A 144179-nucleotide genomic window follows, 5' to 3' on the forward strand; every position below is an offset into this window, starting at 1 on the left:
TTATCGCAATAAGGTCATCAGACAGGATGACGCAATGTGTGCCAGATATTAACATCCTACAGAGGACACCACATTTTTAACAAATCCTGTGGTGGTTCAGAGCATAGCTTAGGAGTCAATTAGATGAAGCTGCTAATCCCAGGTCTGCTTCTCTCTTAGGCATGTGACAACTTCTCTGAGTTTTTATTTCTTCTTCTGTAAAATGGGAATATTAATACCCACTTCATAGTGTTGCTATGAGAATTAAATTAATTCATGTTTGCAAGGCACTGAACAGGGCTTAGTAAATGATAGCAGTTGTTGTTGTCATCATTTGTATTTTCAACAGAGAAATGTAAGTAAAGATATCTACAAATACATCTTCCTTACACAATGTTCATCCTGAATTGTTTGGTCCAGCCCAAAGAGTCTTTCTTGAGTGCCAGTTCAGTGGTTCTTAATCAAGGGTGACTGAGCCCCAACAAGTGATATTTGGTAATGTCTGGAGACATCTTTGGCTGTCACAACTAGGGCAGGTGCTACCGACATCTAGTGGGTAAAGGCCAGAGATGCTGCTTAAACATCATACAATGTACACAGCGCCTCCCGCCCACACACAAAAGAGAATGATCCAGTGCAAAATGTCCAGAGAGCTGAGGTGGAGAAACCCTGCTCTGGTTGAAGCCTGGACTGGCATCTATAGGAAAGTACACAGCTCCTTCAATACCTCCAAAATTGGATTACTCCAGCCCCACCAGTCCTAGTTTCCGCATGACACATGAGGTAGCATCAAAAAAGAATATCCATAATTATCTGAGAAAGGTATTAAAATACTCCTTTTTTGTATCTACATAAGTCCTGATACTTCTCACATCCTGAAACCAAAATGACATACGGCAACCAATGGAACACAGAAGCAGATATGAGAATCCAGCTGTCTTTTATTACACCAGACATTAAAAATTTTTCTAAAATGCAAAACAGTGTCACTTTTCTCACAATTTTTTTTTGTTTTGGAAAACTTAAAGTTGTTTTAAACATTCATTTTACCAGTTTTGAGAAATAGCTATACTCTATAGGAAATTAAAATTGCAAATAAGACACAGCTCTCATCACCAACCTGAATTACTATCACATCTAGGAATCACCCTTCCAGAGGGAAATATATCCTAGATAAGAATCTAGCTGACTTTTATTATCTGTTTTCTAGGGATAGACACAACTGGAGTGAGAATATGAGGATTCCTGGAAAATGTGTAACTGGAACTGTTTTGGGTAAAAACAGAAGAGCATTTCCATAGAAAAGGTTAAGAGATTGTAGAGAAAGGAATTAATGAATAGAAGGGTAAGAATAGGTGGGAATTTGAAGTAGAAAATGATGAGATAAGGCTAAAAAGTGAAAAGCGAATTGAAACTGTACCTTGGTCTGCTAATGAACCTGGAGTCCGACAAAGTTAATGAGAAATTATTTAAATGTTCATTAACAGGACGATGGGTGAACAAATGCTAGTGTATTCATACAATGGGATGCTATTCAGTGACAGCAAGGTATGGAGTGCTGACACACAACACTGGGTGAATTTCAACAACCTTGTGATGAGTGAAAAAAAGCCAGACATAAAAGAATATATATACAGTATGATTCCATTTATATAAAGTTAAAGAACAGGCAGAAATAACTGATGGTGATATAATTCAGAACAGTGGGTACCTGTGAGGGAGTAGGAGTTGACTGTAAGGAAGCACAAGGGGACTTTCTGGAGTCACTTGGTTATGTAATAGTAACGTGGATGTGTACATTCTTCAGAGATCACAAAACTATACACTCAAGGTCTGTGCCTTTAACTGAATTTAATTATACCTCAATAAAAAAATAAGTTAACAAACGAATGGATCAAGCATGCTTTGAAAGAATCTGTCTCTGATTTCACCTAAGATGCTAGTTTCTTTCCAACTGAAATGGTGGAAACAACGTTGTCACCACCTGTGGTCTGTTCTTGTGCACCTGAGACAATCCCCACTCCCACCCCAGAGTATTTCTGGCTTTACATGTGTGTGCCCCTGTGTGCCTGAATCTGCTGGGGAACTTGTTAAGTGCAGACTTCTAGATTCTACACCCAGAGTTGCAAATGAAGCCCGTGAACCTGCATTGAAATACGCATTCCCCATGGCTCTTAGGCACAGTACAGTCCGAGAACCTTGGGTCCTGGAGATTGGCCACTCCCACCAACTGTGGGTGCAAAGCCCTGTTCCAGGTGATATGGTGGGTTACAGAAAGCAAGAATACATCAAGAATCTCGCAATCTACTAAGGGAGAGGAAAGCTGGGCATGTATAGCTGAAAGTCAAGGGACAGTAATGGGATGACATAGCAGAGATATTTAGGTAGAAAAATATGAAATTGCTGATATTCAAACATTTTTAAGATGGAGAAAACTTTAATAGGTCAAAACAGGGCTAAAGGGGAAAGGCCCAGACACTCTCATTTTCCCCGGTTTTTTGGTCTGGTGCACCAGGTCTCAATAGTGCCAGGTTTTAAGTGTGGAGTTTTCATTTCTCTGGGATAAAAACCCAGCAGTGGCATTTATCATGGATCATATGATAAGTATCTATTTAGTTTTTAAGAAATTTCCAAACTATTTTCCAGAGTGGTTATACCATTTTACATCCTCATCAACGATGTATAAGTGATTCAGTTTCTCCACATCCTGGTCATCGTTTGGTGGTGTTACTTTTTTTGTTTTAACTTTTGCCATTCTGATAGGTGTTCTGTAGTGATATTTCATTGTTTTCATTTATATTTCCCTAATGGCAAGTGATATAGAACATTTTTTATTTGCTTATTTTCCATCTGTATATCCTCTTCAGTGAAATGTCTGTTCATGTGTTTTGCCCATTTTCTAATTGAATTACTTGTTTCTCTACTGTTGAGTTTCAAAAGTTCTTTATAATTTCTAGGTACTAGTCCTTTGTCAGATGTGTGGCTTGCAAATATTTTCTTTTCTCCCATTTCATTTGTGTTCTTCAAAACTGTTTTGGACATTCTGATTTATTCCCCTTTCTATACCAATTTTACAATAATCTTGTTTATATTTTCAAAAAATCTTGCTAGGATTTTGAATTGTGTTAAAGTGGTGCATCCATTTGAGAAGACCTGAAATATTTACTATGTTGAGTCTTCCAATCCAAGAACATGCTCTTTCTCCATTTATTTAGTCTCTGATTTTTTTGATCAGTCTTGTGTAGTTTTCAACACACAAGTGCTAGTCCTGTACATGCTTTGTTAGATTCACACTTAACTATTTCATTTTTGAGCAATTATAAATGGTATTGTATTTTTAATTTTGGTGCCTACATACTCATTGCTAGTATATAAAAGTGCAATTAATTTACATGTCTATCTTGTATCCTGGGAATTTGATGAACTTACTTAGCAGTTCTAAGAGTTTAGGGTAGATTCCTTGGGATTTTCTACATAGACAATTATACAACCTGCGAATAGATACAGTTTTACTTCTTCCTTTTTTATCCGTATGCCTTGTTTCCTTTTCTTGCCTTATTGTGCTGTAGAGAATTTTCAGTACTGTGTTGAGTAGCAGTGGTAAGAGCAGATATCCTCGCCTTGTTCCCCATCTCAAGGCAAAAGCATTTATTCTTTCCCCACAGGAAGCATGACGTTAGCTGAAAGTTTTTTGCAGACGTTCTTTATCAAGTTGAGGAAGTTACCCTCTATTCCTATTTTTGATAGTTTTTTTCATCGTAAGTAGGTGTTAAATTTTGTCGTTTTTTGTGATTGATTCATATGATCATGCGATTTTTCTTCTTTAGCCAGTTATACAGTGGATTATGTTGATTCATTTTTTAAAAACTACTGACCCAGCCTTGCATCACCAGACTAAAACTCATTTGGTTATGGTATAGAACTGTTATATTTCTGAATTCAAATAGAATAGCTATTATTTTCTTGAGTATTTTTGCATCTGAGTTCATGAAGGCTATTGGTCTATAGTTTTTGTTTTGTTTTTGCAATCTCTATGTCTGGTTTTGATATCAGAGTAAAACTGGTCTCATAAAATCTGTTGAAAAGATGTTCCCCTCTTCTATTTTCTGGATGATGTTGTGGATTATTCGTGTTAACTGTTCATTAGATACTTCATAAAATTCTTTACTGAAGCCATCTGGGCCAGGAGAGGGCTTTTTTGAGAAATTTAAAGTTACAAAATCAATTCCCTTCATTGTTACAGTGCTATTCAAATTATTTATTTCATATTGGGTGAGTTTGGGTAGTTTGTGCTTTTCAAGCAATTGGTCCATTTCATCAAATCTCTCAAATTTATATATGCAGAGTTGTTTGTAGTATTCTCCTATTATCCTTTTAATGGCTACAGAGTCTGTAGTGATACCCCTTGTTTCATTTCTGATATTAGTTGTTTATGTCATCTCTTTTTCCTTTTTCAGTCTTACTAGAGGTTTGTTAATTTTATATACTTTAAAATAAGAATCAGCTTCTCTATTCATTGATTTTCTGTAATGTTCTTCCCTATTTTCAATTTGACTGACTTCTGCTCTTTATTATTTCCATCCTTCTTGCTTTGGGTTTATTTTGCTCTTCTTTTTCTGGGTTCTTAAAGTGAGAGCTTAGATGGTTCATCTGATACTTTTCTTTTTTAATTTATTTTTATTTTGGGGAGAGATTAATTAATTAATTAATTAACTAACTAACTAACTAACAAGAGGCACTGGGGATTGAACCCAGGACCACGTGCATGCCGAGCACATGTTCTACCGCTTAAGCTATACCCTCCCCCCACTTTTCTTTTTTTCTAACATGAGCATTTTGTGCCATAAATTTAGTGCCCCTTTAACACTGCTTTAGCTAGGTCTCAAAAATTATATATCGTATTTTCATTTTCATTCAGTTCAATGTATTTTTTAATTTCCCTTGAAACTTCTTCTTAGATCTATGAACTTATTTAGAAGTGTGTTTTATAGTTTCCCAGTGTTTAAAATCTTTCTGTTATCTTTCTTTTATTAATTTCTAGTTTGATCCCATTGTGATCAGAGAACAAACTCTGTTTGCTTTCACTTCTTTTAAATTTGTTGAAGTTTGCCTTATGGCCCAGAGTATGGTCTGTCTTGCTATTATCTTCCATGGGTATTTGAAAAGAAGGTGCATTCTGCTGTTGTTGGATGAAGTATTCTATAAATGTTGATCATATCTTTTTGGTTGATGGTGTTGAGTTCTTCTATATCTTTGCAGATTTTCTGCCTGGTTGTTGTATCAATTGTTGAGAGAAGAGTGTTGAAATTTCAACTATAACTGTGGCTCTGTCTATTTTTCTTTTCAGTTCTATTCTTTTTTTTTTTTTTTTTTGCTTCACAAATTTCTAAGCTCTGCCATTTGGTGCACCACACATTTAGGCGCACCACACATTTAGGATTCTTAGCAGAGTGACTCTTTTATCATTATCATTTTATCATTTATTTTATCACTTATCATGATATCATATCATTTTATCATTATCATTTCATCATTATGTACTGATCCTCTTTTCTGCTACTTGTCTCTGTTTCATTGTTCTTGCCTTCCTGTAGGTTATTTAAACATTTTTTTAGAATTCTGTTTCAAGTAATCTATAGTGTTTTTAGTGTATCTCTTTGTACAACTTCCTAGTGACTGCTCTATGTATTTTATTATGCATACATAGCTTATCACAGTCTACTGATATCATCATTTTAAAAGTTCAGGTGAGTGTAGAAACTTTATCTCCCTTTATGTCCCTTTCACTTCCCCCATCTATAATATAATTGTCTTAAATAATTGACAACCAGGTCAAGGTAGTGTTATATAGTTTTTGCTTCAACCATCAAACATAATTTAGACAACTCCAAACGAGACAAAAGTCATTGTCTATCAGTCTAGGAGTAAAAGTATTTACTCATATATTTTGCTCATTCTGCGATTCCTCTTTCCTGATAATCTAAGACTTCTTCTATTATTTCCTGTCTGTTGATAGAAGTTCCTGTAAACATTCTTTTCCACTGGCATCACATTCTCTTAGCTGATCTTCATCTGAGAGTGTTTTGATTTCACCTTCATTCCTGGAAGATATTTTTGCTGAATATAGAAATTTGGACTGCCAGTTCTTCTGAAAATGTTGTCATTTCCTTTTGCCCTGCATAGTTTCTGATGAGAATCCTGCTGTTATTTGAATTTTTCCCCCTATTGGAAAGGTGTTGTTTCTCTCTTCTTGATTTCAAGATTTTCCTCTTGTATTTAGTATTTATTGAGGTTTATCTTGTCCTGAATTTCTTTGGATTTATCCTGTTTGGGGTTTGTGCAGCTTCTTGGCATTGTAGGTTTGTTTCTTTTGCCAAATTTTGGGAATTCTGCCAATTATTTTTCAAACTACTTTTTCAGTCCCTCCCTTTTTCTTCTCTGTTGAGACCCTATTGCCATAAATGTTAGATCTTCTGTTATAGTCCCACAGGTCTCTATTACACAAGTTTTGATAATAGGAAATTTTTATTGCTTTATTTTTAACTTCAATGCTTTTTTCCTCTATCCTGTCCATTCTGCTGATTGGCCATTAACTGCATTTTTTGTTTGTTTTTGTATTTTCCAATTCCAAAATTCTAATTGCCTTCTTTTTTATATCTTTCATTTATTTTCTGGGATTTTCTATTTTTATTTGTTTCAAATGTGTCCATAATTGCTCCTTGAAGCATTTTTATGATGACTCCTTTAAAACCTTTTGTTTTTATTTTTTAATTTTTTAGTGAAGTACAGTTTCAATGTGTCGACTTCTGGTGTACAGCACAATGTCCCAGTCATGCATATACATACATATATTTGTTTTTATATTCTTTTTCATTATAAGTTACTATAGGATATTGAATAGAGTTCCCTGTGCTATACAGAAGAAACTTGTTTTTTAAAATCTATTTTTATATATAGTGGCTAACATTTGCAAATCTCAAAAGTCCCAGATTTATCCCTTCCCACCCCCTCTCCCCCAGTAACCATAAGATTGTTTACTATGTCTGCAAGTCTTTTTCTGCTAATTCTAACACTGCTGTCATCTTGATATTGGCATCTACTGATTTTTTCCATTGTTGGAGATCTTCCTAGTTATTTGTATAACAAATGATTTTTGGGGGCTATGGATACTTTTTATTGTGTTGTGAGACTCTGGCTCTACATATTCTGTTTAAGCTGGTTTCTTTTGACATTGCTCTGGCAGGGGAAGGAGAGACACTACCACCTTACTTACATGGGGAGGTAGAAGTCCAGTTTCTCCTCTTGGCCTCCATTGACACCTGGGGTGGCTCCTCATTACTGTTATGCAAAGATAGTAGTTATGCCTAGTCATATAGTCTCCGTTGATAACTGCTTGGCCAGGAGAGGTTGGAGGGCCTTGATACTGCTCCTCACATGGCCTTTACTGACACTGGGGAGGGGTGGGTGGTGTGGGGTGACCGATTTTCCACTGGGCAGTGGTAAAGTCTTGACTCTTCACTAGGCCTCCTCTAACTTCACCCTAGCAGGGGGATCAGGGCACCTTGTTACAGCCTGAGGAGGGTGGAAGTCTGGGCTCCACACTAGAACTTCGCTAGCATGGGTGGGTTGGGGCCACAGTATTTTTCTGTGGGGTGTGGCTGAAGTAGAGCAGTTATTGTCTAAAAGGTTTCTGTCTGGCTAGGCTCTCCCTCTTTTTGTCCTTTGGCTGGGAGAGTAGGTTTTCCTTGGGGCTTTTATGTCTCTGCCTTTGACATTTTGGGTCGCCAGCTTCTTCAGCACCTAGTCTGGGATAGGGGAGGCAAAAGGAAAACAGAATTCACCACTGTTTAGAGCCTTGCATCCCCCAGGTTCCTACTCCATCTGCCTTTTCCTCTCTACCTTTCAGTGTGTTTGCAGGTTTGTTTTTAAAACAAAAATGTCCAGAGTTTTCAGCTGTGCTTTGTGGGAGGAACAAGGGAAAGCACATCTATTCAATCTGTCTGGAAATGTGTTTTGAAATTCTGAATTTGGGGGATTTTAAGACCGTAATTTGATGCACAGTGGTTCTCATACTTGAGTGTGCATCAGAATTGCCTGGAGGGCTTATTAAAGCACAGTTTTCTGAGTGCATCTCCCAGATGTAAGGATAGGGTAGATGTGAGGTGGGGCTTGGGAATTTGCATTTCCTATAAGTCCTAGCCAATACTGCTGGTTCAAGGACCACATTTTAAGTCTCCTCCCTTAGGGATATCTCGCCTGATTATTCTCAATTCTGGCTGCTCATTAGAATCAACTAGTAAGCTTAATTTTCAAAAAAAAAATGTCCAGTCACCACCTAGTCCCACTCCCACCCCTCAGATACTTTTATTCCATTGGTCTGAGGTGAGAACTGGGAATTTGGTAGTTCTAAAAGCTTCCCAGACATGAATGTTCATAACAGCATTAATCATAATAGCCAAAAAGTGAAAATAACCCATACATGCATTGACTGATGAATGGATAATCAAAATGTGTTATATCCATACAATGGAATACTATCCAGCCACGAAAAGGAATGAAATACTGATACATGCTACAACATGCTTGAACCTTGAAAATATTATGTAAAGTGAGAGAAGTCAGATACAAAAGGCCACATATTATGTGCTTCCAAATAAATGAAATATCCAGAATGGACAAATCTATAGAGCCAGAAGTTAGATTAGTGATTGTCAAGGCTGATGGGATTGGGAGGAAATGGGGACTGAATGCCATGGGGTTTCCTTTTGAGGATGATGAATTATTCTGGAATTAGAGAGTGGTGATGGTTGTACAATCTTGTGAATATGCTAAATGCCACTGAATTGTACTCTTTAAAAAGATAAATTTTATGGTATGTGAATTATATCTCAATTAAAAAGCACTCCTCTTGGGTAATATCTAACATGTTCCAATAAATGGAATAGTGTAGTATTTTACCACACATGATGTTGCAAATGCTGACAGGAGTCACAGAGATTTTTTAAATGTCCAGGTAAAGGATCTGTATTTATTTCTGTAGATCACAAATTTAGTTTTATGAATTTGTCTGATTAGAAGAATTACCTGAAAGCTTGTTAAAAGTGTAGAATCTCAGATCCCTTCAATGAGGATTTAGAGTCTGGGTTATAATTAGATTCAGGCCTTGAGTGGTGCTGGAAAACCAATTCTATTAACAATACCTGGAGTGATTTTGATGTTCAAATGAGTTTGGGAAACACAAACATAAGTGATAGGGAGCCACTAAAAGATTTTTCCTCTTCTAATTAAAAAATTAGTTATTTTCTGAAATGTCTCATTGTTTCAGCAGCTTATTAGAATTTAATTTAATCAGAATTTTGATTTACCACAGATGTTTGCCAAAGAGCAATGAACTGTTCTTACTTATATTTGAGCTATGTTAAACAATGGGAAATGGTCTATGTATTTGTAAAGCCCATTTATGTTAAGTCTAATTATGTCTCTGTAGTCAGCTCCCACACTTAACCAATATGAATCGATGTCAACTGTAGATTTCGAACTGCTTTCCCATTGTTTATTCCATCTTGTTCCTTTTTTCTTTTATCCATGTGTAGCACATTTCACATCATTTATGCAGTGCTTTTCAAGATGAAAAATATCTTTCCTTTCTGACAATATTAGAACAAATTTTTTAACTGTAAAGAAAAATATTAAAGTTCTCCATAGACTTGCCTATTTTCCAGAAAGAACTTCTGCTAATGCTATAGTAGATATACTTCCAGATATTTTATGCATATATACTAAGATGGACTCATACCGTGCCTTCTGTCTTATTTGCTTATTTTGGTGAGCAACTTTTCATGTCAGTGCTTTAAAGATCTACCTTATCTATTTTAATGACTGTCCAGTATGTATGTGTACTCTATAATTTACTTAATCAGTACCCTTTCAAGAGACCTAACTTGTAATCCATTTGGTTGCTAATGTGATATTTTTTGTCTTTGGAATAAAGATTCAATCATTTGAAAAATAAAACCATGAATGTACTGGGAGAAAATATAGAACACTTTTATAATCATGGATTAGGGAGAGCTTCTTAAACCCCAACAATACATCCAAAAGCCATAAAAAATGTCAATCAAACTTGACAGCAGAAATGTTAAAACTTTCAGCAGACACCATGAACAAAGTTAAAACACATATCAACAGGTTAGATTAAATAGTTACAACATACAACAAATTGAGAGTCATACATTATAAAAAGCACATAGAAAGTATTAAGAAATACTCCAAATTCAGTGGCGGGAGTGGTGTAGCTCGGTGGTAAAGTGCATGCTTAGCATGCAGGAAGTCCTGGATTCAATTCTTAGTACCTCCATTAAATAAATAAATAAATAAACCTGATTACCTCCCCTCCCCTCCTCCAAAAAACTAAAGAAATATTCAAAATTCAATAGGAAAATGGATAAAGGATATGAGTCAATTCATGAGTAGGGAAATATAAATGGCTCATAAACTTCTGAAAAGCTGTTCAACTGCATTAATTAAATAAATCCAAATCAATACAACAATGCATAGTACGTTTGCCTATTAGCTTTGCAAAGTTAAAACTGACTAATAGTATCCTGTTATGGCTAGTGTGGGAAGATGGCACTGACACTGTTATAAGGGTGAAAATTGGTACAGCCACATTGGAAGGACGATTTTGCCTTCCGTATCAACATGTAAATTGTCCACACACTATGATCCAGTGGTTGCATTTCTAGGACTCTAACCTACAGAAGCGGCACAAGTACACAAAGATATTTGCACAACAATACTCATTGCAGCACTATTTGATAGCCAAATGTAGAAACAACCAAATGTTTTTCAATAGGGAAATGGTTAAATAAATGATGGTGCAATACTGTGCAACTTTTAAAATGAAGTAGATCTGCATTCTGCTGTCATGAAAAGATAACCAGGAAGTGATATTAGGTAAAAAACAAACTTGGGGAACAATATGTGAACTGTGATCCTATTTTTATAAAGAATATTTCTTGAATGTATCTAGCATATATGTAGCTATATCTATCATAATGTGCCATAAATGTATCATAATGTATAGCTAGCTCTGTCTCTCCCTCTTTTCTCCCACACACACACACACCCCCCTAGAATACACACAGATACTCACATTTACCAAAAAAATGTCTGGAATGTAACATAGCAAATATGAACAGTTATTACCTCTCATGAGTGAAACATTCACTTTTTTTGTACATGTTTGTAGGGTAACAAATATGAGTTAGTTACAATGAACAAGCAAAGCATTGTTTCTATAAATATATGTATATAGAGAGAACATATACATATTTAGAATATATGTATATATTCATATGTACATTCCAGGTGGAATTATAAAATTCATCTTGAAGTTGTGTTTCTGTGAAAGTTGACAGTTTTAGAGTAGGGGTATGAAAATGATTAGAGCTGGGCTTGAATTTAATCTGGAGAGAGATAAGTACCAAGGAAATGGATGGACGGCAGAAACATTGTAGAAAGGAAAATCTATAGGACCTGACAACTAATTACATGTAAGTGGAGAGATAAAGGTGAGTTAAAAATAGCTCCATCACTGAAAAAACTTGGAGATACCATTAACCTGGGTAGGGAAGCTAAAGGAGCTGATCTGAAGGGACAATCATAACTTCAGAGGCTAGCCAGGTGCATGAGTTATCTATCTACTGCTACAAAATAATTTACTTCAAAACTTAGTGGCTTAAAATAACAATCATCATGTATTATCTCTATGGTTTCTGTGGGTTGGGAATTGAGGCTAGGCACAGTAGGGAAAACTTGTTTCCACCCCATGATGTCTGCTGGGAGCTGTAGTCATCTGATGGTTCTTTCACTCACACGTCAGACAATTGATGCTGGTGTCGGCTGGGGGCTTACCTGGGACAGTCTGCCAGCACAGCAGCATGTGGCCTCTTCATGTGGCCTGGCTTCCTCACAACATGATGGCTGAGTTACAAGAATAATCATTCTGAGAGGCAGAGGGTGAGAAGGGTGGGGGAGGGGGAGAGAGAGATCCAGGTGAAAACCATATTGCCTTTTCTGACCTTTCCTTGGACATTGTCCAGCATTGTTTCCACTGCATGCCATTGGCCAGCACAGTCTCAATCCCCCAGCCCCAGATTTAAGGGCAGGAACCATAGATTCCATCTCACAGGGAGAAGAATATCAGTAACAGTGTAAGAGCATGTAGGTGAGTTAGATACATAGGTGTGGCCATCTTTGGAAAATACAATCTCTCACATTCCATCATATCTTCAGGTGAATTAGACTGGTAATGGCTCTAAGTGATGGATTATTACTTCCTGAGAGATTTGTATTTAACTAAGGAACCCAGTAGTCCCCCATGCCTCCACCAAAATGAGTAAGTCATTAAAGGTGAGGAGGTTACATCATTAAAGGTGGAAAACATGATTTGAGGAAGAATGTTTTAGTCTTTAATATAAAAGACTCAATATATAAAGACAATATAAAAGTTAAAAAGACTCAAAGTCTTTAATATGGCATACAAGGTTCTCTATGAGCTGGTTCTCATCTAATTCCTAGATTTAATCTTCCAATTATTTCTTAACTCACACCTTAAATACAATGTATGCCAAAATACCAGGTATGCCATATTTGTAGAAGTTCATCAAACATCCTATCTTAGGTCAGGTTCCCTGGGAGCAGAGCCTGAGACAAGGATCTGGGTTCTTGTCATTGACTGAAGGCGAGCTCTCAGGAAAAAGGAAGAGAGAGAAGCAGGCTAGGGCAGGGAATGGAGCTAAGCAAGAATGTGGCCTCATTCAGAGTCTAGCTTGGCCAGATCCCTAAAGCTGTGAAGCACTTAATGACACCACAAGGTGATCCCATTCTGAAGCAAGGGGACTGTGTCAGTCAGTCATTGGCTGCAGGCTGGGGGAGGGGAGGTGGGCAAGCTGCCCACATGGCACGGTGCCTAACCGCTGGGCCAAGGCGGCTCTCCTTCCTGAGGGTAATTTTCCGGAGCAGGGGGAGCAGCTCTGAGCCTTTAGCAGCCCACGTTCACAAAAGGGGACCTGGGCCAGGCACCAGCAGGGGCCATCACACACATTAATCTGTTTCAAGGCCTCAGACCCTGGCTTGTACTTGTCCTTTATCCTGGGATATCACTGCCTCTCCTTTCCTTCACTGGTATCACCTCCTCTAGGAGGCTTTCCCTGATAACTAACTGGCTACAGCCTACCCTTCTGGGCTCGAATAAAACCCTGTGCAACTCCCTCTCTAGCTCAGCATTTACCATATTGTGTTGAAAGTATCTGTTTAGATAACCAGCCTCCCCCAGGGGAGTAGAAGCTCAGATGAACAGGAACCATGTCCTGTTCATATTTTTGCCCCAGGCACTTAGCCAAGTGCCAAGCAGAGCAGGCCTAAGTAAATATCTGGGGAACTGAACACCAGGTAAGTGACTTCTTAGGTGGTGGTGTAAGGCCAGCCCGCTCTGCTATCAAGAACTCTTCCAGGGTTGTGGTGGGGAGGGTATAGCTCAGTGGTAGAACACATGCTTAGCATGCACAAGGTCCTGGGTTCAATCCCCAGTACCTGGGAATCTAAAAAAAAAAAAGGATACAAATGAATTTATCTACAAAACTGAAATAGACTCACAGACATAGGGAACAAACTTATGGTTACCAGTGGGTAAAGAGGGTGGGAAGGTATGAATTGGGATTTCGGAAATCGCACCTCTCTATCTTGATTGTAGTATTGGCTCCATGGGTGTATATATCTATCACAATTCATCAAATTATACATTTGAAATATGTGTAGTTTACTGTACAGGAACCATGCCACAACAAAGGTGTTAAAAATAAAAGATTTTAAAAATAAATAAAATAATTTTTTAAAAAGCAAGTAGGTTCTAGGAATAGGGGTACAAAACAATCAGTCAGTCTTGGGAGGACTATACTATGTTGGGTAAGCTGTGAGATTTATGGATGGTATCTCTTTTCCTCTGTGATTAAAAAACACTGGGGGATGATTTCATTCAGTTAACAATCATTTATTGAGCAGATACTATATGTTCTTGCTTGGCATGTAGGTATGCAATAAATATATTTTAAAAATCCTTAAAAAATACTAAACCAACCTTACAAAAAAAGTTAAAGAGTCTTCTTTAAGTGAAAAAATAAATGGTTACAACAAAATAAGAAAATACAGGAATGGAAAAACCCCACTGGTAAATTCAAATATATAGTAAAGACAGTGGATCAACCAGCTAAATAAACTAGTACTAAGATTAAAAGACAAAAATTGTAAAATCAATTATAACTACAATAAACAGTTAAGGGATAGGAATGAAGATACCAAATATGACATCAAAAACACAAAACGTGGCAGGGGGAGTAAAAAATGTAGATTAAAAAAAATTTTTTTAAAGAGCTCTTCCATCCCCATGTAGTGGGGGAGGGGGAACAGAAAAACCTGGTAATATATTTGGAACAAATTAAGTGATTTATGATAAATAAACTAGCTGTAGAGGTTCTTGCTACACCTAAGTACAAATACAGTTCTACCATTGTTGCATTTCAAAGGATATGTTTTAACATGTTTTAAATGCTGTCAATTGAAAAAAACAGTCTTAAGGAGAGGGGAGAGTTATGAAGTCTATGCCTTAGCAGGACTAGAAATGTTTCACTTTTTTGCTGGTAGAAAGAGCTTGGTGTAAGGGATGTTGAAGAATTTTCCACAGCACTAATCCTCCCCAGAAATTAAAAGCAAAACTAGAGGTATGGCAGTACCATGGGCCAACTAGGATGCAAAGCGCCTAAACCAAGAGGAGTGAGATGAATTTGACTAATATCTACAAGGTGAAAACTCACCAGTACTTGATGGCCTGGTGGATATAAGTGACCCATAAACTTCTGAAAATCTGTTCAACCAATTAATTAAATAAATCCAAAGTAAAACAACAATGCATAGTACATTTGCCTATTAGCTTTGCAAAATTAAAACTGACTAATAGTACCTGTTATGGCTAGAGTGTGGGAAAATGGCACTGACACACTGTTATGAGGGTGAAAATTGGTACAACCACATTGGAAGGATGGTTTTGCCTTCCCTATCAACATGTAAATTGTCCACACGCTATGATCCATTGGCATTTCTAGGACTCTAACCTACAGAAATGGCACAAGTGCTTAAAGATTATTTGCACAATACTCATTGCAGCACTATTTGATAGCCAAATGTAGGAACAACCAAATGTTTTTCAATAGGGAAATGGTTAAATAAATGATGGTGCTGCGTACAGAGGCAGAGGGTTCCAGGTGGCTGGAGGCTGAGAGGCACTGCCTGCCCCACTGCTGTGCTTGCAATCACTCCCTGTGTGTGACGTGCACCCCTGGAGCTCCACAGATGAGAGAGGATGCTCTTGCTTTGTGAGCTCCCGACTGACTGAAGTCCCATACCACAGGTGACATGGGACAGTGGCCTCAGGGTGAGGAAGTGGAAGGAGGGAGCACCATGGAAGACATGAAGGGGAAAGACAGAGATTCCGTGACCTCCACTCAGAGGCTCCTATGCCCTGACTGCTGACAGGAGGTTGCCCAAGTGGCAAAACCCGCTGGAGAGCTTGTCTGGGGACTGCCCTGGGCCAAGTTTCATCACCAGCTATTTTTATTTTTAGCCTATGCCACCTCTCCGAGTAATCAGGTCTATAAATGTCCATACAACTTGCTGTCCCTGGGCCCAGGGCAGAAGGGAGCAGCTGAAAAAGCTTGTGCTAGCCTCGTGCTGGGCAATTTGCTGCCCTCAATTGGCGGATGCCTGGCTCCCTGGTGCCGGAGTTACCTCCTGGGGCATGGCCCTAAATTCTTTGGGCACCACATTATCACCATCACCCATCACCCCTCACCATCTCTCCGCCAATCAGGTGTCAGAAAGAGGGTTCCCTGAGCACAGGTAAAATCAGTAGTTGTCAGTATGCAGATCACAGCAAGCCCAAGTCCCACACCATCCACAGGATGGGTTCTCCAAGACCAGTCTTTTGGGGAAGAAGAGGGCAGTCTCCCAGCCTGGGTGATGCCTGGAGCTGGTGGACTGATTCATGCCCTCCCCTCTCTTTTGGTCCCCCTGCCCCCTGCTGACAAGCTGCTTCCACCCTGGGCTGCTTTGAACATGTGTCTGGGCTCTCAGGTACCCCACACACCCCTCTCATTCTGGTATTGTTCCTGCAGAGTGGGGGAGGTGGGGTTGGGCTCCGGCCTTGGGCAGGTGACCAGCTAGGGAACCTCAGTTTCCTCCCCTGGTAAAATGGGAAGAAAAATCATAGGCCTTATAGGATGGCTGCCCTTGAAATGAAGGACTCACAACTCTAGTGTCTGCCCCCCCCCCGCAAATCTGCCAGCTTCTCCCCACCAAGACTTATTTTTATGCTTTACCCAGCCAGCTTGTGCCCTTGCATGCAGACTGACATTTCCCCTCCTTAATTTTCCTCCACCACATTTATCACCATCTGACATACTAGGGATTTGCTTGTTTATTCTCTGTCCCCAAGGGCAGGGATGTGGGTGTGTCTTGTTCACTGATGTGTATCTGGCTCCTGGAACAATGCCCAGCACATAGTAGAGGTTTAATAGACATTTGTTGAATGAACCCCCCTCCAAATATGCATCTCTTCTTTTGTTGTATGTCTTAGCGAGCGGCCCCACAATTTCCCCACTGCCCAAGCCAGAACACTGGTCCTCCCTGACTCCTCCCTTAGCCTCACACCCTGTATGTCGCCAATGGTTAAGACGTGACCAGCCTACCACCTCATGGTCCCTGGTCCTTCTCTCCATCCTCTCATCACCACAACAGTTTGAGCCATTTAGATGAAAGAAATAGACCTCTAGCTTGACTTCTGGAGTCATATTTTGCCCTCATCTCACTCATTCTCCATGCTGAAGATAGAATGATGTCACCGGCACATGATGGGCTGAGAATCACCCAGTGGTTCCTCATTGCTCCCAGGATAAAATTCCAACCTGACTCCTCTCACCTATGCACACTCATCTCTAGCCAGCTCTCCCCCTATCCTACTCCCCTGCCCCCAGCTTCCCTACACTCTAGCAATACAGAATTGTCTTTCCTTCACTGGGTTTCTTTCCCTGTCTCTCCCCATCTGCCCCACCTCATCACTCCCTGCCTGGAACATTTTTGGTCCTCCCCGCACTATGCCTCACCTCCACCAGCCCTCCTTTGCTAGGCCGCTTCCCACACTTTCTGCAAGTCATATCCTCCAGGAAGCCTTCTCTCTATGTCCCCCTGACCTCTCCACCCATTCTAGAATACATGCTCTTTCCAGTGCTCCCATAGCACTATGCATTTCCTCTCTCTTAACGTTTAATATAGCATTGCACCTGCACTTTTATTTCCCCCCCTAGAATGTAATCTCCGAGGACATGAACTATATCTATCCTTACTTTTACTTAACACTTTTATAGAGCTTACTGTGTGCTAAGTACTTCTATAAATGCCTTGTAAATATTAATTTATTTAATCCTCACAACGATTTGATGAAGTGCTGTTGTTATTTCCATTATACAGATGATGACGCTGAGGCAGAGAGAGGTTAAGTAACTTGCCAAAGGTCACACAGCTAGTGAACAGTACAGCTGGGATTTGAACCACTGAATCCAAGTTCTTAACTGCTATAACATGACATGCCCCTTGTTCACTAATGTATTCTCATTGCCTGTCACATAGAGGGTCCACCCGAGGAACATTCGAATAAAAGAAAGGATGACTAAATGAATGGATTGTGGAAATAACAAAGTCCTTTGTGGGAGCAGTGGGAGGAGAAGTGGTAGCCACAGACTGAGACAGAGATTAAGTTTGGGAGTCAGGGAAGTTGAAAGCAAACAGTCCAAGGGGTAAGGAAGACGCCAGGAGAAGTGGCAGGCGATGAAAGGCAAGGTGGCGGGGGCAGGGGGAGCTCAGAAAGGCAAGTGACAAATAGCTCTGCCGTCAACAAAGGAAAATATAGAACAGACCGTTGGATTTGGCCAGGAGCAGGCCCCTGGGACCTCAAAGTCGTTTCCAAAGAGTGTTGGGGAGAGAAACCAGATTGCATGGCTTGAGGAGGGAGTGGATGGTGGAGAAAGCAGACAGTGAGGTTTTACTCCCCTCTGAGCCATGAAAGGTGGAATTTGGGAGGGGGGTGTAATCAGGTTAAGTCAGGTCTTCTTGTCGAGTTGTGGTGATTAGGGCCTGCTCAAAGGCAAGAGGTAACAGATCTTTGGCGAGTGAGAAGCAAACCAGCCATCACCAAAACAAAGAGTCCGCTGTCTGGTGGTGGACCACAGCACGGCCAGCCACGTGAAAGGTAAACACGGGCACAGAATGCTAAAGTCTGTGGTCAAGGGAATGGAGGCCGGGAGAGCAGTGCTGGGTAGGAATTCCTTCCTGAGAGATGTCTGGTAACTGCAGACATGAGGTAGAAAGGTCTGGAAGGAGGGAGTCTGGTGAAGTATTAAAGTGAAGTGATTTAGAGGCTACGAGCGGAAGAAAAGGGAATAAAGAGTAGAGACGTGAAGAGAAAAGAGGCAACTGTTGTCAAAGAAGCTCAGCAGTCAGGAGAAAACCAGAAAGAAGTCAGGCTCATGGGTGTCAGTCATAGAGCTACCATGAAACAAGGATTCTGTCCACTGGCCAGGGGTGCTGGCGACAGTGAGCCTGAACTTTGGAAGCAGCTGGGAAGAGGATTTGGCCAAGGGAGCCAAACACTGAGCCCAAAGAAGAGTCATTTCATAAGGAAGCAGGACTAGAACAACAGGGAAACTGCAGGGGTTCTGGATGGGGGGCAGGTGTCAGCTCAGGGGCTTGGTCCAAACTGGTCTACTGGGGCCCAAATCTCAAAGACCCTGCCTCCACAGGGACAGGAAACTGGCTGACTACCCTGCTGGGGTGCAGGGCAGTGGTGGAGGAAGAGGGGAAGGAGGGGGAAAGGCAACGGAGGGGGGTTGGTAACAGGCCGGACCAACAAGCTGTGAGGAAAGGAGAGTCTGGGAAGACAATGAAAGGGTGGCCACAGCATGTGCAGCAACTTCTTTCAGCAACCAGTGATTGAGCAGGCCCTTCACACCAGGCTGTTGGGTATTGGCTCAGCTTGCTCTCTGGGAGTTTATACTCCAGTAGTGGACAAAGTCAGAGCACAGATAAAGTCAGAGCACAAATCAATCTATAACATGAGGGGGCTGATGTTCTGTAGCAGAGACAGATGCAGAAAGGTCTGGGGAGGGGGCTGTGGTCAGTGTCAATGTGTGCCAAAGAAATGCAAGAAAAAGGTCTATACCCACTCCAGCATAATACAGGGTTTACTTTCCTCTAGGGAGTGAAGAAGAGAGGCTTCAGACTAAGCGCCTGGAATTTGGTTTAATCTGAGTAAACCCATAAATCCACTAGATGGCTAGTTTTGATATATTGTCACTTTGGTAGTCTATAATGAAGACATGGATATTTGTCAGAGTCTATATTTATAGATTTTCGATTTCATTTGCACTTAGAGCAGAAAAGATCAAAAATAACATGCTGTGTTAGAAAAAAAATACATGAAAAGGCCTTCCCCAGGAGCACGGGGTGACTGGAACCACTTGTGTTTCCTTAGCATTTTGGGGGAAACTGTTTCAATAGTATTCACCCTGGAGGGATTTTTTTTGGAATACTTTGTAATTTTTAACATAACCTTTTTTTATGATTATAAAAGTATATATGAAAATGAATATATGTATGTATATGCAAGACTGGGACATTGTGCTGTACAACAGAAACTGACATATTGTAATTGACTGTATTTCATTAAAATTTTTTTTAAATACTTAAAAAAATAAAAGTAAGGCACACTCATTGTAGGAAAGTTAGGGGGAAAGTATAAAGAAGATTTTTTTGCCATTTTAAAATACTGTCTGTGACCTGGGGCATATCACAGTCCATATATATATTTGTAATATAATATATATATTTATAATATAATATATAATATTTATTTACATGTTGTAATTAAATACCTTGATTATATTTATTTATGTAAATGTATATGTTTGTTTATATATATTTAAGTACATAAATAAGGACTGTGAAAAAAATAAGGACTGTGATATGCCCCAGTTCACATATATATGTGTGTGTGTGTATATATATATATAGCTCCTTATAGGAAATCCTGTATTTCTTCACCAAAGGATAGTTCAAACAAGCAATCAACCCCATGTATGCGATCTGGTGGGCTGATAGTGCTATATTACAAGTTGCAGTTGATTCCAACAAAAACCGTGAACAAGGCAAAGTTTGTTTCCAGGTAAATATCCCATCCTCACCTAATGCTAGGCAGAATTCTTAGATGGCCCCCATGAGCTCCACTGCGTGGTGATGCCTTTTGTGTAATCTTCTCTCCCTGAGTGTAGATAAGACCTGGGTCTTGCTTCTAGTCAATAGAATCTGGCAAAGGTGATGGATGCCACTCTCATGACTAAGTTATGTTCCATAAGGCTTCGTCTTAGCAGACTGAAGTAAGTGATTGCCCTGCTGGCCCTGAAAAAGCAAACAGCCATATGGTGGACACCCTATGGAGGGGGCCTCATGGCAGGGCGGCAAGCGCAGGCAGACCCGCAGACAGCCACAAGGAAATTAATTCTGCCAATATCCATTGAGGATTCAGCTTCATCTTGGAAGCTGATTCCCAGCCATGCCTCCAGATAAAAACCCAGACTGGCCGACACCTTGATTGCAGTCTTGTGAGACAGAGCAGAGAATCCAGCTGCACCTGACTCACAGCAAATGTGAGGTAATAAATGTGTATGTTGCTTTAACCTGTTGGATTTGCGGTAACTGGTTACACAGCAACAGAAAATGAACACACTGGCCCCAGAAGCCCTGCCCTTCTAGCACCCCAGCCCATGCAGGCATTGCTCTTCTCTAATAATGTTTGTATCAGAATGAAAATATAGACTTCTAGTGTCTTTTTCATCCTTATTTCCCCATGAATTCCTGCCAGGCATATCCCACCACACCGGCCTGAATTGTGCCATGCACATTACAATCTCTGGCTGAAATTTTGTTCAACCCTTTCAACCCAGAATTCCTCCCTTCCCACTTAGTGCCTCATCCAGGAAACCTGCTCTTCTAGACCACCGGACCATTGCTTCCACCACACTTTTTATTTGCATCTCTTTCTTGTCCTTGATTCATATATTACTATGTCTTTTCTGAAATCCCATTTTATGAAAATGTTATTGAATATGAATTTCCTATATATTACAAGGAGCATATAAAATGAAGTTGTAAGTTTACTGAAATTCAGGATTCCACTTGTGCATAGCATACTGCTAGGAATACACTCCTCTGTATTTAAAATTCGTGTTACATGAAGCAGTCAGCCAGGTGTGCCTGGCCACTTACTGAGCCTCCCCATACAGCCAGACTTGAGAAGTCCATTGTTGCCCTCATCTCGCTGTGCTGCACTTTCCTTTACTGAAAATTGAATACAATGCTTTCTACCACAGTTATTTCAAAGACTAAATGAGACTAACGTGGGTGGCTGACACTTCATAGGTGGCTGAATCAGAATCCAGGTTGGCAAACCTTCCACGTGTAAAGGCTGTGCAGCCACAACAGTGGGTGGAATTATCACATGCAGGCCAATACTTCAAAGCGCTTGATGAAACTGAAGAAACTTGTGCACACAAAAGGCCAATTTAGGTAACCGTGTTTAAGTTTTACTTTCCCTTCTCAGCAGATATACGTGGAATGCAAGGCCAGCAACCGCCTTACAAATACTGACCGAGAGTGGGGAGGGATCTGAAGGAATGCGAGTAGGTCTTGCCAGGAAAAGAAGTTTGCTGCTTCTGAAATGTTTTGGTCTTAGCCACTGGCAGGACTGATCGATTGCAGCTAGCAAAGCGTTTTCTGAGCAGCCTGTCCAAGCATCTGTTTCTGTACTTCTGCACAACTGTTGCTCAGATTCACTCTTCATTCGAATTGTCTTCGAAGAGCAAGAGAAAAAAACATCCAAGCCACCCTAAGTATCCTAATAGCTTCCAAGTCCTTTAAAGGAGGGTCCTTAACATTTCCCCTTACCCCCTGCCTAGGTTCAAACTTCAACTCCCAGGGTTCGCCCAAGTCCCTCCCCTTGCCCTGTCATCTAATGAATATGCAAATGCAACATAATTGGCAGCCAATGGCGTAGGTTCTGGTCACATGGTGCCCATGGTAGGTGAGCGGACAGAAGTTGTGTGTCGGTGAACAGAGACAGCTCTCAGTCTGGGGCGAGCGCTTCAGTGAGCGTGGACGGATGCTAGGGCAGTAGTCCCTGCGGCGGCGGCGGCAGTAGTGGTGGCAGAAGAGAGGAAGGGGGAGGGCCCCGAGGGCTACACACACTCACACTTTCAAGTTCCCTTGGAGGGAGAGGAGGTGGGGCTGCAGAAGGAGGAGGCCAGGAGCAGTTCCATCCGTCCCGTCCCGTCTCCCCCTCTTCCTCTTGCTCCCTGCACCCTGGCTCTGCGAGAGTTGAGGGTTCGGGTGGCAGTAAGCGGCAGTGAGGGCAAGAGAGCCAGGAGAGTGGGGAGCGGAGCTAGGGGTGCGGGGGAAGATGCCCATCCTGCTGTTCCTCATAGACACGTCCGCCTCTATGAACCAGCGCACTGACCTGGGCACCTCCTATTTGGACATTGCCAAAGGCGCTGTGGAGTTATTCTTGAAGGTAAAGGGAGGGGAGGGGAGAGATGGGGACAGTTCCCGAGGGATGGGGGTGGTGGTGGATTTAGGTGCTTCTGTAACGTTGGTATCGCCCCCTCCTCCCTTCTTCCCTTCGCGGCCCCCTTCGTCATCCCTCGTCCCGCAGCTGCGCGCCCGGGACCCGGCCAGCCGCGGAGACAGGTACATGCTGGTCACCTACGATGAACCTCCGTACTGCATCAAGGTAAAGGGGCCATCCAGGGGGTGGGCCGGGCGGGAAGCGGTAGCAGGTCGGCGGGGGCTCCTTAGCCCCCGTGCACCTCCCAAGGCGGTCCTGCGTCGCCCCGCGAGGCGGGCGGGGCGGGGTGGGGGCGAGGGCGGGGGGAGTGGTGCCTCCGGGGCTTCCGAGGAGTCACGGCGCCAGGGGTCGGGGAGGGGGGCCGGGGAAGGAGCGGCCCCGGGGAGAAAGCGCAGGGGAGCCGGGCCGGTGGCGGCGACGAGCGCTGCCGCCTCGGAAGATGGCGGACATTTTGCTTTTGTATGAGCCGGAGAGGGAGACCGAGGGCGCTGCTGAGATGGAAAGGAGGGAGGGGAGGGAGGAGAGGGGAAGGAGGGCCGAGACCCGGAGGGAGGCTGCGGGCGGGCCCGCCCCTTCGGGGCGCACCGCGCGCGGCGGCGGCCGAGGGGCCGGGCGGAGCCGGCGGCTCCGCCCCGAGGTGCTGCGGACTCGGCGCGCGGGTTTTCCTGGAGCCCCGGCTCCTCCTCTGGCCCCTCCCCCCCGCCCTTCGCCGCTTCAACCCACCGCCCCGCCTTCCTCCCGCCTCCCTCCCCTTCCTGCTGAGAGCGTGGCAGAGCCGGCCGCCGGCTTTCAAAGATTAGACTACTGCTTTTGCACTTCTGTGGTCTCTAACCCACCCCCACCCAATGGAAAATCCGTCCGCGGAGCCAGCCTCCAACCCCTAGACCCGGAGAAACTCTTTGCGCTTCTTCTCCGGAATCGGTTCGGTTAAACCCGGCTCTGTTACCTTAGCTACTGTTAGCGTTTCATTGGCGATTCCACCCAAGCCGCGACGGGCTGGGGCGGGGAGATGCCGAGTCGGAACCCGCGGGGACAGAGCTTTTTAGGGACCTGGCCTCCTATTTACATCATAAATTAGGTTTGTGTTAGTAGGAATTTGTCCAAGGAAAAGAAAGGAAGGAAGGAGAGGACTTGGCTGCGCGCAGTTACAATAGTCAAATTCGATGGCTTGATCCACAGGGTTCTGACCTGCAGGAGGAATGTAGGGAGGACTTCACCTCCGTGAGGTAGTTAATTTACGTTCCTAATGGTGAGGCGATAAAGAACTGCTTGGCCTGCAGTGGCCCGATAAAATAGAACTCAGACTATTAAATCAACCTGCGTAAGAGTCCTGCTTGCACACTGAAATTTTAAAAATATATTACCATAATCCTTGACGTCTTTTGCTAGGAGGCCCTCTTCCTCAGAATTATCCTAATAGTGCCGAGGAGGCGCTGGATGTGCTGTAATCCGTTTCAGCCGAGTGAGGTGTTTAAAAGAATGGAACCTACCAAACTGAATAGTTGGCTAAAGAGAGCCTTCCTAAAGAAATAAAGTCAAACAGAGGCTTTACTTTTGTAACTCGAAGCTTCGGTTAACAGTTTGATTAGTAGGTTCTCCTTAAAACCCTTCTAATTTCGATGCTTTGTTTTCAGTTTTTGACTTATCTATTTAGAAAAATGAAGCAAGTAGACATCTTTAAAAATGCCATAAGCTTTTTAAACATGTCAGTTTCCTACACGGGTGTGACCATTTTTTCCACATAGAAAAGCAGATGTCTGTACATCCTAAGCCTGAAAGTCTACACCCTTTGAGTACTAATACAGATAAGAACCCACCGTTTGTAGTGTGGCCATTTGAAATCCTCCTTAATTTGAAGTAGTAAAAAGGATAAACTACAAAGCAGTGTGCCTTTTTTTTTTCTTTAAAGGGATAACTCAACGTTTTCCTGGATGCCAAGACTCGTAGTTTAAAAATGGTTTTTGAGCTATAAAATTTTCATGGCAATATTTACAGCATCTTTGGAAAGGAAAAGGAAAGTTTGGCCCCACTCTTGACAACCATCATTACAGCTTTTTTACCTAGCATTGTAATCATAGTGTACATATTACTTTGAGTTCTGTCTTTCCCACCTATTTAGTCCTATAAATTATTGCGGGTGCCACATAGTCTTCATACTTAAAATTTTTAGTGGCTGTGTAACTTACCCATGGTATTTTAGAGGCTTCAGATAGTTCTATGATCGGAGGGGAAAGGTTGGGTTTTGTTTTTCGTGGAAATTTCATTTGTTAGCTCTTTTTATCTTGCCATCTTGTACATTTTTTTCCTAAAGTAAAAAGCATTCTTCCAAGTTCAGTTTGCTTTTTTCCCTTATGCGGGGCAAGTACGAGAAGATGTTCTAATACTTTTCATTACTAACCTTAGTTTTCTTCTTTAGCCTTTTTGCTTTTCCAAAGTCATTCAGGCTTTTGATTTTAATCTTACATAATAACTCCATGTACTAGGAAATGTTTAATGAGCCTAATGATGTTGTCATTTTACTATCTATAACTGAATTGCTAACGACAGGCCATATTTTGGTAGCATTTTCTTTCTCTGAGTCTCTTTCAGCCCCTCCCTCAGGCCCACCCCAACCCTCCCCGCAGCCTGTGGTAACTATTTTGTTCTTTTGCTTTTAGGATCTAGCCATTTTGGAAAGTCTGAGACTTTAGAACATCTGGTGAATTTTTCTTAAAATTTAGTCTAATCTTTCACTTGCTAATAGCTGGAAGCCACAAATGTCTGTTTTCTGTCACACTGATTAACAAATAGGTCTTTATTTGATTGTCAGCAGGCATCTCAGCTCCTACTTAAAACTGAGCTCCTCAGTCTGAGATACTTTCAGCAAACTGATGTTAGATAGGGTTTTATTTGTAACTTATTTTTCTGCAGAATAACATGAAGTGTATTTTCATTTTCTCTCCAGTTGGAGGGTGTATCTCTTCTCTGCTTACTTATTTCTCACGTCTTGGTTATGTCCAACTCCAAACACTGCAAAAAAATTTTTTTCCTACTAGAAGATTGACTTCTATTGGTGTTGTAACAGGCATGAGTTGTGCATTTGGTTGGAAGGTTTTTTTTCCCTAATAGGCGTGGAACTATTCCCAGTATATCCACTTACAAGCTCTGACAATAAATCTTGTCGTGAAAAGTTACTGTGACTGGAATTTTTCACTAAAGTATACTATTGAGTGTGTGAATATAGTATTTCACCCGGGACTTAGTAGCTTCTTGCTGCATACCCCTTAGGACATGGCTGTGTGTGCTTTTCAAATTCGTCATACCTGTTACTTACAGTCAGCTTGGCATGGATAGAATTAAGTTTGATATGGAGATCATATAAAAAGCACATGAAATGCAAGTATTTTGTGCTACGTCTGCTTCAAGTGTGGCTTTGTAGACAGGTTTTATACATAGTGTCACAGTGTTAATACTACATTTATACAATGTGTCTTTAGTGTACACAGCTAGGATGAAGCTGTTTAATATTTTAAAATTTCCAGTGTGTCCTTGTAAAACTAATACATGATTTTAAAAGTGGGGTGGATGGTTTTTTTTTTTTGTATAATGATTCTTAATAGCTTTGGCTGAGGTTCTGCTGTCTTGTATGTTTTGTTTTGCTATGAGTCATAATTTCCTTTTATTCAGTGAATAGCAGAGGTAAGCTTTTCACTACTACTAACTCTGAACAAACTGAAGGCACCAAGAAGAAAGTGAGCCATGAGCCTGGAGCACATAATAATATAAGTTCAAAATAGTTTGATATTTGAAGCTACTTTCTTAAATTGATTGCCTTTTTACTGAAGGAAATGCTTTTTTAAAAAAACATAAAAATGAGTCATTTTTCTAGAAATAGCTGAGACACATGTAAACATCGTGGACAGAAGTTTGGTGGGTTTTTGTTTTTTACAACTAGGAAGAGATGTTTCAAAGAAATATCCCAAGTCTGTAATTTGAAACAGAGAGCATTTGAAAAATTTCCCTTGAGAGATGCTTTTTCACATCCTGTAGGCAGCCTTGCTTACTGGTATCTGCATGCCTTTGTCAACACGTATCAGCAAAAGACAGCATTTTGGCTTACAGATTTAGGAAGGAAACTGTGCTTTTTAAAAATGATCTGTGTTCCAAGCATTTATTGGCATTTTAACTAAGGCTTAATTTTTCATATGCCCATTAGTATATTTTATGGGTCTTACCTGGAAAAGGAGTGGACTTTTAGGGGAGCCTTTCATTGTGATTGGAAGACAGGGAAGTGCTTTTGGGTCAAACAGTAGCAGCATGGTCTGTGAGAACTGTGTCAGGTTTGAGGCAATGGCAGGTGTGTTGAAAACTCAAAATGCCACAAAGGTGGTACATTGACTTTTATGATTCATTGTTTCTCCCCTGATCTTGCTTCCTTTTCACCTTCCTCACTGGCCATTTGAAGCATGTGATGATAGTTATTTCAAAATAAATAGGGGGTAAGAAATCATCAACAGAATGAAAAGGCAACCTGCTGAATGGGAGAAAATCTTTGCAAATTATATATCTGATGAGGGGTTAATAGCCAAAATATATAAAGAACTCATATAACTCAATAGCAAAAAACCCAAGCAATCTCATTTTAAAAATGGCCAGAGGATCTGAATAGACATTTTTTTTCAAAGAAGATATAGAGACGGACAACATGTACACGAAAAGATGCTCAGCAGTACTAATCATCAGGGAAACGCAAATAAAACCACAGTAAGATATCACCCCAGGCCTGTTAGAACAAATGTTGTCAAAAAGACAACAAAAAGAAGAGTTGGTGAGGATATGGAGAAAAGGGAACCCACGTGCACTGTTGGTGGGAAAGTAAATTGGTGCAGCCACTATGGAAAACAGCACGAAGTTTCCTCAAAAAATTAAAAATAGAACTAACATACGATCCAGCAACTACACCTCCAGGTATTTATCTGAAAGAAATGAAAACACTAACTTGAAAAGATATATGCACCCTCATGTTTATTGCAGCATATTTACAATGGCCAAGATAAGGAAACAACCTAAGTGTCCATTGATGTATAAATGGATAAAGAAAATGTGATGTGTACATACAATGGAATATTATTCACTTATAAAAAAGAAGGAAATCTTGCTATTTGTGATGACATGGATGGACCTTGAGGGCACTATGCCAAGTGAAACAAGTCAGATAGAGAAAGACAATGATCTCACTTATATGTGGAATCTAATATAAAACAAAGCAAAAACAAAACAAGCTCATAGATACAGAGAACAGATTGGTGGTAGACAGAGGTGGGGTTGGAGGGTGATCAAAGTGGGTGAAGGGGGTTCAAAGGTAGAAACCTCCAGGTATAAAACAAGCTATGGGGTATAATGTACAGCATTGTGACCATAGTTAATAAAACTACATTTTATATTTGAAAGTTTCTAAGAGAGTAAATCTTAAAAGTTCTCATCATAAGAAAAAAGAAAAAAATGTAACTTTGTATGGCGATGGATGTTAACCAGACTTATTGTGGTGATTTTTGCACTACATACAACTATCAGATCATTATGTTGAACACCTGAAACTAATACAATGTTATATATCAATTATACATAGACATATAAAAAGTAAATGCTTGCAGACTTTCATCCAACCTATGAATTAAATATAGTTTACTGAAAAGAATTTTAGGAATGAGATACTCTGACTGATAACTCTTCCTTTATATAAGAGTAGAAGATGGAGGAATTAGAACTTTAGTGAAAGCTTATGCAGATAACCTTTCATATATCTGCACTTTTGTTTGTTTGTTGTGTTGTTTTGCAGTGAATAAAATATTCCTCGTTGAAAGAAAGGAAGGAAGGAAGGAAGGAAAGAAAGAAGGAAAGAAAGAAGAAAGAAAGAAAGAAAGAAAGAGAAAAAGAGAGAGGGAGGGAGGAAGGAAGGGATAAAGAAAGAAAGAGAAAGAAAGAAAGAAAAAGAAAGAAAGAAAGAAAGAAAGAAAGAAAGAAAGAAAGAAAGACAGAAAAAGAAAGAAAGAAAGAAAGAAAGAAAGAAAGAAAGAAAGAAAGAAAGAAAGAAAGAAAGGGAAAGGAAGAAAGAGAGAAAGGAAAGGAAGAAAAAGGGGAGAGTTATTGGTAGAAGACTAAATCTCTGGGCAAGGGGGTAAGTGCTATGTTCAGATTAGACACCAGCTGGGAGATGACTGGAGGGAGTTCTGACAAAGTTATGGAGTCCTGTGTGTTCTGTATCCTAAACCTCTCTTGTATCCATTAATTCTTACTTGCTCCTCCTTTGTTTCAACTTTCATCATCCCTCAGCCGGACCACTGTTACAGCAGCCACCCAGATGGTCTCCCTAATTCTGGTCTTGCTCTCCACTGACTCTTTACCCTCATTGCCACTAGACTGATTATTCTTAAAATAAGATAAAGTAAAAAAAAAAAGCATTCCCCTACTACAAATTCTTCAATGCCTCTGCATTGTATTTCAGAATTAACTCCAACCTCCTTAGCCTGGTCTTTCTGACGTCATTCCATTCTCTTCTCCTGGACCTCAGGTTCCAGCCACAGTAAGAACTTAGCCCATTGTCTCCAAACTCACTATGCCTCTTGCTTCTGTGCCGTTACATATGTTGTTCCCCCTGCCTGGGACACACTCACAGGTTAGCCTGATGTGCCTCAACTCTTCATTCTATATTCTCAACAGTCATCCTGCCCTTCTGCCCACCCCTACTCCAAACAGTGCAACAACTCCCACTGTGACCCCCTTAACACTTTGTCCAGACTTTAAGTCTAGCAATTAGTATGTTATATGGTGATTAGCAGTGTTCATGTAAGCCTCCCCAGCGTGAGCTCTTTAAGGACTCCACATTTATATGCCAAGTACCTAAGAGAGTACCTAGATTTTAGTAGCTACTCAAGCATTATGGAAGTGTGTAAGTGATCCAGTTCTCCCTCCTCTCTCCCATTTCCACTGCTCTTCCCCAGAAGATGGTCACTTTAACAATTTGATGTGTTTAATGTTTGTTACAGCTAGCGTTTTCACTTAGGTTCAGGTTTATAACATGGTAGAACTGTATTTTTACAAGACCAAAGTATATGTGTTCCCTTTCTTTTGTTGAAGTATAACCTATACATTGTAAAATACAACCATCTTAACAACTTGAGGCATTTTCATATCTTTATATATTAATGTAACCACCACCCCAGACTAAGATACAGAACATTTTCATCAACCCAGAAAATGCCTCTTGCTTCTTCCCGCAATCCCTTCTTCCTCCCCTGAAGGTAGCTGTTGATCTGACTTTTATCACCATGGTAGTGATATGACCAAAATAGTGTTTCTGGAAGATAAGTCTGACAGTGGCTTGCAACTACTGCAATATAGGCTTTCAATGTACCATATGTTCATTGAGCACCCTCTGTGGACCTGGCTTCATTATAAGGGGCCTAAGGTGATTCCAAGAAAGACTTGGCCCAAGGGGAGATTGGAATAGTAAAAGATATGGTCCTAGTCATCAAGGGTCTTGAGAGTAGTCATTGGAAAAAGATGAGATGGAGAATGTGGATTAAGCTATGGGATCTGTCAAGAACAGTGGACTCTTAACCAACGGACTGGAGGGGAGGGAGGGAGGATGGATAGGACACAGTGACAATTCAGTTTATCCAGTCACAATTGCAACTAGTTGGGACTGAATCACAAAAGGGCTTTGAAACGGACAAGCCAGAGTTTGTGCCTTTCTCCTGGGATGAAGAGCCAGGAGGCGGATTTGCAGAGGGATAGGGTGAGGCTTGTGGTCTGTATGCTTATTTGGTTAGTAGGCAGAAGCATATGTTGAGGTGGGCTGGGGAAAGGGAATAATAAAAGGTGGGGGAAGCTGAAAATATGTAGTTGAAATTGCCCAGTTTTGCCTGAGTTCTGGCCACTTGAGAACTTTTGACCTTGAGGTTGCGATGAGGGGTAGGAGAGATGGCAGAAGGGCAGGGCACACGTAAGGAAAAGGGCAAATATTGTCCTTTTCAGTTTGTCTTTGGTTCAGGAAGATAACTAGAGCTGCTCAGAAGACAGGGTTCTCAGTTTCAGAGTGTTCCAACGAAGCAGCTGTTGCACATCTCAGGGAGAAATGTGCTTTCCAGAGAAGGGCAGGATTGAAGGACCCTTTGTATGAGGGGAGGGAGGACAGGGATGAAGAAGGGAACCAACTGGTTTAAGTCAAGTACTTAAACGAAAAACTCTTTGTAAACATGGCTTCCCGTCCCCTTTTACTGAGAGTGTAAATGAGAGATCCAGGCAGTCCCATTGTGTGCCTATTGCAAGCTTGGAACACCCTATCTCCTGGATACAATGTTCTAAATGGTGATTAGGTTCCCAGACTTTCCTCCCCAGGAAAGCCTATTTAACCCTTAATGTCACTTAGCCATAGAACTATTGTGTTTGCTATTGTTTCCACTGGGAAATAGATTAGGGTTTCCAAGGTGATTTGTTAAAAACACATCCTTTCCCCCCTTCTTCCTCACAACTCCAGGTGAACTAGTGGTCTCAGAGACGAGTGGGGACACTATAAGAGCTCCAGCAAGGAGGGTGAAGGGCTGAGGTGGCAGTGAGGGTATGCATGGCTCTTCAAATTTACCAGTCATTCATATTTCAAGTTGGCTGTATTTGCACTGTTCAGTACAGCATCCTCTAGCCACGGGTGGTTATTGAGCCCTTGAAAAGGTGGCTCGTTTGAATTAAGATGTGATTTAAGTGTAAATTAACCACTGGATTTTGAAGACTTAGTACAAAAGTATAAAATATCTCAACAGTTTTTATGTTGATTACAAGTTTAAATAATTTTTGATATATTAGGTTAAATTAAATAATTATTCTCACTTGCTTCTATTTTCAATGTGGCTATTTGAATATATAAAATTACATATGTGCCTTGCACTATATTTCTATTAGATAGCAGTGTCAGCTTATATTTTTTCTTAAGATGTTTAGGATGTTCATATCCTAGAGATTGTTTCTGAAGGAGGGTCCTCTCTCTCAAAGGTTCTGTTTAAAATGAACACCACCATAATGGAGTCATTTGTGCATGAAAGGTTATCATACAGTTCAGAGTTGATGGGTTGATAACCCTTGGCCCTGAGGCAAAAATATGAAAGCATCCTGTTCTTGTTTGCATTGAAAGCCAGTTTGGTTGCTTTGACTTTTGGATGCAGTTGGTGATCCAACTGGTTGGGTTAGAAGTTTTTTTCCTGGGCTAAGTACAAAAGAATATATATGTGAACTCCTAATGTAACTACAGTAATTTAGAATTCTGTTTGTAACATGCTCACCAGTGGCACAAAATATTCTATGCATTTAGTGTTATTAGAAATATGTAACATATCCCTTATTAGTGTTATTAGAAATATGTAACATATCCCTTATTAGATTTACATGGCTACTTGGCCCAAGAATTCCCAGGAACAGTATTCATCCAGAAAAGTAGGATAAAGGATAAATTCTTTAACTTGGCATCGTGTAAAACCTAAGAAACAAAGAGGGGTTTGTGTCACTGCTCTTATTGAAGGCTTTCTTGAGGTTCCCTAGCAAAGCCCTTGTCTTATATCATGGGAAGTCATCAGTAGCATTAAAAGGAGGGGGGAGGTCCAAGAGAAGCCATGGGAAGGCTCCCATGATTATAACTTTCTCTAAGCTCAGTCCTCCTAAGGGAGATTACAGGACTGGCGATGTTATTTTTTGTTACTGTAATGGCTCCCATTTAAGGAATAAATGCCAGTGTCTAATTCTGAGGCTGGCTGGAAGTACGGATGTGCTGATGAATAGCATGTGTGCGATGTGGAACCATTTTATAGCCTAGTTTTGGATCCTCCTAAAACCTGTCTTGTAGTCAAAGGTGTTATCTGGATTTTACAGATGTGATTTGACATATCTACTTCCTTACAATAATGAACAATAATATAATAGCTTTCTAATAATAGCAGCTGACATTTATTGAGTAATGCTTATGTACAGGGCAATGTGCCAATGAATGTACAGTGCCTGTTTCATTTATCTTCGCAACCAACTCATCCCCACTTAACAGATAAGGAAACTGGGGCCCAGAGAGGTTAAGTAACACGACTGAAGAGTAACCCAGGTCTGTCTCTATTTCCAGAGTCTTAAGTAATGAGCTGCTTTACTTTTCCTATCAATCATGGTAGGACATTCTTTTTAATAACTTCTCAGTTGTCTTTTCTCATTATGATATATGTCCTGGAATCATGTTTTTACAGCAAATTATCTATTAATAATTATGCTAGTATTTAAAGTTGCTTTTGATATAACTGTTTGGTACTAGAGCAAGCACTCAATGAAAGAAAATTATTACTTCTTGTGTTACCATTTTTATTATTTCTCTGACTTTTTTCAGGTGAATATCATGGTGTATTGTTTGTGCAGCACTTTGGTCTTTGATGTCCCACAGTTATGCCCCTACTCAGGGAAAGATGTGGAGTTGTTGGAAGTCTCAGTTGACAGAGCTTGAGATAGACTATTGTCTGTGTGTTGGGGGGAGTAGAGGCTGAGGACCATGGCCGAGGCTGAGAAGGCCCTGTAGGAAGAATGGTGGGCTTGAAAAAGCAACAGGGTGGTCTTTGGCTACCTAGTGGTCTCCAGAAACTGATATGTTATCTTCACTTCATCAATTTCCTGGTAAATGTTTTTCTTGTAGGGAAAAAAAGACATTCAGTGTACTCCACAGTAGCCATTTAGTTTCTTTTTTAAAAAATTTTAATTCATTTTTTAAACGGAGGTACTGAGTATTGAACCCAGAACCTCCTGCATGCTAAGCATATGCTCTACCACTGAGCTATACCCTCCCCCACCATTTAGTTTCTTTTTATCCACAACCTGTGGGAGAGGCAGAAGTGGTTTTGTAAAAGGCCTAAATGTACCATATCGCTTTCGCCGAGTTTTTTTTATCAGCCTCTGCCTGATCTAATGGTGCCTCATCTAATGGTATAGTCTTCATTTCATCCAGATCCCCCATTCTCCTCAAGCCACACCCCTGCCGTAACCAGATAGCTTTTTATTTCTTCCTGCTTAGTTAGCTTGGTAAGGGATGAGAATTTCAGAGAATGGGAGGTGTTACCAACTCAGCCACTTGGGTCTTAACCAGAGAAAAGTTACGTGAAGACTTTTGTGCTGATGTGCCAGATGTCCACAGAAAAAGTACACTCCTGTATCTTAAACTATATTTGCCTGATTAATGGCACTTGCTCTTTCGTTAGTTATATCATGCCCTGTAGGTCGACTAGTTCAGTAAACTTAGTACTAAGAGCCAGACTCTGGACTTGACTGTCATTGAACAAAAAACTCAAAACATTTGTTTGTGCAAGTAGGGAGTGGTACTATTGAGGAAAGTAAATATAGTGGATTAAGGTCTTAGGATTTACTATATAGCTACTTGGGCTAATTTACTAATGTTTATTCTTTTTGTCCTTGCTTATATTTGAAACTGTTAATGGTCTTTCCTTCAAGAAACTTACCACCCCCTGTATTCTGTTTCTTCACCCCTCTCTCTGATAATCCTTTCCCTGTCTTCCTAATTCTTTTCCATGGTGAATGCGTCCTACCTCATTCATGGTTCCACATATTCCTTCTCTATTCTCCATCTTTAGCTTCTCACCCAGGCATCTCTAGCTGACTACGGGACATCTACACTTGCCTGTCTAGCTTGCCATTAGCTCATAGCACGTCAATTATGGCACGTCCTTATGGCTCGAAAACCTATCCCCTCTTTCATATTCCCCATCTTTCAGTTACCCAGGATTGCAAGATGGACATTATTCAGCTTTAATCATGTACTTCCATCTTCTTCTAAGGTCTGTCCCTTTGAAATGCCCCTTACATATGTTCCTCCAACTCAATCTCTGCTGCCTCAGTCCAGCTGCTGACTTTCATGCTTTGGCCACTATAACAACCTTCTTACATAGTCTCTCAAGTCCTACCAAATTCCTGCTCTCTACCCCAGCAAGTGCTAACTTTCTAAAAAAGCTGGTTTCATCCTATCACTCCACAAGCCTTCAAAGACACCCTAGCACTCGTGGAATCAAGTCAGAATTGCTCAGCCTGCCATTCTGAGCTCTCTAGGCTCTGCTCCATGTGTCTGCATAAGGGTCTTTCCCATCCGTTCCCCACAGAAGCCCTGCACTCCAGCCAGACCTCTCTCTTCCGTTCCCTGAGTTTGTCTCCCCATTCCTGATGAACATCCCCATTCCCGATGAACATCCCCATTCCCTTAGAACTTCAGTTAACCAGAGCCAGGGGAGCTGGAGGCCCGGGGGAGGAGAGAAAATGAACTGAAAGCATGCCAGTAAGGGTGGGACTTAAGGGGGAGGATGTGACAGAAGTTGCTTTAAATGCTATTATAATGTTGAGAAATTGCAGAAGGAAGGGGAGGGGGACTGGAGTCTGACCTTTAGTGGTTGATTAGCCTGAACTAGAGCAAGATGTTTTGGTTTAAATTGGCCTTGAGTTGCCTGGAAGCCCTGCTGTTTAATCAGAAGCCCCAGTCTCTGCGTGTGTCTCTGTGGAAGGAAGCCAGAGTAACTAGACAGTAGACAGTAGGATTCTAGGGAGAATTATCTAGCCTTTAATACAGCCGTGACATTGGAAAGTTGGGGTCCGTCCTGCAGTATTTCTTGTAGGAGAATGGGGAAGAAGTTTGGAGCAAAGTGCTTCATTTTTCTTAAAAGCTTACCTATGTGCATGTAGACACTGTAAACTCCATTTCATAGTGATGGTTTTGAGCTATATGTTAGAAATCAACTTAAAGTACCTAGTATTCCTAGGTACTTTAATAAAAATTAGGTTTTAAAAAGTGGTCACAGTGAAGCCTGTCTGGTAGATCACACCATCCACGGTCAGGTGAGTCTAGCAAGTTGTATTTCTTTAGCCCCTCTGTGAGGAGTGCTGGACTGGGAGGTGGAGACCAGGGTTCTTAGCCACATTCTGCAACTGATTAGATGGACACATGACCCTGGGCAAGTCACTTAGCCTTTTAAGGTGTCAGTTTTCTTATCTGTAAAATGAAGGGATTAGACTAGATTATTTCTACTATTCCTTCTCAAAAAGTCCCAGAGAGAATTGTATAACTAAAAGGCAGGAAATGGAATAATTCAGGTGTGGAGGTCATGGTGATATCAAAACCACTTTAAATTTTAGAAAGCGGTTCCTGTAGGTGCTGATGTGCTGTATCGCACACCTACTGGTTAAAGTGGTGTGCGTTACCCCATCTTATTGGTAAATGTCACTTCATTTTATTGAAGTCATTTCTATTTGCTGCCAACAGTTTAATGTTCATAACAGATTTCTAGCAATGGTTACCTCTGAAGAGTGGAACTGAGATTTTGGTGAAGAGATAGACTGACTTTGTATTTCTGTTGGGATTTTTAAACAATGAATGTGCGTTACTTTTATAATGTAAAAAACAGCTCATAACATTTTTTGAGAGAGTTTTTTAAAAAAGAATTAGTCTGCAGGAAAGAGATGCCATCTAATCTTTAGAAAGTAAGAAACGGCCAGCCTCCCATCCTCCTCTGCTCAACTCCTTCTGTGATGTTTGGATGACTTAGTCACACTCCTATCCTTGTGTATTTTTCCAAGGCCACTTTTGTTGATTTTTATCTTGTATATGTGTTCATAAAAATGTCTCCTATCAGAACCCCAAATCTAAACAATTCAACATGTGATCTGCACAATAGCAGTTTTTGTTTGTTTGTTTGGTTTGACTTGGTTTGGTTTTTTCTGCTACTGGATATTGGTCAATAGCCACAGTTGAAATGGACTGGGCGTGAAAGAGGAAACGTAACATTTATACCTGACTGAGTTTGGTAATTTCTTTGCAACTCTATGGTATTTTTCTTTCAGTAACAGTCCAACTGGCTCTTGGACAGAGGAGAAAATTTGGTTTCTACATGTTAGCATCCTCTGGTGAAGATCAAATTTCTTTTGATCTTATGCTTTCACATGAACTCTGAGAGGTGTGCTGCTTCCTAATTTTATCCTAATTCCCTGGGGTAAGAATTGAAAAGTCATAAAAAAAACTTTGCAGATATTTTAGGCTAATCCTTGTGATTGTTAATCCTCTAAAAAAAAAAACCTCATACTAGGTATCTTAAAGAGACCAGTAACACAAAATGGCAAACTTTGGGAAGGTGGAATCAAACTGAATCATTTCTGTGCCCAGTTTACTTGAAAATATGTGGTTATGAGAGTCTTTAACTATCCACTGAAGAAATAGTTCAGTGGGCTACAAACTGTCAAATAAGTTTCTGCAATATAATGGGGGTCAATTTCTAAGAACTTTTTTTAAAAAGTAGAAGACTCAAGTAAGCTACATTTCTTTTGTGTCTTGGCTGGTAGTATTTCCTGGAGCTTGTGAATGAAAATTGGTGGACCAAACCACAGAATGATAGAATTCAGAGTTCTCTGAGAGAGAGCTGATGTAATCAAATAAAATGGACTTTGAGCATCTTAACAAGTTCAGGACACTAAGAAGTGCCCCTGGGAAAGTAACTTTGAAAAAAGGAATCTAAGAGAACTGGATAGTCTTAAAACAAGTAATTTTATTAGAAAAAGCTATCTTCGTACCCATAAAACCCAGAATAATAGAATGTTTCCTTTGAACCTAGAAGTGTATCAGTACCTTGAGTCAAGTGAGAAAGTCACAAAAAAAGTGAAATCAGGCTGAATTGCTAGAGTATTAAGGCAAAAAAACTGTCTCAATATTGGCTTGGAAAATATAGCACAAGAAGAGAGTTTTAAAAGGTGATACAAGAAGCAAGACACTTCTATTCTTTCAATGATACAGCATCTTCCTAATGTGCATTTCACAATTTTAACAACCTCCTTTATAGGTGCACTAGCTGTAAACACAATTGAAAAAAAAACATTTGAACATACTAAAGTGTTCAGCTGTTACAGTGTTCTGTTTACATAAGAGGGCAAGTAAACTTTGTCTTATATTTATCAGAACTGGAGTCCATTTAGTTGTGAAAAGAAAATTCTTGAAGTTGAAAACTTTTAACCAGTACAAATATTCCATATAAGGCTAAGGGCAAAGACCAAGGGAAAAGTCATTTGTCTTCTCAGGAGACAGAGTTGATTGGAAAAGCAGGGCTTCTTATTTTTCATGTCCCACTGGTCCCACTGGTCACACTGGTCAGTTTACCAACATAAAAACAGTTTGTGATGACAAAGATGATAGAATGTTAAATTGGAGAAGAAGGTTAAATTGGCTGAAAAATGCTGTTGAAATTGATTTATTCAGATTGTCTGGGTTGTTGCAGAGCAAGTTTCTCCCAAACTTGTGGAGAGCAGATGGAAAAAGGGAAATAGTTTATCTTTCAATGAGAGAAATGATGGCCTGGCTAAATTTAGACTCTGGCTTTAACTTGCAACATCTGGGAAAATATTCAAATCTGTTAATCATCTCATTTGTAACCACCTAGAAGAAGAGCCCAAGGTTTAGGATAGCCCTCTGTATGGGTTTATGAAGGGCCAATATTACCAAGCTGATTTCATTTCCTTTAATACAAAATAAAAGGCCTTGTCAAGGAGAAGGAAACATGTTATTTTCTCTCTGGAATCCAGCAAGTTCTTTTATTCACTGTGAAGGGCTTGCTAACAAGCTAGGAAGCCTTGGGCTGAATTGAACTCTCTTCAGGAGAGGGACCAAATAGGCTTTCAAGGGAGTGTGCCCAAAATGGGTTAGCGCAGTGGCTCAGCACCAAGTCAGAGGGACAGAGCAAGTGCTGCCCTTCCAGTGAGAGGTTCTCTCACTGCTGTGTGAGACAGCCCAGCTTGTGACCATCTATAGTCTGGAAGGATTATTTTTGCTTTTTGAAATAATTCCCTGCCGTTCCCTTTCCGTAGTTGTCACTCTAGAGAATTTTAATTATTCAACTGTTTTTTGATTTACAAATATTCAATTTACCTGGTTTTCAAGGGGCACTTCTTTTGTCGAAAGCTAGATGCATGCAGCTGCCCTAAAAAATGTTCAGTTACCTTGGGTGGAGAAATTAATACTATGTTCATTAAATGTGCAGTATATACTAAGTCTAACAAGATCATTCATATTTTGGAAAAGGATTACAAGTGACCTTTAGAGATAGAGCAGGGGTTTACAGAAAGTACTCTAACCACTCCCACATCCCCTTCAAGGACAGTTGATCTGTTTTTATCTCTTTTACTTGTTTATACTTCCTACCAAGATTTCCTTGGAGGAAAGGGTTCTTCCATTTTAAAAAATGAAAATCAATGAATCAGAAAAATGGTCCTGCCAAAGTGTAATGAAGTTCAGGAAGGACAAGTATCAGGATGCTGAGGTTTGGAGAAGCCACAAAATTAACACCCCTACCTTTCCCCTCTCCATTGAAACCAATGGAGAAATAAGACACAGGAGCCAGCCAGAGTTCTAAATAATTGCTTTATTATTGATAAGAAGATGGAAGTAAGGGTGCAGAGGATAGTAGAAAATATTTCTTTTAGGTTTTGTCCTTCTGAGGAAAGGAGTCCAAATTCTCTCCTTTCTATGGTGATATGTCAATGGGCATTTAGGTTGCTTCTGTGTCTTGGTTATTGTAAATAGTGCTGCTACGAACATTGGGGGTGCACGTGTCTTTTTGAATTAGAATTTCCTCCAGATATATGGCCAGTTGCTCGATCATAGGGTAAGTCTATTCCTAGTCTTTTGAGGAATCTCCATACTGTTTTCCACAGTGGCTGCACCAAACTGCATTCCCACCAGCAGTGTAGGAGGGTTCCCTTTTCTCCACAGCCTCTCCAACATTTGTCATTTGTGGACTTTTGAATGATGGCCATTCTGACTGGTGTGAAGTGATACCCAGTTGTAGTTTTGATCTGCATTTCTCTGACAATTAGCAATGCTGAGCATATTTTCATGTGCCTATTGTCCATTTGTATGTCTTCCTTGGAGAATTGCTTGTTTAGGTCTTCTACCCATTTTTGGATTGGTTTGTTTGTTTTTTATTATTGAGTCATATGAGCTGTTTGGACTATACACATTTAAACCAGGACTGAATGAACATACTTTACTAAGACAGGAGGCATTTTCTTTCTGTAAGTCAGACTTATATAAAGGATGGATACAAGGTATGGAATTATAGGATATGAAAACTAAAAGGGAACTTAGAGTTGGTTTTCAGCTTTTTCATTGCTTAGATGAGGAAACAGCCCCAGTATGGAGTAAACGACTTACTCTGGACCACTTGTTTTGCTAGTTACAGCCACAGGATTAGACCAGGGTCTTCCAAGTTCTAGTTCACTGCTCCCCACACCCAACTGGTCTGCATTTTGACATCAGGGAAAGTAAGCTTAAATTAATTGAAATTTGGAAATTCCATTTAACTTATGAACCTTTAAGCTAATATAACATGTCTATGAGGTGAGGATGTGGAATAGGTAGAGGGATCTAGTACAGTGAGTGCTTTACATTGGTGGGTTCTAAAGTTAGGCTACCTGGTTTCAAATCCTGGCTGTGTCACTTACTAGTTGTTTGACCGGGACAAGCTGCTTACCCTCTCTGAGCCTCAGTGTGATCATCTATAAAATGGAAATAATAATAGCACCTACTTCATGGGGTGATTATGAGGCACAGATGAGAAGGATACATATACAATGCTTAGCCTAAGTGAGTTTCTGACACATAGGCACACTGATTGATATTACCTCTGACTATTATTTATCATCATCATCATTATCATCATTTTACTTCTGGGAGACTTTAAAAACTTGAACTGTGAGAACAATAGATTCTTAGTTTAAGATTTCACCCACCCCAGGTTACTCCTTTGTCCTAAGCCTCTACTCTTTAGTTCTCTCAGGTTAGAAGTTTTGTAATCATCTTTTACTCTCTTTCCTTTAGGCATATGGTCTGTCACTGAGTCCTATCTTAGTGATGTTCAATGGTTCTCATTTGGGGAGAAGGTACAGCTCAGTGGTAGAGCATGTACTTAGCATGCACAGGATCCTGGGTTCATTCCCCAGTATCTCCATTAATACATACATATATACAAATAAACTTAATTACCCCACCTTAAAAAAGCTTTAAGAAGGTTCAATTTTATTTAAAAGTTAACAAAAATTTGTATATGTATGACTGAAACATTATGCTATACACCAGAAATTGATACAACACTGTAAACTGACTATACTTTAGTAAAAAGAATGCAAATTTAAAAAATTAAATGGTTCTCTATTAACCCCTTCCTCTTCATTTCTATCCTAATTCAGGCCCTGATTCCCTCTGACCTGGATGACTAGTCAGACCTCCTAGCTTCTTTTTCCTGACTACAGCTTCTCCTTCCCTAGTCTATCCTATAGTTCACTGCCAGACTGACCTTCCTGAGATGCTGCTTTGATCCTGTTTCCCTCTGCCTTGGAATCTGTAATGAGTCTATTTTCTGCTGAAGCAAGGCCAAGCTCTCCTGCCTGACCTTCAGCTCCCTCTAAATCATCTCTGTCCAATAATGCCAGCCACACACAACATTTACAGTTTTCTAGTAGCCACATGAAAAAGTAAAAATAAACAGGTGAAACTTTTAATAGGATATTTCATTTAGCTGAAAAATTTCAAAACATTATCATTTCAACAGGTAGTCAATACAAAAATAATGAGATATTTTCATTCCTTTTTGTTGTTCTAAGTCCTCAAAGGCCCCTGTGAATTTTACACTTACATCACGTCACAAGTCAGCCTAGCCATGTTTCAAGTGCTTGGTACCCACATGTGCCTGAGGGCTAATGTATCAGGTAGTGTAACTGTGCCCCTATAACTGTCCATTGTCACCCCCACAAACAGGGTGGACCCAACTATTACTTCTTCCTGGTTTGTTAACACAAAATAAGTATGGTAACACCATGCCTATTTTATAGAGCTATCTTAAGCAAATGTGAAGTATGAAAGTGCTTTATAAGCTATAAGGCTCCATAAAAATGTATGCACGTTATTATCAGGAGTAAAGGTTTTACTGACATGAGATAGAATATCTTTGGGGTAATTTGAAAGAAAAGAGTATGAAGAAGGTCAATGGGCTGTCCTGAATTCACTGATGAAAAAAATCAACTCCAAGCAATGAATGAATAATATCAACATACACTTTCCCCCACTGGCTCTAAATAATGAACTTTTGGGAAGAATTTTTCACATTAATGAGGTTTTCTAGGTAGCTACATTACTCTGTAGGCCATTTTCCCACTTCAGCCTTCTGAGGACTGGATTTAGGGGCATTTAGTTCCTCTCTTGAAGAGGTTAGACTGCTACCAAAAAGTTGATTGCTTTGGGTAGTAAATGAAGCCCACATACTTTCTAGCACTGAGGTCAGAGTAGCATTCAAATTTCTTGTATTGTCTAATTCATTGCAAAGGATTGAAATTGACCTAAAAACAGAATCCCAGTGATTCGGGTGCAGAAACAATTTGTAAAATGGTTTCAATTCATATTATAAAGGAAATTTTAAAGAGCAATTATGCCATCAGATTGATTAGTAAGACTACTATTAGGACACATTATTTTAAATATCATTGAGTTACAGGGTGTTTGCTTAAGTGGTACCCAAATCTTATCCCAACCCTTTACCAGATCAAGTAGTTCACTCATTTTTCTTTGGTCATGTCTTGAACTATCTTGTGGCTCTCAGGAGTTCAACACTGGCTGTGGATATAACTCAGATTGCTAAATGAAGTCATTCTGAAATAAAAAAGCCAACTTTGTAAAGTGGCTTCTGGGCGAAGGACCCCACCATTCACAGGTTTGCCCAAGCCAGAAAACTCAACCTAATGTATGACCCTTTCTCCCTCACCCATCCCCCTAATTAGCTACTAAATTTTTCTGACTCCACCTCTGAAATATTTCTTTAATCTGCAACCTCCTCTCCATCCCCACTGTCCTTGCTCAGGCTTTCATCACTTTTCTCATAAGCTATTGCAACATTCTCCAAACCAGTTTCCCTGCCTCCAGCTTCAGCTTCCCCTCCACCCCACAATTTATTCTCCACCCCCCCAGCAGAATGTTCTTGCTAAAACACAGATTGGATCATGCCACTCCCCTAATTAAAAACCTCAAGTTATTTCCAGGGCCAGTAGATAAAATCCAGACTACTGAGCACAATGTACAAAGCACTTTACAATCAGAGCCCAACTAATTAGCTTTGCCTCCTGCCATGTACCCAGAGCAATGATCATCAAATTACTTGCGGTTTTCCAGGATGCCCTATCCTTTCGTAAATCCCCTGCTCTCTTCCTTTGGCCTGCCCTCTCCACTCCTCACATCAGTGTGGGGATCCCATGATCTCCTCATGCCATTAGACTTCCTCAAGTGCCCCATCTTCTGTGACAAGCCTTCCCTAACGCTTGGACATTTGTTCTTCAGTCTCTGTAACTGCATTCCTTATTCCTTTGTGGCAGGAACTCCTCAACGGCTAATTCCTCTCTATGTCTCCAGCCTGTAGCATTCCACTCAGCACAGCAGAGTTGGTCCATAAAATAAAGAATTGGTGCTAATCCTCCAGCTGTATGCCTTTCTCTTCTACTCTAAAGAAGAAAACTAAGTTTTGAATTCTGTGTGATTTATAATCATCTCCTGATATTTCTAGGTATTTGATGAGGAAAATTTAAATCATAATCCTTCCTTTAAAAAAAATCTTTATCCTAGAATATTTATTTATCCATGTGAATTCTTTTTTTTTAAGTTGAAGTATAGTCCGTTCACAATGTTGTGTCAATTTCTGTGGTACAGTATAATAGTTCAGTCATACATATAGATACATATATTCATTTTCATTACAAGATATTGAATATATTTCCCTGTGCTATACAGAAGAAACTTGTTTATCTATTTTATATATAGTCATTAGTGTCTGCAAATCTCTAACTCCTAATTTATCTCTTCCCACCGTCTTCCCCCTCACCAGTAACCATAAGTTTGTTTTCTATGTCTGTGAGTCTGTTTCTGTTTTGTAAATAAGTTCCTTTTTTTAGGTTCCACATATAAATGATACCATATGGTATTTTTCTTTCTCTTTCTGGCTTACTTCACTTAGAATGACAATCTCCAGGTCCATCCACGTTGCTTCAAATGTCATTGTTTTATTCCTTTTTATGGCTAAGTATTATTCTGTTGTATAAATATACCACAACTTCTTTATCCAGTCATCTGTCGATGGACATTTAGGTTATTTCCATGTCTTGGCTATTGTAAATAATGCTGCTATGAACACTGGGGTGCATGTATCTTTTTGAATTAGAGTTCCCTCTAACATAATCCTTCCTTCTAACTAAAGTTTAGTTTGTCTAATTCAATAAGATTTTTCTTGGGCCACAAGGAATTATTCTCATGTCCTACTTTCCCCAGTGACTAAAAGTCATACATATAGTCTGGCCAAAGGAATAATACATGGAAAGGTTTTACCTTTGGATTCCTTGATTTATAGGATGTGTTAGGAAAAACAAAGCACAGTTTTAATTTCACAGAAGGCCAGACTACTGGACTGGAGTGGATCTTCACCAGGATCACCTTCACCTCGTATGGTTATGGAGGTTGTGTACTAGTCAAGCCTAGGGAGCACCATTCTCATGGGACACAATGTGAACAGCTCTCCAGGGTGGTATCATGCACAGTCTTATGCAGTTTCCCTGTTTATCTAATCCTCTTCATTTTCAGACAATGAAACTTAAGTCCTAAGAGCCAACAGATTTGCTCAAGTTCACACAGATACTTCATAGCGGGGTACAGGCAATCAGCTCCTTTGCTGCCTCTCAGTCATTCTGACCCAGATTGCTTTAGGAGACTGTGAAGGTAGAAAAGATAGTGTTTGCTATATTTGTATGGATAACAGTCTTTAGCTAAACAGGAAATTTAAATCATTTAGTTAACTCTGCATTATTTGAGCTGGATTCCCACCTCCATCTGTACTGGTCTGGTTGGCATGACTTTGACCTTCAGCATATTACACTGCTGCCCTTCAGGGCTACCAAGACTCAGATGGTGGTTTGTCTCACCAAGTTGCCAAACTGTATTGTCCACTCTCTCCCTTGCTGGCCTAGCCCTCTGTGTCCTACTGTTAGCTGCCATCTTCTTTTGGCATCTCTTCTTGGCATTTGGTGCTGCTTTGTTTTTATAGCCATCGCTGACCATCAAAGTGATCCTTTCCTTCTATTTTACAAACCATGCAATCTGTTGGCTGTTGACCTTGGGTCTTTGGTTCTCCGCTGCTGTTCATAGCTGCTGGGGGTGCCTAGGCGTTGCTGCTTTTATGCCAAAACTTTTTGGTTTGTTTTCTTTCCCCTCTATTCTAGATTTAGGGCTTTCTGAATGCTTGAAGATGCCAGAAGGGTTGTCTCCAAATAGTCTGGCTCCATTCCTATAATTCCCCTTTTACTCTTGTTTAAAGTGAAAATATTGTTTGGGAGGAAGAATCTTGGTTAGAAAACTTCATGTAGATCAGACACTCAATAGCTAGTTGTCTATATCAAGGACAATACATTAAAAAATTACTCCTTCCTCTTCCCCTTTCTCCGTGCTCATGATCAGTGTCAAACTAAAGTAAATACTGAGGTGTTTTGGTAGGTTCGATTGAGCCTGAATAGAAAACTAGACTTGAGCCAAAGCCCTCTAGCCATAATGGACTGAATGCATTGTTTGTGTATTTGCTTTTGATCATTGATGCTGGCAGATCTTTCTGAAACCAATTGCTTGCTTTAGTTCCACTTGATCAGTGAAGATATAGAATAGAATTAGATTAAGGAACTATAATTCATTAGAGGTTTGATACTTGCTATTTAGTGGTTGTTTGTACTTCATATATTGTTCATTGTATAATTGGGAATTTCTTTGTAAATGTTTGATTTTCAGGCTGGTTGGAAGGAAAATCACGCAACATTCATGAGTGAACTAAAAAATCTTCAGGCTTCTGGACTGACTACTCTTGGTCAGGCTCTAAGATCCTCATTTGATTTGTTAAATCTCAATAGATTAATATCTGGAATAGACAATTATGGACAGGTAAAAAAAATTTTGAGTGAGTACAGCTAATTTATTTTGGTGACTTGGGGTAAGAATTGGAAATTGGGCATGGTTACCAAGTTTTCTGCTACTTTTCATAAGTTCCAAAATGAGGGCCATGTATCTTTTAAATACATACTTTATCAAAAATCCTTTTGGGGGGGTGTCTTTTATGTGGCTTGACCATAAAATAGTTAAAATTGCCTAACCCACCAGAACATCAGGTATAATGGGATGAATAAATTGCTGAGAAATATTAGAACAAGACAATTGAAGAGAAACTTTCAGATCCCTTGACTCCCTCATCCCTCCCAATTCAATGAAAATGGGCTAGAGTAAGAGGAAGGCAGAATAGCAGTTGCTGCTGCTACCATTGCACTTTTCTAACCGTAAAAACTCTGCTCACAATAGCCAGAGTCACTGTCCAGGTCGCAGAGCATTAGTCACTAATGTCCCTCTCTCTGTGCCAGGGTTTTGACTCAGGTGAATGGATTCACAGGTGTGGGTGATGCTGTCATTATAATCTCTTTATATCTTTCTTTTATGATTATTTGGAAAGCAGAGGTAGAGAGGGACTTGGACGTTATAGTTTGGGGAGTTCCTGAATTATAAGACTTCCTCAGTTTATTCTGAATGTTACCTCTTCAGGGATTGTTATTTTGATTCCCACCCACTTCAGTCCCTAATCTTTTCCTTCTTATTTATCCAGGCAAATTTTCTCACACACTTGAGAGATCACTGGCAAGGCAAATGTAAAAGCTGAAGTTCAATTTTATTACTTGACATGGCTCTAATACTTTCTAAATGTATTTTAGGGGAGAAATCCATTTTTTTTAGAACCGTCTATTTTAATTACCATCACAGATGGAAACAAGTTAACAAGTACTGCTGGTGTGCAAGAAGAGGTGAGATTTCATTTTTTTAAATTTCGTTTAAATGGCAGAGAACATGTAGTTATTTCTGTGGGAGGCATAAATTTCCAGTTAAGAATAAGTTTGATCAGATCTTCCATCTTGATAATCCTTGAAAGATGGCCTCATTTTTATTGAGTATGTCAAAGAAAAGCGAACCCTTTAACTTTAACCTTCTTCATTTCTGTATGGGTGGTTATGATGAAACTTTTCTAATTTTGCTTTATCAGCTTCACCTTCCTTTGAATTCTCCTCTGCCTGGAAGTGAACTAACCAAAGAACCTTTTCGTTGGGATCAAAGGTTATTTGCCCTGGTGTTGCGTTTGCCTGGATTGGCTTCTACTGAACCAGAGCAGCTAGGGAGTGTACCAACTGATGAATCTGCCATCACACAGATGTGCGAAGTCACAGGAGGTATTGGCCATATTTACTACTTCTAAAGGGAGAATTCCAAGCAGCAGAGTATCGTTTTCCTTAAATGCCATATCCAGTGTCATTTTCCTTCAGAATCTTAAAGCTCTGCAGCTGAAGCTCATCATTAGTGTGATGTTTGCTGCCCATGTAGTTTTGATTATTTCAGGTTATAGTTTAGGATTTCAAATGCTTGTATTGTTAAGTAGTATTTTATTTGATCAAACTTGGACTATTTGTTGTTGTTGTTGTTTTTTGTTTTTTTTGTTCTGGTACAGGTCGCTCCTACTGTGTTAGAACACAAAGAATGTTGAATCAATGTTTAGAATCTTTAGTTCAAAAAGTTCAGAGTGGTGTAGTTATTAACTTTGAAAAAACAGGACCAGATCCGCTTCCTATTGGAGAAGGTACAGTAGACAACTTTTTATTTTAACCTTAAAGTGTTATATAGGAGAGTGATCTGAGAGTGGGAAGACATTAAACTCATCACAATGGATACCATCTTCACTCTCCACATGCATTCAAGTGCTTACAGATATCTATCCAAACAACTGCCATTTGGTCATTGCCTGTGTATATGTTTCAGGTGGCCAATTTCTAACTTTAATTCAATGTCAAGTCTTCCTAAGAAAATTCTTCCTTTTCCCTACTCACTTCGTATTTCTGGTCCCAGTCTTGGGATGACACTGAATTCTTCACCTCTCTATTCATGAAATATATGGAGATTCACTATATGGAGTGCCGCTTAACGAGCCATCTGGTTTTGGTCTTGTGAGCGCCAAATGTGCCAAGCTATCTTTAGGAAATCTGCGTTTGTTACCATACATCAGCAAGAGATTGTGAATGTTTATCCGGGAACTGCTCATATTCTAAAAGATCCTACACCAGTATTTTCCTGGCCACTTTTAAATTTTAAATTTTCTCTTCAAATGAAATTTTCCAGAAAGTGCAACATCTCAAAATCTGACAGCAGAGCTACTTTTGTATCCGGAAAGGAAATCCTACCCGCATTGCAGGGTTTCCTCAGAGCAGCATTCTAGGCCATCACTTCTCCGCTTTCCTGTCAGTTCACACACATACACACACATGTGTGCCTAGCCTCCATCGTTACCATGCTGCTTGTCTGATCTAATCCATGCATTTTACTCACTGTGACTACAATTAGTGGTAGCTGCCTGGAGAAGCAAAGGGGGTAAGTGTAAAAGGGTAGAAAGACACACATTTCTTGCTGAAGCGGTGGAGCCTGTGGTTCCTGACCTTTTTAGTTCCCAGAATCCTTTGAGAAGCTATTGGGAAAATAGAGACCCTTCTCCCTAGAAAAATGGCAACACATACACACAACATAATTTTGTATTTAATTTCAGGGGTTCTTGGACTCCAATTTAAAAACACCTGCCATAGAAGACTGAGGCCTCACAGCCTATTTTAAAGTAAATTAATTGTAAAGGAAGGACATATTATATTGCTAATGACTGACTGCTTAATCCATAATTTTGTGTTTATTACCTTCACATGACCTGGGAACTTTCACACTGAAAACCAATTAGATGGAGTCACATAACTAGCTCAGATAGTCTTTCTAGCTTCACTTCTCCGTTGTCCAAGAGTTCTTAACCTTCGAGATTCTGATCAAAGCTAAGAACGGGCTCCTCAGAAAAATGCACATCCCCAGAATTGTGTGCTCAGCTTCAGAGGGAGGGGTCTCTTAATCCCCTGAAGCCATTACATGTATTCTCTAGAGCCCCATGGACCTCAGTAAATCTGGTCTAAAGTAATTACTAGTTTAAAGTAATGCTTAAATAAGTAAATCGAATGATATGTAATTTAAGAAAAAACATGAGACAATTCATTAACACACATCTTTTACAAATATAATTTAGACTAATGAATCATCACATTGAAAGTTAGGTAACTTTGCCTTACCCTGTTCTGGGGGGCAAATGAAATATGCTAATTTAAATAATTAAATTGCATTCAGGATATATTATTCAGCATTATACAAAGCCCAGTATCCATGGAATTTTAATGGTGAATGGGGAACTATAATGAATTGGTCCACTCAAACTTGATGCATTTGCTGTGTTCCATCCCCAGCTACCTACATAGATTGTATTGTCAGCATTCCTCTACCTTTGAGTGAATTTGTCTTTGTGGTTATTGGGTCTGTTTAGTAAAGAATACTTTTTTTTTCCATCTAATTGGAAATAGAAAATCGAAATGGAATTTATGACCTATTTTGTCAAATTCCAAAAATGTAGAACTATACCAGGGGATGAACAATTTCATTTGCCTAATTTGGAAAAATAACTATAGTGGTTTAGTGTGTTTAATTTATGTGGCCAAATCTCAGAAAATTGGAAACTAACTTTATATCAGTTTTCCACATATTTTGGTTGTAGTTAAGGATGAGGGGGCTGGGATGTTGGATTAGATGGGATGGATTAGATGATGAAAAGAGTTGCTGGAAAGAACATTCAGAAATCCTACTAGAGTCACTGTTTTTTTCCTTCCATTTTTCATGAGTCACTGCTTTGGTTTTGTTTTGTATTTTGCTTTTAGCTAAAAATTTTGTACAAGAAGATCAACAGCTGTAAAAAGAAATTCATGCCTTAGTCTGTCTTTTGTTTAACTTCTAGATGGACTTATGGATTCATCCAGGCCAAGCAATTCATTTGCTGCTCAACCATGGCATAGTTGTCATAAGCTCATTTATGTACGACCCAACTCTAAGACTGGTGTTCCTGTTGGACATTGGCCGATTCCAGAATCTTTTTGGCCAGATCAGAATTTACCTTCACTAGTAAGTGTCATAAAACAAAAAAGGTAAATGTCATTCTGGATTTTCAATTTACTGATTACAGAGAACTTTTAAAATAGCTTGGAGGTTTTTAAGCCATGCCTTCTGAATCTTACTGGAAAGTCTAGCTTGTACTTAAAAGCAACAGAGGACTTCCTTTCTGTTCTACCATTCTTTCTTTCAGTTGCTTCTGCAACTTGAACTGCCCTCTTTGGATGTTAAAGCATTGTTATTTTTGATGCTGTTGCAGTCTGTGACTTGGTTTTTATTCCAGAGCAGCTGACTTGATTTACATGGTAAATACAATGTCTAAAGAGCACTGACATTGATTTTCATGTCCATCTTCAGGAAATTAGAACTTCATTTGCACCTTGTATACATTCTAGAAACATATTCAAAGCAGAGGTCATTCTCCTTCCTCTCAGGGAGTCATTAGACACCAAGTGGAACTTCGTGGGCCTCCTTTTCATCTTTTTACAATCAGTGGACTTGTGCTCCTTGGCAATGCACCTTTCAATACTGGGTCATTTAGCAATATTTTTAAAATGATTTCTAAGCCAGGATTTGTCTTTTTGTTTACTGCATTTGGTAGAAGAGGGTTTGATTTTGTAGTTGCTCCTAGCACCAGATGAATTGGCCTGGGGGGGGCGGAGTCTAGCAATAAGAGAAACCATATGAAACCTGCTCTCCCTTTCATCTTCCTCCCTTGCCCCAGCCAATATAAAAGGGCCAGAGTAATCCTTGTGGGGAGGATGGGGCACGAAAAGATTACTGCTGTGCCAGTTTGGCGTTTTTCTGGTTCAGTTAATCTCTAGTTTAAGTTTTAGGCATTTTTGACATGAACTGTGTTTTCTCCTGGATTACTATTTTTAGGCTCCTGCACTATATTCAGGAGTGGCCATGAAAGTCCAGAATGTATGACTGAAGAGCCATCCTCAGCCCCTGCTGGGGGTGAGGGTCCATCTCCTCCTCTGTCCCTCCAGGCACCAAGGTGTCACACTTGTCGAACCTCAGGGCTCAGTTACTCTCAGCCCCTTCAAACCCGAGTGAATGTTTTAGTTCTAAGTTTACTTCATTATTGTTAGTGATGGGTTTCACACATGTCTTTTTATAGATTTCAGTATAATAAGCCAGAAAGAGTTCACCAGTTTAATTAGAATTAAAATCAGGGAAAGCTGGAATGGAAGATATTCCAGGTAAGTCACGCATAGCTCGTGTTACCTTTCCTGCAGCTTTAAAAGCATGTTGGAGAGCTAGTTCTCTCAGCTCCCGAAACATCTTGTAGGTTTGTAAATCATGAAGGTGAATAAGCACGTTTTTCCCTTTCATAAAGGAAACAGAGATGTTTTGTCATAGTCACATTAGCCATACAGATCTCTCAGCAGAGGTAGGTAGGGCCATGTCTCGCTCTTGACTCAGGGACCTGTCCTGTCTCCTCTCTCTCTGGCGCTCTCCATTACCACAGGCTAAACCTGTTAATAAAATGGCTGCTCCATCAATCTGCTCCAGTACCCTAGATGCATAGGCCTTTCAGCCCAGCCAAAAGCATCCCAAGCTCTAGCTGTTCAAGGAAGCGTGTGGGTGTGAGAAATGCTGTAAAAATTCATCTGCAAAGAAAATTTTAGCCGGGCCCGGGAGTTCTGACAGGCTCACTGTCAGTCGCTATCTTGCCTTTTCCACACCCTTACAGTTTTTCATCTTGCTTGTTAGTGGCTCTAGCTCTGTCATGACCTCATGAGAAATCTTCACGGATTTCTTCTTCCCAAGCAGTGTCTGGAATGTCTGTAACCTCATGATACAAAGGAGTAAGGGGCACATAGTCCTTGGACATCACAAAGTGGATCTGAATTTCAGGGTTTATAATGACTTCTTAAGCATATTCAAAGCAGTTTTATTTTTCACTTTGCTGAAACTGTAGTTATGCATGTTATAATTTATCTTTCGTCTCCCCAGCGCCAAGTAGATGGTGAAGAGAAAAAAGCTGAGTCCCCTCCCTGCATGGTAGCCATTGGTGATGTGCAGAGATCAGCAGCTCTCTTTCTCAAAACAGTAGTCTGTATTTCAGCGATGGTGTAACAAAACAAAAGGATTGCAGAATTGTCATAAATGTAAGCTGTCTTGATAACAGGCCATATTTTCCCCTCTTGTTTTTTAGCCTCCACGAACATCTCATCCTGTTGTGAGGTTCTCCTGTGTAGATTGTGAGCCAATGGTAATAGACAAACTTCCCTTTGACAAATATGAGCTTGAACCATCACCCTTAACTCAGTACATCCTGGAACGAAAGTCTCCCCATACCTGCTGGCAGGTACTTATTCTTTCTTGTGAGCCGAATGTCTGTAACCACTCTGAGATCTGGGAATTGTTTTAAGTTTCAAAGGTTAATCTGGGAATAGTTGGGCTGAGTCTGTTAATATTGTTTCTCGCAAGTGCTATCAAATAAGCAACAAGGCCAAAAAAATAATTTCAGACTGATATGAATCACTAGCCTACTGTACGTTGCCAGTATAATATGATGAAACCTATGTATCTGAGGATTTGGAGGACTCCCCTGAAGCCTATCCAAGGACGCCAGATTAAGAATCCCTAACCTCTAAAGGATGTAATTCTTCTATTCAGCTGTGGCTTCTACAGCTGAAACAATGTTCTCAGCCCTTATTATGAACTTGACAGATTGGAAGTACAAGATATTTTTTTCTTTCTTTTCTTTTTCTGTTTTTCCTTTTTCAGTTTTATTAGGTATAATTATTTCAGTTTGACTGCATATATACATTATATTGCATGTAAATACATATATACAGTATATTGCACATTTTTAAAGTTTACATATATGTACTGATCATTGTTTGTAAGAACAGATTAGAGCTTTAGCTTTTTAAACTTACATGGTTATCAAAGGAATAAAGCCAACCACAAAATAAGAATCAACAGAATGTGGTAATCCAATCATAAAGGACAGTCAAATGGAAGTATAAGATATTTTTGACAAAAAACCATAAGCCTGAAACTACTTTCTGTATTAGTGTAATGTAGTCAGACTCTCCTTTCTGTAGTACAAACCACATTGGTGTGTGTAGTGTGGATTTTACTTGGATGAGGCAAATACCCAGGCAAATGCAGACACACTGGCTTTCTGAGTGTTATCCTTCAGCCAGAAGGGCTCGCTGATTTTTTAATAGACTCACCTTTGGATTTTAATTCATAAAAATCCAGACGTGGCAGTGGCAGTCACGGCATTTTTATTTGGATATAATAAGGAAGTCCTACACTGTAAGGATGTTTGTTCTGTTTCTAAACTACAGCACCATATAGCAATCAGTAATTATTAGGTTCTACTTATGCAATGAACACTTTCAGACTGCTGACTGTTTCATCTGAAAATGGGAAATCATTGCTACTAGTTGTCTTTAAGCTACTTGAATTCTCAAAAAAATTGAGTAGAGAAAAAAAGGAACAAGCATAAAGCAAGGATGTAAAAATGCAAGAAACAGAATTATCTCATAAATATAATATGGAGCAAAATAAGCCAGGTATAACAGATTACATATCATATGATTTGACTTTATATACATTCACAAAGAATTAAAACTGCCTTACTCTGTTAGGGGTCAGGATAGCGGTTTCTCTTGGGGGTGCAGCATCCTGACCAGAAAAAGACAAGAGGGGGTTTCTGGTTAGGTTCTATTTCTTGATCTGGGTGCTGATGACATCTGTGCATTCATTTTTTGAACATTCTTTGAGCTGAATACTTATAATTCATGCACTTTTTTGAATGTATGTTTATATTTCAATGAAATACACCAAAAATGTACTAGAAATGTAGAGATATGGATAATAGAATGCTAACTTAAAATCAAGACAGGAGGCTTGAATTTTTGAATTGAAAAACATTTTGCAATAAAAGCATATCAAATTACAAATTATGCTTTTTCCCTAAAATAAGCCCTCTTTTCTATATAGCACATTCCTTGTAAATCTTCTCCAAAGGAACTTAAGAAATCCTGTCCTCACTCCCTATACCACTCCTCAAATATGCCATATGCCTTTCTCCTGCACCTTATGTTACTATGGTTTAGAGTAGTTTAATGCGATGAATTAGTGGGAGTGAAAAAGAGTAAGATGAACCAGGAGCCAGGAAATTTGGCAAAATCATAATAGAGACTGGATTCTAACCCTAGCTCTGCCACCCACTATGTGGTCTTGGACCAGACACTTTCTCTGGATTAGATGTTCTCTAATGATCCCTTAGAACCCCCAAATTCTATGACACTGCAGATGAAAAGGAATTTGGAAAAGTTCAATGGGTTTATAGAAGGAAGGAAGGAAGGCATGAAGGTAGGAACAGAGGGAAGAAAGAGAAAGGGAGTGAGAGAGGAACAAAAAAACAGTACCTTTCCTTTCATGGGAATTACAGCTCTGATCCTTGCCAGCTGTAACTTTTTTATCCTTTATGATCATTTTTTCTCCTTTTCTATTATACACGCATAGGAAATAGGGGGAAATCCAGCATGTTTTACTACGATTATCTGTTTCCACTAAGGTTCCAATTAAGGCATGAAATCGAGTAGATGAGTCATGTTTTAGCACAACTCGTTTTGTGGAGTCATAGATTACATAGGAAAGATTTAGTCTTAGCTATAGCTAAGTAGAGCAAGAATTTAATGAACTGGTAAGTTACATTGCTGGTACTAAGAATTAGCAAAATAAGTGGATTCTGTTCACCACCAAGGTTTGACTTTTGTCTTAAATGATCCTGCTGAAAGACTTTGGAAAAGGTAAAGGTCTGGGTCCCTAAAGACACAGGCTGGTGTCCTGACTTGGGCCAAAGAGTGAACATGGGACACAGAGAAAACATGGTAGCTAAAGGACTCCAGAATAGCATATCAAGTGTATGAGACCATATAATATAATATAATATAATATAATATAATATAATATAATATAATATAATATATATATGTATATATATATATAAAAATCAGAAATATCAATAAGGAATAAGATGTTTTTATTTTTTATTGAATGTTTCCTCTACCAGGGTCATTTACAAGAGAAAATGCCTTCCAGATGGAAGCAAAGCATCTCCTTGCTCAGTATAATTGCCTCAAAATAATTAGCACCAGTGCCTGGCTTATAATAGGCTCCTCAATAAATATTTATTGGATGAAAAATGAATAAATGGATAGAGAAATGGGGCATCAAAGGGAAGTAGAGCAAGACTTAATAGTAGTGCACATGAGGAATGTTAGCATAACCCTTTAAATGGGCTTTGTTTTTATAATTGCATGCTTTAGGCGTGGAGCCATGTTCCATTTTCCTAAAAGTCTCCTCTCTGGTCACCACTTGTTCTTTTGAGAATTCATTTTGTTTTAATGGCTGGTATCACTTAGTGGTATTTCAGCCTTATTTTCCATTGTGCTAACAAAGTAAATATTTGGGTACTGTCGATGCAGCCTGTGGTCTCTGAATGTTTACTTCACAATACAGCTTCATTACTTAACACAATTTATGAACATTCTTATTTAGTATGATACATTTTGACATAACCATAGTGAAAGCACTATTCCCATTTTTAAATTATAATCAAATTGTGCCATTGATGTGCGTATGGAATGTTGCTGTGTTTGGTTTTACATAAAATCCTTATTGTCACAACTGTGCATTACTTCATGGTCTTCTCAGGTATTTGTTACTAGCAGTGGAAAATACAATGAACTTGGATATCCATTTGGTTATTTAAAAGCCAGTACGACTTTAACTTGTGTAAACCTCTTTGTGATGCCGTACAACTACCCAGTTTTACTTCCTCTTTTAGGTAAGTAAAGCATGCGCCATTTAATCATCTTAAAAATAGAACAAAAAAGAAAAATAAACGACGAATGACGCATTTTCAGTACAAAGAGTAACGGATATCGGGATATATAAAAGTCTAAAAGCTGAATTGGGAGGATAGAATTTGCATACTGTTTTCTGTTTTGTTCATTTTCCTTTTGTTGTTTTTACATCAAACAGAAGAGACTCTTAACCTCTGGGGCGTGATTCTTAGGCTGCCATCACCCCTCTTCTACCTAGTTTTAAGCACACTTGGCTTTTGGTAGAGGAGTTTGGGCCAAAAAAAAAAAAATACCGTTGATTGGGGTTAACCCTTAAAGAATCTGATGATTTCCTTCAGAAAATAGGGTTTCTGTGGGGCTATTGTCTTGCACTATGTTCTTCCACAAAAGAATGTTAAATGCTCTTGAAGCATCTGTTTTAGGCAGGGTAGCAAGAAGAGCAAATAGGTACAAGAGTGAATTCTGCAGTAACTGCAGTTGTAGAAGCTGTGGTTTCCATGGCAAAATTCTAAAAGAAACAACTCCAGAAGCTGTAACTCAGACATCACTGAAAATGTGTGTAGAGATTTTTTTTTCTCATTTAAAGAGCCACATCTGTTTAGAGTAATATATTGCCACATGGTCTCCTTCTAGTTGTAAAGTTGTGAACATTTTTCGTTGGTGGGATTTCTTAATTTTTGATAAAATGATCAAATCTTTGCTAAGTTTTAACATAGACATTAAAAGCATAAGATTTTTAGTGCTATAAATACTATATGTATTAAATGTACTGAAAAAGCAATTCTTTTAAATGTTGTAAGTTAGAAAGTGTAAAAGTGGGTCATCATAAATATATTAGCATGATTGTTTTGCATAGCCTATCTAATTTATTTCTTAGTCCAATCTAAAAATATAGTCACTGATACAGAATATAGGTTATGTCTTTGAGATTAATAAGACTACCAATAAAAAATTATTTTGTGGATTTATTTACCCCATTTTCTTAAATATACCTTTATAACCTAAAGTTTTCACTATAAAGTGAAGGTTTATACTTCACTTAGACTGTTAATAGTATTATTTTTCAACTACACTTTTTATTTTGAGATAATTATAGATTCACATGCTGTTATAAGGAATAATAAGAGAGAGGTGGTACCAAAAGCACAGACAACAGAAGTGAAAATAAACACACGGGACTACATCAAACTTAAAGATTTTTGTGCATCAAAGGATACAATGCAGAGTGAAAGGCATCCTATGGAATGGGGAAAATTTTGCAGATCATATTATCTGGTCATTTTGGGGGGGTCTATTTTCTGTTGTTCAGATTGGGTGATTTCTATGGTTCTGTTTTCCAGTTCACTGATGATTTCCTCTGGCCCTTCCCTCCATTCTGCTTTTGAGCTATTTATTTTGGTTACTGTATTTTTCAGTTTTAAGATTTCCATTTGCTCCTTCTTTGTATCTTCTGCTTCTTAATTTCTCTTTCTTTGCTGAGGCTTTCTCTTTTTTCATTTGTTTCAAGCCTGTTTATAATTGTTTGTTGAAATATTTTTTATGATGGCTCCTTTTAAACCTTTATTGGATATTTTTAACATTGCTATCATTTCAGTGTTGGCATCTCTTGATTGTCTTTTTGAATTTGTTTTGAGGGCTTCCTGGTTCTTGGAATGCTGAGAGATTTTCAATTGAAACATGTACATTTTCAGTATTATGTTATGAGTCTCTGGATCTTATTTAAACCTTCTGTTTTAGCTTGCTTCCTTTCACACTCCTCTGGCTGACTCCCCAGTACTATGTAAGGTCAAATCCTGGCACTGTCTTTCTGGTCACCTCTTAGTCTGTATTACTCTAGTCCCCAAATGCCAAGTTCCTTTCTCTCTGAAATGTCTTCTGTCGCCAGAGAAACATGTGTGGCATTTGTTCCTGGTCCTCCTTAACCTACAACACTGAGAATGCAACCCAGCCTAGAGCATCACTAGCCCTTTGCAAACATCCTGAACCAGAAACCCCAGAGATATCCTTTATTCCTCCCCCTTTTCTAACCCCATACATCCACTTGAGGACCATCCCATACTTGACCCAGTTCACCTTCTACTCTTTGGCTTCAAATATCCATGTCTAGGCTTTTCTATAACCCATGTCTTCCAAGGACCATAGGGTTTCACACCCTTTGAGACCAGAGGTCCTTGGGCCCCTGAATCCTGTGAATCGAAATGAAATCGACATAAATTGGCATGAAACTCTCAATATTTCCACCATTGCCTCACTTTCTGGATTGTGTAGCCTCATAGTGAGTAGGAGTATGGACTATAGGGCCTAGCTGCCCTGATAGAAATCCTAGTTCTGCTGTTTGCTAGCTTTGTGACCTTGGAAAAAATACTTAACCTCGCTGTGCCTCAGCTCTTTCATCTGTAAAGTGGGGATAATGGTAGTACCTACCTCAAAAGGATTTAGTTGGGATTAAATTAATTAATACAGTTAAATTGCATAGGAATCTCCTAGCAAACAGTAAGTGCTCAATAATGCTCTCAGTATTATTATTATTATTACTATTGTCATTATTAATATCTATGTTATCTTAATAGGTCTTGAAGGCACTGCAATTTCATACTAAGGATATAATATAAAGATATAGGACAGTTTTGCAGTTTTAACAGGCAGGGCATTTAGTAAAAAGTCAAGTTAAATAACATATACTTTATAATCTCTGGAACATCACTATAGTACTGCATTGTACAATAACTGTCCATAAAGGTGAGCCCTGTTTCTTCTTTATTAATTCAAAATTTCCGTCAAAAGTAGTTAACAGATTTCTATTTCCTAAAAGTCTGGGTCAGCTTGTGAAAAGTTGTTAGACAATATGCTAAGTGTGAAATGTCAACCATCACTCTAAACTTTCCCTGTTCAGAGCATCACATGAAGACTTCATTGGGTTTTATAGTGGCTTTCTGATTTTGATAGTCTATTGAAAAAGGAAGTTTGTTAAAAATTGTCTGCTCATGGCCTGCCTGAAATACCATGACTGTTTATGAAGTGTCTTTAATAAAGCCAGATACAGTTTGGTTTGAAAAAAATTATTTAATTTTAATTATTTAAGCACTAGAGGGGGAGGGTATAGTTCAGTGGTAGAGAGCATGCCTAGCATGCATGAGGCTGTGGGTTCGATCCCTGGTACCTCCACCAAAAGTAATAAATAAATAGATAAACCTAATTACCTACACCCCCCAAAATTAATTATTTAAGCACTAAAATTTACCTGGGGTGGATAAGTGACATTTAATTGCATCAATGAGCTACCATAACAATCATGTCACTAGGGTGGTAACCAGATTATTGCAGTTAGCAGGATTATCTCTCAAGCAGGAAATTAGGAAATTATTATTTTTTTCTATCAAGGGTCAATAACTACACAAATTAAGGCATTTGAAGCAACTTTTCTTTTTTTAAAAACATGCCACCTTCAATCACCTTTTTTTAAAATTAGGAACTAGGGATTTGTGTAAGGAATAAAGTTCAGCTCCATATTAAGACCAGTTATTATCAAGAGGAGGAAAAGAGAATAATCAAAAGAGAATAATTTGATGTGTATTAATCGCTGTATATCTGGTACTTCACAATTTACACCATTTATAAATTTTATATAATGTTTTCATTGCATGATCTAGTTCCTCAGAACAATCCTGCGTGGTAAGGCAATTATCATTAAACTCATTTTATAGATGAAGGCACAGAAAAGGTGAAGTAATTTCTCAAAGCTCACTGAGCTAAGTACATAGCATGTGGCTGAGCTTAGATTCAAACCCCTGCCGTCCTCCTTTTTGAAGCAGGAAGTGGGCAGAAAGGAACCAGAAGAGAAAATATCTGTAGTTTTTGAGGTGTTGGCAGTGTTATTTTACCCTCATTCCACACTCTCATCTCCTTGTCTTTCAGATGTGGATGAGCTAATTATTTATGATGTCTTTACTGTACCATCCTAGAAACTCCATGTGAATGGAAATCTAATATCATAGAAATCATTCTCTGAGCTACAGAGATAGTGGCTAAAGCAGTGTCACCCTAACTGCTCTCTACCCTTAATCTAGACTGTGGAAGGTTTTCTTTCTTCCTCTCACCCCCGTTAAAAAAATAAATCTGAGAAGAAATTAATTAGACTAAATTGGCTCCTGGGTGGAATCATTGCAATTGGTATTGTTAGAAATATTACGACTATTATTAACTCTCATTAGATAACCTATTTATATCTAAATGTCTCTTCAGTCTTGTGGTATTTAAATTTGTCAGTTAGTTTCCAAAATCTGCCTAATTCCTCACAGACTTCACGCAAAGACACGGTATAACAGGATATTTCCACGGTCTCTCATTCCTTTCTGTCAAGATATGAATGGTCTTTAAAGGACCTGCAGGCTATAATGAGCCAGAAATCTCTTCAGATCTTTTTCTCTTTGTTCCTTCTACTCTGTAATAAAAGAACAAAAGACCTACATTTTATGACTTTGTAAATTCATTTAAATTAGTTTCAGTAGGAGTGAATAATTTATTATAGCTGTAAAAGGAAGAAAATATGTGGTTGTCTTTCTTAAGTAATTCAGAATTTCAAAGAATAGCCCTATTTCTAGAGAAATTATGCATATGGCATAGGAATGGTTTTGTCCCTGGAAGTACAGCATTTGTTTTTTGGATAATAGCCAATGAAACCTGAAGAAACAATATAGAGGATGAATTTATAATATCTTTGATATTTATAGTAAGTGTGGCAGGTTCATGTTGATGTCTGGGGACCACCAACCTGTTCTCTGTATCTATGAGTTAGTTTTGTTGTTGTTTTAACATTCTCTATTTAGATAAAAGAAATATTCCATCAACCAGGGGCCATGGATTCCGCCTCAGGTGAAAATTACTACACTAAAGTTACCAGTATGTAGGAGGTCAGAAAAATATTTCACATAGATCAGAGTTAGTATTTTAATATTATATTTTATGTAGCTTCACAAATGGAAGGTGAATGTGTTCCTTGAGAATTTATTTCATTTTATAGAAAACTACTGTATACAATTTTGGTACATAGTACGAGAAAAGATAATCAAATAAACTCTGATGAAAGGTTCATCTAATGTAATAGAAACTAGAAATTTCTAGGAATTTATAAAATAGATGTGGGTTGCTTGATTTAAAGCTTGGAATTTAGGACTGGAATAATGTAATATTTTATTGGATTTTCTCTTGCAGATGACTTGTTTAAAGTTCACAAGCTTAAGCCAAATCTGAAGTGGCGACAGGCTTTTGACAGCTACTTAAAAACTCTGCCTCCATACTACTTATTAGTATGTATTCATGTGTATATATTATTAACTGTATCAGTGATGATTCTTATCACAAGAAATTTCAATGAACCAAGACTTTTACCCCTGAAATAAGATAGTTTTTTTAAAATTTATAAATCTGGGTCGCCATTGTCTTCTCAAATTATGTGTAATAGCTTGGAGATGTCATGGCGGCACAAAAGAGCTGTTTATTTCCTTTAACTGCCATGGTTATTGTTATAAAACACATCTATGTTTCTCTTATAAAAACTAACCTTATGAAATTGTAATTTTGGAATTTAAGAAAAATAGGTCTGGATTCATGTATTTTATCAACTTCCCTTTTTAACTCTAGAAATTCTCAATATGGGTTTTTTCTCTGGGGGAAAAAAATCTGAAGACATTATATTTATTTATTGCCTGTTAAATGTGTCCTAGACACAGCATGACACAGGAGCATTGGTTGGGGGGATCCAAAAAGAGTAAAAAATTACTTGGCATCATTTGGATGTTTACAATTTGAGAAAAATATTCATGATTATTTTGAACTGGTCATATAATCTAAATCAAGATTATCAAAATCATTTCAGAGGTGGATGTGGCAAACTTTAAGCCAAGTTTCTAGAGGTGAAAAGGCAGAATTTTAAGTAGTACCATTGGTGTCACTGGGAGGAGAAATTGGGGTGTGTTACTATTTACCATGGCAGGAATGGGGTGCACGATAAAATGCAATGTGAAATGATTGTATAACTTGGGAATTAAGCTGAAAGCAATTTACCTGTTTGAATTTGCTGTTACTTGCTCTTCTTATCCCACTCTCTTCTGATTTTTTTACTTTCTGCTCCTTACTTCTCTGCTATTTTCATTGCCACTTTTTAATGTTCCATGTTTGGTTTTATGTGCAGCACCTTGACTTCTAAGAAATGAATCATGTCCCTTTGCCCCTTATAACTGAACTTTGAGTATTTTAAGATTTATTCTATTCTTACTGTTGTGTATTTTGTTTCCTTATAGCCATTAAAGAAAGCACTAAGGATGATGGGAGCTCCAAATCTGATATCAGATAATTTAGATTGTGGACTTAGTTACAGTGTTATCTCTTACCTTAAAAAACTCAGCCAACAGGTAGTATTGGTAAAAACAAACAAACAAAAATCCTTTGCCCTCAGAAGTGCATTTCCTTATTCTTTAGTGTAATTGTAATTTTCAAATTAAATGTGTATATATTTCTACACTTTATGGATTAGTAATAATGTGATTCTCTATGGCTTCTAGCTTCACCATTTAACTGCAGTTAAGGGTCTGTCAGTATCATTTGATGCTGTGCCATTTCTCCTTTTGCTTGCCAGTTTGTTCTACCCAACAAGCTGGTTGATATTTTGTGGCCTAAGAGGGGCAGAGGCTTAATAGAATTATCTCATGGGTCACATTTTGTCTATCCTCAACCTAGTTTCTCCTCAGATCACATTGGGCTAGAGCATCCCCCTTTTTTAGGTCAGCACCCTGAGGCGTGCTGTGATTAAATGACTTGCCTGAAATTAGTTTTTAGGCAATAAATACCAGTCTGCTTTTTCTTGGAGTGGAGGCGGTGAGACCAGTGTTCCTCACACAGGAGGGTGACAAGCCCTCCGTCTGTTCCTTTGCACCCCCACCTCATTTACCATTATTCACCTTGTCCCTTGCCTGCCCCTCTCTATTAGTACCTCATCCTCCACTCACCCCTACTTATCATACTTCTCACCTCTACCAAGCCCATTCTTGCAGGGTGAAAATGTTTGAGAACTACTGAGTTAGAGTTTTACCGCCATACAAATGTGTTATGTTATATGACAAATGAATGCAGCACTCTCAGTTTCTTCTTATGCACAAATGTATTCCCAGGTAGGGAATAGTAGTAGCATGTGCAGTGACAATAATGCTTCAAGTTGGAGATGTTTCAAAGTTGGGCCTTTAGAAAACAGAGAGTAGTAAGCAAAAAAGTCTCAGATTTCTGACACTAAAGAACCAAAGTGACTCCACAATTTGGGATGCTGACATACCTGGCTAGGAACTGCAACAACTTAAGTATGGTCTGGAGTTTACCAGCTCCTACTAGTCCAGTGTGCTCATAAATGCAAAAGAATGTAAAGGCAAACCCAGATTTTCTAATCTACCAAGTGTCCCCTTAATCCCTTTTCCTCTCTGCTAATAGATTTTTGTTGTTGTTGGTAATGTTTTGTTTTGGTTATTTATTTATTGATCTATTGATTTATATTTTTTATTTGATGTTTACCTTAGGCCTTTAAGGCTGTGTCAGCAGGGTATGGCCAGAAGGAAGAATAGTGAACAGAGTTGAAACTCATGCAAGTTTTGGGACCTTCTGAGACATATTGCTTGTACAGTTTCATAAATGAGCTTTCAAGACCATTTATGGAAATAGACCCTTCATTTGGTCTTATCCCTTATTTCATGACTTATTTTTAAAAAAAGATAATACACATACTTAATTCCAATAATTAGGGAAAATTAATGAATATCTCTGACCAAACCACAAGAAATCCAAAATTATTTTGTGCTTACTGAACCATTGGTGGAATTCCATCTTTTAGAGAAAAAGATCATTACTAATTTATACTAGCTCTAATTACTAATTTAATTACTAATTTAATAACTCTATGTCACCAGTGTTCTTTGAACATCTCAGATGTATGTAAATCACAATATATGCCCAATATATTGCTACCATACACTCTCCAGCAATATTTATCAATATGGTATAATAGTGTCTATTAAGAGAATTTTTTTTGGTTCTAAGTAAGAAACTTATTGAGTACATACTACAAATTATTTACTTGATAATATTTGTTAAATTAAGCATTACCTTTTTTTGGGTGGTCTGATATTAGAAATAAACAGTATAAGTTTTTTTCAGATATATAATGCCAATCTATGTAATCTGAATTTTAGTACTAGTGTACTTTTATAAACACAGAGTTTTACCCTTTATGTCTGGGTCTAAAATGAATATGTTGACTTAGACTAGACTTTATAGTAACAAAATGTGATCTTAAATGTCTATGAATGTAATTCTTACCCATGGTTTCCATCTTCTCCATGAGTCAATCATAATTTTGACACTAGACAAGAGAAAAAACTATATTAAGTTATTTGTCTTCCTAGTCCCCTCTCTCTGTTTGCTGTGGTAGTACAGAGAAGCACAGGAAAATGTTTAATTATCCATTTTTCTGTGATCTGCAATTGCAGTTTGTTCAAAGGGGTTCTTAAAGTGTTATCTTTCTTAAGTAGTAAGAAAGGACAGTGGCAATATAGATCTTTTCATAACATACTATGTACTTTCATTTTAGACCAAACTAGAGTCAGAACGAATACTAGCATCAGTGGGGAAGAAACCTCCCCAGGAAATTGGAATCAAAGTGAAAAATCATCCTGGAGGTGGTGTGTCCTTGACTTACAGTAAAAATTTTAGAAAACTATTGAAAGAAATCATAGGAGAAACTGCACCGAGACTGACAGAATTGAATACCAAAGAATTTGCTGGCTTCCAAGTAGGACTCTTAAACAAGGTAAATTGTGACATAAATAGCTTATATGTTTGAACTTGTCTGATACATTTATGTCTTTCATATTAATTTAGTTTTGAAATAATTACAATCGTGTTTTGGACTTCATAGCTATTAATGGACCAGTTTAGGAATTATCCGGCCAGCAGATGCCAATGGATTTAAATGATGTATTTGCGGGGTAAAATCTGTGAAAGATGAAGGGGAGAAGGAACAGGAGTGAGCAGGGAGAGCCTTCAGATCCCTTGATCCTGTCCAAAATGTCCATAAAACATTTGGTGCACACCAAAAGGTCCTTGAAATGTGGCCCGATCCAAAACATATCCATGAGCATATTTGGTTCATGCCAAATGATTTTGGACAAGACCAAATATCAAGGACCTTTTGGTGTGGACCAAATGTCTCCATGGACATTTTGGACAGGACCAAATGTCTGCTTAACCTTCAGATCACACTGCTGAACTAGCACCTGTGAGAGGATGGGGGAAGGAAGGAAGAATGGGTATGAAGCACCTCAGACATTAGTATAGCTTCTAGAAAGTCTTGGCCAGCTCAACAGGAACCTCTGGCACCATGATTTCCCAATAGAGGAGGTCCATGTTGGGCAGAACTGGCTAGCCCTAACATCCCCCTGACCATTCTCAGTCACTGGCTGGGGGCATCCTGGGAAGAGCATGGCCCCGGCTCAAATGCTGCAGCAGATCCCTAAGGTACTGCAGCTGGAGGTGCTCGGCTAACTGTCCTCCTTGTAGGATTTAGCCATTGCTTCCTGGGTGGACGTCCCAGCAGGTCACCTCCATGGCTGCCCAAGGAATACATCTAGATTATGAACAGTGGACCTGCAAGGCTGTCACAGGCATAAATCTCAGGATTTCATGTTTTAGTTGACATTCAAAAAAGGATATCCCCAGTGGCTTTAATGCTACATGGGTGTATTAGAATTCAGAATAGGGCCAGCAAAGGCAAATTTTCCACTGGGAAAATTCTACTGTATTTAGCTTTAATGAATATCCCTCTCTTCACAAAGATTTTAAGAGGATTAAGAATTACATTTCTATATTAAGAGCCTCAGGAATAACTGAAATTGTTTCATTTCAAATAGGATTTGAAACCTCAGACATATAGAAATGCTTATGATATTCCACGTAGAGGTCTTTTAGACCAGTTAACCAGAATGAGATCCAATCTGCTGAAAACGCACAAGTTTATTGTCGGACAAGATGAAGGTAAGTGAATGTAGAAGTATTTTTTGGTGATAGGAAAATGTCAAACCTGACTTACACGAAGATGTTTATTGCATAACGAGTAAGTTATTTTGTAATCCTTTAATATTTATAATGCCTCTTTTCCCTGAATCCCTTCATCTACCAGGGCACAATTTATTGTTCTCGGGTTTAAGAGAAAGTGTACGTTCATCAGCACATATATTACACCACGCATGCTTTAGCTCTTGTAAGTCTCAAAACAGCCCCATGAGATAGACACTGTTTTATGCCCATTTTATGGACATTGGAACTGAGAGTGAGCACTTTAGTAGTTTGCTCAGGTTTAGAGAGTGGGAAAGTGGCAAAACCTAGGTCTATCAGATTTAGGAAATTGCCCACCCCAACACTATACCACCCAGCCTACTTGTCATGATTTCAATCTGAATTCCTCATTTACATGAAGAAAATGAACCTGATATTGTCCAAGATAATTGGTGATGGTGTGCAATTCTCCTTTATTCCATTCTGTTCACTTTAAACAAGGTCATTTGTCCATTAAAATGAGCAACTCTTAGCCTGGCCAAACTCCTGAAATTATACACAAAGTTTTTTGGAGGGGAGGGAAGGAACTTTTCTAGAAAGAGAGTCCATCAATTTAATCAAATTTTCCAAGAGGGTAAGGCCCACTAACCAAGGTTCTCTGGATGATAAGAGAAACCATGGAGCCCAGACTCTTCAAAACACAGAAAATATGGTGGTTTGAGTTGGGATGGTGGTATAAAGAATGGCAGCCCATTCTCAAACCTGGTATGATAAGTAAGGGAGTTGTTATTAGCCTAGTGGTTTGAGCTTGTAGGCGGTAGTGATGGTAGACTGAGTAATGAGTAGGATGAAGAGAGAAGATTTTAGATCCTAGAATACTAGATTTGAGATTTTAGACTATCAGTTTCCAAGATACACAGTGCTAACCCAGACTATGATCATGTCCTCTGAAAAGGACCATACCCTTCAACTGTATACCATCTGTTTCTTTTCCGGTGATTTTGCAGATTCCCTTCATAGTGTTCCAGTTGCACAAATGGGTAACTATCAGGAATATCTTAAGACATTGGCTTCTCCACTTCGAGAGATTGATCCTGATCAACCAAAAAGGCTACATACTTTTGGCAATCCATTTAAACAAGATAAGAAGGTAGGATACTTGTTTCTATGTCTGCCTGAATAGTGATATTCTTGCTATAGTTCCTTTCTTCTTGGCAAAATATGTATAAATCAGAGGTTCTCCTTCTGTTTGTGTAAAAGATAAAATATGACGCCAGGGTTCTTTGTGAATGGAAAGTGGGAGCCTCCTGATGCAAGAGTGTGTTGGTTAAAAAAATGATAGCTGACATTTATTGAGCACCTAGTAGCAGCAAATGTTTTAAATGACCACAATTAATGCTCACAACCATTCTGCAGATGAGTGTTACTATCTGCCCTCTAATATGAAGAAATCAAGGCTCACGTGGTCAGTGGCTTACCTTGAGTGACACAGCTGAGAAGAGCCAGGATTTGAACCCACATCTTTCCAGCTCCAGAGTCTGTATTTGTTCCCACCTCTACACTCCAATTCCTTTAATATTGAGGTCACCATTTATTTCCTCTGTTTACATTATTCAGATTTCTAGTGCTCTATCTAGACAGTGATGAAGTATTCCTCTTGAAATTTAAAGACTAGGTAATGTTGCTTTATCAGATTGTCCTACCAGAGATATAAATGTGAGGGGTGTGTGTGTGTGTGCGTGTGTGCGTGCGTGTATGTGTGTGTGTCTCTGTGTGTATATATGAGAGATATACTGATTGAGCATATAAGCATGGAGACAAATGAGGATTATATCTGCATTCATGGAGGAGACCATTGTTATTAAGGTGCAGACCATGCAGTAATGTCTTCTGTAACAAAACTAGAAGGAAAGATATTCCACTTCACTCAAATCCTCAGTTAACTGGAGTCTTTCTTAATCTTTCTGTGTCTTGGTTTCCTCATTTGTTGCACTGGAGATAATTACTACACCTAACTAACAGAACTCGGTGGAATATTAAGTTAGTACATGTATACCATTTAGAACATTACCTGACATGTAGTACATACTCAGTGAATATGTTTTCCCCTTTCTGTACTGTTTTGCTTTGGGCAATGCTTTGGAAAAGTAATTTGTCATGATTTTATTCAACTAATGGGTTAGCCTTGGATGAGAACAGCTTTTAGTTAACCTATACTGCTGGCTCTCATCTTTTATATACCCGCCAGGAGTAAAAAGCCCTCTCCTTCCTTGTTGAACATCCCCGAGGTGGACATACTTGAATCTCTGTGAGGTTGCTGTTGGGAGAATGACGTTTTCTATCTATCTGCCCTTCACCATTGACATGCAGCATTCTGTACAGTGATTATCAATATTTCCTAATGATGAATATAAAGCACAAAAGCACACAAAAGGGAATTAGTTCCCTTACCAAGGGTTGATGCAAAATGACTGATACCTCTTCAGAAAGCTAGCTGTAGGTTTATTCCCATTTTGGTTTATGAGAGTTGCTCATTCCCCCAAGCTTTCTGATTAATCATGATTGATTTATGTTTGACCTTGGACAACACCTTCCATCTTAGTTTCCTCCTTGTTCCACTTAGATTGAATTAAAATTGAGTAGCATTTTCTGTGTGGGGCATGGCACATCTTTGGCCCATGATTAAGGTCGGTATTGCTGATGTAAAGCATGATTGTATATGCATATGGAGAGTGCTTGCAGTGTTGTCTTCAATGGAATATGTTCATTGATGTTTTTTAGGGAATGATGATTGATGAAGCAGATGAGTTTGTAGCAGGGCCACAAAACAAAGGGAAACGTCCTGGAGAACCCAGCAGTCCTCTGTCATCTAAGAGAAGGCGGAGTATGTCCCTGCTGTTGAGAAAACCACAAATACCACCTACTGTAACTAACCATGTGGGCGGAAAGGGACCACCCTCAGCCTCGTGGTTCCCATCTTATCCAAACCTCATAAAACCCACCCTTGTACATACAGGTATAGAGTAGTGGTTGTGATTTCCTTATGGCTCCTAGAGGATTAAGACACTAAACAATTTTCTTTTCATTTGTATTCATTTCTTTTGTATTTGGTTTTTGTTCACTAAGTAAGCCATTATTAAATCATCGATGTGGTAGGTACCAAGGGCCCTGTGGGGAGCAGAGACCCTGTTTCAAGGATCTCAATCTATATGAGGGGAAGATCTCTACTTACATAGTAATTAGTGCAAGATGGAGAAATGGAGAGAAATGTGCGTGTTTGCTTTGTCAGGGCATGGCATAAGGAGGTGCAGCCATTTGGAGTGGCTGCATGAGTCAGAATGATGAAGCAGGTTCCCGAGGCTGTAGGAGCAAATGGGCTCAATAAGAGGCTGGGTCTACATATGATTTCTGTGCCCTCATCTCCCTTCCATGCTCTAACTCTGTACAGTCTAGCCCAGCCTTCTCCATGCCTCTGAAACAGGTCTCATCAAGGTCCCCAGGGTCAGCCACGAGTTGCCATTACTTCCTAGCATCTTTGGACACAGTTGTTCACTCTCTCCTACATGGAACCTTTCTTGGGTTCCCAGACACAACAAACTCCTGGTTCTCTTTTGCCTTTAATAGTGACCCCTTTTCATCCTCCTTTTCTGGTTTCTTGCCTTCTTTCCCACCTCTAAATAGCATAGGGACTGAAAGCTTGATTCTGGACCCTCTCCTCATCACTGTACCCCCTCCCTAGATGATCTCATGCAGTCCCAGGGTTTTAAATAAGATTTACATTTCAACAACTCAGATATTTATATTTATACTAAACTACAACTGGCTCCAAACTCCAGACTCAAATTTAGCTATGGACATGGTAACATGTCCAACATGGACATGGACAACAGAGAGAGCCTTCAGATCTAATGGCCACCACCTCTGTTTCCTCAGAACTTTTGAGGTAGAGAGGAGGGAGTTTGAGGGGGGCACATGTAGGCTGGTGTCAAGCTCAGTAGAGCATGGCATTTTATAGATAAATTACAGAAATCATGAGATCAAGTGCGACTTTCTGCTTTTCAGCTGATAAAGCACAAGCTGCAGCTAAACCCTCCACTCCAGGGAGATGAGAATGTTTATTAGCTGTATTGTCTTACTTGGTTCCGTATGTATTCATGGTGCCATGATGAGAAGAAAGTAGTTTTTCTCCTATTGGCTTCCTGAGCTCAATTTGAGGGGTCTCAGACTCCACCTGGTACATCCCCTTGCTTTATAAAATAATTTCCTCAAACCTGAGGAACACTGGAATCTACCTATGGGTTGCTATAATGCACCTGCCTCATATCTCAACTTCTTAATTTGGTTTCCAGATGTTACTGTCACTCACGATGTCCATGAGGAGAAGATGGAAAATGGTCAGATCTCACCTGATGTCTTCTTGTCAAAATCTGCTGCACCAGAGCTTATGAATATGGCAGGAGATAGTATTCTACCCAACCAGTTGGATCCTGTGTCTGATGACTTCACTAGTCTCAGGAAAGATGCCCTTATCCACAAACCTGGTAGTAATGCACTTATAGGAGGAACCAAAAACTGCAGCGTCTCTGTAGATGATCAGAAAGTCTTAATAACATCTGCTTTGGAAACTGTGCCAAATACGTTGCAAATAACTCCTGCTATGGCGCAAGGAATCAATGCTGATATAAAACATCAGTTAATGAAGGAAGTTCGAAAATTTGGACGAAGTAAGTAGTGAAAGAACGTCAATCAATAATAGAATGGGAGGTCCATCTCATTTTATGATTCAGAGGAGATTCAGGCTATCTCTTAAGGTGCATTTTGGGGAAGTATTGGGTTTTCACATAATTTAAAACGATTCCTCTTGCTTCAGCTAAAAATATGCAATACCCCTTTTTCTCTTTTTTTTCCCTCTTTCTTATTGTAATAGTTTCCTTTTGCTGCTGTAACAAGGTAACCACAAACTTTGTGGCTCGAAACTGTATTATCTTATAGCTGTGGAAGTCAGATCTGAATTATTTTCAGCGAGCTAAAATGAATGTGTTGGCAGGCCAACATTCCTTCTGGAGGCTGTAGGAAGAATCTGTTTCCTTCACTTGTCCAGCTTCTACAGGCCACCCGCATTCCGTAGCTCATGGTCCCTTCCTTCATCTTCAAGCCTGCAATGTTAACACTTCCTCTTTTCTCTATCTTCCCATCCCAAGATCCATAATTTAATAACATCTGCAGAGTAAAGTCTCTCTTGCCACACAAGGTAACATGTTTACAGGTTCCTAGAATTAGAACATGGACAACTTGGGGGGCATTATTCAGCCAACCACATTTGGGTAGTGTTTACGGAGTTTCCCTAGCAGATATGTACAGGTGTTTTGATTTGAGTGTTTCGAATACGAACTAGTACCAACTTTCCACACACAAAGAATGATTACTGAGGATGCCTAATGACTGAATGTTATTTTTCGTGCATATTTTAATACTAATTTTTTAAAATATCTTCAGAGTATGAAAGAATTTTCATTTTGCTTGAAGGAGTGCAAGGACCTCTTGCAGTCAAGAAACAATTTGTTGAATTTACCATCAAGGAAGCCGCAAGGTAGGTGTAAAGAGGAACTCTTCGTTTTTCTCTTTCTTTGTTTAAGCAGTAGGGCCCAGTGCAAGACAGGTGGAGGAATTCATGCTGACTTGCTTTCCTAAGCCCTGGTCCTCATTCAAGGTTATGGCTGTCTCTGGAGGCATTTAGATATCATCTGTGTCCAACTCATTCACCCAAGTCTGTGGAGCCTTCTAGGCGTTTCACAGTCTGAGGTGGGCTTGGGCTCTCAGTTGGCACTGTTGGTTTTTGCTAAGCCCTATCTTTACATGAAGATCCATTTTCTATTTCCCATGTAGATTGTCAGTTCCACTTTGTGGAACTGCACTTTGCCCATTATAAGTGCTTCAAGGACCTTTTGGTTAATAAAATTTCTCTTTATATTTTTAGGTTCAAAAGACGGGTCTTAATTCAGTACCTCGAGAAGGTTCTAGAAAAAATAGATTCCCACCACCTCGTCAACAGCGTTAACCACATAGACAGCAGATCATCATGTTAATGCAAAGACCAAGGAGACAAAAGAACAAGTTTTCTCTGCCGTAGGATGCAATGGGATATTGTTGAATATCCTATAATGTTTTAGTCAAGGGAATTAATTGCCTTCCAGAGGCTAAGAAAAGGCAGTGAAGCTTTTTGTTTTATGATTCCCTAGCAGTAAAACCTGACTTTTGCCTTACAAGTTTTCTTTGAAAGTATTAATTTGTTGTTTTGGTGTTACATTTCCCAGTTGAGAAAGGTGATGTTATTAGTCCAGCAGGTTAAATTCAGTAAACACTGTCGCCCCGACCACAAATGATAAGGGTTCACTCTTGAACTTGGCTGTCCTGGGCATTTCCAGAGTGACCAGGGGCCACCTGTAGGTAGAGCACTACTTGGTGCTCCTCCTATGTCCTTTAGAAAGAATAGGTGCTCAGATTCCAACTGGTTATCTTGTGTGTGCTGAACAAAGTTTTTGACAATTCCTAGTTGTGCCTTTTAAACCATGAAATATTCAGGACAATTTGAATCAAAGAGCAAGAAAGCTGCTATTTGGGTAACTTATTTCTCCATGGGAGTGGGAAGGGAGAGTCACCAAACAGTCTACCTCCAACTCTCTTCTATTTTGTCTAGAGACATTACAAGTGCACCTGAGGCTACCCCAACCCCTGACATCTGTTCTCATGTGTGACCACAGAAAGTCTTCAGGTGGACTTGTGCATTCTGTGCTTCAGAAGCACTAAAAGGAAAAAAATGTATATATTTCCTTTAATGTTTATACAAAGGTTTATATGGAGCAATATTGTTGTTTGTATTAATTTGCAAAAATTTAAGTGTACAAAGAGATTTTGACTTTGCATATATAAAATAAATCATTTTATTGAATTTTCACAAGTTCATTAATGCTAGAGAATGTCTTTGTCTTTCTTGTGATGTGTTATTTCAGAAAAAAAGTGCACAATGTTAAATCAAAATATTAATATGAGGATTTAAACTTCAAGATGGTACTCACAGAACTGAGTGATATTGCTGAAAGTGGTGTAGGGTACTCTGGGGGTTAACCCCTCTCCAGAAACACTGAAAACACAGGGGAAAAATGATTGGGGTCAAATTTATTGGAACGCTGGAAGACAGTCAAAAGTTTACATCAGCCAAGCGAATGTTGAATCAGGAGAAAAGCCATTGAAATGTGATAGAATTTTGTGGCATTTTAACTTATTCTTGCCCCTGCCCCACTTCCACCCACCCCTCAGTGTAGCAGTGGCCTTGAGGATATCGGCCTGCATTTCAAGTGTGAGTTCCTGGCTCTGGAGGGAGGAGAGTAGACCTTATTCCCAAGGATTGTGTTTGTTTAAACCTGTCTAGAGGCCTCCCTGAAGGACTGACCAAGGGGGCTGATTGCTTTTCTTTTGCTGAACTCCAAACTCTCTTAGGGTGGAGAAGCAGCTACATGAAGGATGTTCCTCAAAGACATTGAAAGGCAGTTGAGCAAGCTGCTGATGCCTATGGCAAACAACAGACATGCCAAAATTCTGGAAAGAGAAACTGGGGAGTGAATATTTTGGAGAATGAGGGCTTTGAAATGTTCCCTTGTATACCAGGGGATCTAGAAAACCATGTGTGCCCAGGGCAGAACTCAATCAGAAAAGACTGGAGAAGACCATAAGATTTCACCTCTAGCTAATCTTTAGGTTGAGCACAATAATGGCTACAACTAGTCAGAAGATGAATAGGGAAAAAGAGGACTTGAACAACACTGTTTTTTAGACACCTATGAAAAACCCACACCGAGGAGGAGGCCAAGATGGCAGAGTAGTAGGACACACGTAGCTCACCCTCTCCCACAGATACACCAAGACTCACATCTACAGACCCACTCAGCCAACCAGAGCACCTGCAGAACTCCGACAGAACATTGTCCTCTTCAAAAGACAAAGACACCAAAAATCTGGTAGGAGAAAGGAAAAAAAAAGGAAGACGAAAAGGCAAAACAGTGCGGGACTGGTCCCGGGGGAGAGAGCGGCAAAGGAGGACTGGCGCTCGTTCGCTGGGTCTCCCCCTCTCCAACGGAGAGGCCAGCGGGACAGAGGGGGAGCCCCTGAGGCTCGGATCTGTACGGAGCAGCCCTTGACTGATAGAACTGGGTTGAATGGGCACAGAGGGTCCCTGCGACACCCAGCCCGAGACCTGCTGGGAGCTGGGGGCTGGGACAAGCTCCTGAGCCGGGCGGAGGACGGAGATGGCTGCGCTGAGGCAGCCCTGGGGGACTGCAGGGTGCTGCACAACGTAGATGAATGGGTGCACAGGGACGAACCACCTGGGCCCTCCATGAAACAGCACAGCTGATGTGCCGGGGCGGGAGAGGGGGGAGGGTGCATACCCCCATCTCTGAAAACCCAGGGAAGGTTTTCGGTGAGGAGAGGCGGGACTCAAGCACAGCCGCCATGTCCTCCAGCGCATGGCACCCAGGTGGGGGCGGGGGCGAAACCTGAGTCCGCGCCTGGGGGCTCGGCAGCCTCGGAGGCCAGACAGTGACTTGTTTGCAGCCCAAGTCAGATAGGATCCTTCCGCCCTAGTGCCTCGCAAAGTTCACACCGCCAGAACAAACAAGGTGCTGAGTTTGGACACGGAGCAGGGACGGGGCTGATCCGCGGTCTTCCCGGGGCCTCCTGCAGAGCGCCGACCTGGGGCGGAGCGCGTGGCGGTGCGGAGCTGCGGAGCGACCTGCGCCTGGAGACCGCGGGTGGCCCCCCGCCGGTCTGGCAGGAACGCTGTGCTGGGAGGGGGCGCGATCTGCTTGCCAACAGGCACTGGGAGCAGCAGAGAGGAGGGCTCCAACAGAGGGCCTCGGAAACAACATGCCGAGCTAGCGAAACGGGGCGAAGACAGAAAGACTTCTCATTAAGAGCACACAGTCTCCAGGAGAACACCCCCTGCTCCCCTCCCCCCTTTTTTGATCTGTTTTTGCCTGTTGTATTTTCTGTTACTTTCTTGATTTTTGCTTTTTAAACAGTTGTATATCCTCCCAGTTTTGGTCCCTTTTGAATTTTTTTAAATGGTATTGTTATTTTGAAATATCCACGTCGTGTCATTATTCTCTCTCAGTTTTGATCGCCTGTTGTTGATTGTACACAGGTTTCAAATGTGTTTTTTTCTTCTTTTCTCCTATTTTGGAGCTTTTTGGGAGACATCTCAACCCGACTGCTGTTCTGCTTCAACTTACTCTTCAGTTGTTCATTGTACGCTGTTTTCAGGCCGTTTTTCCCCTCCCCTTCTTCAGAATTCTCTCTTTATCATATTTTTTTTATCTGTTCTATTTTTTATTACCTTTTTGATTTCTACCTTCTGGATGGTTGTGTATGCTTCTAGTTTTGGTCCCCTTTTTGAATTTTTCTTTCTAGACAATTGTGTGTGCTTCTAGTTTTGATTCCTTTCGGGTTTTTCTCTTAAAGTAGTTATATTGTTTTTTAAAGAGAATCCACTTGATAGAATTTTCACTTCTTTTGGGTTTGATCTCCTGTTGTTGATTGTAAATGGGTTTCAGGTGTCATTTTTGATCTTTTTTCTTTTTGGAGGGTTTTAAACAATATGTCATCTCGAATGCTACTCTAATTCAAATTGCTCTTCTATAATTGACTATACACTATTTTCAGGCCTTTTTTTCCTCCCTTCTCTTAATATTATCTCTTTATCTTTTTTTATCTGTTCTATTTTCTATTACCTTTTTAATTTCTACTTTCTAAACAATTGTATATGCTTCTAGTTTTAATTCCTGTTTAAATTTTTCTTTTAAAGTAGTTATATTATTTTTTTAAAAAATCCACCTGATTTCATTTTCATTTCTTTTGTTTTTGATCTCCTGTTATTGATTATAAATAGGTTTTAAATATCGTTTTTGGATCATTTTTCCTTTTTTTTTAAGGGTTAAAAAAAAAGACGTCCCAACTCGAAAGCTAGTCCGATTCAAATTGCGCTTCTATAATTGATTATACACTGTTTTCAAACCTTTTTTTCTCCCTTCTTTTAAATTTCTCTTTCTCTCTCCTTTTTTTATTTTTTAAATTGTATTGCTACATAGGTATTAAATAGATAAATAAATAAACTCCTTTAAGGACCACAATAAATAACTGATACTCCATAAGCCACAGTGCCAGAGACATAGGAGCAAGATGAAGAAGCAGAGGAACCACTCCCAATTAAAAGTACAAGAGAAATCCCCTGAAATAGCGATCAATGAAATAGACACTGATAGCCTACTAGATAAAGATTTCAAAAAAGGAGTTATCAAAGTACTGAAGGAACAAAAAGAGATAGTGTTTAGAGATATAAAATATGTCAAAAATGAAATTGAAGCTAGAAAGAATAGCCAAGTAGTATTGATAAACTCATTGGCTGAGATGAGAACAGATCTAAAGGCTGTGCAAAGCAGGCTAGATAATGCAGAGGAACGAATTAGTGACCTAGAAGACAGGGCAATAGAAAGCACCCAATCAGAACAGCTACAAGACAAACAAATAAAAAACAAATGAAAGCAACATAAGGGACCTATGGGATAATAGAGAGCGTGCCAGTCTTCGCATAATAGGGGTCCCAGAAGGGGAAGAAAGATCAAAGGGGATTGAAAATGTTTTTGAAGAAATCATGACTGAAAACTTCCCAAACTTAGAGAAGGAATCAAATATTCAAGTACAGGAAGCTCAGAGGGTCCCAAACAGAAAGAACCCAAATACACCCACACCAAGACATATCATAATCAAGATGGCCAGAGTCAAGGATAAAGAAATGATCCTAAAGGAAGCAAGAGAAAAGCAAAGAGTGAGTTACAAGGGAACCCCTATAAGGCTCTCAGCTGATTTCTCTACACAAACACTACAGGCCAGAAGGGAGTGGCAAGACATATTCAAAGTCCTGAATGAAAAAAAGATGCAGCCTAGGATACTTTATCCAGCAAGGCTATCCTTTAGGATAGAAGGAAACATAAAGAATTTCACAGACAAGAAAAACTACAAGAGTTTAGCAACACTAAACCCATGCTAAAAGAAATACTGAAAGGTCTACTCTAAATAGAAAAGCAGCAGGATGCTACAGAAATGAGAAACTCATAACTGGAAAGGTGATAACTCATGAATTACAAATAAAATAAATACAAAATTATAAAAGAAGACATACAAATCATTGAGAGTGGGAGAGGGAGGCAGGAAAATACAGATTTTTTTTCTTTCTTTCTTTTTAAAATTTTTTGTTCTCGGTAGGATAGGTTTGAGATCATGTTACTATCAGTTTAATAAAAACAGTTACAGTAATGGGCTAATAGACTTACAAAAAAGGGTAACCACAAGCCAAAAACTTACAAGGGAGTCACAAAACTAAATAAAATCCATGATAATACAAAGGAAGATTACCAAACCACAAAATGAAGAAGAAAGGAACAAGGAGGAAATACCAAATCAACTGCAAAGATAAGTTCAAAATGGCAATAAACACACATCTATCATTAACTACTGTAAATGTTAATAGACTAAATGCTCCAGTCAAAAGACATAGAGTGGCAGACTGGATAATAAAGCAAGAATCTTCAATATGCTGCATACAAGAGACCCACTTTGGGGAGAAGGACATACATAGATTGAGAGTGAAAGGATGGAAAAGGATATTCCATGCAAATGGAAAAGCCAAAAAAGCAGGTGTTGCAGTACTGATTTCAGACAAAATAGACTTTAAAACAAAGGCCATAAAGAAAGATAAAGAAGGACATTTTATAATGATTAAAGGAGTGATACAAGATGAGGATATTACACTCATTAATATATACGCACCCAACATAGGAGTACCTAAGTCCATAAAACAATTACTAACAGAGATAAAGGGGGATATTGATAGGAATACAATCATAGTTGGAGATTTTAACACCGCATTAACATCACTAGACAGATCTTCCAGACAGAAAATAAACAAGGCAACAGAGAAATTAAATAATACAATAGAAATTAGATTTGGTGGATATTTTCAGGGCATTACACCCCAAAAAAATCGGATATACATTCTTTTCAAATGCACATGGAACATTTTCCAGGACTGAACATGTACTTGGGCACAAAAGAAACCTCAGCAATTTTAAGAAGATAGAAATTATCTCAAGCATCTTTACTGACCACAATGCCATGAAACTAGAAATCAACAATAGAGAAACAAAGAAGAACAAAAGGAAAGCATGGAGATTAAACAATATGTTATTGAAAAACCAATGGGTCAATGAGGAAATCAAAGCTGAAATTAAAAAATACCTTGAGACAAATGAAAATGAAAGCACAACCACATAAAATTTATGGGACACAGCAAAGGCAGTGCTAAGAGAGAAGTTTATAGCAATACAGACCTTCCTCAAAAAAGAAGAACAATCTCAAATAAACAATTTAACCCACTAGCTGAATGAACTAGAAAAAGAAGAACAAAAATCCCCAAAAGGCATCAGAAGGGAGGAAATTATAAAGATTAGGGAGGAAATAAATAAAATACAGATTAAAAAGACCACAGAAAAAATCAATCAAACCAAAGCTGGTTTTTTGAAAAAGTAAATAAAATCGACAAACCTCTGGCCAAACTCACAAAGAAGAAAAAAGAGAGAGCACAAATTAGCAAAACAAGAAAGGAGAATGGAGAAATTACAACAAATAACATAGAAATACAGAATATCATATGAGAATATTATGAAAAACTATATGGAACCAAACTGGATAACCTAGAGGAGATGGACAAGTTTCTGGAAACATACTGTCCACCAAGACTGAACCAAGAAGAAACTGACAACTTGAACAAACCGATCACTAGAAATGAAAGTGAAATAGCAATAAAAACCTCCCTACAAATAAAAGTCCAGGACTGGACAGCTTCACCGGGGAATTCTACTAAACATACAAAGAACTCATACCAGCCCTTCTCAAACTCTTCCAGAAGACTGAAAAGGAGGGAATACTCCCAAACTCATTCTATGAAGCCACCATCACCCTGATACCAAAACCAGGCAAAGACATTACCAAAAAAGAGAATTATAGGCCAATATCACTGATGAACATAGACGCCAAAATCCTCACCAAATATTAGCAAATAGAATCCAACAACACATAAAAAAAGATTATACATCATGACTAAGTGGGGTTCATCCCAGGGACACAAGGCTGGTTCAATATATGCAAATCAATCAATGTAATACATCACATCAACAAGAGAAAGGACAAAAACCACATGATCATATCAATAGATGCAGAAAAAGCACTTGATAAACTTCAACACCCATTTATGATAAAAACTCTCGCCAAAGTGGGTATAGAGGGAACATATCTCAACATAATAAAAGCTATATATGACAAACCTACAGCCAGCATTGTACTGAACGGTGAAAAACTCAAAAGCTTCCCACTAAAATCTGGGCCAAGACAAGGATGCCCACTATCACCACTCCTATTCAACGTAGTCTTGGAAGTCCTAGCCACAGCAATCCGGCAAGAGAGAGAAATAAAAGGGATCCAAATTGGAAAAGAAGAGGTAAAAGTGTCATTATATGCTGACAACATGTTACTATATATAGAAAACCCTAAAAGGTCAACACAAAAGCTACTAGAGCTGATTGAAGAATTCAGCAAGGTAGCAGGGTACAAAACTAACGTTCAAAAATCAGTTGCATTTGTTTACACTAACGATAAATCAACAGAAAAAGAAAGTAAATCAACAATCCCCTTTAAAATAGCACCCAAAGTAATAAAATATCTGGGAATAAATCTAACCAAGGAGGTGAAAGAATTATACACAGAAAACTATAAACCATTGATGAAGGAAATTAAAGAAGACCTTAAAAAATGGAAAGATATTCCATGCTCTTGGATTGGAAGAATCAATATTGTTAAAATGGTCACACTGCCCAAGGTAATCTACAGATTTAATGCAATCCCTATCAAATTACCCAGAACATATTTCACAGAACTAGAACAAATCATAATAAAATTTATATGGAACCATCAAAGACCTAGAATTGCCAAAGCATTACTAAAGAGAAAGAAAGAGGCTGGAGGAATAACTCTCCCAGACTTCAGACAGTACTATAGAGCTACAGTCATCAAGACAGCATGGTATTGGTACCAAAACAGACATATAGACCAATGGAACAGAATAGAGAACCCAGAAATGAACCCACAAACGTTTGGTCAACTCATCTTCAACAAAGGAGGCAAGAATATACAATGGAATAAAGACAGTCTCTTCAGCAAATGGTGTTGGGAAAACTGGACAGCAGCATATAAAACAATGAAGCTAGAACACTCCCTTACACCATATACAAAAATCAACTCAAAATGGATTAAAGACTTAAACATAAGACAAGATACAATAAACCTCCTAGAGGAAAACATAGGCAAAACATTATCTGACATACATTTCAAAAATTTTCTCCTAGAAGAAATAAAAGCAAGAATAAACAAATGGGACATAATGAAACTTACAAGCTTCTGCACAGCAAAGGAAACCAGAAGTAAAACAAGAAGAAAACCTACGGAATGGGAGAAAATTTTTGCAAGTGAAACGGACAAAGGCTTGATCTCCAGAATATATAAGCAGCTCATACGACTCAATAAGAAAAAAATAAACAACCCAATCCAAAAATGGGCAGAAGACCTAAACAAGCAATTCTCCAAGGAAGACATACAAATGATCAAAAAGCACATGAAAAAATGCTCAATATCACTAATTATTAGAGAAATGCAAATCAAAACTACAATGAGGTATCACCTCACACCAGTCAGAATGGCCGTCATTCAAAAATCCACAAATGACAAATGCTGGAGAGGCTGTGGAGAAAGGGGAACCCTCCTACATTGCTGGTGGGAATGCAGTTTGGTGCAGCCACTATGGAAAACAGTGTGGAGATTCCTCAAAAGACTAGGAATAGAGTTACCATATGACCCAGGAATCCCACTCCTGGGCTTGTATCCAGAAGGAAATCTACTTCAGGATGACACCTGCACCCCAATGTTCATAGCAGCACTATTTACAATAGCCAAAACATGGAAACAGCCTAAATGTCCATCAACAGGTGACTGGATAAAGAAGATGTGGTAGATTTATACAATGGAATACTACTCAGCCATAAAAACCGACAACATAATGCCATTTGCAGCAACATGGATGCTCCTAGAGAATGTCATTCTAAGTGAAGTAAGCCAGAAAGAGAAAGAAAAATACCATATGAGATCGCTCATATGTGGAATCTAAAAAACAAAAACAAAAACAAACAAACAAACAAAAACAAAGCATAAATACAAGACAGAAATAGACTCACAGACAGAGAATACAGACTTGTGGTTACCAGCAGGGTGGAGGGTGGGAAGGGATAGACTGCGATTACAAAATTGTAGAATAGATACACAAGATTACACTGTATAGCACAGGCAAATATACACAAAATGTTATGATAACTCACAGAGAAAAAAATGTGACGATGAGTGTGTATATGTCCATGAATGACTGAAAAATTGTGCTAAACACTGGAATTTGACACAACATTGTAAAATGATTATAAATCAATAAAAAATGTTAATAAAAAAGATGAAAAATAAATAAATAAAATTTTAAACCAATCTTGCCTTCCTGCAGTGTATCTAAACAAGACAGGATGTATATCCCTTTTATATGCTATTGTATTTGAGTACTCTTTGGTTTAGGATTATTGGGTCTCAGTTCAGGAGAGATGTTAGGATAAAGGCCGATAGTTGTCCTTTCTTCAGCTGTCTCTGTGAGATTCTCAGGTTTATGTTGGCCTTTTAAAATGAGGACCAAGGAAAGGAATTATTTCTCCTAACAAGAGTTGACACAAATGTTGAGGGGGGTATAGCTCAAGTGGTAGAGCCCATGCTCAGCATGCATGAGGCCCTGGGCTCAATCCCCAATACCTCTATTACAGAAGAAAAAATTAAATAAATAAACCTAATAACTTCCCCCCCCCCGAAAACACACCAAAAAAAAAAAACCCAGAAAAATCAATTAAAAAAACCCCACGATATTTAAAAAAAAAAGAGTTGACACAAATTGGTTTCTCCTCCTTCAAAGAAGTAATCCACTTTTTTGTTGCTGAGTGCTGCCCGTTCCCCAAGAATCCTGATTACTCATGGTTACACCATGTTTGGCTTTGGACGACATCTTGCGTGTTAGCTTCCTTTTTAAAAATAATAAAATAGACGGATTAAAATTAAGTTGCTTTTCCTGAAGAGAGTATTTGTTGAAGTACGGTAAATATTGGACCGTGGTTAAAACTCAAATTAGCGATTCAAATTCTTGGCTGTATAGACATACAGAAAATATTTGCAATTTTGTGATTGATGGAGTTTTGCTGTGATTGGAACGTGTTCATTGATGTTTCTCAGGAAGTGATGAGTGACGAAGCAGAGGAGTTTGCCGTCGGGCCTGAAAACCAAATGGAACTTTGTGGAGAACCCGAGAGTCCCTCTTTATCTGAGGAAAAGCCGGGTATGGGCCTGCTGCCAATGAAACAGGACGAAGAGGGAGAATCCCATTCCGGGGCCCTATCCATGTCCGGGGAAGATAGTAAGAATGACTATTATCACCTCCTCTTCAGGACCTTACCCAGCAGGGTCTGGATTCTGCCTCCTCCACTTTGCGGGAGTTGTTCTCATCAAGGACACCAGTTTTGGTTGAGGTTGCCATTGATGTCTCAGCCATGTTTGACACAGTTGTTCACTCGCTCCTTCATGGAAACTTTCTTGGATTCCCATGCGCCGCGATCTGCTGGTTTTCTTCTCGTATCAGTAACCCCCCTTTCATTCTTTTTTTCTGCTTTCCCTTGCCATTTCCCCTGTAAGAATTACTGTAAAAATTCCTGAATCTCACCATTTTTCTCTATCCCTCCAGTCCACTCTGACATGATCTTTCACCCAGATACGATAATAGCTTCTTATCTGATCTGTCTGATTTCCATTCTGGCCAGGGGTCTGACCCTCACTGTCTAACCCTGCAGCTGGAGTGATCATGTTGACACAGAAATCAGATCATGCCACGTTCATCTGGAAAACACATCATCACCTTTCCTGGGCACTCAGAACACAATCTGAACTCCCGACGCTGGTCCCCAAGCTCTGCAAGACCTGGCCCCGCCGCCCTCTCCTAACACGTGTCCTGTCGTCTCCTCCCTGCTCTCTCTGCCTCTGTCCTTTACTCTCCGGTCGCTGGCCAGTCTCCTCCCTGGGGCCCCGCGCTTGCCCTTACCGCGGCCTGGAGCTCTTGCTCTGCGTGTGCACAGGCTGGCTCTCTCTCCTCCTCCAGGCTCTGCCCACGGGACACCCCCTGAGAATCAGAAGGCCCTCCCCGACCACGTGGTCCTCTGGGGCTCCCTCCCCTCCTCTCTGTCCCATGCCTGCTTACTTCTTTCTCAATATGAATTCAAATTGTAAGTATTTCATTTGCCCATTTTCCACCTATTGTCTGAGTCCCCCTGAGAAATTTTCAATTCTGAGGGTTCTCTCTGGCGTATCCTCCTACTATGAAATAAACAGTTTTAGAAACTGAGGATGTTCATGTAGGCTTGATGTAAGATACCTAATTGCAGCTCAATCTCTAGAGTAGGTTCCCAGAAGGCCCTGTCATTCACAATATCCATGAGGAGAGGAGGGAAATTGGTCACACCCCATGTGAGTCCTTCTTATGAAAGTCTGCTCCACCAGAGCTTATGAATATGGCAGGAGATGGTATTCCACCTGACCAATTGGATTCTCTGTCCAGTGACTTAAGCAGCCTCGGCAAGGATGGAGTGATTCAAAAGCTGGCAGTAATGCCCTTGTAGGAGTAGTCATTACATGCAGATGACCCAAAAGTCATGGCAACGTCTGTGCTGGGAATGATGCCAAAAAACTGCCATTACGCCCAGTGGAAATGAATGCTGATATAAAACATCAGTTAATGAAGGAAATTCGACAGTTTGGACGAAGTAAGCAGAATAACAATTTCCATCAACTAAACCATTGGAAGACTGTCTCATTCTATGATTTAGAATAGAGTCAACCTACCTCTTAAGGCTCATTCGTTGCCAGAAGCAAGCTTTCACATAACTGAGGATGGTTCCTCTTTAGTTTGACTAAAATGTGACACTATGACGCTTTTCCCTTCTTTTTCTTCTTTTTCTTTTTCTCTCTTTCCCCTCCTTTTCCTCTCTTAATCTGGTAATTGTCTACAAGAGTTTCATTAGTAGATGTTCTAAGGTGACTTGAGTGGGCATATACTGTGTAACATTCTAGCCTTTGAAGAATGATAACTGAGTTAGTGGATCCACCAAGACTGAGTTCTAGTTCCTCTTCATATTTGAGAAATGCTAAAGGTTTATGTTTAAAAATATCTTCAGAATATGAAAGAGCCTTCACATTGCTTGATGGAGCCCAAGGATCTCTAGAAGTGAGGACACAATATGTTGAATTTGCCATCAAGGAAGCAGCAAGGTGGGTGTAAAAGGAACGCTCCGATGTTTTTAAGGAGTTGGGCCCAGTGCAGTGCTGGGGTGAGGGGTGGGTACAGGCCCTGCCTTATGTTTCTCAGACCGTGGTCCTTCATGAGAGTTAGTGCCATCTTCACAGTTACTTAGGCTGATATTAGCTGTCTGTCTCATTCCTTGAAGCTCAAGGGGACTTCTCTTCACACCAGAGTTTGATTGGGCCTTCAACCTTGGTTGACACTCTTTGTATTTACTGGATTGCCTCTTGCCATCAGCACCCATTTTTTAATTCTTTTCTAAAAGGAAGCTCCCCTTTCTATTCCCTGCAGTGCTCCTGCATGACGGTTTCTTTGCATGTCTTTCGGTTAATGACTTGTCCCTTTATTTTCAGATTTAAAAGAGCAGACTTAATTAAGCACCTTGAAAAGCTACGAGAACAAAAAGATTCTGAGCGTTTTCTCAACACAGGTGATTGCACCCCAAAGATATAATCCTGTTATCACCATGATCAATAAGAAATAATGACCAGATTGCTGTCTTCTAGAATGGGATGGAATGTTGCTAAAGCCTGTTAGCATGTGCTACTTAACAAAATTGTCTCCAGAGGCTAAGTAAAAGCATTAGAACTTTAACGTTATACATTTCTGTTAGTAAAACTGGGCATTTGCCCTAAGCATTTAATTTGTTGTTTGTCTTTCCAGCTGAGGCGGGAGATGTTATTAAGTCGTCAGGTAAATACTTTACAGTTCTGGTTTCTTCAGCATGTCACCATGTCTAGCTGGTATTTATTTCTGCATCCTTTTGCTGTCTATTTCTTAGTCCTCCCCCGAGGCAGCAGCTTGGCTGGTTTTGGTGCTTGACCTGAGGGATGACTCCAACCTTAATTTACAGAAGGGCCTGGACCATCAGCTGTCCTCTCTGAATTGAGTTGTTATTTCTTGTTAACTCTAATCACAAAACATGAGAGTACTAAGAAGAGCCCTAGGTGTTCCACACATATTCCTCCTTGGGCCCTGTGTAGTTGCAACCCAGTTTCCTGAAGGTGGGTTCCATCACTCCATACCATTGAGGAACCCCATTTTGACTGAGAGGGATGAGCATCCAGGGTAGTCAGCTGGCAGTTTCAACTTGCATTTCAGTGGAGTCATTGTTTGGTCCCGTGTTGAAAACATTTCTCCACTGGCAATGAAGACTGGTAGTCTAGCCTATCCTAAAACTGTGGGGATGGGGAATACGATTTTGCTACTCAGTACCTAGGAGTAATATTGAGGGGAGGCCTTCACGTTGTCACCGTTTCATTGCTGAAGACAAGCGCTGTGGCTACTGTAGAAATAGTTTCACATATCGGACCCTAAGAAAGGACATTGCTACTTCCTAGATTATGTTGCCCCCACCCCACAAGGCACTGCCACCAGGGTAGAACTGTAACTGAGGTTTCAGAAGATTTCACAATTCAGTTGAACTAGCCACTTCAGGGTGACTTGTAAAATGAGGACATGATAAGACCAGTGAAATCCATGAGCATGAGCCCTGAGAAATAAGTTCCCTGCTTATAAGCAATGCTGTGTGGATCATGATGTTGGTGAGGCACTTTCTAAGTGCATAAATATTGGTTTTTTAAAGTGTACTGTGGGTGAGAAGGAAAAGCCATATCCAGAATAAGTGTCTATTCCAGTGCAAACCAAGAGCTGCCCTCTCCCTGATTATTTTTGAAGCAGACCAAAATAGTCAAGCTGCCAACTGACCACTCGGGGTTACGGTGCCATATCAGGTGCTCGGTGTTGGTCTGGGCTGCTAGCACATTGAACAGTCAGCTGTTTGTGTAGCAAGATCAGTCTTGGTGAGTGGAAGTTCATGTTTATGGCCCATGCATTATCTGCATCCCTGCCTCCATGACCGTGATGTAGCATTACTGCTTGGGAAGTGGAGGGGTGCACCTAAGGAGGCATAAGGGTGGTCCTGGGAGCTCAGACTGGGCTCAGCTGAGACAGCAAGCAAATGGGACCTCAGTCCTATAGCCTTAAGAACCTAGACCTGCCAATAACCTGAAAGAGCTTGGAAACAGTTTCTGTCTCTGAGTCTCCAGTCAGTGACCCAGCATAAGCAACACCTTGACTTCAACTTTGTGAGACCTTCTGGAGAGAAACCAATCAAACCTGCCTGGACTTCTGACCTCCAGAACTGTTTGATAATATATTTGTACTGTTTGAAGCTGCTAAATTTATGTAAATTGGTGTGCAGCAATTAGAACTCTTAATACACAGGTGGTGCCTGCGTATTGTGAAGTAATAACTGAAAATTAAGCACGATATTCTTTTTTTCCAGTCAAAACTAGACACAGGAAACCCCCCCTCCCCCGCAACAAGGCCATCGGTACCGAATCAGAGAATTTTCTCTTGTTCTGGGTCCCTCAGGCAAGCAGGTTTCCATGTCACTTGTCAGTGGGCATCACATGACCGAGAGTTCTATGTTATGATCAGCACCTGAAGTAAGATGTGATGATTTATTGCTGACCTTCCCAGCTGATCTAACTGATAGGGAAAAAGCACTTGCCCAATCAATACTGCACACCAGGTGGAATGGGGAAGCTTTGATTGGTAAAACAGCAAAACCACATGTAGAACAGCAGCTGAAATTCAAATAATCTTGTGGTTAGGATTATTATAATCAGCTGTGACTCTCCCAGATCTGTCTGGTTCTGTTTGGACAAATAGGTAAGTTGAAAGAGATGTCATAAAATCACCACCCTGCATCTTGCAAATTCTTGATGGTGCCACAATCTCTCCCGCTCCTCCTGAATGAAATGTTGTTTTTGGTTTACTATATTTCTAGGTAGGTGATTCTAGTGGCTTCTCCTTGGCCTTTCCTAAGGCCTATTTCATGACAGCCCTCATTTTACAAGTCAGAGAACCACTGCAGGAGTTTTGTCATTTTTCTGAATATGTCTATACAATTATGCATTCTGAATCTAAGGAAATAAGCAGAGGGTGGATTCAGGGGCCAGCCACTGAGATGGACATGAGGTAAAACCACATTGATCCCATGACTTCCGTAAGTCCAAACATCGGTGTCAGGTCAGAGGCAGTATCAGATAATCTCTTAGAATTCTGATGACTTAAAGTTCTACCATTACACATCACCCATGTAATTGGTCACAGGTCTGTTTGGAGAGGGCCGGGACAATGATATTTGTTAGTGTAGCATGGCCCTTCCTCAAGGGCAAGCCACAGTCATTTCTGATCAACCACCACAGAGCTCCCCACAGATGCCTGGGCTCCCCTTGGAAAGCAACGTACCACAGTCTTGGTGAAAGTCATGTTCTCTGGACCTCCCAAGGTGAGTGAACACATATTATGTGATCAATTCACCCTAATGTTCCAAATTCCTTAAGCCTTTGGACGTCTTCCTCTGCAGTATTGCATTCCTCCTTAAGTCCTTTGGGACTTTTTCAGCCTACTAACTGCAGTGGAATGAGTGTTCCTGCACTCCCCAGATAAATGTCAAAATCTTAACTAGGAGGTGGCACCTTTGGGAAGTGATTGGGTCACGAGGGTGGGGCCCTCTAGAATGGAATTAGTGGCCCTATAAATGAGACCCTGGAGAGTGCCCTGCCCCCTTCCAACACATGAGAACATAGTAAGAAGTAGGCCTTCTATGTACCAGAAGCTGGGCTCTCACCAGACACGAAAGCTCCTGCTGCCTTGATCTTGGGCTTCCCAGAATTCAGAACTGTGATGAATTAATGTTTGTTGTTTAACTCACCAGCCTATAGTATTTTGTTAGAGCATCTTGAACGGACTAAGGCACCAACCTGGCAAACTCTGAGAGGCTTGTCTAACTCCTTTAATCCAGAGTCTCAGCTTAATGAGCCCCAGTCAAAAATTTGGTCTGATTCAATTATATTTTCCTTTTACCTCTGCACCTCACTGTAAAGAACCATTTCCACATGAATTCCTCAGAATTTGGTCCATACGCATTTAAAAAATTTTGTACTTCCTTTGGTCAATTTTGTGCCTCTGCCAAGGTCATACTTTACTTCATACTTTGTGGCCTGTGGGCATTTGAGGCTTGTTATGGGATTTTGAAGGAAAGAGAGGTGGTGGATGCAGCTTCGGAGGAAGATCAGCAGCGCCCCGCAAGGCTGCTCCTTGAGGCCAGACTATCACTGATTGCTCAGGCAAAGAATAAATAACCCCCTCAGAAGGAAGTTTTGCTTCTACTGGCGAGTCACCTCACGGAATTTAGGGGTTCAAAGTACCCAGCTTCATCAGTCCACATCTGTGTCCCACTTCACTTTTCAGGATCTCGTCATCTCCTAATGAGTGCCCTAACATAAGCAGAAGAGGTCTTGAGAATTTGAGGATTCCACCTGTGTTGTAGTTCAGCCGATCACAGCATTCGACTCCGGATTTGGCTTTCCCACATCTTGGCCCTGGGGCTACAGGAGATAATAGTAACCAGTTCGTAGAAGCTCTCAGGTCCTTTACGTAGATCTTGAAATGGGACCTTGTGGACCCGAGCACGTGACTTTCTTCCCTCCGTTCTCCAGCAGATTTAGAAGCAGCTGATCATTTCCATTACATTCCTTATTTTGACTAAAATGGTCACAGGTAGCATCACTTGTGCTCACTCATACCCTTGCCTTTTATAGGGACTTGATTAATCATCAGTATCCAAACGTGGGAATTTGAGAAACGCCTTTGCTACTTCTCACAATGGACTACCAGTTCCCTTTAAAAATTGGGATAAAAGTCACTAATGGCTTTAAATCTAATCTGATTCAAAAAGGAATTCCAAAACACAGAACAATCTCAGAGAACTCATCTTTAATATTTGTTCTCTAGAACCTCTTCCAGTACCAAAATCTATCAGTCAGGCTCCACCTAGAGAAGGAGAACCAGTAGGAGCCAGGTGTGTCTCTGTACACACACACGCGCGCACGCACGCACACACATGGATGCACGCACGTGTGTGTATTGCACGGATGTGTCACAGAGAACCGGCTTTGTGCAATGGTAGGAGCTCATTCAGCCATCTCTGTAAGACTTGTCTCCTCATCTGATGCTGAAGCAGCTCAGACATTCCAGGAGAAAGGATCACAACCAGGCTGCAACCCACATACATGAGCTGGAAGCCCCACGTAGATTTAATTAAAATGTAGCTCTCCTGTGACTACCAAAGTCACGGTACCATCCACTCACTTTCCTCCTCTTCACGTCAACTTCTTTTCAGTGCACTTACATTACTTGATAGGAGCTCTGGTTGGCTGGTGTCTTTGTCTCCCAACTAGAAGGTAAGATCCATGAGAAAGCATTTGGTTCACTGTGATTTCACACCGAGATAAGCGCCTGACACTTTGAAAGTTTCTAATAAACGTTGAGTGAGCTATTTTATTTTATTTTATTTTATTTTCAATATACATTTTTATTGAAGTATAGTCAGTTTACAATGTTGTGTCAGTTTCTGGTGTACAGCACAATGCCTCAGTCATACATGAATATACGTATATTCATTTTCATGTTCTTTTTCACCGTAAGCTACTACAAGATATCGAATATAGTTTCCGGTGCTATATAGTACAAACTTGTTGTTTATCTGTTTTATATATGGTAGTTAGTATCTGCAAATCTCAAACTCCCAATGTATCCCTTCCCAGCCCCTTTCCCCCGGTAACCATAAGTTTGTTTTCTATGTCCGTGAGTCTGTTTCTGTTTTGTAAATAGGTTCGTTTATCTTTTATCTTTTATGTTTTTAGATTCCACATATAAGTGATATCGTATGCTATTTTTCTGGTTTGATAATTTTCTTTTGTATTAGCTTGGTTTCTTTTTGGTTTTTGTGACTCCGTTGTATGCTGAATGAGCTATTTTTAAATCGTCGCAATGAGCCCAGGAGGTCGATGCTGTCACAACTCTCAGTTGAGAGAAGAGGATGTGGAAAGACTAAGAGGCTAGGAAAGTAGCCCAGGGCACGAGCACATCAGGGCCTACCTGGAGCAAAGACTCACGGCCCGGTCTGTCTTGAAGCCCAGGTTCCTCCCACTCCTCTGGTGCTGCCCTCAGACTCTGCGGCCTTAGGCTCCCCCAGCCCGCAGTCTCCCACTGGTCCCTGTTTGTCATGTGGCCCTGGATCCAGAACATGCTCAACTCATTTGCTCTTCCTGACAGGTCCTCCTAGGTCTCCTCTCAATCTGCCTCAGCTCGTCATATTTTTTTAATGTAGCAAACAAAACAAAACAAAACAAAATAAAAACCCAAAAACCAAAAAACTGTAATGTTAAATTTGCCACATGACCATCTTCAAGTGTACAGGTCGGTCGCATTAAGTACATTCACTTTGTTGTGCAACTAATCACTAGAGCTTTTTCATCTGCCACTCTGAAACCCTGTACCCACTAAATGTTAATTCCCTCTGCCCCTCCCCCCAGCCCCTGATAACCACTTTTCTACATTCTGTTTCTAGGATTTTGACTACTTTAAATCCTTCAAATGAGTGGAATCATACAGTGTTTGTCCTTTTGTGAAGAGCTCATTCAATTTTGCCTAAGGTCTTCGAGGTTCATTCATGTTGTAGCATGTGATACAATTTCCTTCATTTTGCGGCTACATGATACTCCATTGTAGACAGAGAGGTGATGTAGGAGATACCAGCCTCTGTGCCCCGACAGAGATCAACAGTTAGACAGCTATCCATGAGTGAAAAGAGCTCTGAGGAGTCTAGGAGTCCACTTAGGACCTTCAGCAACACAGTGGTACAAAAACCCGAGACAATCATACAGGAAGAGAAGGAAGAACAGCTTCACTGTACTTGCGTCATCCCACACCCCTCACCCCCAGCTGCCATTGCTCAGCACCAAGAGGGAACTTCCCAGCTAGAGAGAGTTTCCTTCACCGGGAAAGGGAGAGTGGGCTGAGGGACCAGCTTCCCCCCACCCCCACCTTTCGGGGCAGTGCACAAGGGTCTCAGTTTGGTTTCACCCCACCCAAACCCACTCTACTCAGGATGCGGAGAAAAGAGATGAACCTCGAGGGCATTATGGTAAGTGAAATAAGTCAGATGAAGAAACACAAATACTATATGATATCACTTTTATGTGGAAACTCGAAAAGCTGAACGCATAGGAACAGAGTAGAGTCTTGGTTACTGGGAGCTGGGGGTGGGAGAAATGGAGAGATGCTGGTCAAAGGGTACAAACTTCCAGTTATAAGATGAATAAGTTCTGGGGATGTAATGCACAGCATGGTGACTATAGTTAAAAAAAACTGTATTGTTGACTTGAAAGTCGTTTAAAGCATAGATCTGAAGTGTTCTAACCACAAAAAAGGAATACTAATTATGCAACACGATGGAGGTGTTGGCTAACGCTATGGTGGTCATCATTTTGCAATATATGAGTGTATCAAATCAACATACTGTACACCTCAAACTTACACAATGTTATATGTCAATTGTATCTCAATAAATCTGGGGCAAAATAGTCCATTGTATATCTACACCATTTCCTTTACTCATTCATCCGTCAATGGACGTTTGGTTTGTTTTGATGTCTTGGCTATTGTGAGTAACACTATGATGAACATGGTTGTGCAGACATCTCTTTGATGTCTGTGATTCCCTTTTATTCTTTCTAATTTATACCCAGAAGTGGGATTTCTGGATCGTATGGTAATTCTTTGTTTTGTTTTGTTTTGTTTTAAGGAAACTCCATAATATTTTCCATAATGGCGACACCATTTTACTTTCCCGTCAACAGCGCACAAGGGCTCCAATTCCTCCCATCTTTGCCAACGCTTGTTGTTTTCTGTTCTTTCAGTAGTGGCCATTCTAACGAGTGTGAGGTGGTAGGTAATGTGGCTTGATTTGCATTCCTCTTATGTATCAGAGAACATGCACGTGGAAACTTGTCAACATTACAGGAGTCATTCAGTTACAAATTTGAAAAAAAAAATCCAGGTACTGAAAATGAATGAATTCCTATCATTGACACTATTGCCATCAAATCCAGAGCAAACTAAAGAATATTCTTTGAATTGTGAGGAAAAAAGGAAGGGAAATACTAGGTATTTCAGAAAGTAGTGAAAATGAGCGTGAGAGAGTAAGAAGGGACCGTGTAAAACAAATTGTAAAAATACTCCATTGTTGCTGTCAATTTCAATAAAATAAAAATGATTTACTTAGGATGTTAACCAGGCCAAGAACAGCATACAGCTTTTGGAGAATCTATTCCATATGACAATTGAAGATTTTAAATAAGACAAGTGTATAAGAAAATTACGTAATGAAGAGTTGATTTATCTCGACCGGATCGTTTGTTACAAAGAATACTTGCTTTAACCCGTTTTTTTCCCAGCATACTAGTCTCTCGTGTCTTCTGATGAAAGTTTGTGGAAAATTACAACAACTCATTGAAGGCAGGACACCTAATGGCAATGGCCCAGACCTTTCAGCAATCAAGGTTTGATCATCCTTCAAGGCAAAGAACCATGACCAGCTGAGGGGCGGTCTCCGGGCAAAGGGAATAAGAAATGGGTAGTGAAAGACGGCAGTTATAAATACCGGCTACAACCATGTGACCTGCAGCCAAGACTGTGATATTATGTAGCATGATGAGTTAATAACCTCCCCCTCCTCGGGTAAGAGGACGAACAAACAAAGAAACAACGAGCTATACTTTCACGGCAAATACTTAGGGCAACAGCCCCGCTTTTACTGACAGAGAACCATAAAAATGAAAGGCTCCACTGCTTTTTTTTCTTAGCCTCTAGAAGGCAATTTTCTTGACTCCGACATTTTTAGGAAGCTTCAGCAAAATCTCATTCCATCCTGCAGCATAGAAAGTGTGCCTGCTTCTCATCCGTCTTTGCAACACAACTATCTGTTTTTCTTGTGATTAACTCCGTTGCCAAGACGGTCGGATTCTACTTTTTCTAGGAACTTCTCAAGTTGCTGAATTAAGACTCCTCTTTTAAACCTGAAAATAAAGAGGCATTTAATTAACCAGAAGATATCTAAAGCCTCGATAATGTGTAAGGCATACTAGTGGGTACAAAACAGAGCTCACGACCTACTTGGGAATAGAAAGTGTATCCTAAGGGGAAGATACGGTCCAACAAATTACCAAGAGCGTCAGCTGAGGGCCAGGCCCGCCCCAGACTATGGTGAGCTTAGAAGGCCCCATGGGCTTGGGAAAATGAATTAGAGTAAAATAATATCAACCTAAACGCCTATGGAAATAGCACGAGCTATGACTGAGGGCCAGGGCTTGGGGAAAGCAAGGCCTGTTCCTGCCCCTGTTCAGCACTGGGCGCAATTACATTCAAAACAAAATTAGAGAGTTCTTTTTTACACTCACCTTCTAGCTTCCTTGATGGTAAATTCAACAAATTGTTTCTTGACCTCAAGAGGTCCTTGCACTCCTTCAAGCAAAGTGAAAATTCTTTCATACTCTGAAGATATTAAAAAAAAATCAGCATTTGTAAAAAGATGAGGCTGGTATAGAACTCAATCTTAGCGCATCTACTAGCTCAGTAATTATTCTTCGTGAATGTTGCATCGTGTTTCTGTTTTGAATGCTTAAGTCACAACACCTGCACATCACTACTAAGGAAACTGCCATAAACATTAACCACGCCCACCCCCCCAAAATTAAGAGGTATATTAGGAATTTTTAGACAAAGTAAAGAAAAACCACCCTAAATCATGTAAAAACCCAATTCTGTCAAAGGATGAGTTTAAAAGGTGGGCTCAGTTTATTCTAAATCATACAAAAAAGAGCGACTTCCCGTGGTTTTATTAATAGACATTCTTTCACTACTTACTTCGTCCAAACCTCCGAACTTCTTTCATTAATTGGTATTTTATATCATCATTAATTTTCTGTGCCATAGCAGGACTTATTTGCAATGTATTTGGCACAGTTCCCGTTGAAGACATTACTGTGGCTTTTGAATCACCTACGGAGACACTGCAGGTCTGGGTTCCTCTTTCAACTGTATTACTACCAGGTTTGTCAGTTAGGTCATCTTTGCTGAGACTAGTGAAGTCATCAGACACAGAATCAAATTGCTTGGGTGGAAGATCATCTGCTGCCATATTCATAAGCTCTGGTGCAGCAGATTTTGGCAAGAAGCCATTAGGTGGGGTTTGATTATTTTCTGTCTTCTCCTCGTGGACATCGTGAGTGACAGTAGCAGCTGGAAACCAAATTAAGAGATTGAACTCTGAGTTAGATGCATTTTATCACCACCACAGAGACATCCCTGTGTTCTGCAGTTCTGAAGAAATTATTTCAGAAAGCACGAGGATGTACCAGGTATCAGATCCCACAAATAAGGCTGAGACAAGATCATACAATAAACCACTTTTTCTCTCTTGGCACTATCAATACATACAGAAATGTAGTTGGATAGTTCAACTAATAAGAATACATTCACAGAGCCCTGACACTTATGATTGACTGTCTCCTCAATGCCCTTTACAAGTTGAAAAGCTAAAAGTCTCATTCGATGTCAAGATGTCTGATATTCACACTCCATCACCAGAAATCCCTGTCAGTACAGGATCCTCCTCGTCCATCTTTTGTGTCTCAGAAGAGTGAAATTCTTTTTACTCCCAAGTCTGGCAGCTCTCCTTCACTTCCTCCTCCTCCTCTGTGCCAGGCACCGTGCCAGGAGCTGGGGAGCAGGAGCCAACAGGACCGAGAGAAACCATCCTCACCCTTCTGGAACCTACATGCTCGTGGGGAGGCCAGGCAGTAAGTGTACCATGATCCCACAGAACAATTACAGTGTGAACTCATGTTAGGGAAGAAGCAGGCAGGGCTGAGACAGAGAGGAGGAGTGGAGTCCCTGTGGACCACGTGGTCGGGGAGGGCCTTCTGATTCTCAGGGGGTGTCCCGTGGGCAGAGCCTGGAGGAGGAGAGAGAGCCAGCCTGTGCATACGCAGAGCAAGAGCTCCAGGCCGCGGTAAGGGCAAGCGCGGGGCCCCAGGGAGGAGACTGGCCAGCGACCGGAGAGTAAAGGACAGAGGCAGAGAGAGCAGGGAGGAGACGACAGGACACGTGTTAGGAGAGGGCGGCGGGGCCAGGTCTTGCAGAGCTTGGGGACCAGCGTCGGGAGTTCAGATTGTGTTCTGAGTGCCCAGGAAAGGTGATGATGTGTTTTCCAGATGAACGTGGCATGATCTGATTTCTGTGTCAACATGATCACTCTGACTACAGGGCAGAAAATGGGCTAGACCGGGACAAGTGGGAAAGCAGAGATGTAAGCTAAGAAGCTATAGTAGTAGCTTTGTGACATGATGATAGAGTAATGGAGAGAAATGGTGGGATGCAGGTTTTATATGGGGCATCAAATAGCTGGACTTGCTAAGGGATGGGAAGTCAGACAATAACAAAAGGAAAATATGAGGAATCACGAATGAATCTGAGTGTCTTAACCTGAACTACTGGGAAGATAATAGTACCAAGTGTGTGCAGGTACTAGGCCACGGCTTGCAAGAATGGATTGTGACCAAACTTTCCTGATTCTGTTTCAGTGACCTCACACTGGTACCTTGAATTAGGTCATGGTGAGACAACTTATACTATACATATCTGCAGACTTTAAGTACTGGGGCTTCTAAAGCTTCCCATGTCCCCCCGTGGACAGCAAGTTATTACTCCCTTATGTATGTTACACCTGATGGATGGTGTTACTAGCTGAGATCGAGAAGGCTGAAAGTAGAGCATCTTTGGAGAGGGGAAATGTCAGAAGATCAAACATGTAGAACCAGTGGAATTTTAGATAAGTAGTAGATACCCATTGGAGATACCATGTAAGCAGTTGTATGTGAATCTGAAGTTCAGGAGCAAGTTGTGGTCTAGAGGTATAAAGGTGAGAGTTCTGGTAGTGTGAATCATAGTTAAAGCCCTAAGACTGCATGAGATCATCTTGAGAGATAGCGGATTGAAGAGAAAAGGGCCCAATATCCAGCTTTGGGTCCCTGCAATACTTAGAAGCAGGAAGGAAGAGGAAAAAACAAAACAAAACAAAACAAAAAACAGAAAAGGGAGACAGAAAATGAGTCACTAGCAAGGGGCCAGGAATCCAGGAGAATGTGGTGTCTGGGGACCCTAAAAGTTTTCCATCAAAGAGGAAGTGAAACAGCTGTATCACATGCTGCTGAGAAATTAATGCCAAAGTGCAGCAAATACTGGTCACCTTGACGCTAACAGTCTCACTGAAGTACAATAAGAAGCAGCCAGCCTGCACTGGGCTAGAGCACGAACAGAGTGTGAAGACAGGCAGGATGGGAGCCGACCCATCGTCTTGTTGAGCCCATCATCTCCTTCTGCCTTAGGAACCTTTTTATTTGGACTCTTGCAGCAACTCTGAATGATTGGACCTAAATAGAGCCTTGCCCCTCTACTTGGAAACATGCTCACATCTGTCCATCCTTCAAGGGCATAACTATAAGCTTCCTTTGACATGGCTGAACCCTAGAGACGGGGTTCACCCTCCCCTTCCTGTTTGCTTAACCATGGTGACATACTTCGCCTTCTCTTAGGTGATGAGCGGCTCTTGGGCTCTCCAGAATGTTTCATTTGTTTCTGATGCCCTGCTGCAGACTGACCTGCTCCATCATTGTTTGTTTGCTGAAAAACATCAGTGAACATATCCCATTAAAGACAAAGTCAAATCATTGGAAAAATCACAGTCTTCATATGCATATACAGCCATACATTTATATCATTAAAAGACGTCTTAATCATGGGTCGAAGATTTACCATCACTCAGCACACACTCTGTACTCAGAAAATGCAGTCCAATTTAAATCAAGTCTAAGTGAAATAAGGAGAAGGTAAAATACAAGGTGTTATCCAAAGCCAAATAAGGTACAACCCTGATTACTAAGAAATCTGGGGAGTGAGTAGTTCTCATTAACCAAAGTGGTACATACATGGTTATCTCTTTGGACAAATACACATCATTTTGCTTCAGCCCTTGTTAGGGGAGGAAAAGAAAGGAAACATCTGTTTTGGTTTTTTTTTTTTTTTGTCATTTTGTGCTTTAAATCTACCCCTAACCTTATGGAGATTCAGACATACCATCTTTGGAGCTAGGCAGGTGTAGGAAATTCTTTTCAGTGTTGGTGGCAGATAAAACATTAAGTTGAAGGGTGTAATAGGTTAGCTAAAGGTGCTTTTCATTAAGGGATAACCCAAGAATATGCTTATGCATTGTCTGAATGCAGCTGTGATAAAAAATATTTTCCCAAACCATTTGCATTTCCCATAAGAGAGGAGTCCAGAATGGGCAGAAACATTGCCATTGAGCATTTACTCTCTACCAGGTACTTTTTTTTTTTTGGTAGTTTTTCCCTTTTTGTTTCACGTCTTTTTTTTTTAAATGGAGGTGTGGGACATTTAACTCAGGACCTCAAGCATGCTCAGCATGTGCTCTACCACTGAGCTATATCCCCTGCCCCAGGTACTGTTTTAAATGCTTTACATGTATTAACTCAATCCTTCACTAATCCCTATGAGTTAGGTGTGATTATGATCTCCATTGTTAAAAATGAGGAAACTAAGGCATAGAAAATCAAGAAAAACTCCAATTAATTGAAGAGTTTTGGGGTGAAGTGGAATAACTCTAAGTCCAGTTTTGTTACAGAAGAGATTGTTGCATGTTCAGTGTCTTTATCCCAATGATCTCCATGAGTGCAGACATAACACCCTTTGTCTTCATGACTTGATGATCAAGTCAGTATGTGTCTCACACACAACACACTCTCACATAGGATGTCCATGAGGACAATCCAATTATGGCAACATCACCTACTACTTCACTTTTCAAGAGAAACAGCCATTGTTTAGATAGGGCACTAGTGGCTTGAATAACAGAAACAGAGGGTGAGAGTGTAATCTCGATATTAAGGGTGTTACTGGACAGAGTGGAGAAGAATAAAGACTCTGAAGCCAGGAAGGTGTGGATTCAAGTCCTGGCTCTATCTCTTATCAGCTGTGTCACCCAGGGCAAAGCATTTGGCCCCTGTCAGCCTTGATTTCTTCTTATTAAAGGACAGATAGTAATACTCACCCATGGAACAGTTGTGAGCATTAAATGTGATCATTTTAAACACTAAATCCTCGTCCAACAAACAACAACTATTATCTCTGTTCAACTAACACATTCTTGAATCAGGAGGCTCCCACTTTCTGCTTACACAAGAATCTCTATGTCATATTTTATCTTTTAAATACATCTTTTTACCTTTTAAAAGTAAAGCCTGAGATTTATATTCACCCTTTGAAGAAGAAAATAATTATGCTAAAAATATCACAATTTGGGCAGAAATAGAAATAGTTGTCCTACCTCCTTATCATTTTTAAACAGATAGTTAACAGCATAAATCCTTCTATGTTGACCTGGATTAATCTCTCGAGGTAGAGAAGCCAACGTCTTCAGATATTCCTCATGGGTAACTATTTGTGTGAGTAGAACATTCTGATGAGAAAATGGAGAGTCACTGGAAAAGAAACTGATGCTATACAGCTCAAATGTATGATCCTCTAGGGAGGACATGATCACAGACTATGTTAGCAACATATACCATGGCACCAAATAGAGTTTAGAATGTCGTATGTAGGATCTATATCATGTTCTAAGATCTAGAATCATCTGCCTTCATCTAAATCATTTCTCAGTTCATCATCACTACTGCCTATAGGCTCAAACCACTAGGTCTAGAACGACTCCCTTATGCCTCAAGCCAGGTTTGAGAATGGGCTGACCGCCCTTATACCACCATTCCAACTAAAATACCATACTTGTTCCCTACTTGGAAGAGTCTAGACTCCATAGTATTCTCTTCTCAGAGAACTTTAGGTAGTGGACATTAACCTCTTTGGATAATTTGATTAAATCTACAAACTTTCTTCCCAAGAAAGGCACCTTACACACAAAACTTGGTATATAATTTCAGGTCTGCGTCCAGCCCTGAAATCTGCTCAAGTTAATAGACAGATGATCCCACTTAAAATCAGCAAAATGGAGTAAAGATGTTTTATAAACATTTGAATATAGATGAAAAAAATTTAACACAATATTTATAAACCAAATCCAGCTACATATTGAAAGAGTTATAAAGAAATAAAAGGATTATATACCAAAACCAAGAAGGATTTATCCCAGGAATGAAAGTTTGAATTATTATCTGAAAATTAACTAATCTAATATATCATGTTACCAAAAGAAAGGACAAGAAAAAATCATATTATTATGTCAATGGATACAGAAGAAGCATTTGACAAAATCAAAATCTTTTCATGATAAAAATACTCAATAAGCTTGGAATAAAAGGGTACTTCCTCAACCTGGTAACAGGCAGCTACAAAGCCCCCAGACCAACATTGGTATGAAATATGTAAACTATGATATGAAAGACTGTATGCTTTCCCCCTCATTGGAAAGTAAGGCAAGGAGTCTGTTCTCAACACTTCAATTCAATATTGCACTGAAAGTTCTAGCAGGGAAAATTAGCCAGGAAATCATAATAAAATGCATCCATTTTAGAAAGGAAGAATAATTACTATCATTATTTACACATAACATGATTTTGTACAAGCCAATCCTAAGGAATCTATTAAAAATATATCCAAACTAATAAACAAGCTCAGCAAAGATGCAGGATATGATATTCACAAATTACTGGCAATAATCAGTCAGAAAATTTAATTTAAAAACAATCTCGTTTACAATGGCATTTAAAAACATAAAAGTTAGTTGTGAACAAATTTATCAAAAGAAGTACAAAGCATGTACACTGAAAAGTACACATTACAGGAAAAATGTAAAGAAGACAAATGGGAAAAATTCCCGTGTTCATTGACTGGAAAACTTGTTAAGTTGGCAATACTCTCGCAATTGATCTAATACAATTACTACAAATTGATATACTACAATTACTACAAAATCCCAGCTGGGCTTTTTTTTTTTTGAAATTGATAAAGTATATGTGTTAATGTAGGTTCACCAGTTGTAACAAATGTGCCACTCTGTGGTGGAGGCTATGCATGTGGGGAGCAAGGAATATATGGGAAATCTCTGTACCTTCTCAATTTTGCTGTGAGCTGAAAACTGTTCTGAAAATATAAAGTCTAAAAAATTCACTTCCTGCAGTAGACTGAATGTTTGTGTGGCCCCAAAATTCAAGTTGAAGTCCTAAACCTCAATGAGATGGTATTAGGAGGTGTGGCCTTTTGAAAGTGATTAGGTCATGAGGATGGAGCCCTCATGAATGAGATTAGTGCCCTTATAAAAGAGGCCCCAGAAAGTCCTCTCATGCTCTTTCTGCCATGTGAAGATCCAACAAGAAGTGAGCAGTCTAATCTGGAATAGGGTCCTCACCAGAACTCAACCCTGCTGGCACCCTGATCTCAGACTTCCACCCTCCAGAACTGTGAGAAATAAATTCCTGTTGTTTTTAAGTCCCTGAGTCTATGGTATTCTGTTATAGCCGATGGAACTGATTGAGATGCTGGCAATCAGTGATGGTATTTATGCTTGATTTGGAAATGTTGAACTGAACAAGAAGGACGTTATAAAAGACAGAAATCAAGAGTTCCTATCTACAATATATCAGCACGGGGGAAAGTACCAAATTCTGGAAGTAGTTGGTATGATGAGGCTTAATAAGGTTTAGTCATCCTCCTGCCTATACCAGTCAGCTAGAGATGCAGACAAAGTAAGTGATGTATATGTTGTTGCCACTGCTGCTGTTACAAGAAACTGTCCTTCGTTCTGTGACTGTGGAATGTGGTTAAGAAGTCTCCATAAGTGTGCTGTCACCTCAACTGAGGTAGGCAAGAAAGCTAACAGACTAAAACCCACAAACATGACCTGGAACCCGATAAGGACAGACAAATACATCCCAATTCTTGCTGCCTCTGATCTTGTTGACAAGCGTATCTGCAGAAACCGAGGCCTTACTTCCTGGAGCTAAATATAAACAACTGGCCCAAACAATAGAGAACTTGAGGGATAATCCAGGAGAAAGTAGAGAAATTGTAGGCCCAGCTGCTGCTTCATGCCAAAAGGTGGATTTGCAGATTAGTGACGGCGTGTGGGAGCTGCAAAATGGTGGCTGCTTCTCTTCCACCAAACTCTCCAGCCTCCCAGAATCTCCCTGTGGCACCTTCTGACCGGAAACACGCAGGAAGTGCCAGCGTCCATAATGTGAGTCACCCATGATCATCTCTTTAAACCATCCTTAATCACTAAATAGAGACAATACCAAAGTCATCATTCTGCCCAGCATGATCCATCTCTCCCACCTACAACCAAAAAACACTAACCCTCCTCTGAAAGGGAGCACAAAGTCCTATATTTCCTTAAGTCTTGTTCATTCTTCTACCTGATTCATAACCCAGTTTAATATCCTGTATCTTAAATACCAAAAAATAAAGTTAACTAATAACACATCTTGTGTTGGAAAATAAGGGGATGAGAGGGTGTCAACACCAAAATGATTTGGTAAATCTATCTGTGAATCAATTCGTACAAAAATAAAGAAGTAATACTCGTAATCATTACAGTCCTTGTATCTGCGTATGGTTATGTGGTTGCTTCTTCCGCTACCCCTTCCACATCCTCTAACCCTCACAAGCCGTTTCCCTGGTGATTGTCCTTTTCCTGATGGGGTGGCCCAACCTTTCACTCTTGGGGTTCACGGCCACTAGTAGCCCCGAACCAGTCAGATTGGTGTAGTGGTAGTTTCCACTGAATTTAATCAGCGGACATGGGAGTACCGAGAGGTCACCTACAGGAGCTCCTGAATTGCAGACACACTCCTACCTTGCACTGTGGCTAAGAGTCCCTGAAACAATCAAATCCCAGGCTTGCCTTGATTAGAGATCCAAGAACTCATGTGTGAAGGGGAGGCTTCTTGAGGATGATCACTTCTACACTGAAAAATTATATTGTTAATCTTTCTCCCATTCTTACCCAAAGGGGCATGTAACTTTTTATGAGAGTGGCTGTACACTGGGGAAGAGAAATACTCCTATTTCTCTACGATGATAGGACCCCACTCTGAACTGGTACTCATTCCTAGAGACATAAATGTCATTCTGGTTCTTTTGAGAAACACTTGGCTTATGGCTGGGCCTTCGTACAGACTGAATGCTGGACTTTGGGGCACCCAGTCGCCATGCCACCTGAGCTGCCGGTCCTAACCTGCGGGTTTTCTGATCCACCAAGTCACAGTGGAGGGTATGTGCAGAAGCACCTCCTGTCCAACAGAGCTGGTATGGACGAGACTGGACTCAAGCAGGCCCTGAAGCCACAGGTACTCTGCATGAGGAAGCGGCTCCACACCCATGGCTCTGGCTCCTGCTCCGTTAATTTCTCTCTCTTGCTTGCCTTGATTAAAGGTTCCCATGACCTTTGCCCTATGGTGTTACCCCCACCATATTACAGGACAAAAGTGAGTTTGCTGATGTAACTAAGATTGCTAAGCATTCGACCTTCACAAAGTGGGATTCATGGGGGCGCCAAACCTCCTCTCATGAGCCTTTAAAGCTGAGAGTTTTCTCCAGCTGTTAGCACAGGCGGATGAGGCAGCGAGGAAGTGCTCAGAGAAGTCGCTGTGCCACTGCTGGTTTGGAGGTGGAGAGGGCCACCTGGAAAGGGTCTGAGAGTGGCCTCTAGAGTTGACGGAAACCCAGGACTTCAGTCCTATCCGGCAAGCACTTGGGTTCTGCTGACAATCCGAATGAATTGGAAAGAGCATCCCACCCCACGACGAGGCCCAGACGAGCCCACGGCTTGGCTATAATCTTGTTTTTTTTTTGCAGATTATACTTATTTAAATTGAAGTATAGTTGATGTACTACGATATATAAGTTACAGGTGTACAATATAGTGATTCACAAGTTTTAAAGGTCATAATCCACTTATAGTTACTATAGAACATTAGCTATATTCCTTGTGTTGTACAATCGTACACCCAATACTACACCCGAGAGTTTGTAACTCCCACTCCCCTACCCCTATATTATGCCTCCCCTCTTCCTTCTCCCCACTGGTAAACGCTACTTTGTTCTTTATATCTGTGAGCCTGCTTCTTTTTTGTAATAGTCACTAGCTGGTTGTATTTTTTGATTCCACATATAAGTGATATCATACAGTATTTGTCTTTCTCTGTCTGACTTACCTCACTTAGCATTATACCCTTCAAGTCCATCCATGTTGTTGCAAATGGCATTGTTTCATTCTTTTTTATGGCTGCGTATATGTGCATATATACAATATGTCCATTGCATATACACACCGCATCTCCTTTATCCATTCATCTGTCAATGGACAGAAGTTGCTTCCATATCTTGGCAATCGTAAATAATGATTCTATGAATGTTGAGGTGTGTTTTTTTTTAATAACTTTTTTTTTTCAGGTATATACCCAAGAGTGGAGTTGCTGGGTCATATGGTAGTTGTAGTTTTAGTTTTTTGAGAAGCCTCTATACTGCTTTCCACAGTGGCTGCATTAATTTACATTCCCACCAGCAGTGTACCAGGGTCCTCTTTTTTCCACATCCTCACAACACTTGTTATTTGTGTTCTTTTTGATGATAGCCATTCTGGCAGGTGTGAGGCGATATCTCATTGTGGTTTTGATTTGCATTTCCCTGATGATTAGTGATGCTGAGCTTCTTCTCATGTGCCTATTGGTCATCTGCGTGTAGTCTTTGGAAAAATGTCCACTCAGGTCTTCTGCCCAGTTTTTAATTGGATTTTTTTTTTTTTGGAATCTGAGTTGTATGAACTATTTATATATTCTGGATATGAATGCCTCATATCATTTGCAAATATTTTCTGCCATTCAGTAAGTTGTCTTCTCGTTTTGTCGGTGGCTTACTTTGTTCTGCAAATCCTTTTAAGTTTAAAGAGGGCGCTTTGTGTATTTTTGCTTTTGTTTCCTTTGCTTTAGGAGACAGATCCAGAAAAATATACTGCTACAACTTATGTCAAAGAGTGTTCTGCCTATGTTTTCCTCTAAGAGTTTTATGGTTTCCAGTCTTATATTTTAGGTCTTTAAACCATTTTGAGTTTATTTCTGTACATGAGGCTAGAGAATGTTCTCATTTCATTCATTTACATGTAGCTGTCCAGTTTTCCCAGCACCACTTATTGAAGAGACCATCTTTTGTCCATTGTATATTCTTGCCTCCTTTGTCCTAGATTAATTGACCATAAGTGCGTGGCTTTAGTTCTGGGCTTTCTATTCTGTTGCATTGATCTCGGTGTCAGTTTTTGTGCCAGTATCGTACTGTTTTGAATACTGTAGCTTTGTAGTATAGCCTGAAGTCAGGAAGCATGATTCCTCCAGCTCTGTTCTTCTTTTTCAAGATTGGTTTGGCTATTTGGGGTCTTTTGTATTTCCATACAAATTTTAAAATTATTTGTCCTAGCTCTGTGAAAAATGCCATTGGTATTTTGGCAGAGATTGCATTGAATCTGTAGATTGCCTTGACTAGTAAGGTCGTTTCAATAATATTAATTCTTCCAGTCCGAGAACCAATCTTTCCATCTGCTTGTGTAAGGACACAACTTGGCTAAAATCTTGATTCTGACCTCTGAAGACCTGAAGCATAGAACTGAGTCAAAGCCATCCAGATTCTGAGCTATAGAACTGTGAAATAAGAGATGGGTGTTGCTTTAAGCCACTGAATTTGGGGTAACTTTTAAGCCACTAAATTTGGGGTTATTTGTTGCACGAAATAAAAACACATACACCTTCTGAGTCTGCATCCACGTCGTCACTGGATTTCACTATATCCAGTTGGCGAGAAAAGCAGCACATGAGGCCTGGATGACAGGCTGCCTTCACAGTACACAGGAAATGCTTATACCAGTTTCCAGAACAAAAAGAGAAACAGTATGCAAGATTTACACAGTCTGACTCATTGGATGTACACTCAGTTTTAAACAGAGCATATATGAAGAGGCACTTCTGGATTGAAGTCAGGGCCTGTGAAAATCCCCTCTTGCAGAAGAACGATGAGGACACGGGCACATATTGTGACAAAAAAATATTTTGCAAACTCTGTAAGTTATCAAAAGTTTTGCAACAACGTGAAGAGCATTTATTCAAAAACAGTGGCCAGATCACAATAGGACCAGTGAGTTCTGGGAGGATGTAACTTTCACTATGCCCCCCTTCCCCCAGCCTCAGCTCCATGGTAGCCTCGAAACCCATGACCTCACATCTGGAGTAGCTGGGAACACCAGCAACCTGTCAGCCAGTGGTGGGGACAGAACTGATTGAAGCTCTCCAGCGATCTCTACGCCCAGACAATTGTCACATTTAACACGCTTGGCAACTCCTTGAAATGCACTATTCTCACAGCTTGTCCATATTTCAACAGTCTGAGAGCTCACTGTGTGTGAACAGCTCTATTCACTACCTCAGGGTACAAGGCAGGAATCCTGCGGTGCAGTGTTGAAGAGAAGGGGTGACAGTGGCAATCTTGTCTTGCTGCGATTTTACATGGAATACTTCTAATGTTTCTCCCGTAGGAATAATGTGCACTGTAGATTTCTGGTAGACACCTGTCTTAACAAATGCTTTTACTTTCTCCACATGAGTAGCTGTTGCACTTTTGATGCTATAAATTTCCTCTTTGGCTGTCAATATAGTGAGCCAGTTTTGGATTTTTTAGCTCTCAGCTTCAAAGTCACCCTTTTGGCCTGATCTGTGAGAATTGTTCTGGTCCCTTTAATTTTTTTTTCTTCTTGCAGAAGTGGGCACAGGAGTCAGCCTGTAGAGGGCGCCAGAGGCAGTGCTGGGGGAAGCGGGCTCCGAGCTCTTGGGGGCTGGCCCAGAGGCTCCAGAGGCGGAAGCCTGTCTAGGCTGCAGCGTCTCCAGTGCCCCGTGGCACGGGGTGGGTGCCGGCAGCAGCTGTGGCCAGCGGCTTCCTTGGAGCCTTCTCGGGCAGTGGAACATCAGCTTGTGGTGAGACACTTCGCCGTATAGTTCACTCCCAGGCTCCCTAGAAGGCATATTTCCAGCAGCTGCCCAGGGCACATTCTAGAAGGATCCACGTGTGGAGCCGCATGTGTTTACCACCATTTCGTGAGTTTCTTCCAGGCTCCTCCATCAAGGTCAGGGTTGACCCTTGGAGCGTGGATCTCTTCCCCGGGCTGCCTCGCTGCCCTGGAAGGGGTCTGTCCCCGGGTGTTCTCCACCCAGGGTGGAGCCCGTCCTGAGGGACCCCTCAGCTCTGAGGAGACGCTGCCTTGGGGGCTGGTCCCAGCCCCGGGGTGGCCGTTCCTCGGCTGCCTTACCTCAGCCGTGTTGGGGACAGACTGCCCTTGGTGCTCCAGCTCAGGTCTGGGAGGGTTTTCCTGTGTGATTCTTCCCCCACCGGTGACGGGTCACTTCCTCGGGGCGGGGGGGCATTGCAGGCTTGAGGGTGAGGGGTGCTTCTTGGCGTCCATCGGAGCCCTGGGAGGGGACATTTCCTGGGTGTGTTACCCCAGGGCTGCAGGTCCCTCTCCCTTGGGGGCTCTCCCTCAGCTGTGAGAGCCTCTCCCGGGCGCCCAGCTCAGCATGGGGCGGGGGGCACTTGTCTCCATTCTGATGGGGCAGCTTTTCCGGTGATACGCTCGTCGTGACTGGGGACTCTTAGTGGCAGCACTGTCTCTGTCCTCAGAGGACTTAGAATTGGTGCGGTCGCCCCCGGGGGAGTGCTGTTCCTCGGATGCTGTGAGACGAGGTGGAACTTGGATGGTCTGGCTCAGCTGTCAGGGGAGAGAACTTTCCTCTGGGTGCTTTCTCAGCACTGGAGGTTTGAGCTCTTTCTTGAGGCTCCCTCGGTGATCTGGGGCAGCTGATACTGTTCCTTGGGAAATTGGTCCCTGCCCAGGACAGAGATTCTGTCTTGAGTGCTCTTTCTTAGTCCGAGATGACGACGTTTTCTTGGGCACTTAAGCCTGCTTATGTAGGGGTGGCTCCTGGTTCTTCGGTCCTCTAACTAAGCCATGGCTGAGGACGCTTCTTTGGGCTCTGTGTCCACCTTAGGGGGTGGATTCTTCTTGGTGTTGTCTGTCCCAGCCTTTAGGGGGTGTCTTAGTTGGGAGTTCTAAGGCATATTGCTGGCAGGGGAGGGGGTGCTGTTTCTTGGATGCTCTGCCTCAGCCTCGGGGTAGTGAGGTTTTTTTATCTTAGACTTCTCTGAGTTTTTTCTTTTTCTTTTAGTTACATAATTTTATTCTGATTTTTAAAATAAAACTTTTCTGTATTGTGAAAAAATAAAATTTCGTAATTACAAATGGAAAACAATAAAACATTCCACCTATTCTTATCTTTCCTCTTAGCAGTTTGGTTTTTATCTCTGCTTTTAAAAAAATTTGCATATAGTTGACGTACAATATTATGTAAGTTACAGGTATACAATATAGTGACTCATGGTTTTTAAAGATTATACTCCATTTACAGTTGTTATAGAATATTGGCTATGTTTCTTGTGTTGTACAATATATCGTTGTAGCTTATTTTATACATAATAGTCTATACCACTTAACCCCCTACCCCTATATTGCTCCTCCCCCTTCCCCCTCCTCACTGGTAACCACTAGTTCTCGTTATCAATAAATCTGGTTTTTTTTTTCTCAATTTACTAGTTTGTTGTAGTTTTTACATTGCACATATAAGTGATATCACACAGTATTTGTCTTTGTCTTTGAGTTATTTCACTTAGCATAATACCCTTCAGGTCCATCCATGTTGCTGCAAGTGGCAAGATTTCCTTCTTTGTGACTGAGTAGTATTCCATCACACACACACACACACACACACGCACACACACACACAAACATCTCATTTATCCATTCATCTATTGATGAACCGAGGTTGCTTCTGTATCTTGGCACTTGTAAATAATGCTGCTCTTAACATTGGAGTGCATATATCTTTTCAAATTAGTATTTTTGCTTTTTCTTAAGATATATACCCAGGACTGAAACTGCTGGGCATTCAGCAGTTTTTTTTTTTACATGCAAAAATATGCTTCTTACCCCTAATTGAAATCATACTACTTATCTTAGAAGTTGTTACCTTTTTTGGTAACTTACGTCAGAAACCTTTTCTCTAGTTGATGTTATTCTAAAGCTTGTGTTTTAATGGTTGCAAAGTATTTAATCATATAGCTATATAATGATATTTATTCACTTCTGTGTTGTTGAGCATTCAATTTATTTGTGATTTTCAATTTTATAAATCCTTATATACAATATAATATTTATATATAAGCATTTATCAAATTCATTTCTATTAGTAGAAATAGTATCGCACGGGAAGAAATCATGAACTAGTCATCTCCAGAAAAATTGCAGCAATTTTAGAAGTTTGTATGAAGGCACGTTTTCATCATCTTGACCATAATAACTCCTAACTATCATTTAATTTTAACATTTACAGGGAAAGGTGTGTTGTCTTGCCTTACTTTTAACTTCTTTCCTTATTTTCTGTGTTAGGTTTATTTCATTCCAACTGTCTTAAACAGGCCCTGGTTGACACAAGCAAAAACTAATTTTTAAGAAGAATACCAAGTAGCTTGCAGCAAGCTGGGGGAAAGACTTACAATGAATATGAAAGATAGGGGGTATGTGTTCTCAATCTATAAAAAGATATAACTAAATATGAGAGGAACATAGTAGTTGAGAAAGTCAGGAGTATTTAAAGAAGAAGCAGTTCAGTAAAGGAGAAGTAGCCATAGCCAACCAATATATGGGGATGTGCTTTTTCCTCCCTAGCAAGGTTGATGTCTGTTGTTTTGGTCTGTTGTTACCTTTTGGGGGAACATGCCTCCTCCCCTGCACAGGGTCATTCTGAAACTGTGCCCCTCGTGACACAAACAAGGGCAGGTTACACTCTTTGCAGAGAGAAGTCAAGGCTGAGCTGTTGAAACAGCAACACCTTAAAGAAACTCCCCATTAGTTCACGCTTCCTTTAGCTCCAAGAATTGCGTAGCTTCAGCTCAAACCAGATTGCTCAGTTTGTGTGTGTGTGTGTTTTCTTGATTTCTTTATCTCAGCCTTGAGAGATTTCTAGCCAACTTTTCAGCCACGTCCTTGAGCTTCTGGGTGGAGATCTGGGTTCAACCAGCAATGGGTGAGTGCTCCAGTTGTACCACATACACACACTTGCTGTACAGGCAGCCTGTCGTTTCAGCCACTCTGGCGGGTGTGCAGGGACCTCTCATCATGACTAAACTTGCATTTCTCTGCTGATTAATGAAGATATGAATTGGCCATTTGAGTATGTCTTACATGAAGTGCCTTTTCAGGTCTCTTGCTCTTATTTTACTAGGATGTGTGTAACTTTTATTGAAGTATAGTTGCTTTTCGATGTTGTGTTAGTTTCTGGTGTACAGCATACTGATTCAGTTATACTGGAATTTTAAAACTGGCTTATAGTTCTGCATATATTCTGGAGTCCACTGATTTTTGGAGATACGTGTATACATAGATAAGTATGCACAAGTATTTATACACATCATGTGTATTAATCATATGTAGATATATATGAGTATGTGAATAATTAAATATATAAATGTTGATGCAATTTACATACCTATAACGTTCTGAGTATCTTCTACATATCTGTTTTGTTTTTTCACCCTCTTAATAGTGTCTTTTTGATAAACAGAAGTTTCAAATGTAATTATGTCTAATTGGACAATCTGTGATTTTTGGTTAGTGCTTTTTCACCCTCAAAAAAAAAAAAAAACTTTGCCTACCTTAAAGCCATGAGGGTAATATCCTAAGTTTTCTAACAGATCTCCCATTCATCTCTAATAAATTTTTGTGGAATGGGGTGAGGTAAGAAGCAAGGTTTATTTTTTACCTGTGTACATATCAAGTGGACTTATTAAAACCACTGTCTTCTCCACAGTGGTTTGCAGGGGACCTTGTGTCATAAATCCAGCTGTTTCCCTATTTCCAGATTTGTTTCTAGATTCTCTGTCCTCTTCCATTGGTGTATTTGCCCGTCCTTGCTCCATTACCACACTGTTTTATTTAGAATACTTTTGGAGTAAATCTTCAAATTTGGTAGTATATGTCCTCCAGCTTTGTTCTTTTCCTTAAAGACCGTCTTGGCTATACTAAGCCCTTTAATTTCCATGCACTTTTTGTTTGTTTGTTTGTTTTTTTACCACCAGCTTGTCAGTTTTCACAAAAAATGTAACATAGTGGGATTTTAAATGGGATTAGTAGAGATCATTTGGGGGAGAAGTGACAATAATGACTCAATAACAAATCTTTCAATCCATGCAGAAAGTATTTCTCCCCGTTTACTGAGGTCTTTAATTTCTCTCAGTGATGTTTTACAGTTTTCGGGTTGTGCTCTAGCACTGTTTCATTAGATTTAGATATTAGACGTTTTTGATACTATTTTCAATGGCATTTACGTTTTTACATTCTAATTATTTGTTGCTGTTATGCAGAAATAGAAAAGTGGTAATGATGATGACCACAAAGCGGTTTTTATTATAACTAATAACTTGATTAAGTTCACTTATTAACGCTAATGATTTCTTATCCTTTTGCATAGTCTGTGTAACGCCGTCTGTGAATAATGACTGTTTTACGTTTGCCTTTCCAGGCTAGACTTTACAACGATTATAATTTCCTGGTGCTACTGCACTTTCAGAACCATCAGTACATGGCTGAATGGCTAGTGGACACCGTTTTGTCCGAACGCAGGGGAAAATGTTTGCTATTTCACTGTTGAGTATGATGTTTGCTATAGATTTTTTTTTTGGTAGATACAGTTTATCAGATTAAGGAAGTTGCTGTCTATTCCAAATCGCTGATAGTTTTCTTCATGACTAATTGTTGAAATGTAACCCATCTATAAAAGTGATCATAAGGTTTTCCCTTGGTTTGTTGTCGTTGCTGTTAAGTGATGCATTACATTGATTTCTGAATGTTAAACCACTGAGTTTAAAATTTTAAACCAATCTTGCCTTCCTGCAGTGTATCTAAACAAGACAGGATGTATATCCCTTTTATATGCTATTGTATTTGAGTACTCTTTGGTTTAGGATTATTGGGTCTCAGTTCAGGAGAGATGTTAGGATAAAGGCCGATAGTTGTCCTTTCTTCAGCTGTCTCTGTGAGATTCTCAGGTTTATGTTGGCCTTTTAAAATGAGGACCAAGGAAAGGAATTATTTCTCCTAACAAGAGTTGACACAAATGTTGAGGGGGGTATAGCTCAAGTGGTAGAGCCCATGCTTAGCATGCATGAGGCCCTGGGCTCAATCCCCAATACCTCTATTACAGAAGAAAAAATTAAATAAATAAACCTAATAACTTCCCCCCCCCCGAAAACACACCAAAAAAAAAAAAACCCAGAAAAATCAATTAAAAAAACCCCACGATATTTAAAAAAAAAAAGAGTTGACACAAATTGGTTTCTCCTCCTTCAAAGAAGTAATCCACTTTTTTGTTGCTGAGTGCTGCCCGTTCCCCAAGAATCCTGATTACTCATGGTTACACCATGTTTGGCTTTGGACGACATCTTGCGTGTTAGCTTCCTTTTTAAAAATAATAAAATAGACGGATTAAAATTAAGTTGCTTTTCCTGAAGAGAGTATTTGTTGAAGTACGGTAAATATTGGACCGTGGTTAAAACTCAAATTAGCGATTCAAATTCTTGGCTGTATAGACATACAGAAAATATTTGCAATTTTGTGATTGATGGAGTTTTGCTGTGATTGGAACGTGTTCATTGATGTTTCTCAGGAAGTGATGAGTGACGAAGCAGAGGAGTTTGCCGTCGGGCCTGAAAACCAAATGGAACTTTGTGGAGAACCCGAGAGTCCCTCTTTATCTGAGGAAAAGCCGGGTATGGGCCTGCTGCCAATGAAACAGGACGAAGAGGGAGAATCCCATTCCGGGGCCCTATCCATGTCCGGGGAAGATAGTAAGAATGACTATTATCACCTCCTCTTCAGGACCTTACCCAGCAGGGTCTGGATTCTGCCTCCTCCACTTTGCGGGAGTTGTTCTCATCAAGGACACCAGTTTTGGTTGAGGTTGCCATTGATGTCTCAGCCATGTTTGACACAGTTGTTCACTCGCTCCTTCATGGAAACTTTCTTGGATTCCCATGCGCCGCGATCTGCTGGTTTTCTTCTCGTATCAGTAACCCCCCTTTCATTCTTTTTTTCTGCTTTCCCTTGCCATTTCCCCTGTAAGAATTACTGTAAAAATTCCTGAATCTCACCATTTTTCTCTATCCCTCCAGTCCACTCTGACATGATCTTTCACCCAGATACGATAATAGCTTCTTATCTGATCTGTCTGATTTCCATTCTAGCCAGGGGTCTGACCCTCACTGTCTAACCCTGCAGCTGGAGTGATCATGTTGACACAGAAATCAGATCATGCCACGTTCATCTGGAAAACACATCATCACCTTTCCTGGGCACTCAGAACACAATCTGAACTCCCGACGCTGGTCCCCAAGCTCTGCAAGACCTGGCCCCGCCGCCCTCTCCTAACACGTGTCCTGTCGTCTCCTCCCTGCTCTCTCTGCCTCTGTCCTTTACTCTCCGGTCGCTGGCCAGTCTCCTCCCTGGGGCCCCGCGCTTGCCCTTACCGCGGCCTGGAGCTCTTGCTCTGCGTGTGCACAGGCTGGCTCTCTCTCCTCCTCCAGGCTCTGCCCACGGGACACCCCCTGAGAATCAGAAGGCCCTCCCCGACCACGTGGTCCACTGGGACTCCACTCCTCCTCTCTGTCTCAGCCCTGCCTGCTTCTTCCCTAACATGAGTTCACACTGTAATTGTTCTGTGGGATCATGGTACACTTACTGCCTGGCCTCCCCACGAGCATGTAGGTTCCAGAAGGGTGAGGATGGTTTCTCTCGGTCCTGTTGGCTCCTGCTCCCCAGCTCCTGGCACGGTGCCTGGCACAGAGGAGGAGGAGGAAGTGAAGGAGAGCTGCCAGACTTGGGAGTAAAAAGAATTTCACTCTTCTGAGACACAAAAGATGGACGAGGAGGATCCTGTACTGACAGGGATTTCTGGTGATGGAGTGTGAATATCAGACATCTTGACATCGAATGAGACTTTTAGCTTTTCAACTTGTAAAGGGCATTGAGGAGACAGTCAATCATAAGTGTCAGGGCTCTGTGAATGTATTCTTATTAGTTGAACTATCCAACTACATTTCTGTATGTATTGATAGTGCCAAGAGAGAAAAAGTGGTTTATTGTATGATCTTGTCTCAGCCTTATTTGTGGGATCTGATACCTGGTACATCCTCGTGCTTTCTGAAATAATTTCTTCAGAACTGCAGAACACAGGGATGTCTCTGTGGTGGTGATAAAATGCATCTAACTCAGAGTTCAATCTCTTAATTTGGTTTCCAGCTGCTACTGTCACTCACGATGTCCACGAGGAGAAGACAGAAAATAATCAAACCCCACCTAATGGCTTCTTGCCAAAATCTGCTGCACCAGAGCTTATGAATATGGCAGCAGATGATCTTCCACCCAAGCAATTTGATTCTGTGTCTGATGACTTCACTAGTCTCAGCAAAGATGACCTAACTGACAAACCTGGTAGTAATACAGTTGAAAGAGGAACCCAGACCTGCAGTGTCTCCGTAGGTGATTCAAAAGCCACAGTAATGTCTTCAACGGGAACTGTGCCAAATACATTGCAAATAAGTCCTGCTATGGCACAGAAAATTAATGATGATATAAAATACCAATTAATGAAAGAAGTTCGGAGGTTTGGACGAAGTAAGTAGTGAAAGAATGTCTATTAATAAAACCACGGGAAGTCGCTCTTTTTTGTATGATTTAGAATAAACTGAGCCCACCTTTTAAACTCATCCTTTGACAGAATTGGGTTTTTACATGATTTAGGGTGGTTTTTCTTTACTTTGTCTAAAAATTCCTAATATACCTCTTAATTTTGGGGGGGTGGGCGTGGTTAATGTTTATGGCAGTTTCCTTAGTAGTGATGTGCAGGTGTTGTGACTTAAGCATTCAAAACAGAAACACGATGCAACATTCACGAAGAATAATTACTGAGCTAGTAGATGCGCTAAGATTGAGTTCTATACCAGCCTCATCTTTTTACAAATGCTGATTTTTTTTTTAATATCTTCAGAGTATGAAAGAATTTTCACTTTGCTTGAAGGAGTGCAAGGACCTCTTGAGGTCAAGAAACAATTTGTTGAATTTACCATCAAGGAAGCTAGAAGGTGAGTGTAAAAAAGAACTCTCTAATTTTGTTTTGAATGTAATTGCGCCCAGTGCTGAACAGGGGCAGGAACAGGCCTTGCTTTCCCCAAGCCCTGGCCCTCAGTCATAGCTCGTGCTATTTCCATAGGCATTTAGGTTGATATTATTTTACTCTAATTCATTTTCCCAAGCCCATGGGGCCTTCTAAGCTCACCATAGTCTGGGGCGGGCCTGGCCCTCAGCTGACGCTCTTGGTAATTTGTTGGACCGTATCTTCCCCTTAGGATACACTTTCTATTCCCAAGTAGGTCGTGAGCTCTGTTTTGTACCCACTAGTATGCCTTACACATTATCGAGGCTTTAGATATCTTCTGGTTAATTAAATGCCTCTTTATTTTCAGGTTTAAAAGAGGAGTCTTAATTCAGCAACTTGAGAAGTTCCTAGAAAAAGTAGAATCCGACCGTCTTGGCAACGGAGTTAATCACAAGAAAAACAGATAGTTGTGTTGCAAAGACGGATGAGAAGCAGGCACACTTTCTATGCTGCAGGATGGAATGAGATTTTGCTGAAGCTTCCTAAAAATGTCGGAGTCAAGAAAATTGCCTTCTAGAGGCTAAGAAAAAAAAGCAGTGGAGCCTTTCATTTTTATGGTTCTCTGTCAGTAAAAGCGGGGCTGTTGCCCTAAGTATTTGCCGTGAAAGTATAGCTCGTTGTTTCTTTGTTTGTTCGTCCTCTTACCCGAGGAGGGGGAGGTTATTAACTCATCATGCTACATAATATCACAGTCTTGGCTGCAGGTCACATGGTTGTAGCCGGTATTTATAACTGCCGTCTTTCACTACCCATTTCTTATTCCCTTTGCCCGGAGACCGCCCCTCAGCTGGTCATGGTTCTTTGCCTTGAAGGATGATCAAACCTTGATTGCTGAAAGGTCTGGGCCATTGCCATTAGGTGTCCTGCCTTCAATGAGTTGTTGTAATTTTCCACAAACTTTCATCAGAAGACACGAGAGACTAGTATGCTGGGAAAAAAACGGGTTAAAGCAAGTATTCTTTGTAACAAACGATCCGGTCGAGATAAATCAACTCTTCATTACGTAATTTTCTTATACACTTGTCTTATTTAAAATCTTCAATTGTCATATGGAATAGATTCTCCAAAAGCTGTATGCTGTTCTTGGCCTGGTTAACATCCTAAGTAAATCATTTTTATTTTATTGAAATTGACAGCAACAATGGAGTATTTTTACAATTTGTTTTACACGGTCCCTTCTTACTCTCTCACGCTCATTTTCACTACTTTCTGAAATACCTAGTATTTCCCTTCCTTTTTTCCTCACAATTCAAAGAATATTCTTTAGTTTGCTCTGGATTTGATGGCAATAGTGTCAATGATAGGAATTCATTCATTTTCAGTACCTGGATTTTTTTTTTCAAATTTGTAACTGAATGACTCCTGTAATGTTGACAAGTTTCCACGTGCATGTTCTCTGATACATAAGAGGAATGCAAATCAAGCCACATTACCTACCACCTCACACTCGTTAGAATGGCCACTACTGAAAGAACAGAAAACAACAAGCGTTGGCAAAGATGGGAGGAATTGGAGCCCTTGTGCGCTGTTGACGGGAAAGTAAAATGGTGTCGCCATTATGGAAAATATTATGGAGTTTCCTTAAAACAAAACAAAACAAAACAAAGAATTACCATACGATCCAGAAATCCCACTTCTGGGTATAAATTAGAAAGAATAAAAGGGAATCACAGACATCAAAGAGATGTCTGCACAACCATGTTCATCATAGTGTTACTCACAATAGCCAAGACATCAAAACAAACCAAACGTCCATTGACGGATGAATGAGTAAAGGAAATGGTGTAGATATACAATGGACTATTTTGCCCCAGATTTATTGAGATACAATTGACATATAACATTGTGTAAGTTTGAGGTGTACAGTATGTTGATTTGATACACTCATATATTGCAAAATGATGACCACCATAGCGTTAGCCAACACCTCCATCGTGTTGCATAATTAGTATTCCTTTTTTGTGGTTAGAACACTTCAGATCTATGCTTTAAACGACTTTCAAGTCAACAATACAGTTTTTTTTAACTATAGTCACCATGCTGTGCATTACATCCCCAGAACTTATTCATCTTATAACTGGAAGTTTGTACCCTTTGACCAGCATCTCTCCATTTCTCCCACCCCCAGCTCCCAGTAACCAAGACTCTACTCTGTTCCTATGTGTTCAGCTTTTCGAGTTTCCACATAAAAGTGATATCATATAGTATTTGTGTTTCTTCATCTGACTTATTTCACTTACCATAATGCCCTCGAGGTTCATCTCTTTTCTCCGCATCCTGAGTAGAGTGGGTTTGGGTGGGGTGAAACCAAACTGAGACCCTTGTGCACTGCCCCGAAAGGTGGGGGTGGGGGGAAGCTGGTCCCTCAGCCCACTCTCCCTTTCCCGGTGAAGGAAACTCTCTCTAGCTGGGAAGTTCCCTCTTGGTGCTGAGCAATGGCAGCTGGGGGTGAGGGGTGTGGGATGACGCAAGTACAGTGAAGCTGTTCTTCCTTCTCTTCCTGTATGATTGTCTCGGGTTTTTGTACCACTGTGTTGCTGAAGGTCCTAAGTGGACTCCTAGACTCCTCAGAGCTCTTTTCACTCATGGATAGCTGTCTAACTGTTGATCTCTGTCGGGGCACAGAGGCTGGTATCTCCTACATCACCTCTCTGTCTACAATGGAGTATCATGTAGCCGCAAAATGAAGGAAATTGTATCACATGCTACAACATGAATGAACCTCGAAGACCTTAGGCAAAATTGAATGAGCTCTTCACAAAAGGACAAACACTGTATGATTCCACTCATTTGAAGGATTTAAAGTAGTCAAAATCCTAGAAACAGAATGTAGAAAAGTGGTTATCAGGGGCTGGGGGGAGGGGCAGAGGGAATTAACATTTAGTGGGTACAGGGTTTCAGAGTGGCAGATGAAAAAGCTCTAGTGATTAGTTGCACAACAAAGTGAATGTACTTAATGCGACCGACCTGTACACTTGAAGATGGTCATGTGGCAAATTTAACATTACAGTTTTTTGGTTTTTGGGTTTTTATTTTGTTTTGTTTTGTTTTGTTTGCTACATTAAAAAAATATGACGAGCTGAGGCAGATTGAGAGGAGACCTAGGAGGACCTGTCAGGAAGAGCAAATGAGTTGAGCATGTTCTGGATCCAGGGCCACATGACAAACAGGGACCAGTGGGAGACTGCGGGCTGGGGGAGCCTAAGGCCGCAGAGTCTGAGGGCAGCACCAGAGGAGTGGGAGGAACCTGGGCTTCAAGACAGACCGGGCCGTGAGTCTTTGCTCCAGGTAGGCCCTGATGTGCTCGTGCCCTGGGCTACTTTCCTAGCCTCTTAGTCTTTCCACATCCTCTTCTCTCAACTGAGAGTTGTGACAGCATCGACCTCCTGGGCTCATTGCGACGATTTAAAAATAGCTCATTCAGCATACAACGGAGTCACAAAAACCAAAAAGAAACCAAGCTAATACAAAAGAAAATTATCAAACCAGAAAAATAGCATACGATATCACTTATATGTGGAATCTAAAAACATAAAAGATAAAAGATAAACGAACCTATTTACAAAACAGAAACAGACTCACGGACATAGAAAACAAACTTATGGTTACCGGGGGAAAGGGGCTGGGAAGGGATACATTGGGAGTTTGAGATTTGCAGATACTAACTACCATATATAAAACAGATAAACAACAAGTTTGTACTATATAGCACCGGAAACTATATTCGATATCTTGTAGTAGCTTACGGTGAAAAAGAACATGAAAATGAATATACGTATATTCATGTATGACTGAGGCATTGTGCTGTACACCAGAAACTGACACAACATTGTAAACTGACTATACTTCAATAAAAATGTATATTGAAAATAAAATAAAATAAAATAAAATAGCTCACTCAACGTTTATTAGAAACTTTCAAAGTGTCAGGCGCTTATCTCGGTGTGAAATCACAGTGAACCAAATGCTTTCTCATGGATCTTACCTTCTAGTTGGGAGACAAAGACACCAGCCAACCAGAGCTCCTATCAAGTAATGTAAGTGCACTGAAAAGAAGTTGACGTGAAGAGGAGGAAAGTGAGTGGATGGTACCGTGACTTTGGTAGTCACAGGAGAGCTACATTTTAATTAAATCTACGTGGGGCTTCCAGCTCATGTATGTGGGTTGCAGCCTGGTTGTGATCCTTTCTCCTGGAATGTCTGAGCTGCTTCAGCATCAGATGAGGAGACAAGTCTTACAGAGATGGCTGAATGAGCTCCTACCATTGCACAAAGCCGGTTCTCTGTGACACATCCGTGCAATACACACACGTGCGTGCATCCATGTGTGTGCGTGCGTGCGCGCGTGTGTGTGTACAGAGACACACCTGGCTCCTACTGGTTCTCCTTCTCTAGGTGGAGCCTGACTGATAGATTTTGGTACTGGAAGAGGTTCTAGAGAACAAATATTAAAGATGAGTTCTCTGAGATTGTTCTGTGTTTTGGAATTCCTTTTTGAATCAGATTAGATTTAAAGCCATTAGTGACTTTTATCCCAATTTTTAAAGGGAACTGGTAGTCCATTGTGAGAAGTAGCAAAGGCGTTTCTCAAATTCCCACGTTTGGATACTGATGATTAATCAAGTCCCTATAAAAGGCAAGGGTATGAGTGAGCACAAGTGATGCTACCTGTGACCATTTTAGTCAAAATAAGGAATGTAATGGAAATGATCAGCTGCTTCTAAATCTGCTGGAGAACGGAGGGAAGAAAGTCACGTGCTCGGGTCCACAAGGTCCCATTTCAAGATCTACGTAAAGGACCTGAGAGCTTCTACGAACTGGTTACTATTATCTCCTGTAGCCCCAGGGCCAAGATGTGGGAAAGCCAAATCCGGAGTCGAATGCTGTGATCGGCTGAACTACAACACAGGTGGAATCCTCAAATTCTCAAGACCTCTTCTGCTTATGTTAGGGCACTCATTAGGAGATGACGAGATCCTGAAAAGTGAAGTGGGACACAGATGTGGACTGATGAAGCTGGGTACTTTGAACCCCTAAATTCCGTGAGGTGACTCGCCAGTAGAAGCAAAACTTCCTTCTGAGGGGGTTATTTATTCTTTGCCTGAGCAATCAGTGATAGTCTGGCCTCAAGGAGCAGCCTTGCGGGGCGCTGCTGATCTTCCTCCGAAGCTGCATCCACCACCTCTCTTTCCTTCAAAATCCCATAACAAGCCTCAAATGCCCACAGGCCACAAAGTATGAAGTAAAGTATGACCTTGGCAGAGGCACAAAATTGACCAAAGGAAGTACAAAATTTTTTAAATGCGTATGGACCAAATTCTGAGGAATTCATGTGGAAATGGTTCTTTACAGTGAGGTGCAGAGGTAAAAGGAAAATATAATTGAATCAGACCAAATTTTTGACTGGGGCTCATTAAGCTGAGACTCTGGATTAAAGGAGTTAGACAAGCCTCTCAGAGTTTGCCAGGTTGGTGCCTTAGTCCGTTCAAGATGCTCTAACAAAATACTATAGGCTGGTGAGTTAAACAACAAACATTAATTCATCACAGTTCTGAATTCTGGGAAGCCCAAGATCAAGGCAGCAGGAGCTTTCGTGTCTGGTGAGAGCCCAGCTTCTGGTACATAGAAGGCCTACTTCTTACTATGTTCTCATGTGTTGGAAGGGGGCAGGGCACTCTCCAGGGTCTCATTTATAGGGCCACTAATTCCATTCTAGAGGGCCCCACCCTCGTGACCCAATCACTTCCCAAAGGTGCCACCTCCTAGTTAAGATTTTGACATTTATCTGGGGAGTGCAGGAACACTCATTCCACTGCAGTTAGTAGGCTGAAAAAGTCCCAAAGGACTTAAGGAGGAATGCAATACTGCAGAGGAAGACGTCCAAAGGCTTAAGGAATTTGGAACATTAGGGTGAATTGATCACATAATATGTGTTCACTCACCTTGGGAGGTCCAGAGAACATGACTTTCACCAAGACTGTGGTACGTTGCTTTCCAAGGGGAGCCCAGGCATCTGTGGGGAGCTCTGTGGTGGTTGATCAGAAATGACTGTGGCTTGCCCTTGAGGAAGGGCCATGCTACACTAACAAATATCATTGTCCCGGCCCTCTCCAAACAGACCTGTGACCAATTACATGGGTGATGTGTAATGGTAGAACTTTAAGTCATCAGAATTCTAAGAGATTATCTGATACTGCCTCTGACCTGACACCGATGTTTGGACTTACGGAAGTCATGGGATCAATGTGGTTTTACCTCATGTCCATCTCAGTGGCTGGCCCCTGAATCCACCCTCTGCTTATTTCCTTAGATTCAGAATGCATAATTGTATAGACATATTCAGAAAAATGACAAAACTCCTGCAGTGGTTCTCTGACTTGTAAAATGAGGGCTGTCATGAAATAGGCCTTAGGAAAGGCCAAGGAGAAGCCACTAGAATCACCTACCTAGAAATATAGTAAACCAAAAACAACATTTCATTCAGGAGGAGCGGGAGAGATTGTGGCACCATCAAGAATTTGCAAGATGCAGGGTGGTGATTTTATGACATCTCTTTCAACTTACCTATTTGTCCAAACAGAACCAGACAGATCTGGGAGAGTCACAGCTGATTATAATAATCCTAACCACAAGATTATTTGAATTTCAGCTGCTGTTCTACATGTGGTTTTGCTGTTTTACCAATCAAAGCTTCCCCATTCCACCTGGTGTGCAGTATTGATTGGGCAAGTGCTTTTTCCCTATCAGTTAGATCAGCTGGGAAGGTCAGCAATAAATCATCACATCTTACTTCAGGTGCTGATCATAACATAGAACTCTCGGTCATGTGATGCCCACTGACAAGTGACATGGAAACCTGCTTGCCTGAGGGACCCAGAACAAGAGAAAATTCTCTGATTCGGTACCGATGGCCTTGTTGCGGGGGAGGGGGGGTTTCCTGTGTCTAGTTTTGACTGGAAAAAAAGAATATCGTGCTTAATTTTCAGTTATTACTTCACAATACGCAGGCACCACCTGTGTATTAAGAGTTCTAATTGCTGCACACCAATTTACATAAATTTAGCAGCTTCAAACAGTACAAATATATTATCAAACAGTTCTGGAGGTCAGAAGTCCAGGCAGGTTTGATTGGTTTCTCTCCAGAAGGTCTCACAAAGTTGAAGTCAAGGTGTTGCTTATGCTGGGTCACTGACTGGAGACTCAGAGACAGAAACTGTTTCCAAGCTCTTTCAGGTTATTGGCAGGTCTAGGTTCTTAAGGCTATAGGACTGAGGTCCCATTTGCTTGCTGTCTCAGCTGAGCCCAGTCTGAGCTCCCAGGACCACCCTTATGCCTCCTTAGGTGCACCCCTCCACTTCCCAAGCAGTAATGCTACATCACGGTCATGGAGGCAGGGATGCAGATAATGCATGGGCCATAAACATGAACTTCCACTCACCAAGACTGATCTTGCTACACAAACAGCTGACTGTTCAATGTGCTAGCAGCCCAGACCAACACCGAGCACCTGATATGGCACCGTAACCCCGAGTGGTCAGTTGGCAGCTTGACTATTTTGGTCTGCTTCAAAAATAATCAGGGAGAGGGCAGCTCTTGGTTTGCACTGGAATAGACACTTATTCTGGATATGGCTTTTCCTTCTCACCCACAGTACACTTTAAAAAACCAATATTTATGCACTTAGAAAGTGCCTCACCAACATCATGATCCACACAGCATTGCTTATAAGCAGGGAACTTATTTCTCAGGGCTCATGCTCATGGATTTCACTGGTCTTATCATGTCCTCATTTTACAAGTCACCCTGAAGTGGCTAGTTCAACTGAATTGTGAAATCTTCTGAAACCTCAGTTACAGTTCTACCCTGGTGGCAGTGCCTTGTGGGGTGGGGGCAACATAATCTAGGAAGTAGCAATGTCCTTTCTTAGGGTCCGATATGTGAAACTATTTCTACAGTAGCCACAGCGCTTGTCTTCAGCAATGAAACGGTGACAACGTGAAGGCCTCCCCTCAATATTACTCCTAGGTACTGAGTAGCAAAATCGTATTCCCCATCCCCACAGTTTTAGGATAGGCTAGACTACCAGTCTTCATTGCCAGTGGAGAAATGTTTTCAACACGGGACCAAACAATGACTCCACTGAAATGCAAGTTGAAACTGCCAGCTGACTACCCTGGATGCTCATCCCTCTCAGTCAAAATGGGGTTCCTCAATGGTATGGAGTGATGGAACCCACCTTCAGGAAACTGGGTTGCAACTACACAGGGCCCAAGGAGGAATATGTGTGGAACACCTAGGGCTCTTCTTAGTACTCTCATGTTTTGTGATTAGAGTTAACAAGAAATAACAACTCAATTCAGAGAGGACAGCTGATGGTCCAGGCCCTTCTGTAAATTAAGGTTGGAGTCATCCCTCAGGTCAAGCACCAAAACCAGCCAAGCTGCTGCCTCGGGGGAGGACTAAGAAATAGACAGCAAAAGGATGCAGAAATAAATACCAGCTAGACATGGTGACATGCTGAAGAAACCAGAACTGTAAAGTATTTACCTGACGACTTAATAACATCTCCCGCCTCAGCTGGAAAGACAAACAACAAATTAAATGCTTAGGGCAAATGCCCAGTTTTACTAACAGAAATGTATAACGTTAAAGTTCTAATGCTTTTACTTAGCCTCTGGAGACAATTTTGTTAAGTAGCACATGCTAACAGGCTTTAGCAACATTCCATCCCATTCTAGAAGACAGCAATCTGGTCATTATTTCTTATTGATCATGGTGATAACAGGATTATATCTTTGGGGTGCAATCACCTGTGTTGAGAAAACGCTCAGAATCTTTTTGTTCTCGTAGCTTTTCAAGGTGCTTAATTAAGTCTGCTCTTTTAAATCTGAAAATAAAGGGACAAGTCATTAACCGAAAGACATGCAAAGAAACCGTCATGCAGGAGCACTGCAGGGAATAGAAAGGGGAGCTTCCTTTTAGAAAAGAATTAAAAAATGGGTGCTGATGGCAAGAGGCAATCCAGTAAATACAAAGAGTGTCAACCAAGGTTGAAGGCCCAATCAAACTCTGGTGTGAAGAGAAGTCCCCTTGAGCTTCAAGGAATGAGACAGACAGCTAATATCAGCCTAAGTAACTGTGAAGATGGCACTAACTCTCATGAAGGACCACGGTCTGAGAAACATAAGGCAGGGCCTGTACCCACCCCTCACCCCAGCACTGCACTGGGCCCAACTCCTTAAAAACATCGGAGCGTTCCTTTTACACCCACCTTGCTGCTTCCTTGATGGCAAATTCAACATATTGTGTCCTCACTTCTAGAGATCCTTGGGCTCCATCAAGCAATGTGAAGGCTCTTTCATATTCTGAAGATATTTTTAAACATAAACCTTTAGCATTTCTCAAATATGAAGAGGAACTAGAACTCAGTCTTGGTGGATCCACTAACTCAGTTATCATTCTTCAAAGGCTAGAATGTTACACAGTATATGCCCACTCAAGTCACCTTAGAACATCTACTAATGAAACTCTTGTAGACAATTACCAGATTAAGAGAGGAAAAGGAGGGGAAAGAGAGAAAAAGAAAAAGAAGAAAAAGAAGGGAAAAGCGTCATAGTGTCACATTTTAGTCAAACTAAAGAGGAACCATCCTCAGTTATGTGAAAGCTTGCTTCTGGCAACGAATGAGCCTTAAGAGGTAGGTTGACTCTATTCTAAATCATAGAATGAGACAGTCTTCCAATGGTTTAGTTGATGGAAATTGTTATTCTGCTTACTTCGTCCAAACTGTCGAATTTCCTTCATTAACTGATGTTTTATATCAGCATTCATTTCCACTGGGCGTAATGGCAGTTTTTTGGCATCATTCCCAGCACAGACGTTGCCATGACTTTTGGGTCATCTGCATGTAATGACTACTCCTACAAGGGCATTACTGCCAGCTTTTGAATCACTCCATCCTTGCCGAGGCTGCTTAAGTCACTGGACAGAGAATCCAATTGGTCAGGTGGAATACCATCTCCTGCCATATTCATAAGCTCTGGTGGAGCAGACTTTCATAAGAAGGACTCACATGGGGTGTGACCAATTTCCCTCCTCTCCTCATGGATATTGTGAATGACAGGGCCTTCTGGGAACCTACTCTAGAGATTGAGCTGCAATTAGGTATCTTACATCAAGCCTACATGAACATCCTCAGTTTCTAAAACTGTTTATTTCATAGTAGGAGGATACGCCAGAGAGAACCCTCAGAATTGAAAATTTCTCAGGGGGACTCAGACAATAGGTGGAAAATGGGCAAATGAAATACTTACAATTTGAATTCATATTGAGAAAGAAGTAAGCAGGCATGGGACAGAGAGGAGGGGAGGGAGCCCCAGAGGACCACGTGGTCGGGGAGGGCCTTCTGATTCTCAGGGGGTGTCCCGTGGGCAGAGCCTGGAGGAGGAGAGAGAGCCAGCCTGTGCACACGCAGAGCAAGAGCTCCAGGCCGCGGTAAGGGCAAGCGCGGGGCCCCAGGGAGGAGACTGGCCAGCGACCGGAGAGTAAAGGACAGAGGCAGAGAGAGCAGGGAGGAGACGACAGGACACGTGTTAGGAGAGGGCGGCGGGGCCAGGTCTTGCAGAGCTTGGGGACCAGCGTCGGGAGTTCAGATTGTGTTCTGAGTGCCCAGGAAAGGTGATGATGTGTTTTCCAGATGAACGTGGCATGATCTGATTTCTGTGTCAACATGATCACTCCAGCTGCAGGGTTAGACAGTGAGGGTCAGACCCCTGGCCAGAATGGAAATCAGACAGATCAGATAAGAAGCTATTATCGTATCTGGGTGAAAGATCATGTCAGAGTGGACTGGAGGGATAGAGAAAAATGGTGAGATTCAGGAATTTTTACAGTAATTCTTACAGGGGAAATGGCAAGGGAAAGCAGAAAAAAAGAATGAAAGGGGGGTTACTGATACGAGAAGAAAACCAGCAGATCGCGGCGCATGGGAATCCAAGAAAGTTTCCATGAAGGAGCGAGTGAACAACTGTGTCAAACATGGCTGAGACATCAATGGCAACCTCAACCAAAACTGGTGTCCTTGATGAGAACAACTCCCGCAAAGTGGAGGAGGCAGAATCCAGACCCTGCTGGGTAAGGTCCTGAAGAGGAGGTGATAATAGTCATTCTTACTATCTTCCCCGGACATGGATAGGGCCCCGGAATGGGATTCTCCCTCTTCGTCCTGTTTCATTGGCAGCAGGCCCATACCCGGCTTTTCCTCAGATAAAGAGGGACTCTCGGGTTCTCCACAAAGTTCCATTTGGTTTTCAGGCCCGACGGCAAACTCCTCTGCTTCGTCACTCATCACTTCCTGAGAAACATCAATGAACACGTTCCAATCACAGCAAAACTCCATCAATCACAAAATTGCAAATATTTTCTGTATGTCTATACAGCCAAGAATTTGAATCGCTAATTTGAGTTTTAACCACGGTCCAATATTTACCGTACTTCAACAAATACTCTCTTCAGGAAAAGCAACTTAATTTTAATCCGTCTATTTTATTATTTTTAAAAAGGAAGCTAACACGCAAGATGTCGTCCAAAGCCAAACATGGTGTAACCATGAGTAATCAGGATTCTTGGGGAACGGGCAGCACTCAGCAACAAAAAAGTGGATTACTTCTTTGAAGGAGGAGAAACCAATTTGTGTCAACTCTTTTTTTTTTTAAATATCGTGGGGTTTTTTTAATTGATTTTTCTGGGTTTTTTTTTTTTTGGTGTGTTTTCGGGGGGGGGGAAGTTATTAGGTTTATTTATTTAATTTTTTCTTCTGTAATAGAGGTATTGGGGATTGAGCCCAGGGCCTCATGCATGCTAAGCATGGGCTCTACCACTTGAGCTATACCCCCCTCAACATTTGTGTCAACTCTTGTTAGGAGAAATAATTCCTTTCCTTGGTCCTCATTTTAAAAGGCCAACATAAACCTGAGAATCTCACAGAGACAGCTGAAGAAAGGACAACTATCGGCCTTTATCCTAACATCTCTCCTGAACTGAGACCCAATAATCCTAAACCAAAGAGTACTCAAATACAATAGCATATAAAAGGGATATACATCCTGTCTTGTTTAGATACACTGCAGGAAGGCAAGATTGGTTTAAAATTTTAAACTCAGTGGTTTAACATTCAGAAATCAATGTAATGCATCACTTAACAGCAACGACAACAAACCAAGGGAAAACCTTATGATCACTTTTATAGATGGGTTACATTTCAACAATTAGTCATGAAGAAAACTATCAGCGATTTGGAATAGACAGCAACTTCCTTAATCTGATAAACTGTATCTACCAAAAAAAAAATCTATAGCAAACATCATACTCAACAGTGAAATAGCAAACATTTTCCCCTGCGTTCGGACAAAACGGTGTCCACTAGCCATTCAGCCATGTACTGATGGTTCTGAAAGTGCAGTAGCACCAGGAAATTATAATCGTTGTAAAGTCTAGCCTGGAAAGGCAAACGTAAAACAGTCATTATTCACAGACGGCGTTACACAGACTATGCAAAAGGATAAGAAATCATTAGCGTTAATAAGTGAACTTAATCAAGTTATTAGTTATAATAAAAACCGCTTTGTGGTCATCATCATTACCACTTTTCTATTTCTGCATAACAGCAACAAATAATTAGAATGTAAAAACGTAAATGCCATTGAAAATAGTATCAAAAACGTCTAATATCTAAATCTAATGAAACAGTGCTAGAGCACAACCCGAAAACTGTAAAACATCACTGAGAGAAATTAAAGACCTCAGTAAACGGGGAGAAATACTTTCTGCATGGATTGAAAGATTTGTTATTGAGTCATTATTGTCACTTCTCCCCCAAATGATCTCTACTAATCCCATTTAAAATCCCACTATGTTACATTTTTTGTGAAAACTGACAAGCTGGTGGTAAAAAAACAAACAAACAAACAAAAAGTGCATGGAAATTAAAGGGCTTAGTATAGCCAAGACGGTCTTTAAGGAAAAGAACAAAGCTGGAGGACATATACTACCAAATTTGAAGATTTACTCCAAAAGTATTCTAAATAAAACAGTGTGGTAATGGAGCAAGGACGGGCAAATACACCAATGGAAGAGGACAGAGAATCTAGAAACAAATCTGGAAATAGGGAAACAGCTGGATTTATGACACAAGGTCCCCTGCAAACCACTGTGGAGAAGACAGTGGTTTTAATAAGTCCACTTGATATGTACACAGGTAAAAAATAAACCTTGCTTCTTACCTCACCCCATTCCACAAAAATTTATTAGAGATGAATGGGAGATCTGTTAGAAAACTTAGGATATTACCCTCATGGCTTTAAGGTAGGCAAAGTTTTTTTTTTTTTTTGAGGGTGAAAAAGCACTAACCAAAAATCACAGATTGTCCAATTAGACATAATTACATTTGAAACTTCTGTTTATCAAAAAGACACTATTAAGAGGGTGAAAAAACAAAACAGATATGTAGAAGATACTCAGAACGTTATAGGTATGTAAATTGCATCAACATTTATATATTTAATTATTCACATACTCATATATATCTACATATGATTAATACACATGATGTGTATAAATACTTGTGCATACTTATCTATGTATACACGTATCTCCAAAAATCAGTGGACTCCAGAATATATGCAGAACTATAAGCCAGTTTTAAAATTCCAGTATAACTGAATCAGTATGCTGTACACCAGAAACTAACACAACATCGAAAAGCAACTATACTTCAATAAAAGTTACACACATCCTAGTAAAATAAGAGCAAGAGACCTGAAAAGGCACTTCATGTAAGACATACTCAAATGGCCAATTCATATCTTCATTAATCAGCAGAGAAATGCAAGTTTAGTCATGATGAGAGGTCCCTGCACACCCGCCAGAGTGGCTGAAACGACAGGCTGCCTGTACAGCAAGTGTGTGTATGTGGTACAACTGGAGCACTCACCCATTGCTGGTTGAACCCAGATCTCCACCCAGAAGCTCAAGGACGTGGCTGAAAAGTTGGCTAGAAATCTCTCAAGGCTGAGATAAAGAAATCAAGAAAACACACACACACACAAACTGAGCAATCTGGTTTGAGCTGAAGCTACGCAATTCTTGGAGCTAAAGGAAGCGTGAACTAATGGGGAGTTTCTTTAAGGTGTTGCTGTTTCAACAGCTCAGCCTTGACTTCTCTCTGCAAAGAGTGTAACCTGCCCTTGTTTGTGTCACGAGGGGCACAGTTTCAGAATGACCCTGTGCAGGGGAGGAGGCATGTTCCCCCAAAAGGTAACAACAGACCAAAACAACAGACATCAACCTTGCTAGGGAGGAAAAAGCACATCCCCATATATTGGTTGGCTATGGCTACTTCTCCTTTACTGAACTGCTTCTTCTTTAAATACTCCTGACTTTCTCAACTACTATGTTCCTCTCATATTTAGTTATATCTTTTTATAGATTGAGAACACATACCCCCTATCTTTCATATTCATTGTAAGTCTTTCCCCCAGCTTGCTGCAAGCTACTTGGTATTCTTCTTAAAAATTAGTTTTTGCTTGTGTCAACCAGGGCCTGTTTAAGACAGTTGGAATGAAATAAACCTAACACAGAAAATAAGGAAAGAAGTTAAAAGTAAGGCAAGACAACACACCTTTCCCTGTAAATGTTAAAATTAAATGATAGTTAGGAGTTATTATGGTCAAGATGATGAAAACGTGCCTTCATACAAACTTCTAAAATTGCTGCAATTTTTCTGGAGATGACTAGTTCATGATTTCTTCCCGTGCGATACTATTTCTACTAATAGAAATGAATTTGATAAATGCTTATATATAAATATTATATTGTATATAAGGATTTATAAAATTGAAAATCACAAATAAATTGAATGCTCAACAACACAGAAGTGAATAAATATCATTATATAGCTATATGATTAAATACTTTGCAACCATTAAAACACAAGCTTTAGAATAACATCAACTAGAGAAAAGGTTTCTGACGTAAGTTACCAAAAAAGGTAACAACTTCTAAGATAAGTAGTATGATTTCAATTAGGGGTAAGAAGCATATTTTTGCATGTAAAAAAAAAAAACTGCTGAATGCCCAGCAGTTTCAGTCCTGGGTATATATCTTAAGAAAAAGCAAAAATACTAATTTGAAAAGATATATGCACTCCAATGTTAAGAGCAGCATTATTTACAAGTGCCAAGATACAGAAGCAACCTCGGTTCATCAATAGATGAATGGATAAATGAGATGTTTGTGTGTGTGTGTGCGTGTGTGTGTGTGTGTGTGTGTGATGGAATACTACTCAGTCACAAAGAAGGAAATCTTGCCACTTGCAGCAACATGGATGGACCTGAAGGGTATTATGCTAAGTGAAATAACTCAAAGACAAAGACAAATACTGTGTGATATCACTTATATGTGCAATGTAAAAACTACAACAAACTAGTAAATTGAGAAAAAAAAAACCAGATTTATTGATAACGAGAACTAGTGGTTACCAGTGAGGAGGGGGAAGGGGGAGGAGCAATATAGGGGTAGGGGGTTAAGTGGTATAGACTATTATGTATAAAATAAGCTACAACGATATATTGTACAACACAAGAAACATAGCCAATATTCTATAACAACTGTAAATGGAGTATAATCTTTAAAAACCATGAGTCACTATATTGTATACCTGTAACTTACATAATATTGTACGTCAACTATATGCAAATTTTTTTAAAAGCAGAGATAAAAACCAAACTGCTAAGAGGAAAGATAAGAATAGGTGGAATGTTTTATTGTTTTCCATTTGTAATTACGAAATTTTATTTTTTCACAATACAGAAAAGTTTTATTTTAAAAATCAGAATAAAATTATGTAACTAAAAGAAAAAGAAAAAACTCAGAGAAGTCTAAGATAAAAAAACCTCACTACCCCGAGGCTGAGGCAGAGCATCCAAGAAACAGCACCCCCTCCCCTGCCAGCAATATGCCTTAGAACTCCCAACTAAGACACCCCCTAAAGGCTGGGACAGACAACACCAAGAAGAATCCACCCCCTAAGGTGGACACAGAGCCCAAAGAAGCGTCCTCAGCCATGGCTTAGTTAGAGGACCGAAGAACCAGGAGCCACCCCTACATAAGCAGGCTTAAGTGCCCAAGAAAACGTCGTCATCTCGGACTAAGAAAGAGCACTCAAGACAGAATCTCTGTCCTGGGCAGGGACCAATTTCCCAAGGAACAGTATCAGCTGCCCCAGATCACCGAGGGAGCCTCAAGAAAGAGCTCAAACCTCCAGTGCTGAGAAAGCACCCAGAGGAAAGTTCTCTCCCCTGACAGCTGAGCCAGACCATCCAAGTTCCACCTCGTCTCACAGCATCCGAGGAACAGCACTCCCCCGGGGGCGACCGCACCAATTCTAAGTCCTCTGAGGACAGAGACAGTGCTGCCACTAAGAGTCCCCAGTCACGACGAGCGTATCACCGGAAAAGCTGCCCCATCAGAATGGAGACAAGTGCCCCCCGCCCCATGCTGAGCTGGGCGCCCGGGAGAGGCTCTCACAGCTGAGGGAGAGCCCCCAAGGGAGAGGGACCTGCAGCCCTGGGGTAACACACCCAGGAAATGTCCCCTCCCAGGGCTCCGATGGACGCCAAGAAGCACCCCTCACCCTCAAGCCTGCAATGCCCCCCCGCCCCGAGGAAGTGACCCGTCACCGGTGGGGGAAGAATCACACAGGAAAACCCTCCCAGACCTGAGCTGGAGCACCAAGGGCAGTCTGTCCCCAACACGGCTGAGGTAAGGCAGCCGAGGAACGGCCACCCCGGGGCTGGGACCAGCCCCCAAGGCAGCGTCTCCTCAGAGCTGAGGGGTCCCTCAGGACGGGCTCCACCCTGGGTGGAGAACACCCGGGGACAGACCCCTTCCAGGGCAGCGAGGCAGCCCGGGGAAGAGATCCACGCTCCAAGGGTCAACCCTGACCTTGATGGAGGAGCCTGGAAGAAACTCACGAAATGGTGGTAAACACATGCGGCTCCACACGTGGATCCTTCTAGAATGTGCCCTGGGCAGCTGCTGGAAATATGCCTTCTAGGGAGCCTGGGAGTGAACTATACGGCGAAGTGTCTCACCACAAGCTGATGTTCCACTGCCCGAGAAGGCTCCAAGGAAGCCGCTGGCCACAGCTGCTGCCGGCACCCACCCCGTGCCACGGGGCACTGGAGACGCTGCAGCCTAGACAGGCTTCCGCCTCTGGAGCCTCTGGGCCAGCCCCCAAGAGCTCGGAGCCCGCTTCCCCCAGCACTGCCTCTGGCGCCCTCTACAGGCTGACTCCTGTGCCCACTTCTGCAAGAAGAAAAAAAAATTAAAGGGACCAGAACAATTCTCACAGATCAGGCCAAAAGGGTGACTTTGAAGCTGAGAGCTAAAAAATCCAAAACTGGCTCACTATATTGACAGCCAAAGAGGAAATTTATAGCATCAAAAGTGCAACAGCTACTCATGTGGAGAAAGTAAAAGCATTTGTTAAGACAGGTGTCTACCAGAAATCTACAGTGCACATTATTCCTACGGGAGAAACATTAGAAGTATTCCATGTAAAATCGCAGCAAGACAAGATTGCCACTGTCACCCCTTCTCTTCAACACTGCACCGCAGGATTCCTGCCTTGTACCCTGAGGTAGTGAATAGAGCTGTTCACACACAGTGAGCTCTCAGACTGTTGAAATATGGACAAGCTGTGAGAATAGTGCATTTCAAGGAGTTGCCAAGCGTGTTAAATGTGACAATTGTCTGGGCGTAGAGATCGCTGGAGAGCTTCAATCAGTTCTGTCCCCACCACTGGCTGACAGGTTGCTGGTGTTCCCAGCTACTCCAGATGTGAGGTCATGGGTTTCGAGGCTACCATGGAGCTGAGGCTGGGGGAAGGGGGGCATAGTGAAAGTTACATCCTCCCAGAACTCACTGGTCCTATTGTGATCTGGCCACTGTTTTTGAATAAATGCTCTTCACGTTGTTGCAAAACTTTTGATAACTTACAGAGTTTGCAAAATATTTTTTTGTCACAATATGTGCCCGTGTCCTCATCGTTCTTCTGCAAGAGGGGATTTTCACAGGCCCTGACTTCAATCCAGAAGTGCCTCTTCATATATGCTCTGTTTAAAACTGAGTGTACATCCAATGAGTCAGACTGTGTAAATCTTGCATACTGTTTCTCTTTTTGTTCTGGAAACTGGTATAAGCATTTCCTGTGTACTGTGAAGGCAGCCTGTCATCCAGGCCTCATGTGCTGCTTTTCTCGCCAACTGGATATAGTGAAATCCAGTGACGACGTGGATGCAGACTCAGAAGGTGTATGTGTTTTTATTTCGTGCAACAAATAACCCCAAATTTAGTGGCTTAAAAGTTACCCCAAATTCAGTGGCTTAAAGCAACACCCATCTCTTATTTCACAGTTCTATAGCTCAGAATCTGGATGGCTTTGACTCAGTTCTATGCTTCAGGTCTTCAGAGGTCAGAATCAAGATTTTAGCCAAGTTGTGTCCTTACACAAGCAGATGGAAAGATTGGTTCTCGGACTGGAAGAATTAATATTATTGAAACGACCTTACTAGTCAAGGCAATCTACAGATTCAATGCAATCTCTGCCAAAATACCAATGGCATTTTTCACAGAGCTAGGACAAATAATTTTAAAATTTGTATGGAAATACAAAAGACCCCAAATAGCCAAACCAATCTTGAAAAAGAAGAACAGAGCTGGAGGAATCATGCTTCCTGACTTCAGGCTATACTACAAAGCTACAGTAATCAAAACAGTACGATACTGGCACAAAAACAGACACCGAGATCAATGCAACAGAATAGAAAGCCCAGAACTAAAGCCACGCACTTATGGTCAATTAATCTAGGACAAAGGAGGCAAGAATATACAATGGACAAAAGATGGTCTCTTCAATAAGTGGTGCTGGGAAAACTGGACAGCTACATGTAAATGAATGAAATGAGAACATTCTCTAGCCTCATGTACAGAAATAAACTCAAAATGGTTTAAAGACCTAAAATATAAGACTGGAAACCATAAAACTCTTAGAGGAAAACATAGGCAGAACACTCTTTGACATAAGTTGTAGCAGTATATTTTTCTGGATCTGTCTCCTAAAGCAAAGGAAACAAAAGCAAAAATACACAAAGCGCCCTCTTTAAACTTAAAAGGATTTGCAGAACAAAGTAAGCCACCGACAAAACGAGAAGACAACTTACTGAATGGCAGAAAATATTTGCAAATGATATGAGGCATTCATATCCAGAATATATAAACAGTTCATACAACTCAGATTCCAAAAAAAAAAAATCCAATTAAAAACTGGGCAGAAGACCTGAGTGGACATTTTTCCAAAGACTACACGCAGATGACCAATAGGCACATGAGAAGAAGCTCAGCATCACTAATCATCAGGGAAATGCAAATCAAAACCACAATGAGATATCGCCTCACACCTGCCAGAATGGCTATCATCAAAAAGAACACAAATAACAAGTGTTGTGAGGATGTGGAAAAAAGAGGACCCTGGTACACTGCTGGTGGGAATGTAAATTAATGCAGCCACTGTGGAAAACAGTATAGAGGCTTCTCAAAAAACTAAAACTACAACTACCATATGACCCAGCAACTCCACTCTTGGATATATACCTGAAAAAAAAAAGTTATTAAAAAAAAAAACACACCTCAACATTCATAGAATCATTATTTACGATTGCCAAGATATGGAAGCAACTTCTGTCCATTGACAGATGAATGGATAAAGGAGATGCGGTGTGTATATGCAATGGACATATTGTATATATGCACATATACGCAGCCATAAAAAAGAATGAAACAATGCCATTTGCAACAACATGGATGGACTTGAAGGGTATAATGCTAAGTGAGGTAAGTCAGACAGAGAAAGACAAATACTGTATGATATCACTTATATGTGGAATCAAAAAATACAACCAGCTAGTGACTATTACAAAAAAGAAGCAGGCTCACAGATATAAAGAACAAAGTAGCGTTTACCAGTGGGGAGAAGGAAGAGGGGAGGCATAATATAGGGGTAGGGGAGTGGGAGTTACAAACTCTCGGGTGTAGTATTGGGTGTACGATTGTACAACACAAGGAATATAGCTAATGTTCTATAGTAACTATAAGTGGATTATGACCTTTAAAACTTGTGAATCACTATATTGTACACCTGTAACTTATATATCGTAGTACATCAACTATACTTCAATTTAAATAAGTATAATCTGCAAAAAAAAAAAAAAGATTATAGCCAAGCCGTGGGCTCGTCTGGAAGATGTGGGGTGGGATGCTCTTTCCAATTCATTCGGATTGTCAGCAGAACCCAAGTGCTTGCCGGATAGGACTGAAGTCCTGGGTTTCCGTCAACTCTAGAGGCCACTCTCAGACCCTTTCCAGGTGGCCCTCTCCACCTCCAAACCAGCAGTGGCACAGCGACTTCTCTGAGCACTTCCTCGCTGCCTCATCCGCCTGTGCTAACAGCTGGAGAAAACTCTCAGCTTTAAAGGCTCATGAGAGGAGGTTTGGCGCCCCCATTAATCCCACTTTGTGAAGGTCGAATGCTTAGCAATCTTAGTTACATCAGCAAACTCACTTTTGTCCTGTAATATGATGGGGGTAACACCATAGGGCAAAGGTCATGGGAACCTTTAATCAAGGCAAGCAAGAGAGAGAAATTAACGGAGCAGGAGCCAGAGCCATGGGTGTGGAGCCGCTTCCTCATGCAGAGTACCTGTGGCTTCAGGGCCTGCTTGAGTCCAGTCTCGTCCATACCAGCTCTGTTGGACAGGAGGTGCTTCTGCACATACCCTCCACTGTGACTTGGTGGATCAGAAAACCCGCAGGTTAGGACCGGCAGCTCAGGTGGCATGGCGACTGGGTGCCCCAAAGTCCAGCATTCAGTCTGTACGAAGGCCCAGCCATAAGCCAAGTGTTTCTCAAAAGAACCAGAATGACATTTATGTCTCTAGGAATGAGTACCAGTTCAGAGTGGGGTCCTATCATCGTAGAGAAATAGGAGTATTTCTCTTCCCCAGTGTACAGCCACTCTCATAAAAAGTTACATGCCCCTTTGGGTAAGAATGGGAGAAAGATTAACAATATAATTTTTCAGTGTAGAAGTGATCATCCTCAAGAAGCCTCCCCTTCACACATGAGTTCTTGGATCTCTAATCAAGGCAAGCCTGGGATTTGATTGTTTCAGGGACTCTTAGCCACAGTGCAAGGTAGGAGTGTGTCTGCAATTCAGGAGCTCCTGTAGGTGACCTCTCGGTACTCCCATGTCCGCTGATTAAATTCAGTGGAAACTACCACTACACCAATCTGACTGGTTCGGGGCTACTAGTGGCCATGAACCCCAAGAGTGAAAGGTTGGGCCACCCCATCAGGAAAAGGACAATCACCAGGGAAACGGCTTGTGAGGGTTAGAGGATGTGGAAGGGGTAGCGGAAGAAGCAACCACATAACCATACGCAGATACAAGGACTGTAATGATTACGAGTATTACTTCTTTATTTTTGTACGAATTGATTCACAGATAGATTTACCAAATCATTTTGGTGTTGACACCCTCTCATCCCCTTATTTTCCAACACAAGATGTGTTATTAGTTAACTTTATTTTTTGGTATTTAAGATACAGGATATTAAACTGGGTTATGAATCAGGTAGAAGAATGAACAAGACTTAAGGAAATATAGGACTTTGTGCTCCCTTTCAGAGGAGGGTTAGTGTTTTTTGGTTGTAGGTGGGAGAGATGGATCATGCTGGGCAGAATGATGACTTTGGTATTGTCTCTATTTAGTGATTAAGGATGGTTTAAAGAGATGATCATGGGTGACTCACATTATGGACGCTGGCACTTCCTGCGTGTTTCCGGTCAGAAGGTGCCACAGGGAGATTCTGGGAGGCTGGAGAGTTTGGTGGAAGAGAAGCAGCCACCATTTTGCAGCTCCCACACGCCGTCACTAATCTGCAAATCCACCTTTTGGCATGAAGCAGCAGCTGGGCCTACAATTTCTCTACTTTCTCCTGGATTATCCCTCAAGTTCTCTATTGTTTGGGCCAGTTGTTTATATTTAGCTCCAGGAAGTAAGGCCTCGGTTTCTGCAGATACGCTTGTCAACAAGATCAGAGGCAGCAAGAATTGGGATGTATTTGTCTGTCCTTATCGGGTTCCAGGTCATGTTTGTGGGTTTTAGTCTGTTAGCTTTCTTGCCTACCTCAGTTGAGGTGACAGCACACTTATGGAGACTTCTTAACCACATTCCACAGTCACAGAACGAAGGACAGTTTCTTGTAACAGCAGCAGTGGCAACAACATATACATCACTTACTTTGTCTGCATCTCTAGCTGACTGGTATAGGCAGGAGGATGACTAAACCTTATTAAGCCTCATCATACCAACTACTTCCAGAATTTGGTACTTTCCCCCGTGCTGATATATTGTAGATAGGAACTCTTGATTTCTGTCTTTTATAACGTCCTTCTTGTTCAGTTCAACATTTCCAAATCAAGCATAAATACCATCACTGATTGCCAGCATCTCAATCAGTTCCATCGGCTATAACAGAATACCATAGACTCAGGGACTTAAAAACAACAGGAATTTATTTCTCACAGTTCTGGAGGGTGGAAGTCTGAGATCAGGGTGCCAGCAGGGTTGAGTTCTGGTGAGGACCCTATTCCAGATTAGACTGCTCACTTCTTGTTGGATCTTCACATGGCAGAAAGAGCATGAGAGGACTTTCTGGGGCCTCTTTTATAAGGGCACTAATCTCATTCATGAGGGCTCCATCCTCATGACCTAATCACTTTCAAAAGGCCACACCTCCTAATACCATCTCATTGAGGTTTAGGACTTCAACTTGAATTTTGGGGCCACACAAACATTCAGTCTACTGCAGGAAGTGAATTTTTTAGACTTTATATTTTCAGAACAGTTTTCAGCTCACAGCAAAATTGAGAAGGTACAGAGATTTCCCATATATTCCTTGCTCCCCACATGCATAGCCTCCACCACAGAGTGGCACATTTGTTACAACTGGTGAACCTACATTAACACATATACTTTATCAATTTCAAAAAAAAAAAAGCCCAGCTGGGATTTTGTAGTAATTGTAGTATATCAATTTGTAGTAATTGTATTAGATCAATTGCGAGAGTATTGCCAACTTAACAAGTTTTCCAGTCAATGAACACGGGAATTTTTCCCATTTGTCTTCTTTACATTTTTCCTGTAATGTGTACTTTTCAGTGTACATGCTTTGTACTTCTTTTGATAAATTTGTTCACAACTAACTTTTATGTTTTTAAATGCCATTGTAAACGAGATTGTTTTTAAATTAAATTTTCTGACTGATTATTGCCAGTAATTTGTGAATATCATATCCTGCATCTTTGCTGAGCTTGTTTATTAGTTTGGATATATTTTTAATAGATTCCTTAGGATTGGCTTGTACAAAATCATGTTATGTGTAAATAATGATAGTAATTATTCTTCCTTTCTAAAATGGATGCATTTTATTATGATTTCCTGGCTAATTTTCCCTGCTAGAACTTTCAGTGCAATATTGAATTGAAGTGTTGAGAACAGACTCCTTGCCTTACTTTCCAATGAGGGGGAAAGCATACAGTCTTTCATATCATAGTTTACATATTTCATACCAATGTTGGTCTGGGGGCTTTGTAGCTGCCTGTTACCAGGTTGAGGAAGTACCCTTTTATTCCAAGCTTATTGAGTATTTTTATCATGAAAAGATTTTGATTTTGTCAAATGCTTCTTCTGTATCCATTGACATAATAATATGATTTTTTCTTGTCCTTTCTTTTGGTAACATGATATATTAGATTAGTTAATTTTCAGATAATAATTCAAACTTTCATTCCTGGGATAAATCCTTCTTGGTTTTGGTATATAATCCTTTTATTTCTTTATAACTCTTTCAATATGTAGCTGGATTTGGTTTATAAATATTGTGTTAAATTTTTTTCATCTATATTCAAATGTTTATAAAACATCTTTACTCCATTTTGCTGATTTTAAGTGGGATCATCTGTCTATTAACTTGAGCAGATTTCAGGGCTGGACGCAGACCTGAAATTATATACCAAGTTTTGTGTGTAAGGTGCCTTTCTTGGGAAGAAAGTTTGTAGATTTAATCAAATTATCCAAAGAGGTTAATGTCCACTACCTAAAGTTCTCTGAGAAGAGAATACTATGGAGTCTAGACTCTTCCAAGTAGGGAACAAGTATGGTATTTTAGTTGGAATGGTGGTATAAGGGCGGTCAGCCCATTCTCAAACCTGGCTTGAGGCATAAGGGAGTCGTTCTAGACCTAGTGGTTTGAGCCTATAGGCAGTAGTGATGATGAACTGAGAAATGATTTAGATGAAGGCAGATGATTCTAGATCTTAGAACATGATATAGATCCTACATACGACATTCTAAACTCTATTTGGTGCCATGGTATATGTTGCTAACATAGTCTGTGATCATGTCCTCCCTAGAGGATCATACATTTGAGCTGTATAGCATCAGTTTCTTTTCCAGTGACTCTCCATTTTCTCATCAGAATGTTCTACTCACACAAATAGTTACCCATGAGGAATATCTGAAGACGTTGGCTTCTCTACCTCGAGAGATTAATCCAGGTCAACATAGAAGGATTTATGCTGTTAACTATCTGTTTAAAAATGATAAGGAGGTAGGACAACTATTTCTATTTCTGCCCAAATTGTGATATTTTTAGCATAATTATTTTCTTCTTCAAAGGGTGAATATAAATCTCAGGCTTTACTTTTAAAAGGTAAAAAGATGTATTTAAAAGATAAAATATGACATAGAGATTCTTGTGTAAGCAGAAAGTGGGAGCCTCCTGATTCAAGAATGTGTTAGTTGAACAGAGATAATAGTTGTTGTTTGTTGGACGAGGATTTAGTGTTTAAAATGATCACATTTAATGCTCACAACTGTTCCATGGGTGAGTATTACTATCTGTCCTTTAATAAGAAGAAATCAAGGCTGACAGGGGCCAAATGCTTTGCCCTGGGTGACACAGCTGATAAGAGATAGAGCCAGGACTTGAATCCACACCTTCCTGGCTTCAGAGTCTTTATTCTTCTCCACTCTGTCCAGTAACACCCTTAATATCGAGATTACACTCTCACCCTCTGTTTCTGTTATTCAAGCCACTAGTGCCCTATCTAAACAATGGCTGTTTCTCTTGAAAAGTGAAGTAGTAGGTGATGTTGCCATAATTGGATTGTCCTCATGGACATCCTATGTGAGAGTGTGTTGTGTGTGAGACACATACTGACTTGATCATCAAGTCATGAAGACAAAGGGTGTTATGTCTGCACTCATGGAGATCATTGGGATAAAGACACTGAACATGCAACAATCTCTTCTGTAACAAAACTGGACTTAGAGTTATTCCACTTCACCCCAAAACTCTTCAATTAATTGGAGTTTTTCTTGATTTTCTATGCCTTAGTTTCCTCATTTTTAACAATGGAGATCATAATCACACCTAACTCATAGGGATTAGTGAAGGATTGAGTTAATACATGTAAAGCATTTAAAACAGTACCTGGGGCAGGGGATATAGCTCAGTGGTAGAGCACATGCTGAGCATGCTTGAGGTCCTGAGTTAAATGTCCCACACCTCCATTTAAAAAAAAAAGACGTGAAACAAAAAGGGAAAAACTACCAAAAAAAAAAAAGTACCTGGTAGAGAGTAAATGCTCAATGGCAATGTTTCTGCCCATTCTGGACTCCTCTCTTATGGGAAATGCAAATGGTTTGGGAAAATATTTTTTATCACAGCTGCATTCAGACAATGCATAAGCATATTCTTGGGTTATCCCTTAATGAAAAGCACCTTTAGCTAACCTATTACACCCTTCAACTTAATGTTTTATCTGCCACCAACACTGAAAAGAATTTCCTACACCTGCCTAGCTCCAAAGATGGTATGTCTGAATCTCCATAAGGTTAGGGGTAGATTTAAAGCACAAAATGACAAAAAAAAAAAAAAACCAAAACAGATGTTTCCTTTCTTTTCCTCCCCTAACAAGGGCTGAAGCAAAATGATGTGTATTTGTCCAAAGAGATAACCATGTATGTACCACTTTGGTTAATGAGAACTACTCACTCCCCAGATTTCTTAGTAATCAGGGTTGTACCTTATTTGGCTTTGGATAACACCTTGTATTTTACCTTCTCCTTATTTCACTTAGACTTGATTTAAATTGGACTGCATTTTCTGAGTACAGAGTGTGTGCTGAGTGATGGTAAATCTTCGACCCATGATTAAGACGTCTTTTAATGATATAAATGTATGGCTGTATATGCATATGAAGACTGTGATTTTTCCAATGATTTGACTTTGTCTTTAATGGGATATGTTCACTGATGTTTTTCAGCAAACAAACAATGATGGAGCAGGTCAGTCTGCAGCAGGGCATCAGAAACAAATGAAACATTCTGGAGAGCCCAAGAGCCGCTCATCACCTAAGAGAAGGCGAAGTATGTCACCATGGTTAAGCAAACAGGAAGGGGAGGGTGAACCCCGTCTCTAGGGTTCAGCCATGTCAAAGGAAGCTTATAGTTATGCCCTTGAAGGATGGACAGATGTGAGCATGTTTCCAAGTAGAGGGGCAAGGCTCTATTTAGGTCCAATCATTCAGAGTTGCTGCAAGAGTCCAAATAAAAAGGTTCCTAAGGCAGAAGGAGATGATGGGCTCAACAAGACGATGGGTCGGCTCCCATCCTGCCTGTCTTCACACTCTGTTCGTGCTCTAGCCCAGTGCAGGCTGGCTGCTTCTTATTGTACTTCAGTGAGACTGTTAGCGTCAAGGTGACCAGTATTTGCTGCACTTTGGCATTAATTTCTCAGCAGCATGTGATACAGCTGTTTCACTTCCTCTTTGATGGAAAACTTTTAGGGTCCCCAGACACCACATTCTCCTGGATTCCTGGCCCCTTGCTAGTGACTCATTTTCTGTCTCCCTTTTCTGTTTTTTGTTTTGTTTTGTTTTGTTTTTTCCTCTTCCTTCCTGCTTCTAAGTATTGCAGGGACCCAAAGCTGGATATTGGGCCCTTTTCTCTTCAATCCGCTATCTCTCAAGATGATCTCATGCAGTCTTAGGGCTTTAACTATGATTCACACTACCAGAACTCTCACCTTTATACCTCTAGACCACAACTTGCTCCTGAACTTCAGATTCACATACAACTGCTTACATGGTATCTCCAATGGGTATCTACTACTTATCTAAAATTCCACTGGTTCTACATGTTTGATCTTCTGACATTTCCCCTCTCCAAAGATGCTCTACTTTCAGCCTTCTCGATCTCAGCTAGTAACACCATCCATCAGGTGTAACATACATAAGGGAGTAATAACTTGCTGTCCACGGGGGGACATGGGAAGCTTTAGAAGCCCCAGTACTTAAAGTCTGCAGATATGTATAGTATAAGTTGTCTCACCATGACCTAATTCAAGGTACCAGTGTGAGGTCACTGAAACAGAATCAGGAAAGTTTGGTCACAATCCATTCTTGCAAGCCGTGGCCTAGTACCTGCACACACTTGGTACTATTATCTTCCCAGTAGTTCAGGTTAAGACACTCAGATTCATTCGTGATTCCTCATATTTTCCTTTTGTTATTGTCTGACTTCCCATCCCTTAGCAAGTCCAGCTATTTGATGCCCCATATAAAACCTGCATCCCACCATTTCTCTCCATTACTCTATCATCATGTCACAAAGCTACTACTATAGCTTCTTAGCTTACATCTCTGCTTTCCCACTTGTCCCGGTCTAGCCCATTTTCTGCCCTGTAGTCAGAGTGATCATGTTGACACAGAAATCAGATCATGCCACGTTCATCTGGAAAACACATCATCACCTTTCCTGGGCACTCAGAACACAATCTGAACTCCCGACGCTGGTCCCCAAGCTCTGCAAGACCTGGCCCCGCCGCCCTCTCCTAACACGTGTCCTGTCGTCTCCTCCCTGCTCTCTCTGCCTCTGTCCTTTACTCTCCGGTCGCTGGCCAGTCTCCTCCCTGGGGCCCCGCGCTTGCCCTTACCGCGGCCTGGAGCTCTTGCTCTGCGTGTGCACAGGCTGGCTCTCTCTCCTCCTCCAGGCTCTGCCCACGGGACACCCCCTGAGAATCAGAAGGCCCTCCCCGACCACGTGGTCCACTGGGACTCCACTCCTCCTCTCTGTCTCAGCCCTGCCTGCTTCTTCCCTAACATGAGTTCACACTGTAATTGTTCTGTGGGATCATGGTACACTTACTGCCTGGCCTCCCCACGAGCATGTAGGTTCCAGAAGGGTGAGGATGGTTTCTCTCGGTCCTGTTGGCTCCTGCTCCCCAGCTCCTGGCACGGTGCCTGGCACAGAGGAGGAGGAGGAAGTGAAGGAGAGCTGCCAGACTTGGGAGTAAAAAGAATTTCACTCTTCTGAGACACAAAAGATGGACGAGGAGGATCCTGTACTGACAGGGATTTCTGGTGATGGAGTGTGAATATCAGACATCTTGACATCGAATGAGACTTTTAGCTTTTCAACTTGTAAAGGGCATTGAGGAGACAGTCAATCATAAGTGTCAGGGCTCTGTGAATGTATTCTTATTAGTTGAACTATCCAACTACATTTCTGTATGTATTGATAGTGCCAAGAGAGAAAAAGTGGTTTATTGTATGATCTTGTCTCAGCCTTATTTGTGGGATCTGATACCTGGTACATCCTCGTGCTTTCTGAAATAATTTCTTCAGAACTGCAGAACACAGGGATGTCTCTGTGATGGTGATAAAATGCATCTAACTCAGAGTTCAATCTCTTAATTTGGTTTCCAGCTGCTACTGTCACTCACGATGTCCACGAGGAGAAGACAGAAAATAATCAAACCCCACCTAATGGCTTCTTGCCAAAATCTGCTGCACCAGAGCTTATGAATATGGCAGCAGATGATCTTCCACCCAAGCAATTTGATTCTGTGTCTGATGACTTCACTAGTCTCAGCAAAGATGACCTAACTGACAAACCTGGTAGTAATACAGTTGAAAGAGGAACCCAGACCTGCAGTGTCTCCGTAGGTGATTCAAAAGCCACAGTAATGTCTTCAACGGGAACTGTGCCAAATACATTGCAAATAAGTCCTGCTATGGCACAGAAAATTAATGATGATATAAAATACCAATTAATGAAAGAAGTTCGGAGGTTTGGACGAAGTAAGTAGTGAAAGAATGTCTATTAATAAAATCACGGGAAGTCGCTCTTTTTTGTATGATTTAGAATAAACTGAGCCCACCTTTTAAACTCATCCTTTGACAGAATTGGGTTTTT

At 40.6% G+C, this 144179-nt stretch overlaps 6 protein-coding genes across 12 annotated transcripts in view; 4 read left to right on the forward strand and 2 right to left on the reverse strand.

Annotated features, from left to right (window-relative positions):
* The first annotated feature begins 22201 nt into the window (after positions 1-22201).
* On the forward strand, positions 22202-72803 carry INTS6L (integrator complex subunit 6 like). 5 transcript variants are annotated; one of them, XM_072955977.1, is made up of 19 exons: positions 22202-22218; positions 22623-22708; positions 22850-22927; positions 45660-45809; positions 46625-46714; positions 46951-47134; positions 47410-47538; positions 49768-49931; positions 52084-52236; positions 55611-55743; positions 60974-61068; positions 62062-62172; positions 64392-64610; positions 65710-65833; positions 66862-67004; positions 68636-68870; positions 70204-70578; positions 71351-71444; positions 71832-72803. In XM_072955977.1, the coding sequence occupies exons 2-19, from the start codon at positions 22637-22639 to the stop codon at positions 71938-71940; spliced, it is 2658 nt and encodes an 885-aa protein (XP_072812078.1). In that variant the 5' UTR covers positions 22202-22218; positions 22623-22636; the 3' UTR covers positions 71941-72803. The 5 variants fall into 5 exon arrangements, with proteins under 5 accessions (XP_072812078.1, XP_006219571.1, XP_031527166.1 ...); XM_006219509.4 differs by lacking the exon at positions 22202-22218 and having other exon boundaries at positions 22234-22708; XM_031671306.2 differs by lacking the exon at positions 22202-22218 and having other exon boundaries at positions 22234-22708; positions 68636-68738.
* Positions 72804-82332: 9529 nt separating this feature from the next.
* Positions 82333-85083, forward strand: LOC140692008 (cancer/testis antigen family 45 member A8-like). Of its 3 annotated transcripts, none has more exons than XM_072956662.1 (3): positions 82333-82508; positions 84316-84409; positions 84794-85083. In XM_072956662.1, the coding sequence occupies exons 1-3, from the start codon at positions 82334-82336 to the stop codon at positions 84891-84893; spliced, it is 369 nt and encodes a 122-aa protein (XP_072812763.1). In that variant the 5' UTR covers position 82333; the 3' UTR covers positions 84894-85083. The 3 variants fall into 3 exon arrangements, 2 of the variants coding, with proteins under 2 accessions (XP_072812763.1, XP_072812764.1); XM_072956663.1 differs by having other exon boundaries at positions 82333-82430; XR_012067604.1 differs by lacking the exon at positions 82333-82508 and adding an exon at positions 83261-83367.
* A 7990-nt stretch (positions 85084-93073) lies between these two features.
* On the reverse strand, positions 93074-98986 carry LOC140691943 (integrator complex subunit 6-like). The gene is made up of 5 exons (XM_072956447.1): positions 98758-98986; positions 96935-97037; positions 94221-94595; positions 93755-93848; positions 93074-93373 (listed from the first exon to the last, which is right to left on the reverse strand). The coding sequence occupies exons 1-5, from the start codon at positions 98965-98967 to the stop codon at positions 93274-93276; spliced, it is 882 nt and encodes a 293-aa protein (XP_072812548.1). The 5' UTR covers positions 98968-98986; the 3' UTR covers positions 93074-93273.
* A 3606-nt stretch (positions 98987-102592) lies between these two features.
* Positions 102593-115346, forward strand: LOC140691795 (integrator complex subunit 6-like). Its single transcript, XM_072955927.1, has 7 exons — positions 102593-102730; positions 102816-102868; positions 106183-106396; positions 112193-112373; positions 113824-114198; positions 114572-114665; positions 115047-115346. Exons 1-7 carry the CDS (start codon positions 102593-102595, stop codon positions 115144-115146), a joined length of 1155 nt encoding a protein of 384 aa, XP_072812028.1. The 3' UTR covers positions 115147-115346.
* A 7990-nt stretch (positions 115347-123336) lies between these two features.
* LOC140691796 (uncharacterized) lies at positions 123337-135692 on the reverse strand. The gene is made up of 6 exons (XM_072955928.1): positions 135555-135692; positions 135417-135469; positions 131890-132103; positions 125912-126092; positions 124011-124104; positions 123337-123626 (listed from the first exon to the last, which is right to left on the reverse strand). The coding sequence occupies exons 1-6, from the start codon at positions 135690-135692 to the stop codon at positions 123527-123529; spliced, it is 780 nt and encodes a 259-aa protein (XP_072812029.1). The 3' UTR covers positions 123337-123526.
* A 3606-nt stretch (positions 135693-139298) lies between these two features.
* Positions 139299-144179, forward strand: part of LOC140692013 (integrator complex subunit 6-like) — a 5913-nt gene continuing 1032 nt past the window's right edge. The window contains exons 1-3 of the mRNA XM_072956688.1: positions 139299-139527; positions 141248-141350; positions 143690-144064. Coding sequence (XP_072812789.1) covers positions 139318-139527; positions 141248-141350; positions 143690-144064 — 688 coding nt within the window. The 5' untranslated portion in view covers positions 139299-139317. The remainder of the gene's footprint in view (positions 139528-141247; positions 141351-143689; positions 144065-144179) is intronic.

Source organism: Vicugna pacos, chromosome X, assembly GCF_048564905.1.
Source record: "Vicugna pacos chromosome X, VicPac4, whole genome shotgun sequence".
In the NCBI taxonomy this organism is placed as follows: Eukaryota; Metazoa; Chordata; class Mammalia; order Artiodactyla; family Camelidae; genus Vicugna; species Vicugna pacos.

Excerpts from the sequence above, each read along its gene's own strand:
- INTS6L (XM_006219509.4), top strand. The coding sequence starts at position 22,598 with ATGCCCATCCTGCTGTTCCTCATAGACACGTCCGCCTCTATGAACCAG. Across the intron at positions 22,928-45,659 it reads AACCTCCGTACTGCATCAAG|GCTGGTTGGAAGGAAAATCA; the intron begins GTAAAGGGGCCA and ends TTTGATTTTCAG. Across the intron at positions 47,135-47,409 it reads GATGTGCGAAGTCACAGGAG|GTCGCTCCTACTGTGTTAGA; the intron begins GTATTGGCCATA and ends GTTCTGGTACAG.
- LOC140692008 (XM_072956662.1), top strand. The coding sequence starts at position 82,334 with ATGAGTGACGAAGCAGAGGAGTTTGCCGTCGGGCCTGAAAACCAAATG. Across the intron at positions 82,509-84,315 it reads ATCCATGTCCGGGGAAGATA|AATATGAAAGAGCCTTCACA; the intron begins GTAAGAATGACT and ends AAATATCTTCAG. Across the intron at positions 84,410-84,793 it reads GCCATCAAGGAAGCAGCAAG|ATTTAAAAGAGCAGACTTAA; the intron begins GTGGGTGTAAAA and ends CTTTATTTTCAG.
- LOC140691943 (XM_072956447.1), bottom strand. The coding sequence starts at position 98,967 with ATGTCCTCCCTAGAGGATCATACATTTGAGCTGTATAGCATCAGTTTC. Across the intron at positions 97,038-98,757 it reads TGTTTAAAAATGATAAGGAG|CAAACAAACAATGATGGAGC; the intron begins GTAGGACAACTA and ends GATGTTTTTCAG. Across the intron at positions 94,596-96,934 it reads ATCACCTAAGAGAAGGCGAA|CTGCTACTGTCACTCACGAT; the intron begins GTATGTCACCAT and ends TTTGGTTTCCAG.
- LOC140691795 (XM_072955927.1), top strand. The coding sequence starts at position 102,593 with ATGCCACCTGAGCTGCCGGTCCTAACCTGCGGGTTTTCTGATCCACCA. Across the intron at positions 106,397-112,192 it reads CAGTGGAACATCAGCTTGTG|GAAGTGATGAGTGACGAAGC; the intron begins GTGAGACACTTC and ends GATGTTTCTCAG. Across the intron at positions 112,374-113,823 it reads ATCCATGTCCGGGGAAGATA|CTGCTACTGTCACTCACGAT; the intron begins GTAAGAATGACT and ends TTTGGTTTCCAG.
- LOC140691796 (XM_072955928.1), bottom strand. The coding sequence starts at position 135,692 with ATGCCACCTGAGCTGCCGGTCCTAACCTGCGGGTTTTCTGATCCACCA. Across the intron at positions 135,470-135,554 it reads AGCAGGCCCTGAAGCCACAG|GTTCCCATGACCTTTGCCCT; the intron begins GTACTCTGCATG and ends CCTTGATTAAAG. Across the intron at positions 123,627-124,010 it reads GCCATCAAGGAAGCAGCAAG|ATTTAAAAGAGCAGACTTAA; the intron begins GTGGGTGTAAAA and ends CTTTATTTTCAG.